The 127,762-nt window shown below is 42.4% G+C and overlaps 2 protein-coding genes across 2 annotated transcripts; one reads left to right on the forward strand and one right to left on the reverse strand.

The window, feature by feature from the left end:
• Positions 1 to 1,111: 1,111 nt before the first annotated feature.
• Positions 1,112 to 68,744, forward strand: LOC121289533 (alpha-centractin). Its single transcript, XM_041209030.1, has 11 exons — positions 1,112 to 1,233; positions 23,214 to 23,278; positions 33,748 to 33,823; positions 36,862 to 36,987; positions 42,822 to 42,946; positions 44,781 to 44,997; positions 46,484 to 46,576; positions 49,409 to 49,583; positions 62,337 to 62,398; positions 63,700 to 63,740; positions 66,881 to 68,744. The coding sequence occupies exons 1-11, from the start codon at positions 1,123 to 1,125 to the stop codon at positions 66,981 to 66,983; spliced, it is 1,194 nt and encodes a 397-aa protein (XP_041064964.1). The 5' UTR covers positions 1,112 to 1,122; the 3' UTR covers positions 66,984 to 68,744.
• A 3,668-nt stretch (positions 68,745 to 72,412) lies between these two features.
• Positions 72,413 to 116,752, reverse strand: mfsd13a (major facilitator superfamily domain containing 13A). The gene is made up of 9 exons (XM_041210228.1): positions 116,601 to 116,752; positions 97,873 to 98,150; positions 92,622 to 92,701; positions 89,312 to 89,761; positions 85,632 to 85,743; positions 83,331 to 83,427; positions 82,539 to 82,710; positions 76,555 to 76,748; positions 72,413 to 75,598 (listed from the first exon to the last, which is right to left on the reverse strand). The coding sequence occupies exons 2-9, from the start codon at positions 98,032 to 98,034 to the stop codon at positions 75,345 to 75,347; spliced, it is 1,521 nt and encodes a 506-aa protein (XP_041066162.1). The 5' UTR covers positions 98,035 to 98,150; positions 116,601 to 116,752; the 3' UTR covers positions 72,413 to 75,344.
• Positions 116,753 to 127,762: the final 11,010 nt, after the last annotated feature.

Here is a 127,762-nt window from a genome sequence, read left to right on the forward strand (position 1 = left end):
GAGCTATAAATAGAACGTAGTTACTGATAAATCTAGGAGGCGAATCAGGAGAAATTTCTCACTACCACAGGAATTGGTTCAGGAAAATAGCTTAGATGCATCCAAGAAGAAATTAGATGGGTTCTTGAAAGAAAAGGGAATACAAAAAATAAGTTTAAAGGCAGATATTCTGTAGATGAAAGAGGAGGTAGCTCAAGTGGAGAATAAGCACTAGTTCAGACTAATTAGGCCAAATGGCCCGTCTGTGTGATGTATACACCAGTGCAGTACTAATGGGGCACTGCACTGTTGAAGGTGCTGACTTTCGGAACAGATGTTAAACAGGTATCTAGATCTTGGTGTGCTGTGGACAATTTCAAAATTTGCTGACGACACAAAACTTGGAAGGCTAAGAAGAGATTTGATAGAAGTGTTCAAACTCATGAAGGGATCTGGACAAAATAGATAGGGAGAAACTGTTCCTGCTCATAAACAGATTGAGAACTAGAGGGCACAGTTTTGAAATGTTTTGCAAAAGGAACAAATACAAAGTGAAAAAAAACTTTTTCAGTTTAAAACAGTTAGGGTTTGGAATGTACGACCCGGAAGTGTGGTGCTGGCAGGTTCAACTGAGGCATTCAAGATGGCACTGGCTGATTATTTAAATAGAAACAATGTGCAGGGTTATAGGGAAAAGTCAGGAGATTGGTACTAAGTTAAAATGCTCACATAGCTGGTGCAGACACGATGGGCCGAATGGCCTTTCTACACGGTAACAATTCTGTGATTCAGAGGCCTTGTCTGCCTCTCAGCTGGGCTCAAAAGTCCCCATGGCGCTAATTTCAAAGAACGGGGAAGTCCTGGCCAATACTTAGCCAGGATCATTCAAGATCATAAAAATATTATCTGGCCATTATCACACTGCTGTTTCTGAGAGCTTGCTGCACGCAATTCGGCTGCCACGTTTCCTACATTGCAGCAACTTCAAAAAGCACCTCCAATGGTCGTGAAAAGCGCTATATAAATGCAAGCCTGACATTTTTAAAACGTATATTCCACGTAAACCACATTCCACTCAATGCAACAAAAAAAGGGAGGCTCCCTCAAAGTTGCCTGCGACAGGCAGGGGGTGCTGATGATGTAATGGTCCAGGGTGGCGCATGCGCGGTTGCCGGCAGCGTTGGGCAAGGTTGCCGAGAGTCTGGGATGGAGTCGTACGATGTGATCGCCAACCAGCCGGTGGTTATCGACAACGTGAGTAACCGGCCGGCTCTTCACTCTTTGTTATAACCGCTTTACATGGGGCGGGGGTGTTAAAAAAAAAAATCAAGTGCGGCGTGAGAGACATTTATTCAGTCAGGGGATAAAATAACGCTTCGAATTGCCGGTCGCTGCCATGGCAGCAGCCGCGCCCCAACTGCCATTCATTGAAGGGAATTAAAACCCGCCGTTTAAAATCGCGCGCCCGCTCCCCGTTTGAGACCAGCGGCTTTCGCGGAATATTAACTTTGCACCGATGGCTGGCCCGGTTCACCGCGCCTCCCTGAAACGGACTTGCCACCGCCACCGCCGCCACCACCACCACCACCTCCCTGTCCGCTTGCGGGAGGGAAGAATGGAAGCCTGAGGCCTACTGCCCTGGCCTGGCTTTATATTGCTGAGCGGCTCGCCGTCCCCGCCCCCCTCCCTTCCGGGCCGGCGTTGATTGGCTGAATGTCGGCAGTGACGTCACCGCTCCCGGCCTGATTGGCCCAGGCTGCTGTCATTCACGGCGCGAGAGGATTGCTTCCGGTTTGACCGACTGCTTGGAAGCTCGTCAGAATGGGAGGATGATCAGTAAAAACAAGATTCACTCAAAATGCTCCTTTTGACATTGAAGCACAGAAGATCTTGTAGAGAAAGAAGAATTTTGCGTAGCGTCTGTCACGACCATAGGACGCCCCTGACCGCATTACAGCCAATATAGTACTTTTTGAAGCTCAGTCCCTGTTGTAGGAAATGTGACAGCAAATTGAGGCGCAGCAAGCTCCCACAAACAGCAGTGTGTTAATGACCATGGCAATGATAGCATAGTGGTATCTACTGAAGTGGTATTTACTGAACTAGTAACCAGAGGATAAAAAGAACAGAAAATGCTGGAAAAACTCAGCAGGTCTGGCAGAGGATTCAAAATATTAACTCTGTTTCACTCTCCACAGATGCTGCCAGACCTGCTGAGTTTTTCCAGCGTTTTCTGTTTTTATTTCAGATTTCCAGTATCCACAGTATTTTGCTTTTATTTTAGTAATCCAGAGGCCCAGGCGAATAGGGAGATGTGTTTAAATCCAAAGGTGGTTGCTTTGGAATTTAAATTCAATTAATTAATAAATCTGGAATAATAAGCATGTCTCAGTAATGATGAGCATGACTGGTTTGTTGTAAAAACCAATCTGGTTCAATAATGTCCTGCAGGAAGGAAATTGGCCATCCTTACGTGGTCTTGGGGCTCATATGTGACTCCAGATCCACAGCAAATTGGATGACTCTTAACTGCCCTCTGATGGCTTACTAAGCTACTCAGTTGTATCAAACAGCTACAGAAAAGTCAAATAGCAGACAGGCCACTCAGCCACCAAAGGGAAGCAACAGCCTAATGTAGCCATACTCACTGAATCATACCTTACAACCAATGTCACTGACTTCTCCATCACCATCTGACAGGACTGACCCACCAGCGGTATAGTGGTCTACAGTCTGAAGGGATTAGAATACTTTGACTAAATCTCATGAGGTATTATAGTATGAGGTCAAACCGGAACAAGGAACCCTTCTGTTGGTTACCACCTACTGCCCCCTTCCTCAGCAAATGAACGTGTTCACCATTTTCTTCTCCGCCGATGCTGCCAGACCTGCTGAGTTTTTCCAGGTAATTCTGTTTTTGTTTTGGATTTCCAGCATCCGCAGTTTTTTGTTTTTAATAACCATGAACACCACTTGGAAGAATGTGCTCTCCATAAGGGACTTCAATGTCTATCAATGAATGGCTCGGTAGCTCCATTACTGACTGAGATGGCCATGTCCTGAAGGACATAGCTGCCAGACTGAGCCAGCAGCAAGTGGTGAGAGAACCAACAAGAGAAAAAAGCCTACTTGACCTTGTCCTCACTAGGCTACATGCTGTAGATGCATCTGTCCCTGACAGTATTGTGACCACTGCACAGTCCCTGTAGAGACTTCACATTGAGGAAACGCTCCATCATGTTATGTGACACTACTAAAATGCTAAATGGGATGGATTCAGAACAGATCCAGCAGCTCGAAACTGGGCATCCATCATCCAATGTGGCATCCATCACCCAATGCTGCATCCATTGGTAGCAACAAAATTGTATTCAACCAGAACCCATAACCTCATGGCCCAGCATGTCCTCACTCTACTATTACCATCAAGCCAGGGGACCAACTCTGGTTCAGTGAGGAATGTAGCACAGCATACCAGGAGCAGATGGTAATGTCATTGAATGTCAAGCAAAGGTGCTTAGACTCTGTCTGTTTGGAGATGATCATTGCCTGGCCTTTGTGTGAGGTGAATATTAATTGCCCTTTATCAACCAAGCCTTATTCTCAAAATGTTCATATACTAAAAATGAATTTTAGGTTTTTTTAATCAAATTGAGACTGTCAGCTGTATCAATATTTGTGAGCATCTTGCAGTCCTGCTGTATGTTGGTGGAAAATGCATTTAGCAGCAGTGGGGTTTTTATTTAGTTTCACAGTAACTTTGTGGATTCTCAGTATGAAATTGACAGTTTGTTTTAATATTTGAGGTTGTTTTCTGCTGTGTACTCGCAATCAGTAGGAATTTATTTGATATTGACCAAATCCTTCAGATGGGACCATTACAAACTGCAGAGGGAACAGATTTTCATGCTATGAAGGCAAAACAAAAATTTGTGAAAATCACTGTACTACTTAGTTTCTTTTGAGTGTTGTTATGATGCTGGCAGAGACCTATAACTTTTAATTCCAGTGCCTGAGAAGATCACAAAACAAGATTTCAAGTTTAAGATTTTTACTGTAACAAACAAACTAAAAACAACATTGACAAGCTACTATTTAGCAGACAACTTGTATTTTAAATTAGAGATAGGCTCCCCCATGTGACTTTTAACATGACCGACAATCCCACACCAGGCTTATACTTTACTATCCTTTAAGTGGGCACTGTATTCTCCCAGAACCAATCAAAAGCTATTCTCTGCTCCCGATGGCCTGCTTCTTTTTGCCCTTCCCAGCCAGGTAACTTCTTATCGCAGGACAGACTTTCACAGTGAGGGTTACCCTGTTACTTCTCTCTAGACAAATGTTCCAGCCTCGTTTAAATCCTCATGAATCGGTCTCTTCAATCTGAGCATGAGTTCCCACCAACCTTCAGCGTGGTGAATAATAGAATCAGCATTTTCTCAGATTCAGGTGCAGGACTGGCTGCCCCTATCTCTTTGCTCTCCCTTTCCTTCAGATTTTTGCACACTGACTTGTTTCTGTCAGATTCAAGGGTATCTTAGATAACCCTGAAAGCTGATATTACAGTTACTTACTATGGACTGTTACCTCTCAAAGCTTATCTCCATAGTAGTGTGAATCATATGGGCCTTGTATCCAGGTAGAAATGCTAATTAGTTATTCTCTAGACCCCCAACTCCATTCTATCATGGAATTAAATATATGGTTTAAAGTATAGCCATTTATAAAACCTGACATTCTTAATATAACCTTGCAAGACCTGAAGACTAACAGTCTACCCACAGCTAGCGCAGATGTTTTTTGCCATTGTCTAGAGATGTGAACATACTCCACATTCTCCCCAGTGAAATAACCTGGTTCCCCCACCCCTTTAACCTTTAACAACCAAGCCATCAAGCTTGTTATCAGGCAGGATTCAGAGCAGGGCACTTGATCCCCTTCATTCCTCTATTTCACCTTAAATTAAAGAGACAGTCCTGAACATAGCAGCCTTATAAACTTGGTATTTGTACCAACGTAGACATAAGAAAGATGAGCACGAGTAAGTCAACCAGTCCCTTGAGCCTTCTCTGCCATTCAGTAAGATCATGACTGGCCTTCGACTTCAACTCCATTTCCCACCCAACCCCCATATCTCTAGATACCACAAGAATTCAAAAATCTATCAATCTCAGCCTTGAATATACGTAACGACTGAGCATCCAAAGCTTTCCAACGTGGAGAATTCTAAAGATTCACAATCCTTTCAGTAAAGGAATTTCTCTTCATCTCAGTCCTAAATGGCCCCTGACCTCTTACCCTGAAATTATGCCCCCTAGTTCTGGACACTTCAGCAAGGGAAATAGCCTCTCAGCATCTACCCTGTCAAGCCCTGTCAGAATCTTGTTTTAATGAGAGCACCTCTCATTCTTATAAATTATACAGGTTATGAAGAAAGATTATAAATACAGGAGAAGAAATTTGTGTGGCAGTGCTAGGCATACTGTGTTGATTCCTCAGGAGCAGGTATGCTGTGGGCTGCTACCCTCATGGCTCATGCAATGTTTTGCAATTATATCAATGAAGAATGCTGTGGGTAAGAGCAAGCAGGACTGCCTGTCTCTGGGCAATAAGTCTGTGTAGTGACACTAGCTATATAAATGAATTTCTCCCCTTAGCATGAGAGTAGATGGCTTGTGCGTCAACACAAGCTCAAGGGAATGAATGACCTTCTGCGCTAAGATGTCACTATTCTGTTTCCCTCATCTGTTTCATTTTTTTTTAAAGTCTGTACAACGTGTTCCAATTCATATAGATCATATAGTAAACTAAGATCGAGCCTGCAGTTCAGCTAGAACTACTAAGTCACTATGAAATCGATTATGTCTGTATTTGTACCACCCTTAGGGAACAGGGTTAGGTTGTAGTTTGGGAGGGGCATACCGTACCAAATTTGCACCCCACCTACAGTAAATTGCTGACTTTGCTCATATATAAAGAATGTTGTTTTGTTTGAGCTAATTGGTTTTTGAAATTGCATAATATACTTTAATTAGTAGCAGAATCATAAAACAGCACTTCTACTGCTGGTAATAGAAACATAGATGGAACAGTTCATTGAAATAATGCCTTGTTTTGTTACCCAGAAATATCATCATTAATACTCCCAGGTTAGGTTTAGCACTGCCCCAACAATGTAGTTTACCCTAAATTTCAGAAGACCATGTATGCACCAGCATCAGCTTTCCCCCCCCCCCCCCATCTTCTTGCATCTTTAGTTTCTCTGAATGGGATTGATCATTTATGGTCAGCTAAGTGCTGTAGGTGCCAACCTGCTAAGAACTGGAGTGAGGCTGAAATACATTTGCAAAGAATTCTTATGGTCTGTGAGCTGACCAACAGTCACCCAGTACTTTCTCTAAATTCATTGACACTAGATAATGAAAACATAACTAGAGATAGTCCCAGGGTTTATTATTTCTTTCACAAAATTATGAAGATTCACAAAAATCCTTGTTGCCGCCTCTACCAAAAAATGTTAAGATCAAAGCAATCATATAGAAAATTGGAAACAAAAACCGAATTACCTGGAAAAACTCAGCAGGTCTGGCAGCATCGGCGGAGAAGAAAAGAGTTGACGTTTCGAGTCCTCATGACCCTTCGACAGAACTCGAGTTCGAGTCCAAGAAAGAGTTGAAATATAAGCTGGTTTAAGGTGTGTGTGTGGGGGGCGGAGAGATAGGCTATCTCTCCGCCCTCCACACACACACCTTAAACCAGCTTATATTTCAACTCTTTCTTGGACTCGAACTCGAGTTCTGTCGAAGGGTCATGAGGACTCGAAACGTCAACTCTTTTCTTCTCCGCGATGCTGCCAGACCTGCTGAGTTTTTCCAGGTAATTCTGTTTTTGTTTTGGATTTCCAGCATCCGCAGTTTGTTTTGTTTTCATATAGAAAATTGGAATGTGCATGATGACAAGGCTCTGTTTGATGGTGGAGTTCAAGTGTCATCCTCAAGTTGTCTCAAACACACCAAATGAATTTGTTTTGAAGTGGAGTCACCAGTATTATGTATTAAAATGTAGCAGCCAATTTGTGATCAGCAAAGCCTCACAAACAGCAAATGAGGTGATTTTGTTTTTGATGATTGTAGATGGAGAATTGCTGGCTAACACCAGCGGATCACCTTGTTCCTCTTTGAGCAGTAATATGGAAACTTATATGTACATCTTAATAGTAGAAAGGGCCTCAGTTTAATGTCTCACCCAAGAGACAATACCTCCAATTATGCTGTACTGTGCTGAAGTGCAGCCTTAGATTATATGCTTAAATTCTGGAGTGAGTGGACAGATGGGATCACTTCAACCCATGATCTTCTGACTCGCACCAAAGCTGCCAATCTTGGCTTGGTGGCAGTATTCTTACTTCTGAGTCAGAAGGTTGTGGTTTCAAGCTCCACATCAGGACCTAAACACATAATCCAGGATGACAATTCACTGCAGTACTGAGGGAGTGCTGCAGTACAGGAGATGCTGTCTCTCAGAGGGACCTAGGCCCATCGGCCTTCTTAGGTGGATGAAAAGAATCCCATTGTACTATTTGAAGAACAAGGAAGTTTTCTGTGTCTTGGCCAACATTTATCTCACAACCAGCATCATTAAAACAGATTATCTGGTCATTACGCTCATTAGTCTCATGGTATTTACATGGTTTGACTGGTACGTTTCCCTACAGTACAATAGTGACTACACTTCAAAGCTACTTTATTGGTTGTGAACCGGCATCATGAAAAGTGCTACTTAAACCTCTTCCTTCTGCAGGGCTGCATTCAATGAGTAAATATACAGCCTGCTGTGATATTGAACCGCTCTTAGGAAAATACCAATTTTGATCCCTAGGTGTTGATCCTTAGGTCCTGTTGGAGGTGGATGGCATGGAAACTCGCTGCTCCAGCTGGTCTGCTCATTGGCCTGCATGTAAGTTTGCTGACTCCATGCCACCCCCAGGCCATTTTCCTGGAGGCAGGATGGGAAGGCGCTGGACTACCTACCTGCAAGTAATTGGTGTCCAATTGAGGGCTCTGCAAGGCCTATTAAGGCCTATTGTCTGAGGCTGACTGGGATTTTCCAGGTAGCCTTCATGCCACCTGAGGTGTTGGGGATAGGCTGGCTGCCTGGAGGTCTCCCTCTGGCAGACCAGGGTGGGGAGCTAACACTCTAGGCAGGCTTTGTGGCCCTCCCTGCCTGCCTGGCTTCAGTTGCAGCTGCAGACTGCTCTGTGGAGGGGTTTCCTTCACAATAGTGGCCCGCTGTTAACTATTTTTTATTTAAAAGTTAAAAAGTTGGAGAGAGGGCGCCTCCATCTTGAAGCACCACCTCTTGAAGCTCTACCTCTCTGACCTGAAAAGGCCACCTGCTGCTTTTTCAGTGCTGCGGGACCCCAAATGGTCTCCAACTTTGAGAGCCCTCCCTTTGTCCTTAATTGGACAGCAAGCTCATCCTCTGGTCACCAGTTGGCTAATTTGGGGTAAACCACTGCTGGGGTGCTGGTGGTGTAGTGGTAAAGTCACTGGATTAGTAATCTAGAGGCCCAGGCTGATGCTCTGGGGGATACAGGTTCAAATCCCTAAATTCTATTTAAAAAATCTGGAATTAAAAAACTAGTCTCAGCGAAGGTGACTATGAATTTGTTGCCGTGGTATACAGTCAGGAGGAAGTTGCCCTAGGAGTCCTCAACATTGACTCCGGACCCCATGACGTCCCATAGCATCAGGTCAAACATGGGCAAGGTAACCTCCTGCTGATTACCATGTACCCCCCTCCCTCAGCTCACAAATCAGTGCTCTTCCATGTTGAACACCAGTTGGAGGAAGCACTGAAGGTGGCAAGGGCATAGAATGTGCTCTGGGTGGGGTGCATCAATGTCCATCACCAAGAGCAGCTTGGTAGCACCACTACTGACCGAACTGGCTGAGACCTAAAGGACGTAGCTGCTAGACTGGGTTTGCAGAAGGTGGTGAGGGAACCAACAAGAGGGAAAAACATACTTGACCTCATCCTCACCAACTTGCCTGCTGCAGATGCATCTATCCGTGAGATTATCAGTAGGAGTGACCACCGCACAGTCGTTGTGGAGACAAAGTCCCACCTTCATGTTGAGGATACCCTCCATTGTGTTGAGTGGCACTACCACTGTGCTAAATGGGATAGATTTCGAACAGATCTAGCAACTCAAGACTGGGCATCCATGAGGCACTGTAGTCCATCAGCAGCTGCAGAATTGTACTCAAACACATTCTGTAACCTCATGGCCTGGCATATCCCCCACTTTACCATAACCATCAAGCCAGGGAATCAACCCTGGTTCAATGAAGAGTGCAGAAGGGCATGCCAGGAGCAGCACCAGGCATACCTGAACAAAATGAGGTGTCAACCTGGTGAAGCTATAACACAGGACTACTTGCATGCCAAACAGCATGAACAGCAAGTGATAGGCAGAGCTAAGCAATCCCACAACCAACGGATCAGATCTAAGCTCTGCAGTCCTGCCACACCCAGTCATGAATGGCAGTGGACAATTGAACAACTCACTGGAGGAGGAGGCTCCACAAATATCTGCATCCTCAATGATGGAGGAGCTCAGCATATCAGTGCAAAAGATAAGGCTGAAGCATTTGCTACAATCTTCCGCCAGAAGTGCCAAGTGGATGATCCATCTCGACCTCCTTTGGAGGTCCCAGTATCACAGATGGCAGTCTTCAGCCAATTCGATTCGCTCCACGTGATATCAAGAAACGGCTGAAGGCACTGGATACTGCAAACGCTATGGGCCCGACAATATTCCGGCAATAGTACTGAAGACTTGTGCTCCAGAACTTGCCGCACCCCTAGCCAAGCTGTTCCAGTACAGCTACAACACTGGCATCTACCTGGCTATGTGGAAAATTGCCCAGATATGCCCTGTACAAACAAAGCAGGACAAATCTAACCGGCTAATTACTGCCCCATCAGTCTACTCTCCATTATCAGTAAACTAATGGAAGGGGTTATCAACAGTGCTACCAAACGACACTTGCTTAGCAATAACTTGCTCACTGATGCCCAGTTGGGTTTCATCATTTCCACTGAGCTCCTTACCTCATTGCGGCCTTTGTTGAAACATGGACAAACGAGTTGAACTCCTGAGGTGAGGTGAGGTGAGTGTGACTGCCCTTGACATCAAGGAGGCATTTGACCATGTGTGGCATCAAGGAGCCCTAGCAAAACTGGAGTCAATGGGAATCGGGGGAAAACTCTCTGCTAGTTGGAGTCATACACAGCACAAAGGAAGATGGTTGTGGTTGTTGGAGGTCAGTTATCTCAGCTCCAGGACATCACTGCAGGAGTTCCTCAGCATAGTGTCCTCAGTCCAACCATCTTCAGCTGCTTCATCAATGACCTTCCTTCCATCATATGGTCAGAAGTGGGGATGTTCACTGATGATTGCACAATGTTCAGCACCATTCGCAACTCTTCAGATACTGAAGCAGTCCATGTCCAAATGCGGCAAGACCTGGACAATATCCAGGCTTGGGCTGACAAGTGGGAAGGATCATTCGCGCCACAAATGTCATCTGCAACAAGAGAGAATCAAATCATCGCCCCTTGATGTTCAATGGCATTACCATCACTGAATCCCACACTATCAACAACCTGGGAGTTACTATTGACCATAAACTGAACTGGACTAGCTATATAAATACTGAGGCTACAAGATCAAGTCAAAGGCTAGGAATTGTGCAATGAGTAACTCACCTCCTGAAGGACAAAGGCAGCAGATGGGTGGGAATACCACCACCTGGAAGTTCCCCTCTGAACCACTCACCATCCTGACTTGGAAATATATCACCATTCCTTCACTGTTGCTGGGTCAAAATCCTGGAACTCCCTTCCTAACAGTACTGTGGGTGTACCTATTCCACATGGACTGCAGTGGTTCAAGAAGGCAGCTCACCACCACCTTCTCAAGGGCAACTAGGGACGGGCTATAAATGCTGGCCCAGCCAATGAAGCCCATATCCCTTGAATGAATAAAAAAAAACTAATGTCCTTTAGGGAAGGAAATTTGTCTGACCTACATGTGACTCCAGATCCACGGCAATGTAGTTGACTTTTAAATGCCCTCTGAAATGCCCTAGTAAGCCACTCAAACCGCTGCAAAATCTAAAAGGAACGAAACTGGACCATTAGGCATTGACCCAAACACCAGAAATGACAACGCAAATCCAACCCTGTCAACCCTGAAAGTCCTCCTTACTAACATCTAGGGGATGGTGCCAAAATTGAGAGTTGTCCCACAGACTATTCAAGCAACAGCCTGACTCTTGTCTGTAAGGTATGATTCTGTGAGTATGACTATGTCCCAGACATCACCATCATCATCCCTGAATACATCTTGTCCCACCGGCAGGACATATCCACCAGAAATGACGGCACAGTGGTATACAGTTGGAAAAGATTTGCCCTCAGAGTTGACTTCAGACCTCATGAAGTCTCATGGCATCAGATCAAACATAGGAAAGGAAAGCTCCAGCTGGACACCACTTACCCCCCCCCCCCCACCCTCCTCATAGTTGAACACCAGCCGGAAGAAGTATTGAAGGTATCAAAGGCACTGGATGTACTCCGGGTGGTGGACTTCAATGTCCATCAACAAAAGTGGCTTGGTAGCACCACCACTACTTATTGAGCTGGCTGAGTCTTGAAAGACATAGCTGCTAGGCTGGGTCTGCAGCATGTGATGAAGGAACCAACAAGGGTGAAAAACCTACTTGACCTTGTCCTCACCAATCTACCTGTCACACATGCATCTGTTCATGATGGTATTGGTAGGAGTGACCATTGAACAGCCCTTGTGGAGACCAAGTCCTGCCTTCACATTGAGGATACCCTCCATCATGTGATGTGGCTCTACCACCGTGCTAAATGGGATAGATTTTGAACAGGTCTAGTAACTCAAGACTGGGTATCCATGAGGTGCTGTGGATCATCAACAGCAGCAGAATTGTATACAATCATAATCTGTAACTCCATGGCCAGGCATATTCCCCCCCCCCCCGTACCATTACCATCAAGCTAGGGGATCAGCCCTGGTTCAAAGAAGTGTGCAGGAGGGCATGCCAGGAGCAGCACCAGGCATACTAAAAATGAGGTGTCAACCTGGAGAAGCTACGACACAGGACTACTTGCATACCAAAATGTGGAAGCAGCAAGTGATAGACTGAGCCAAGTGATCCCGCAACCAACGGATCACATTTGAGCTCTGCAGTCCTGCCCCAGTCGTGAATTGGGGTGGACAGTTAAACAACTAACAGGAGGAGGAGGCTCCACAAATAACGCCATCCTCAATGATGGGGGAGGCTAGCACTTCAGTTCAAAAGACAAGGCTGAAGTAGTTGCACTATTTTCAGTCGAAAATACCGGGTGAATGATCTATCTCTCCCTCCTCCTGAGGTGCCTAACATCACAGATGCCAGTTTTCAGCCAATTTGATTCAATCCATGTGATATACAAGAAATGGCTGAAAGCATTGGATACTGCAAAGGCTATGGGCCCTGACAGCAATCTGGCAATATTTCTGAAGACTTGTGCTCCAGAACTAGCCGAACCCCTAGCCGCATTGTTCCAGTACTGCTATAACACTGGCACCTACCCGGCAATGTTGAAAATTACCCAGGTGTGTCCTGTCCATAAAAAGCAGGACAAATCCAACCTGGCCAATTGCTGCCCCATCAGTTTATTCTTGATCATCAGTAAAGTGATGGAAGGTGTCGTTGACAGTGCTATAAAGCAGCACTTGCTCAGCAATAACCTACACACTGATGCTCAGTTTGGATTCCACCTGTGCCACTCAGCCTCTGACCTCATTACAGCCTTGATCTAAACAAAAGAGCGGAGCTCGATAGGTGAGGTGAGAGTGACTACCCTTGACATTTAGGCCACATTTGACCAAATGTGGCATCAAGAAGCCTTAGCAAAACTGAAGCCAATGGGAATCAGGGGGAAAACTCTCTCTACTGGTTGGAGTCATACCTAGCACAAAGGAAGATGGTTGTGGTTGTTGGAGGTCAATCATCTCAGTTCCAGGATACCGTTGCAAGAGTTCCTCAGGATAGTGTCCTCGGCCCAACCATCTTTAGCTGCTTAATCAATGAACTTCCCTCCATCATAAGGTCAGAAGTGGGGATGTTCACTGATGATTGCACAATGTTCAGTACCATTTGCAACTCCTCAGATACTGAAACAGTCTGTTTCCATATGCAACAAGACCTGGACAGTATTCAGGCCAGGGCTGATAAGTGGCAAGTAACATTTGTGGAACACAAGTGCCAGGCACTGACTATCTCCAGCAAGAGAGAATCTAACAATCTCCCCATGACATTCAATGGCATTACGCTGAATCCCCCACCATCAACATCCTGGTGGTTACCATTGACCTGAATCTGAACTGGACCAGCCATATAAATACTGTGGCAACAAGAGCAGGTTAGAGGCTGGGAATTCTGTGGAGATTAACACACCTCCTGACTCCCAAAGGCTTGTTCTGCATCTACAAAGTGCAAGGATTGTGATGGAATACATCCCACTTGCCTGGATGAGTGTAGTTCCAACAACACTCAAGAAGCTTGACACAAAGCAGTCCACTTGAGTGGCACCCCATCCACTACCTTAACCATTCGCTCCCTCCTCCAACACCGATAAACAGTACACACTGCTGCCAAGATGCACTATAGCAATTCACCAAGCCTTTTTTGATAGAATCTTCCAATGTCTTCTACCAACAAGGACAAGGGCAGCAGAGTGACAGCAGAGTAAATTCCCCACCAAGCTGCACTTCATCCTGACTTGAAACACTGTTGCTGGGTCAAAATCCTGGATCTCCCTTCCTAACAGCACTGTGAGTATATCTACATGGACTGCAGCGGTTCAAGAAGACGGTTCACCACCTCAAGGGCAATTGGGGATGGGCAACAAATGCTGGCCCAGCCAGCGAAGCCCACATCCTGCGAATGAATGGAAAAAAAAGGTGACCGTTTCTTTCACGGCATATGTTTCTGATTCCCATTTGATCCTGCTGTTAGAGTCTTGAAGTCTGTGGGGAAAATCCTGTCCTAGTTGGTGCTGCATTTTCTGATCGGCGCCAGAGAGCAGTCGAGGTGTGAAATTGGCCATAACACACTAGTGCTGGGAGGGAAAACTGTTATTGCCCTTTATGATTGTTATCTGCTGATGCAATCAGCATTGTGTAAAGACAAAGATAAAAACAAAAAAACTGCGGATGCTGGAAATCCAAAACAAAAACAAAAACAGAATTACCTAGAAAAACTCAGCAGGTCTGGCAGCATCGGCGGAGAAGAAAAGAGTTGACGTTCCGAGTCCTCATGACCCTTCGACAGAACTTGAGTTCGAGTCCAAGAAAGAGTTGAAATATAAGCTGGTTTAAGGTGTGTGTGTGTGGGGGGCGGAGAGATAGAGAGAGAGAGAGAGGTGGGGGTGTGGTGTGGTTGTAGGGACAAACAAGCAGTGATAGAAGCAGATCATCAAAAGATGTCAACAACAATAGTACAAAAGAACACATAGGTGTTAAAGTTAAAGTTGGTGATATTATCTAAACGAATGTGCTAATTAAGAATGGATGGTAGGGCACTCAAGGTATATCTCTAGTGGGAGTGTTTTTTAAAAAAATAATGGAAATAGGTGGGAAAAGGAAAATCTTTAAAGTTTATTGGAAAAAAAAAGGAAGGGGGAAACAGAAAGGGGGTGGGGATGGGGGAGGGAGCTCACGACCTAAAGTTGTTGAACTCAATATTCAGTCCGGAAGGCTGTAAAGTGCCTAGTCGGAAGATGAGGTGTTGTTCCTCCAGTTTGCGTTGGGCTTCACTGGAACAATGCAGCAAGCCAAGGACAGACATGTGGGCAAGAGAGCAGGGTGGAGTGTTAAAATGGCAAGCGACAGGGAGGTTTGGGTCATTCTTGCGGACAGACCGCAGGTGTTCCGCAAAGCGGTCGCCCAGTTTACGTTTGGTCTCTCCAGTGTAGAGGAGACCACATTGGGAGCAACGAACGCAGTAGACTAAGTTGGGGGAAATGCAAGTGAAATGCTGCTTCACTTGAAAGGAGTGTTTGGGTCCTTGAACAGTGAGGAGAGAGGAAGTGAAGGGGCAGGTGTTGCATCTTTTGCATGGGCATGGGGTGGTGCCATAGGAGGGGGTTGAGGAGTATCCTTTTCCCACCTATTTCCATTATTTTTAAAAAAAAAAACACCCCCACTAGAGCTATACCTTGAGTGCCCTACCATCCATTCTTAATTAGCACATTCGTTTAGATAATATCACCAACTTTAACTTTAACACCTATGTGTTCTTTTGTACTATTGTTGTTGACATCTTTTGATGATCTGCTTCTATCACTGCTTGTTTGTCCCTACAACCACACCCCCCCCTCCACCTCTCTCTCTCTCTCTCCGCCCCCCACACACACACCTTAAACCAGCTTATATTTCAACTCTTTCTTGGACTCAAACTCAAGTTCTGTCGAAGGGTCATGAGGACTTGAAACGTCAACTCTTTTCTTCTCCGCCGATGCTGCCAGAGCTGCTGAGTTTTTCCAGGTAATTCTGTTTTTGTTTTGGATTTCCAGCATCCGCAGTTTTTTGTTTATATCAGCTTGGCTCTGATGTCCTTACTATCAAATAACATCCCAGCACTCCCTGAGACGGCTTGCTGTGAACAATGGCTGTTTGATTAAAGTAGGTGAGGCCCATGGCATGTGTGGGATATCATGAATCAGCACCTTCAAGAGAGGAAAAGGAGGAGAAAGCTGGGGCAAGAAATAAGTGAGAGATTAAAGCCACAGGACTGAAATCCCAAAATGAGAACACAGCTTTAAAATCATTCCTATGTGTTCGTTGTTTTTAAATTAATATTGTCTGTTTTGTTGGGCTAATTTTATTCTGCCCTCTCATTTCTTACTCCTTGTTGCAGTGGTCGACATTGACCAAGATTTTACTGGTCAGCTGAATACAAAGAAATGTTTAAAATAAAATTTTATGTTGAGACTCTTATGGTGTGGCTGTCAATTTTCTTCTTCCTTATCTATGTCTATTTGTCACATCCTAACAGCAATAGTATCCTCCCCAATTTTATTTTTTTCCCCAATGATTTCCAAAAAAATTCCCAATTACATGCCATAAAATTAATTCTGTAAGGTACAATTGCCATCAAGTGCCCACTCAGGCTCGGATTCACAAAACATTAATCATGTTTAAATATTGGCTTTGAAATTACATTGCCATGAAATTAAATCTTTGATTTTGTATCTTCAGGCATGGAGTACAAAATAAGGAGTCAACATTGAAATAGTACAGGACCTTAGTTTGGTTGTGTGTGGAATATAGAACCAATGGAAAAGGCGCAACATAGGCTCAGTACAGGTGGAATCTCACTGCCTTTGTTTATAAATGTTGGCTGGGATCATTTCCATACCCCGACTCCGGTGGTTTACGAGGTCCTTCCACCTACACGATCTACTAAGGTGGCCAATTAACAGGCTGCCTCCAGGAGCCCCAGCCAATGGGAACGTCAGAGGCTATGTGTGGCTGCCAGCACTGGGAGAGGTGGCCACTGCCGCTGTAGATGGGGTACCGGGAGCGCACTTCAAGGTGGAGGTGTTCTCTGAAGAGTTTTAAATGCTTAAAAATAAGCTGTGACCACAGTTGCTAGGCCATCAGTGTGGAAAGGGGAGCTCCCTGGCACCCACAGCTCTGAGTTGGGGAGGATTTAAAGGAAACATCCTTGGTCCCCCTGGGCTGCTGCCAGGAAGCCACCTCCAGGCACCTGCTGGGCTTCAGCTTCAGTGGGGTGGGAACCATCCACACACGGGAAGATCCCCAGGAAATTTTGAAATGTACATGTCAGGTCATCTACTCGCACGTTCCCACCTCTGAGTGCTCTTGTTAGAGGCAGGGTGAGACTGGCCCAGCAATGGTGAGTAGCTAATTATCAATAATTAAGTGCCCACTTAGCAAATTGGTGATGTTCTCACCCTCTCGCCTCCAAAGCTGCCTCCCTATGGCTGAAAGGATTCCGTTCTAGGATGTTAACAAGGGTTAAAACAAAATACTGCGGATGCTGGAAATCTGAAACAAAAGCAAAAATTGCTGGAAAAACTTAGCAGATCTGACAGCATCTGTGGACATTTAACATTTCGATTCCGTATGACTCTTCTTCAGAACTAAAGAGAAGTAAAAATGTGGTGAAATATATACTGTTTAAGGGGGGTGGGACAAGTGAAGCTGGATAGAAGGCCAGCGATAGGTGGAGGCAAAAGAGAGATTGTAAAAGATATCATAAACAAAAGGCCGAAGGGGTGTTGATGGTAGTGATACTGGCTAAAGGAGGTGCTAATGGTGACATTAAGATTAGAAAGCAGAATGAGCAAGTGTCAGAGGCCCTAGGGGGGTGGGGGGAGGGGACGGTGTGGGAAAAAAGATCGAAATAGGCTAAAAGGTGGGGCTAAAACAATAAATGGAAATAAATTTTAAAAAGTAATAATAATAGAAATAGGTGGGGGAATATATATATAAAAATGTAAAAGATAAATATTTGAAAAAAGGGGATCAAAAAGGGGTGAGGATGGAGGAGAGAGATCATGATCTGAAGTTGTTGAATTCAATGTTAAATCCTGAAGGTTGCATAGTGCCTAATTGGAAGATGAGGTGCTGCTCCTCCAGTTTGTGTTGAGCTTCACTGGAACACTGCAGCTGGCCAAGGATGAACATGTGAGCATGAGAGCAGGGTGGTGTGTTGAAATGACAAGTGATAGGAAGGTCTGGGTCATGCTTGCATCTCCAATGTAGAGACCACATTGGGAGCAGCGAATGCAGTAGACCAAATTGAGGGAAGTGCAAGTGTTATTTATGAGAAGAGACTTGAAAGGTTTTGACTTCTTCACTGTGGTGAAAAGGATGAGAAATGATTCAATACAAATTTTCAAGGTCTTACTTAGAATTAGAGTTACAGAGAATTTACAACAAAAACTGTCTTGTTACATATTTGGCCCGATATAATATTCCTTTTTATATTTTTGATGTGTTATGATAAAGGAAATAGTGATTGATTGTTTCCGTAAATTGGCTAGATTGGAATGATAGAATCCAAATTCAAAATAATCATAAAAGTGGAGATTCTTTAAACAAGAATTTTATGCTCCACATGATTGTTAACAGAGAGTGCACAAATTCTCTTAAAAAGGAATTAGATACTGTAGTTGCTTCAAAAAGAGGAACTGCAAGCTACAGAGAATGAGAAGGCAAGTGGGATTAGATTGGGTAGTTCATTGGGAAATAATTACAGGCACATATTTGATAGGTTAAAAGCCCTTCATTATATGCTGTACTATTCTAAGATTCTATAATTAGTCAATGAATAATCAGTAGTTTATATGAAATGTATTTGCTCTTGCAATGGGTTAATACCTTCTTTAAAAATAGAGAAATTTCACAAGCCTGTGTTAACTGAAGATGTGTTAATATTTGCACTGTGTTGAAATTAAAGCCATTGTGAATTTTTAAATGAATCACTTACATGCTCCTGGGAATGAAAGGGCACAGAGATCGTATGCACAAATCTACACCTCCATTTATTGCATGCTAATGTATAGACATTGGGGCTTGTGGTTGGATTTAATTTAAGGAATCCATCGCTTCCCCAGTCCATTGCATTGCATTTCATTACCCCATTCCTGTATCTAAATTTATTTTTATTTATTTTTTTGTTTTGTAATGCAACCTGTCACCCCGTTACTCACCCCACCCTATACTTCAGCTTAAGCCTTGGTACTGGTCGCCATTCAGATCTCCAACCCCACACTCTGACTCCCTCCTCAACCTGTGAACATTGTGATGGGACATTTGTATATATAATTCGTATGTAAAATTATTAGTGATCCATGTATATTTTTAATGCTTACCCTGCCAGAAAAAGTCTTAAGGTACCTGTATTGTGAAAATATTGTGCTATACAGATAGCTTCTTTGTATAGCTCTGATGAGAGCTTACTTTCTATGAAGAAAAATTGCCATTAGAGGTTCAGTTGCAGAGAGATTAGTGTGTTATTACAAGGTTTATTCAACAGATTGGTACCATTGCACCATAGGAAAAGTCATGTGTAGGCCAAGAGACTTCATCCTGTAAAATTGCTTTCACAAAAGCTCCACCAGTATTTTACCCTAATGTTATATTTAACTCAAGATACTCTTAACCCTAATTTGAAAGAAAAAATATTATTGTACTGTTGGATGTATTTCACAGTTTAAATGGACATGCTGTAAACATTTTACACTCATGCATTACTGAAATTCTAATGGAAAAAGTTGGTTAGTGCCGCTGCGTGAGAACTTCATGCTTGATTGAAATCTTAGTGAAAACACTACTGATGCAGGGCAGAAAACACCCTTTGTTCTAAAGCAGTGGTTCTCAAACTTTTGTCCACAGATCACTCAGGTGGAACAAAAGATCCCATGGACCACCTACTGCTCCTACCCCACCCGCTTTGCTTGACACTGCAAAAACTTATCAGAATTAATAGAAAATGATGGAAACTATAAATATTTAGCTTTTTTGCCACTAAATGAAATAAATTTATAAATATTTTTAAATTAAAGATCATAATTATTAAATCATGCCAGAAACAAAAAGTATATACTTTCATATTCTAAACATTAATACTATATGAGAACACTTTTATTTGAAACATTCTAAAGTGTTACAGAATCAACATCATAGCCTTCTGAGAAACTAACACATCTTAGATCCATATTTATCAAACAAAACCAACAGTAACACAAATCTCGCTTAAAAAAAACATCATTGTTGTTGCTTGCACTTATGACGACTCATGCCGCACACACAGAAGCGGTCTGGTTCTGTGATACTGCGCAAGTGGTGGGGATGAGGCTTTTCTGACCTATTCTCTTGTACGGCCTCAGCTGTGGTGTTCCTTGTCAGTGACATGAATTTTGGACCAGCCTGTGGGCTACGTGGAGGACCCTTGTGGATCACACTTTTGAGGATGTCAACATCATGAACTTTCTAATAGAAGTCTCCATTCTTTTTTTGCTAATTAATGTTTAAATAAAAGTAATTAGAATTATGGTGACTCCTTTGTGTTCCATTTGTACTGGTAAATGTTAGAACATGCATTATTCTTATCCCCCACACAGGAGCACAAAAAGAATCCCACAGTGGTTAACTCCTGCTCTCTGCCACAGTATCTAGGGAACTGGCAGTTCTTTGCAATGAGTCAGACTGTACAGGATTTGTTCAGCTGGCTGGCCTAAACCTGGAGTCTTATTAGCAGATCATCACCTTCTGCTTCTTTTGAGTAATACATCTCAGGAGAATCCAAACAATCAAGGGAAGAAGTAACCAACGAATACTGGTTTTGAATCATTTCAAAATGAAAGGCAAAAAAACACATTAATGTTGCTATCTGGTGAGATGTAGTGATAAAACCATCCAATTGAGCAAAGTACAAATGATATTTACTATTTGAAACATGGGGCAGAATTTTGCCCTAGGTTGGTGGGCGGGCAGCCAAACTCTGCTGCCGAAGTGGGCCCCGCTGCCATTTTAAGTGGGCGGGCCAATAAAGCCTGCTCAGCGCGCCACCCGACGGGAAGTGCTATGCACTTCCTGTGCTGGGGGGAGGGATTCCCCAACTGTCAGACTGCGCGTGAAAGAGCACACATCTCCCTGAGACTAAATGCTGTCTCAGGGGGAGCGCTGACAGTTTGAAAAACTTGAACTATAGAACAATAAAAAAAATTAACATGTCCCCATGTTACACTGTCACACGAGATGGGACATGTTAATAAATATGAGTGAAACTTTATTATCCTTTTTAAAAACTGAGATGAAACCTCATCCCGCCAGTGAATGAGGTTTCATGTATTATCAGAAGCCCACTGGGGCTCCTGGCCTGCCCGCCAGCCTTAAGGTTGGATGGGCGGGGCCTTTAATTACCGTAATTATCCTGTCAATGGCCTCAATTGGCCATTGACAGTTCAGTGGGCGGACAGATGATTTCGCTGTCGCCCGCCTTCCTGAATATTTAAATGGGGCGGGATGATGTCGGGGGTTCCTCCCAATGTCACCTCACATCATTTTCCCGTCGGCGAGCGGGCCCCAAATCGCCAACAGGAAAATTCAGGCCCATGGTATCTGAATCCCCAAATTGTATTTTAGCTTTGAATTTCCCTATGCTTGACTAAGAACAGTGTGCTAGCACCTATTATGAGAAATTTCATATATGAACTGTGCTGGAATTTTCTATCTTTTTATCAATTCGTACATGATATACCCAAATGCTTGGCATATCTCTGTCCAGTTTGGGATTTATTTTGGCGTAATTTTCACAGTGATTAGGATGTGGAATTCTGTGCTCCAAATGATGAGAATTGAAGAGAATTTTAAAAGAATACTGCACAATCCATATTCAGTATCTCAATTTAAGGATCTGATTAGCTCAGTTCAACATTTGAGAAACATATCTTTTTTGAAGAGTACTTTACAATAGAAAACATCCTACATCAGTTAGTGTCAGTCATTTAAAAAGAAAACAGCAATCAAACTACTTTCTAAGTCTAAAAACTGCTGTCATTTGGCTAGTGTACCAACATGATTTAGGAAGCATTGTACTAAAGCCATTGCATTTTAATGTTATGAGATCCACTGTTTGGAGTTGAATTTGCTCTGTAGGTTTAGTTATTTTTAGTGCACTGGTTAACACATTTGTGTCAAATCCTTTTTTGCATTATTTTAGTGCAGTTGTTAACCTGTGCTAATCAATGTGCTTAAAAAAAGCACAGAAAAGAAATTAAACTATACAATTTGCTACTCTCATCAAATTAAATCATCACTACCACCACTGCCAGCAATGGATCCATAACCATTGGTACTTCCCAACAATGTTATACAACCCAAAATGTTCTCTGCATGTGGTTTATTATGGAATCTTATTGAGTCATTGACTTGCTGTTACAACCCCCACAGTTTATCTTTTCCTGTAATTTGGGCAAAGGAATATAATGCCTTTTCATTAACACTACATGTGACTTCAGGAAAAGCAGCAGTGTTGTGACTAATATTGGGTGAGTGAGATTTTCATACTATGCCCACTTGAATTGTGGTAAAACACCCAGCAGTACAGCTGTAGATTGAGATATTTTAAACTTGAGCTGTGTTTCTAAGGAGCTTTTTATGCGACATGATACCAGCTTTGTCAACGATGGGAGCATTTTGAGGTGCTGCATTAAGAGTATCATACAAGTAGTGCAAATTAGAACATGTAAGTGATTTGGTTAAATGTGATTTTTGCTATACAGTATTAGTCTAAATAAATTAAATATCTCCAGTGATAATACTGTATCCTAAATGCATCAGAATACAGGGTAGCATATTATTAATGCAATTTTGGCAGCAACTTTCAAACTTACAACCTCTACCACCTAGAAGGACAATGGCAGTAACTACATGGGAACACCACCACCTCCAATTTCCATTCCAAGTCACACACCATCACATCTTGGGGATATATTGACACTCCTTCATTGTCACTGTCCTAACAGCACTGTGGAAACAGCTTCACCACATGAACTGTAGTGGTTCAAGAAGGTGGCTCACCACTGAACCATTCAAAGACAATGAGTGCTCGCTTTGCTAGCGACACCCACATCTCATGAATTAATAAATTAAGAAACAATTCTGATTAAATTGCAAGTGGCAGATTGGAAAATCCCCTAGTTTTAGTGTTTGAGAGAAAATAATTGATATTGTGTTAGAGCACAGTGTTTCAAACCGAGATCTGTAAGAGAACCAGATCATCGGAATCCAGTCTGGTTGTGGACTGGCAAACCATGTGCCCAGTGTCTGGAGAATTCTGTATGTTATATTGTTCTGTATTTGCTAAATCACTTGCATATTATTTATTAAGCAGCAACAGAAATAAAATAAATCTGCAGTGGTGACACATTTTCCATTGAGAGACTGACACTCTTGTTTAGAGGCTAGAATAGTCACTGGGTTCTTGTCAATAATTGCAGGAGGCCCCTGAGGACATACTGGTAATTACAAGGGCCTCCCACACTGAAAATTTGCAAACCAAAGTGTGAAGTCTAGATGTTCATATTCATGCATGTTTACACTTTTGTTCTAGGGCTCCGGTGTTGTCAAAGCTGGTTTTGCAGGTGATCAGATTCCAAAGTACTGCTTCCCTAATTAGTAAGTACTTTTCCATTACAAAATATATATATTTTAAAAGTATTTGCACTGGAATCGTGTGACTCACACGTATGAACATTGTAGAATATATAGGGGCAAGTGCTAGTTCTTCACTAGTCACATTTTTCAGATGTCAACCACCATTTCTAATGCCAAACTTGGGAAATCCATAAAAACAAAAAACTGTGGATGCTGGAAATCCAAAACAAAAACAAAAATAAAAGTACCTGGAAAAACTCAGCAGATCTGACAGCATCTGCGGAGAGGAACACAGTTAACGTTTCGAGTCTGTATGACTCTTAATAGAACTGTGCCTCTGTTGAAGAGTCATACGGACTCGAAATGTTAACTGTGTTCCTCTCCGCAGATGCTGTCAGATCTGCTGAGTTTTTCCAGGTACTTTTATTTTTGTTTTTGTTTGGGAAATCCATATCCTGATTCTTAAACAGCCCAATGTTAAGCTTTACAACATTTTGTAGCAATAGCATAGTTACAATATCATATGCCATATGAACTGTAGTTAAAAGTTATCTTACAAACTTTGATTTTACATTGCATGTGTGGGAAATGTTGGTGTTAAAATGTAATTTGTTTTTGCTGTTGATTTTGTGGGAAAGTATTACAACAACTGAAGTTCCTGTTAATAAAGATACTCAGCTCAAAACTCCTACTGAGACTTAGTTGGCTAAAATACCAGCCAAAATTAGTGTCCGTGGACCAAAATAGGAAAAGATTGTTATTATTCCCTCCCTGCTAATTGGCCACTAAACCCTTCTGAAACATGGGCCTGAATGCTTGTAAGTCGGAGAGCCTGTCCATTGTTTTGAAAATGGCGGCAAAGACCTGAATCTGGAAGACCTGCCTCTGAACACAGTACCTGCCATTTTCGCTGAGGTGGGGAAATAGAGGTGGGTTCAAAGTTACATATCTGTGGTTCACGGAGGCAACTGCACGTTAAGTGCAGCTGTTCAAGATGATCTGATTCTCGCTAGTGGGATGTCCAAAACACAATTTATGCACTTTAAACCTGGTAGGAGAAGGTCTAAAGCTGCCGAAGTTCTTTGGAGAGATAAGATACCCTTTTGGATATGGTCCCTGGGAGGTTGGGTGCCCTTTGGAATTGTTAAAATTAGACATGAATGTGTGTAAAAAGTGAATAAACTCATTGGGACTGTCAAGTGAGCTCAAGGGAGCTGTCAAAGTATTTAAAACTCTTGTCCTGTAGATATTTGAAAAAAAAAACTATCTGCAGTGTTTTTAAAAAACAGTGCCTGCTATTTCACTCTGTTGACAAAACCCTGAGGGTTATCATTACAGAATTAGTGCTGCTGATTGATTTCACAACCTTTCATTATCACCATGGGGTGCCTGTAAGTTCGCAGTTTTACAGTTCCAAATGGTTATAAACTCTTTGAAATGGGACTGATTTCCAGTGCTTGTTTTTATAAGGGATTAAAGGAAGTTAAATGTACTGAATGGGGTTTTATCCTTTTTTTTTGAAATAGTGAATTCATCAATAGGCACTTAAGAACTATTTAGTCTCAGCATAGCCCTGAGGTCTGCCCAGAGTGGGTGAACTGGGTGAATTGGTATAGTAGGTATAATGGCAAAGGGTAGTGGTGGGGGCATGAGTTGGCACTAAGTTGGCCCATGGACTTTAAAGGTACATGGGGCTGGGTAGAGGGGCATAGATTGCTATGAAGGGTATGAGGAGCCATGGGGGTGGGTATAGGTTGGCATGGGAAGTATTAGGTGTCATGGTGGGGGAGGTGAGGGTATGAGGTGGCAGGGTTGGAATTGATGGGACACGGGGAGTGTATTGGGGTGTGAGGGAGGGAGGGCTGTTTTTTTTTGCTTTATTTTTTTCTCATTGCACTGGCACTTCTTCAAAGCACTGAGGCAGGCCTTCCACCCAGCCTGCCTCCGCACTGGCAGCCTTTGGACTTCCCAGGTTGTCCACCGCAACTCCCATAAAACCTGGCCCACCAGAACAAAACCCCGAAGTTCCGGGGCATTTTTTCCTGACTCTGCAAAGCCAACGTGGGGGTGAAATTCAGATCATGTTAGGTGAGACCAGGGTCAGCATTGACTGTGCTGTCTCCCATTGTCATATGGCTTAGCGACTCTTACTGTTCTGGCTGACATCTGAGGAATAGCCACTTGGACGGGACATCGTAGAGTCAGGTAATCTCAGTTATTGTAAAATCCAGTTTATTGGATACAGGGGTATTAAAATAGTAGCAATTATTTTGATGTATGCTGAGCCATCAAAACCACTAAGGGGTTGAAATTACTCGTGATGTTGCAAACAAATATATTAATAATTTCTGTAGTACCCGCAGATTTACACACGAGAAGTCAGCCCATTTCAATAAGATCTGTAAAGAAATGATGGGTGAGTCTCTGACCAGAAGTCTCCCTCCCCGCCCAACCCGCACCCCATGGTGTTTCCAAAATATGAGCTCAGTTTTTCTGGTTTAAAAAAATGTTCCCAACAATTAATATAATTACCCATTAGAATCATAAGTTTTTAACTTGTATTTTGAAGACATTTTAGTATTCATGTTAGTGTTGCAGATAGAAATAAAATATGATTGTGTTTTATTCAGGTCTCTTGTCAGCTGTCCCTACCATATGGCATTTAATGCCTCATTACACAGTATCTGACAATTATACAATAAATTATTTTATATTTACTTTGAGAATTCAGTTTGGGCAGATTTCTCATTCGAGGCTATCCTGGCATGGAAAGGATGTGGGGCACGCCATATGTTATATTGGACTGTAAAGTGCCTGTTTTTGGTCTGGAAAATGAATTGCTCTAAAATCCACTGTCTGGATCAGCGTCATTTTTTTCCTGGTGGCTGTATATAAATGACCATACTTCTAAAACTCTGTTTGAAAACTTGCCACAGTAAGTTTTAAACTGTAGCCTCAAAATATGTTGTCTATTTTGAATTAATAGATTCAGACAGAGGAGGGATTTGGACCCTCCAAAGGATAAGAAGTTCCTCAGTTGGGAATTTGGATGCCAGAAATTTGACATTAATAGAACAGGAGCCTCTGCGCTGCTGTTTATGTCACAGATGTGTAACTGAAATACCATCAATAATATGTTGATATTTAACTTACGCTGTATTACTCATTAACAGCAACAATGAATTTCTACATTGTAAGCGTCTATGAAGCTCTAGGTGGGGAATTTATTAAGTTTTTTTTATAGTCCACCATGCATAGCAGCATCTATGAATTCCCCAAACACATCCTTCCTTCTAAAGCAGGGAGGAACTGTGTGCTGTCTTATAGGCTTTAGGAGATACAAAAAGTGAAAGCTCTCCTCAGCAGCTTGTCCGCGCTGATAATGCAGCAGCGGAATGCTATCCAATTAGTCCCTTTCCCCATGGCCTTGCAAACATTTCCTCTCCAAGTATTCATCCAGTTCCTTTTTAGAAATTACTATTAAATCTGCTTTCATGCACATGCATTCCAGTGTGCAACATCTTGCTGCAGGAACATATTTCTCTTCATCTTAACTTCTGATTCTTTTGTCAGTTACTTTAAATCTGTGTCATCTTGGGAATTATGTTCATGGCATGGCAAAGAATGCAACCCAACACATAGTGGACTGTTGGCAAAATAGTTATATCATGAATGACTGAAAAGAGTGGGGCTTTTATCTCTAGAAAGAAGGCTGAGGAGTAATCGAATGGAGGTGTTTAAAATTATGAAATGGTTGATAGGATAAATGTAAAGAGGACGTTTCCACTTATGGGGAGACCAAAACTAGGGATCATAAATAGAAGATGGTCGCTAATCAATTGAAATTCAGGAGAAACATCTTTACGCAGAAGATGGTTGAAACGTGGAACTCGGTATTGCAAGGAGTAGTTGAAATGAATAACATAGATGCATTTAATGGGTTAGCTAGATAAATGCATGAAGGAGAAAGGAATAGAAGTGTATGTTCATTGGATAAAGTGCAGTAAGGTAGTTGAGGCTTATGTGGAACATAAACACTGGAATGAATCAGATGGGCTGAATGGCCTGTTTTGTGCTGTAAATTCTATATATTTCAATTTTAATGTTATAAGATGTAAGCTTAAAAGTAAACATTTTTATGAAACTAATTGTGGAATCATATCCCTTCTAATTGGGATTTATAAAGATGAGCATCATATGTACAGAGTTCATACTTTAAACTGACTGAAAGGCCCAGTACCTGATAGAAGTTACTAGCTTAGTGTGAGAAATTGATTTTTTTTATAGTTTTGGGAAATATTGTGTTAATCTGTGAAAAAGCTGTGTGTGTGTGAGATTTAATTAAGCTGGGCTCACCACCACCTTCTCAAGGGCAACTAGGGATGGGCAATAAATCCTGGACTAGCCACTGAAGCCCACATCCCGTGAATGAATTTAGAAAAAGATTAATAGGAGCAGGTTGTCTGGGGGTTTGAAACATGAAAAGGAGAGGTGTTAGGTTTGAGGTACAAGTAAACAGTTTGGATCTAACATTTACGTTTTTAAATAAGTTGAGAGTTTGTTTGAATATCAAAGGGGAGTCAGAGGTAACAAGAAACATGTTTGCATCTTTCAGGAGTGTCATAGAACAGCGAACATTATATTTTATTGATAAAAACAAAAAAACTGCGGATGCTGGAAATTCAAAACAAAAACAGAATTACCTGGAAAAACTCAGCAGGTCTGGCAGCATCGGCGGAGAAGAAAATAGTTGACGTTTCGAGTCCTCATGACCCTTCGATAGAACTTGAGTTCGAGTCCAAGAAGGAGTTCAAATATAAGCTGGTTTACGGTGTGTGTGTGTGTGTGTGTGTGTGTGTGTGTGTGTGGGGGGGTGGGGGGGGGGGGGCGGAGAGAGAGAGAGAAAAGTGAAGGGGGTTGGTGTGGTCGTCTGGCTGAACTTGTTCTCACACTGAACAATTTCTCTTTCAACTCCTTTCACTTCCTCCAAATAAAAGGTGTGGTTATGGGTACCCGCATGGGCCCCAGCTATGCCTGTCTCTTTATGGGGTATGTGGAACATTCCTTGTTGCAGTCCTACTCCGGCCCCCTTCCACAACTCTTTCTCCGGTACATCGATGATTACTTCGGTGCCGCTTCATGCTCTTGTCGGGACTTGGAAAAATGTATTAATTTTGCTTCCAATCTCCACCCCTCCATCATTTTCAAGTGGTCCATCTCTGACACTTCCCTTCCCTTCCTTGACCTCTCTGTCTCAATCTCTGGTGATAGACTGTCCACCAATATCCATTTCAAAACCCACCGACTCTCACAGCTACCTCGACTACAGCTCCTCACACCCCGCTTCCTGTAAGGACTCCATCCCATTCTCTCAGTTCCTTCGCCTCCGTCGCATCTGTTCCGATGATGCTACCTTCAAAAACAGTTCCTCTGACATGTCCTCCTTCTTCCTTAACCGAGGTTTTCCACCCACGGTCGTTGACAGGGCCCTCAACCGTGTCCGGCCCATCTCCTGCGCATCCGCCCTCACGCCTTCTCCTCCCTCCCAGAAACATGATAGGGTCCCCCTTGTCCTCACTTATCACCCCACCAGCCTCCGCATTCAAAGAATCATCCTCCGCCATTTCCGCCAACTCCAGCATGATACCACCACCAAACACATCTTCCCTTCACCCCCCCTATCGGCATTCCGTAGGGATCACTCCCTCCGGGACACCCTGGTCCACTCCTCCATCACCCCCTACTCCTCAACCCCCTCCTATGGCACCACCCCATGCCCACGCAAAAGATGCAACACCTGCCCCTTCACTTCCTCTCTCCTCATCGTCCAAGGGCTCAAATACTCCTTTCAAGTGAAGCAGCATTTCACTTGCATTTCCCCCAACTTAGTCTACTGCATTCGTTGCTCCCAATGTGGTCTCCTCTACACTGGAGAGACCAAACGTAAACTGGGCGACCGCTTTGCAGAACACCTGCGGTCTGTCCGCAAGAATGACCCAAACCTCCCTGTCGCTTGCCATTTTAACACTCCACCCTGCTCTCTTGCCCACATGTCTGTCCTTGGCTTGCTGCATTGTTCCAGTGAAGCCCAACGCAAACTGGAGGAACAACACCTCATCTTCCGACTAGGCACTTTACAGCCTTCCGGACTGAATATTGAGTTCAACAACTTTAGGTCGTGAGCTCCCTCCCCCATCCCCACCCCCTTTCTGTTTCCCCCTTCCTTTTTTCCCAATAAATTCTATAGATTTTTCTTTTCCCACCTATTTCCATTATTTTTAAATATTTTAAAATCTTTTATGCTCTCCCCACCCCCACTAGAGCTATACCTTGAGTGCCCTACCATCCATTCTTAATTAGCACATTCGTTTAGATAATATCACCAACTTTAACACCTATGTGTTCTATTGTTGTTGACATATTTTGATGATCTGCTTCTATCACTGCTTATTTGTCCCTACAACCACACCCCCCCCCACTTCTCTCTCTCTCTCTCTCCGCCCCCCACACACCTTAAACCAGCTTATATTTCAACTCTTTCTTGAACTCGAACTCAAGTTCTGTCGAAGGGTCATGAGGACTCGAAACGTCAACTCTTTTCTTCTCCGCCGATGCTGCCAGACCTGCTGAGGTTTTCCAGGTAATTCTGTTTTTGTGTTATATTTTATTGACCTGAAAGCAAAGACAAGATGGAAACATAAAAGATCTTATATTTGAAAGGATTTTAGTTTCAAAGAGGTGTAAAAACAATGGAACCTAAGATGAAAGGGAAAAAAGGATATTTTAGAGTTACTGTGGAGAGCATAGGTTAGCTGTAGCTCTTGAGTTGTGGCTTTGGGCTGGGAGAAGATGCAGGTTTGAATCAGCCATCAGGTCGAGCCAGAAATGTCTTGGGCTGCAACGAGCAGTTTTATTCTGAAGGTTGGATTCCACAGCATGCTGGGTGAGAGTTGAGAGGTCATGTGGTATGTCTCTATGAAAGCTACAGCAGTTTGCCTTGGGTAATATTACTAGATTTTTTTATAGTCAAACATCTATAAGGGAGTGTTGCCTGGAAGGTGTTTACTTGTGTGTCTGACTAAGTGGAGAACCTTTTTGGGGGAATGTTCTGTAAGACTAAGTTTAGCTGTGTGTCTGTAATCTTGTGTGCTTAAGTTTTCTTTTACACTTGTTAAAAAAACTTTTACTTTTAATTTTTAAAATCCGAAAAGGGTTACTGGACTTCTTACTCCTGAGATCAGTACATCCCCTCCTCATTTTCAGAATACAAAAAAAAGGGCATGGCTCATAAGCCAAGTTAATTTGTGCAGCAATTAACATCAGCTGAGGTCATAACACTAGCAATAAGAGAGATCAAAAGCACAATGCGGAATTCCAGCCCATTCCCCTATGCTCTTACATATTTACTGAAGATAATTTGGGAAGGGAAAAGGCTGCCCCTAGGAAGAATTTAATACAGTAAGCACTGACAGGACATCAGAATATATTCACTAGTTCACCAACTAGTAATAATCCCATTCTCGCCAGTATGAAACAAAATCTACTGTTCTTGGTGAAGCAGATATTTTACATCAACCATTTGGGGTTAAAAGTCAGCTATTTGCAAATTATTTCCTCCTTGAAAAATAATTTTATTAAAGACCGTCTGTCCACAGGAACAGGCAATGTACCTCCATCAGCAATAACTGTTAGCTTTTGCTTTGCTCTAGTTCTCCAGTGGAGAATTAGAGACACGTTTAAATGACAGCTCTCCCTCTGACTGCAGTCCCTGCTCCTACAGCTGGTGAGAATCTTGGTGGGTGGAAGCAGTGTAATTTTGATCTTGTTAAATGAGAGTCATGGATTTTCAAAAATAGCTTTTGAGTGGAATTAGACTTACATGGAGATATATATGATATTTCAAGTTAAATGTACTTTGTTTGATTTATAAGAGCTGACAGAGCTGATGTGAATTGTGTAATGACTTGAGACCATCAGTTTCCACATGTAGGCTGATGACACCTAGCTTTACCTCACCACTGCTTCTCTTAAAAAAAAAATGATTTGGATGAGGGAACCAAATGTAATATTTTGAAGTTTGCTGATGATACGAAAGTTGGTGGGAATATGAGCAATGAGAATGGTGTTAAGAGGCTTCAAGATGATTTAGATAGATTGAATGAGTGGGCAAATACATGCAAATGCAGTATAATGTGGCTAAGTGTGAAGTTATCCACTTTGGTAGGAAAAACAGAGTGGCAGAGGACTATTTAAATAGTGATAGATTGGGAAATGATGTACAAAGGGACCTAGATGTCCTTGTACACCAATCACTGAAAGCAAGCACACAGGTGCAGCAAGCAGTTAAGAAGGCAAATGGTATGTTAGCTTTCATTGTGAGAGGACTTGAGTACATGAGCAAGGATGTCTTACTGAAGCTGTACAGATGAGACCACACCTGGAGTATTGTGCAGTTTTGATCTCCTTACCTAAGAAAGGATATACTTGCCATAGAGTGAGTGCAGCAAAGGTTCACCAGATTGATTCCTGGGATGACAGGATTGTCGTATGAGGAGAGGTTAGGCTGACCAGGCCTTTATTCACTGGAGTTTAGAAGAATGAGAGGAGATCTCATTGAAACATATAAAATTCTGACAGGGATGGACAGATGGATGCAGGGATGATATTTCCCCTGGCTGGGGTATCTAGAACAAGGGGGTCACAATCTCAGAATACGCAGTGTGCCATTTAGGACCAAGATGAGAAACTTCTTCACTCAGAGGTGGTGAACCTGTGGAATTCTCTACCACAGAGGGCTGTGGAGGCCAAGTCACTGAATATATTTAATAAGGAAATAGATTTCTGGACTGTAAGGGCATCAAGTGGTATGAAGAGAGTGCAGGAGTATAGCGTTGAGGATCAGCCATGATCATATTGAATGGCGGAGCAGGCTCGAAGGGCCGAATGACCTACTCCTATTTTCAATGTTTCTAGACCCTTCCACTGTCCCTAAATTGTCGGACTGGCTGTGTGACATTTACTACTGGATAAGCAAAAATTTCCTCTATTTAAATATTGGGAAAACTGAAGCCTTTGTCTTTGTCCCCCTGCCTCAAAGCTGTTCCCTTGCAACTGATTCCATCCCTCTCCCTGGCAACTGTCTGAGACTAAACCAGATTGTTTGCAACCTCAATATCATTTTTGACTCTTGAGATGAGCTTTCAGCCACATAACTGGGCCATCACTAAGACCATCTATTTCCACCTCTGTAACGTTGCCCTGCCTCAGCTCTTCTGTTGCTGAAACCCTCATCCATGCCTGTGTTGCCTCCAGACTTGACTATTCTAACGCACTCATGGTCAGCCCTCCGTAAACTTGAAATCATCAAAAATTCTGATGCCAGTGCCATAATTGCACTCCTCTAATTGGGGAGGTGATGGCATAGTGGTATTGTCACTGGACTAGTATTCCAGGGTTCCAGGGTCCCAGATATTCTGGGGACCTGGGTTCAAATCCCACCAAGGCAGATGGTGAAATTTGAATCAAATTTAAGAAGTCTGATGATGACCATAAAACCATTGTTGATTGTCATAAAAAGCCCATCTGGTTCACTAATCTTTTTAGGGAAGGGAATCTGCTGTCCTTACCTGGTCTGGCCTATATGTGACTCCAGTCCCACAGCAATGTGGTTGACTCTTAAATGCGCTCCGAACGAGGGCAGTTAGGGATGGGCAATAAATGCTGGCCTAGCCAGCGATGCCCACATCCCATGAATTAATAGAAACTACTTGTACTAAATCCCATTCACTTATCATCCCTGTGCTTGCTGACCCTAACCGTACAACACTTATTTTTTATATTCTCTCATGGGATGTGAACATCGGCAGCTAGGCCAACATTTAATGCCCATCCCTAATTGCCCTTGAGAAGGTGGTGGTGAGCTGCCTTCTTGAACCGCCGCAGTCCATGTAGTGTAGGTACACCCACAGTGTGGTTAGGGCTGAGAGGTGAGTGAACTACATCTTGATTTTAAAATTCTCATCTCTGTTTTCAAATCCCCCTGTAGCCTTACCCCCACCCTACCTCTGTAATCTCCCCACAGCCCTACAGCTTTCTGAGATATTTGCACGCTTCTAATTCTGGCCGGCTGACTAACCTCAATTTTAACTGCTCCACCATTGATGGCTGTGCCTTCAACTGCCCAGACACCAAGTTCTGGAATTTCCTCCCTAAACCTCTCTGCCTCTCTACCTCGTTTTCCTCCTTCAAGACGTCCTTACCTTTTTGAGCAAGCTTTAAATCATCTGCCCTAATATTTTCTTATGTGGCTTGGTGACATTTTGTTTTCTAATGCCTTTGTGAAGCACTTTGGGAAATTGATTAGGTTAAAGGTACTTTATAAATACAAGATGTTGTTATTGTGATGCTCTGTTTTATGTATTACTCTAACACTAAGAATGTAAAGATGAAAACTCTTTTCAGTCCATGTGACTCCTAAATATTTCTTTCAGTGTGGGAAGGCCCAAGCATGTACGCGTTATGGCTGGCGCCCTGGAGGGCGATATTTTCATCGGACCAAAAGCTGAGGTAATTTTCTGTTTAATTGGTTTTGAAAATGTAACGTCGACTAAAATTTCAGGTGAATGCACTGCTTTCTGAGGTGCTCAGTGTCTGTGTCAAGGAATGCTCTTACTATCCAGCATCAGCATCAAACATTCCCAAGTCAAGTTCATTAGAACAAAGGGTATGATGGGGGGGTGATTGGATGAACGGTTTTTAAAAGTATGAAGGGTCAGGCAGCAGTGGCTACAGCAACAGCATTTGCATTGGTTTTGATCTTGCAGAATTCCATAGATTTTAGAATGGTCCCTGAGGATAGGAAGGTAACAAACATAACCCTGCTACTCAAGAAAGGAGGGAGAGGGAAAACAGGCAAATACGGGCCTGTTAGCCTGATATTAGTAGTAGGGAAAATGCTAGGATACATTACTAGAGATGCGGTAATAGGGCACTTAGAGCATCATAATATGATTGGGCAGAAAAAACACAGATTTTTGAAAGGAAAATCGTGTTTGACAAATTTGTTTTTCAAGGTAGTAACTAGCAGTTTGGATAAGGATGTAGTGTGTTGGATTTTCAAAAAGCGTTTGATAAGGTATCACACAAGAGATTATTACACAAAATTAGTTCTCATGGGACTGGAGGTAATAGCATAGATTGAGGATTTGATTAAAAAGCAAAAAAACCAGAAGTAAACAGGTCATTTTTGGGTTATTACAGGTTGTAACTAGTGGGGCACTGCAAGGATCAGTGCATGGGTCTCAGCTATTTACAATCTATATCAATGATTTAGGTGAAGAGACTGAGGGCAGGATTTTGAGTTCAGCATGGGGGCTTGGTTGGCGGGCCTGGGAGTGACTGGGAAACGGGTCACCACCCATGATCAGCCCCTGACTGCGATTTCACACTGGCTGGTCAAATAATAGCCAGCCAGCGTGAAGTGCGCGCTGATATGGTCAGCGTTGCCTGGCTTGGGGGCGGGAAGAGGGCCAGCGCTGAAGTCGGTGAGGGCATGGGGGAGCGCTCACAGAAAGCTCCCTGAAGGCAGAGAGCTGCCTCAGGGCGCTGAAGACTTCAAAAGTATCAAATAAAGATTTTTAAATCAGGAAAAAAATGTCCACGCAACACAAGGAGTCACCTGAGTGTAGACATTATAAAAATTCTGTACATAGATTGTTTTTCTTTTTATTTAATAATGGAAACCTCCATCCTGCCCTTGGATGAGGTTTCCTGAAAAATGCAAAGGCCACCTCCCAATTTGCCTGCCCACCAACCATAATGTTGGATGGGCAGCAAAAAATCCCAGTTAATTGCGCTGTTAATGGGTTTAATAGCCCTCTTAATTGTAGCTGGGCATGCTGCCGACTCTCATGTGCTCCCGCCGACCGAAATATCGCGCAAGTGACATTGAGACGCTCACCCAATGTCATCATATGCTGTTTCATGCTTGAGCGTGTTGGGCATGCACCTGTACGCCGAGTGAAAAATCCTGCCCTGAGTGTAGTGCATCTGAGACGATACAAATCGAGGTAGGAAAGTAAGCTTGCGGAGAAAGATGGGTTAAGTCAGTGGAAGATAGAATATAATGTGGAGATATATAAAGTTATCTACTTTAGTAGAGAAAAATGGAAAGCAGATTTTTTTAAAAGTGGCATTAGACTGGGAAATGTTGGTATTCAGAGGGATTAGGGTGTCTTTCTAAACAAATCACAGAAGGTTAACATGCATGTATATTAATCAATTAGGAAAGCAAATGGTTTGTTAGCCTTTATTAAAAAGGCACTGTTGTTATGGAAACAGAGTGGGCCATGTAGGATTAGGATTACTACTCATGTGGAGGTTCACAGAATCACGGAATGATTACAGCATAGAAGGAGGCCATTCGGCGTGAGATGTTTGCGCTGGCTCTCTGAAGATGCAATTCACCAAATGTCATTCCCAGCCTTCTCCCAGTAGCCCTGCACATTCTAAATATCAACATGAATGAGTTAGGCCAAATGATCTGTTTCTGTAATACTATATAAGTAAAACATAGCTTGAATATAAATTGGTGCTCCCCCTATGTAATACTGGGCCTAAAGTTCACACCAGTGTTATTTGATGCTAGTATAAGCATGAGTGAATTGCTTACAGAATAAAGGTAGGTATGGGGAATTCAAAGGATACAGGGCTGGAAGGAAAGTCAGTTCAGACCAACCATTTTTTTAAGAAGGCCATCCCATAGCAATAACAGCTCCTGGTGGCCTAAACATGCTGGGGATCAGTCTTCTTCCCCTCAGTGGAAGGGAAATCCTGCCCTCGAGAGCTGCTGGCCAGAACTCAGTAGTTGGGACTGCACAGAGGTCCCTGGAGATCAAAGATGGACTCCGGACCCAGGTAAGCTCTGGGCCTTTAGGATGGGAAGGGATTGGATACCTTAGGGAGAAGGGTGCAAGGTGGGTGTTGGGGTGGGTTTTGGAGGCCAGGTGAGGAGGCACAAAGCGAGGGCTAACATCTTGGGGAGAGTGGGGATGGGGGTGCCCCCAATGTGCACAGGGCACTCCCTGAATGATGTGCCCCACTTCCTCCCTGCCTTTTCACCAAAGTTGTTTTAAAACAAAAACAACCTTCTCAATCTCGCCTACTTGCCGCAGCCCAGTGTATTATGGCAATGGAGGTGGTTTGAGAGCCTTAACTGGGCAATAATTGACTATCTGAGGCCCCCAATAAGCCTAAGGGCAGGTAGGCTAATGGCATCTCTTCCTGTTATGGGGACTGGGTCAGGGAAGTGTGGGAAGGCAGTGGGCTAGCCACCTGACTTGTTTTATGTGCCCTGCCCCCTGTCAAAACATGTCCATCTCTCTGTGGGGGGGTGGGGGGGGGGGAAGCAAAGCTGAGGAATCTTATTGAAATAGCTAGCGTTGGACCCAAAAAAGCAATTCGGGAAGGTGGCAAACTAGAACCACAGCAGGGGATATCTGCGTAATTACTACATTTTTCTCTTACCTCACTATTTTGAATTTCGTTCATAGAGAATCTGAATGATATTTTGCTATCATAAGTCACAATGTGTTTTGATCAATTAGGAACACAGGGGCCTGTTAACAATCAGGTATCCAATGGAACACGGAATTGTAAAAGACTGGAATGATATGGAACGGATCTGGCAGTACGTGTATTCCAAAGACCAACTCCAGACTTTCTCTGAAGAGGTGAGGTGGATCTTTTCAGTATAAAACCTTTTGACTCTTACGATGACTATATTATTACCATAGTTACTTATATATATTTAATAAAAACAATCAAAAGTGTTGTTTTAGTGGTACTTTCACATTATACAGGTAGTGAACATTGCTAGGAAATACACATGATTTTCTTTTTTTACCTGTGGGGCAGCATTTTCCTGTTGGGGAGCAGGGAGTGGGGTCTGCTCACTGACGCATAAAATGACGCGCGGTGACATTGGGCATGCCCCCGACGTCAACGCGCGTCATTTAGATTGTCAGTTTGGCGAGCACGCAGCCGAGTTCGCTGTGCACCCGCCAAACTGTCAAAGGCCTATTAAGGCCTGTTAAAAATTAATTAAAGCAATTAAATGAGCTGCCCGTCCAATCTTAAGGTTGGCGGGCAGGCCAAGAGCCCAGGCGGGATGAAGTTTCATGAAGTGTTTAAAAAAAAACAGTAAAATCTTTTCCAAAATTTCATTAACATGTCACAGAATCACACAGAATCACAGAATCACACAGTGCAGAAGAGGCCCTACAGCCCATTGAGTCTGTACCGACACGTGAGAAACACCTGACCTATCTACCTAATCCCATTTACCAGCACTTGTCCCATAGCCTTGAATATTATGACATACCAAGTGCTCACCCAGATACTTTTTAAAGGATGTGAGGCAACCCGCCTCCACCACCCTCCCAGGCAGCGCATTCCAGACCGTCGCCACCCTCCGGGTAAAAAAGTTTTTCCTCACATTCCCCCTAAACCTCCTGCCCCTCACCTTGAACTTATGTCCCCTCATGACTGACCCTTCAACTAAGGGGAACAGCTGCTCCCTATCCACCCTGTCCATGCCCCTCATAATCTTGTACATCTCGATCAGATCACTCCTCAGTCTTCTCTGCTCCAACGAAAACAACCCAAGTCTATCCAACCTCTCTTCATAACTTAAATGTTTCATCCCAGGCAACATCCTGATGAATCTCCTCTGCACCCCTTCCAATGCAATCACATCCTTCCTATAATGTGGCGACCAGAACTGCACACAGTACTCCAGCTGTCTCACCAAGGTTCTATACAACTCCAACATGACCTCCCTCTTTTAATCCATGACTTGATTGATAAAGGCAAGTGTCCCATATGCCTTTTTCACCACCCCACTAACATGTCCCTCCGCCTTCAGAGATCTATGGACGCACACACCAAGGTCCCTTTGTTCCTCAGAACTTCCTAATGTCATGCCGTTCATTGAATACTTCCTTGTCAAATTACTCCTTCCAAAGTGTATCACCTCACACTTTTCAGGGTTAAATTCCATCCGCCACTTATCTGCCCATTTGACCATCCCGTCTACATCTTCCTGTACCCCAAGATACTCAACCTCACTGTTAACCACCTGGCCAATCTTTGTGTCATTTGCAAACTTACTAATCCTACCCCCCACATAGTCATCTATGTCGTTTATATAAATGACGAATAATAGGGGACCCAGCACAGATCCCTGTGATACGCCACTGAACACAGGCTTCCAGTCACTAAAGCAGCCTTCTGTCATCACCTTCTGTCTCCTACAACTAAGCCAATTTTGAATCCACCTTCAAATTACCCTGTATCCTATGTGTATTTGCCTTCTTTATAGGCCTCCCATGTGAGACCATGTCAAAGGCTTTGCTGAAATCCATATAAACTACATCAACTGCACTACCCTCATCTACACACCTGGTCACCTCCTCAAAACATTCAATCAAATTTGTTAGATTTGACCTCCCTCTGACAAAGCCATTTTGACTATCCCTGATCAAACCTTGCCTCTCCAAGTAGAGATAGATTCTCTCCTTCAGAATTTTCTCCAGTATTCTCTCCTTCAGAATTTTCTCCAGTAGTTTCCCTACCACTGACGTGAGACTCACTGGCCTGTAGTTCCCTGGCTTCTCTCTACAACCCTTCTTAAACAGCGGAACCACATTAGCTGTTCTCCAGTTCTCTGGCACCTACCCTGTGGCCAGAGAGGAATTAAAAATTAAAAATTTGGGTCAGAGCACACTGTCACATGAGGGTACGTGTTTCAAAAGTTTAAAAATCCTTTGCTTAAAAGTTTAACACTGAAATAAATCTCCCTGAAGCATGTGTATTATGCGAAAGAGCACAGGGAATACCCCCTCGCCCGCACAGGGAGCACACAGCGCTTCCGGGCGAATGTCAGGATGGGCGGGCCTTAATTAGCCCGCCTACGTAAAATGGCAGCGTGGACTTGATTGGGGTGCTGATCAGGTTCGTGCTCATCCCTGCACAAGCCCCTCCCCCGCCCCTGACAGGGGGAAGTTTCTGGCCTTGAGGTCTTAACTTTCAGCATCTCTAATGCAGTTTATTCTAAAAAGATAAGGCTACTTTTTTTTTTGTTTTTTGTTCCCAAAGCTTAGTGCATAAATATAAATATTTGATTCTTTCTCAAGTAATCTTTTGTAGTTATAAGAATGGCACAACAAAATATTTCTTGCCTCTTTCTCTGCAAATGCAAATCTTTGACCTATCACTCAGTGGTGTAGCTGCATTATCATTACCTATTTTAAGTCATTTTTTTAAACAATGCAGCTGGAGATTTCTCACCAAATGCAGACAGTTGTTATTTCTCAGTAAGAATAACCAAAATGAAACTTATTGTAGATTGCAAAATTAAGGTGAGTCCTTCTACATTCCTAAAAGATTTTTTATATACAAAAATAAGGGGAAGGATTTTTCCCTCATTGGGTGGGCTCTGTGGTGGGGGCGGTTGGGAAGCTGACCGCTGCCCGTGATCGGGGCAGGACCGCGATTTCACGCTGGCAGGCCAATTAAGGCATTAAAGGCGTGGCAGCGCTGCCTGCGGGTGGTTTGGGGGGGTGTGGGGGTGGGCAAGAGTGCAAATTTGGGACTACGTGCTCGAAAATCTCACTTTCACAGAGCTGCCTCAGGGAGATGAGGAGTTTTGCACATTAAAAAATAAAGATTTTTAAAATGTTATAAAACACGTTCCCCCCATGTGACTATGTCACATGAGCAGGGACATGTTCAAATTTTTATTTTATTTTTATTGGCTGTTGGACACCTCATCCCACTCGTGCATGAGGTTTCCTAAAAAGTGCAAAGACTGCTTGGCCTTTTCACTTGCCCACCAACCGTAAGGTTGGACGGGCAGCGAAAAGTTTCTTTCAATTATAACTTAATAGACCTTTTTAATTGTTGGTGGGCACGCTGCCAACTCCCACGCGTGTGTGCGCGATGGCATCGGGACGCTTACCCAACGTCATTACGTGTCATTTTACGCTCGGTCACGTCTGGTGCGCCCCTGCCTGATTGAGTGTTATATGCTGGCCAAGGAGAAATTAGATTATAATGGATTACAGTATGTCCCTATTCTTTACTGAATACAGTCACTTTGTTTTTTTATCCTTGGTCTCTTGGTTGAACAGGAAGGCAATCTTCTTCCAAGGATTCATTAATGTTACTATGAAAAGGCTGGTAGTTAACGTGCTTTTTATTTTTCATTAAACCAAATTTTCCTTTTATAAACTGTTAGTGTATAACATGTCCTTTGGCTGGCCCCTTGTCAAGAGCTGCAGGGTGGTTAATCGACGTACATTTGGTTATTTATTAAAACTAGATTTTGAGTCATGCCATTGTATATTTCCAGAGATTTATTTTGTGTGCAAAATTATTGCAACTAGAATCTCTCTTAGGCAGTGCATTACAAATCTTGATTACAGACTGTGTAAAATGTTTTCCTTATGTCACCATTGGTTTTTTTTGCCATTCACCTTAAATCAGTGTCTCCAGGTTCTTGACCCTTCTACCAAAGGGAACAGTTTCTCCCTGTCTACCTTGTCCAGACTCTTCATGATTTTGTACAGCTCTATCAAATCTCCTCTCAACCTTCTAAAATCTAAAGAGAACAGCCCCAGTTTCTCCAATCTATCCACATAACTGAACTCCCTCACCCCTGGAACCTTTCTCGTATATCTTTTCTGCATCTTCTCTAATGCCTTCAGATACTCCTTAAAGTATGGGACACAGAATTGGACGTGACACTTAAGTTGAGGTTAAACCAGTGTAACAAACATATGAACAAGGAGCAGGAATAAGCCATTTGGCCCCTCAAGCCTGCTCTGCCATTTAATAAGATCATGGCTGATAGTAACCTCAGACCTGTCTACCCCCGATACCTTATCCCCCCTTGCTTACCAAGCATCTATCCACCTCTGCCTTAAAAATATTCAAAGACTCTGCTTCCGCTGCCTTTTCAGGAAGAGTTGCAAAGACTCGCAACCCTTTGACAGAAATCTTTTTTGCCTCATTTCCATTTTAAATAGGAGCTCCTTATTTTTAGACAGTGACCCCTAGTTCTAGATTCTCCCATAAAAGAATCTTCTCCCACGTTCGACGTGTCAAGACACCTCAGGATCGTATATGTTTCAATCAAATCGCCTCTTACTCTTCTAAACTCCAGCGGATACAAGCCTAGCCTGTCCAACCTCTCCTCATAAGACAGCCCACCCATTCCAGGTACTAGTTTGCTAAACCTTCCCTGAACTGCTTTGAACGCATTTATATCCTTCCTTAAATAAAGTGACCAATGCTGTGCACAGTATTCCAGACGTGGTCTCACTAGCTCTCTTATTATAAAAATTCAGCATCACTTCCTTGCTTTTCTCTGTGCCTCTTTGTAGAAAGTGCAGAATCCCGTATATCTTATTCGTCACTTTTTCAACCTGCCCCGTCATCTCCACTGATTTCTGTACATATATCCGCAGGTACCTCTGCTACTCCATCCCTTTTAGACTTGCATTCTTTATTTTGTATTGCCTCTCCTCATTCTTCTTACCAAAATGTATCACTTCACATTTCTCTGCATTAAATTTCATCTGCCACCTGTCTGCCCATTCCACCAGCTTTTCTATGTCCTCGTGAAGTCACTCATTATCCTCCTCTCAGTTCACGATACTTTCATGTTGTGTGACATCTACAAATTTTGAAATTGTGCCCTGCACACCCAAGTCTAGATCATTAGTATAGTGTATATTAGTATATCAAGAAAATCATGGTCCTAGCCCACTGTATACTTTTCTCCAGTTCAAAAAAACTTTCACCTATAAATAGTGTTCATTTTTCTGTTTGTCATTGGAGGCTACCACAGCAGCTGGAGCTCAGAGAAAGAATGTTTAGAAATGCTGCAATTAGACTGTTCACAGTAATAAAAGCTGCTTCAATTTTGATTTGGAGCACTGGTTTCATAAGACATTCAGCATGTTGGAAGACGAATGTTAATTAATCTTTTCTTTTTTTAATAATTGGCTAAAACGGAATGTTATTTCAGTAGTGGTAATCATTCAGTGTTTTGTTAAACCTACGCCGAAGTATCCATTGTTCATAACCAGTGAATTAGATACTCCTACCCGCAATGTGATTTTCTGCTTGGCAGTAATCAGCCATACTTCCTGTTCAGTCACAGCACCGTAGTTTTCTTTTGTAATTGTTCGATGCCTTAAAGAGCTGCATGGTCAGCCATAGTTTCTCTTGCCCTATGAACTACGACACATGAACTTTATTTTGCCAGCAAGATTATGGTTAGTCATTTGTTGGGTGGGATATTTTCCAATTAAGTAAATTGCCTTTAGAAAGAAAATTGGATTACAGGAGCTTTGTTAAAAATTAATGCAACTTTTTAAATCGAATCATTGAACAACGTTGTTTTGGTAATTTGAGTCATACTACATTTATACAGCATGTGAGAAGCTACTTTGGTAATTGAAAAGACAATGATATATATTTTCTGTTGTCTCTTTCCCAGCATCCTGTACTCCTCACAGAGGCTCCCTTGAATCCAAGGAAAAACCGTGAACGTGCTGCTGAGGTTTTCTTCGAGACGTTCAATGTCCCTGCTTTGTTCATCTCAATGCAGGCAGTACTTAGTCTGTTAGTATTTCATATTCAGAAATGCACGAATCATTGAAATATAACTTTTTGAGCTCTTTCTTCAAGCTAAAGGATCTTTTCTTTTCTTTTCGCTTCCCATTACTTTAGTCTTTTTCAATAAGATACGAGTGACTAAGCAGTGACTAAAATGTTACTCTGCTTTCTCGTAGACAACAAGCAAACTTTAATTTATTTGAGAGGGAGGGAACCCCATACTCACTAAGAATAATTAGTGTTTAGTTTGGTTCTGTTGGCAGTTGCAACCAGGGATTCCCCAAGTCTCTAGGAGGCATCCTGAACACATTAACAGAGACATCTAATCTGATTTGGATCACATAGATTTTATTTCTCTCCAGATTTTTATTCTCTCATTCTTGCCAATTTTCCCCTTTACTTCTGAAGGCATTGGCTCACGGTGTACTGTTCTGTGAATACAGGTCACCCACAGGTAGTGGCTCAGATGTTATTTATGTGAGTCTTGACAATAAATTTTGGCAGGCCTTTTGATTGCAGATAGTGTCACAGCCAAGTGCTATTCCAGAAGAGGTTGCTGGATTATGTTCAGAGGTGGGGATGCCGGCAGGTTTAATAATTTCTCTCCTCTTCCAACCAATGATATCATCCTTTTTGCAACTTCAACTGAGATCCTGTGACTCAACACAGGCTGGAAATTGGGCCTGGGCCCTTCCTGGTTTGTATACTCCAGTTCTTTTCTTGACATAACCACATTGCATATTTTTTAAAGTTTAGAACCTGTTTGAGCTTGCAATTAAGTTTTAAATTTGATTGATTTTAAGAAATATACATTTTCAGATTACCCTTCAAATGGAGCAAGGAGTAATTTGTGTTGCTCAGATGATTGTTCGTCAAGCTCAACTAATTTTGTGTATTAAGGTGGTGCAGCCTTTCCCAGGTACCTGGTGTTACAGAAAACTAAAATACTACCTTACGCGCATAGTTTCTTCCACAACAAAGTCATGACAAGGTAGGGGCAGAGGAAGAAGGTTTTTCAGCCCAATTTATCTCATCCTTCCAAGATGCCAGATTGCATCAACCTGTTCGAGCTTTTAGAGAGAGTTGGGACCTCAGGGGTTGACATAACTTCCATTCTGCACTGGATTGTCAACTAGATTATATGTTGAAATCCTCTTAAGACTTGAAGCTGCAATTTTTCTTGCGCAAGCAAGAGTGCTCCCTACTGAACCAAGCTGCTATTCTCTAGCACTGGGCCTTTCGCTCTTCATTTGGTCAGAAAAATGCTACCAAGAGAACACAGGATTTCCCATTAGGTAAATATCAGTTCAGAAATCATGTCAGATTTAAGGTTTTGAACAAAAGAGGCAGGGGGATGTGGATAAAACTTTCTTACCACAGTGAATGGCTATGACCTGGAACTCACTGCCTGTGAGATTGGTGAAAGTGAAGACTATCTATCATTTCAAAAGGAGATTGGATGGACGCTAGAGGGAAATAAACTTCCAGGGATATGAGGATTAAGCAAGGTAGTGGGACTGACTGGATTGTTTTACAGAGAGCCAGTATGGGCATGATGGGCCAAATGGCCTCCTTCTATGCTGCAATGACTATGAAATGACATCCTGTGTTCCCAGCTGTCTCTAAGCGGTAACCCAAGAGGGGGATAGGTAGAGAGGTGCTCTTACTGCTCAGATTATGTTTAATGAAGGACCTGAAAAATGGAGAAATTTTAATAAAAGTTTGTGAGAGCAAATGTATTTCATCTGCTTATTTGAGCTGCAGAATGTCTTTTGATTATTCAAATATTAACACACTTGGTTTGCTTTCCAATGGCTTTCTTTTCTCTGCTTTTCTGAAGGTATGCCACAGGTAGAACTACAGGCGTGGTATTAGATTCAGGCGATGGAGTCACACATGCAGTTCCTATCTATGAAGGGTTTGCAATGCCACATTCCATCATGAGGATTGACATTGCAGGACGTGATGTATCTCGCTATTTACGTCTGTTCCTTAGAAAGGAAGGATATGATTTTCATACATCATCAGAATTTGAGATTGTGAAAACAATCAAGGAGGTAGAATTTTATATTTTTATTGTACGTAAGTTGATATAGTGTTACTGCTAATTTGTTTAAAGTGGAGGGAATATGTTGCCATTTTGTAATGTAAAAAAAAAGTATGTCTTCCATTTACCTTAATCATGACAAAGATTATCTTCATTTATTAAAATTAAGAATGTAGTTTTTTGCACACCATGTAGGAAATAATAACAAATGATGGCTGGGATTTTCTCGCAAGGTGGTAACTCCCAATGTTGGTGCCATATGCAGGTCGCATAGACAGACAGTGGGACCACAGCAGCAATCTTCCCAGAGTTGACCTTTTAATTGTCCATCACTCAACCCACCGTCCAATTAAGGACAGTGGGCTGGCTCTTCCACACAGCCTGGCTGCTCTGTAGCTTCAGCAGCAGGGAAATCTGGCCGCTGCTGAGGTTGCAAGGAGAATGAGAGAGCACCTCTATTTTGAGGCACCCTTGGGAGAGATTTTTTTTCTCTGCCAGGGCCAGCAGTCATACCCCAGTCATCGGAGATGTAAACCCTTCACCAGCAGCGTTGGTGCTACCGGGGTCTCCATCTTTGGGTCATGGAGCCTCTGACTTCAGTGGGACTCGCCTGGGAAGCCGCAGAGAGCCCATCTTACAGATGGGCAATCTGGGGGCTGATACATCGCTGGCCATATGCCAGCAGCCTCTTAAAATAACCCATTGGATGTTTCTTAATTACTTAAGTTAGCTGCCCTCCAACCCGTTGGCAGTCACTACATTTTCAGTCCTGCCACTGGTTAAATAGCCCTGTAGCAGGACTGCATCAGGAACCGTCCTGTCGTGGCTTCTTGTCATTTTACCCACTCCTTCCCTGCCTTCTAGTCCGTCACCCAGTGGGGCCGGTAGAATTCTGCCCTATGACTTTGACCTCAGGTGGTATGGTAGCATAATGGTTAGTTACTGGACTAGTAATCCAGAAGCCTGAACTAATGATCTGGAGACATGAGTTCAAATTCTACCATGCCCGCTGTGGAATATAAACTCAGTTAATTAAATAAAGCTGGAATGGAAAGCTGATTGGTGCTGAGCATAAATCTACTGGATAGTGGTAAATACCTAACTGGTTCACTGATGTCCTTATCTGGTCTAGCCTATATGTGACTCCAGACCCACAGCAATGTAGTTGTTTATTAACAGCCCTCTGAAATGGCCTAACAAGCCCCTCAGTTGTATAGCGATGGGCAATAAATACTTCCCTTAATTAAATTTAAAAAAAGGTGAATATTTGGTTAAAAGTAGTGTGACATTGCCAATCCAGAAAGGTCAGCCTAATGGCCTCATAGTTTTACTATTTGGTTTTCTTTAAGGAGAGTCCTGAATTCAATTATCATGTTAAAGAATGTCTCACTGTAATTGTCCTCTTTGAGAACCTAAAGTTTAAAATTATTTTAATTTTTAATGTTCATTCTGCCTTTCTGGGAAATAACCTGGCAATTTGTCTTTGTGTTCCACAGCGTGCCTGTTATCTGTCAATAAATCCACAAAAAGACGAAACTCTGGAGACTGAGAAAGCCCAGTACATCCTGCCTGATGGAAGCACAATTGAAGTAAGGCACCAACCTCAATTCATGCATGGTCGCTAATGCAGCTTGCTCAAGTTAAATCATAACAGATGGACAAGGGCAGCACAGGTTCAAGTTGGCAAAAGGCAGATTCATGGATTTCCTGTTAGGATAATGGAGGCAGAAACCCTTGAATAATTTAAGAACAGTTGGAAGCAATGATGGGGGACTTTTTTTTTGGCTAGATGAGCTAGGATGAGGTGAGTGGCCTTCCTCATCCATATATGATCTTGTGACCATCAGGCATTCTTTATTAAGTGATTTTTTTTTCCTTGGCCCTTTGGAAGTGGAAGAATTTAGTAACATAATACTGTTTGTAATCATGGCAACACCACAGAAAATGTTGATTGTTTCCTCCCTTCCTCTACCCACTGTGCCAAAGAAGAAACAGATTTGTGTTAGGATATAAGAACATTAGAAATTTGAGGAGTAGGTCATACATCTGTGTAGCCTGCTCTGCAATTCTGTAAGATCATGGCTGATCTTTGAAGTCAACTCCACTTTACCACTTGATCTCCTTAACACTCAAACTTATCTATTATGTGAAGGCATCCAGGCCTCAGACAGTGCAGAGGAGCAATGAACCAATCCCTAGTTTCAAAGGGAAAAAACAATGAAGAATGATTTGATAAGCTGGGGAAAAAGTTGGAAAAAAGACAACTCCTAGGGAAACTTATAGAGGTGCGTTGAGAAAGTGAATTTGGAGCAATAATTCTGGATACATCGAGCCAGCAAAACAAGCAGGCATATGTTCAAGGTTGTTAAAGGCAGATTTAAGACTGAGGTCAGAAATGATTTCTTTACACAGCTTGATTAACATATAAATTGAGTTTCCAGAAAATATAGTTAAAACTGGGAAACTGGATTCATTTACTGGCAATCTTATGTGCAGGTAACAAAAGTAGCATCCTGAGTAAGAAGACCAGCCCTCAAAAGTCATAAACTTGATTTAAAAAAAATTGATATAAACAAATTACCTAATAATGAATCCAAAAAGCACTCAGTCATTCTCTATTTTAGATGAGTGGATCCTCTAATAGGTCTTTTTTCTCTTTATTCCCAAGGTAATTTTGAATGCTCAGTATGATTGACAACTGATTGTCCTTTCTCATCACTAAATCAGTTATTTTTACACATATATACATACATACAAACATAACTGTTGGAGCATTAGACTTCATACTCTTTCAGGTCATTGCACACAGCATATCGTGGAACCTTGAAAACATGGGGAGTCGGTGGCATAGTGGTATTATCACTGGACTAGTAATCCAGAGACCCAGGGTAATGCTTTGGGGACTGAGGTTTGAACCCATTAAAAAAAAAATCTGGAATTAAAAGTCTGGCTGCAAAACCATTGCCGATTGTCATAAAAACCCATCTGGTTTGCTAACGTCCTTTAGGGAAAAACTGTCCCCCTATTGAGGGGGGAAGTGCGGGCGTGGGGGGAAGTGCGGGCGTGCCGCCGATTGATGCCCCCAATTGAGGCCCGCAGCCATTTTACGTGGGTGGGCCAATTAAGGCCTGCCCAACGTGACGTCCGCCAGGAAGCGCGATGCGCTCCCTGTGCGGGGGGCTGGGGGGAGGGGACACATACACACACACTCCCTAAGCCGAAAGTGCGCTCTTTTGCGTATATGCGTGAAAGTGTGCATGGATCTCCCTCAGGCTAAGTGCTGCCGAATCGGCTCTGAATTTAAAATTGTTATACAAATGATGGAAAAATTTCCCTGACATGTCCCCTCATGTGACACGTGATTAGGGACATGTCCATAACTTTCACTGAAACCTTTATTAAAAATTTAAATACCCTCACGAAACCTCATCCCGCCCGTGGATGAGGTTTCATGCTTTTTCTGAAGCCCGCCAGGGCTCCTGGTTGGATGGGCGGGTCCATTAATGATGTTAATTCGTTTCTCAATGGCCTCAATAGATCGTTGAGAGGTAGGCGGGTGCGCAGCTGACTCGGCTGCACCCTCCCACCAACCTGAAAATGGAAATGACGCGGGATGATGTCAGGAGTTCCACCTGACATCATCCTGCGTCATTTTATGCGTCGGCGAGTGGGCCCTGCCCCCCCCCCCCCATCCCCCTTGCTCACTGACTGGAAGATCCTGCCCTTAGGGAAGGAAATCTGCCATCCTTACTTGGTCTGGCCTACATGTGACTCCAGATCCCCAGCAACGTGGTCCCCCCCCCCGCCCCCCCTTCAGGGAACAAGCAATTAGGGATGGGCTATAAATGCTGGGCAATAAGCCAGTGATGCCCACATCGCATGAATGAATTTAAAAAAATGCAGTGTCCAAGCTTTTTATCTTCCTTGGCTCCATAGATGAATGCAGGCCAAATATGAAGTTTAAATCCATGTTCCCATTATGTTACAACTATACTCAAACTGCTGATGCTGATCTGAGGGTTCTGATTTAGGATTTATCAATCATAGAAGCAACAGTCCATTCCAAACTCCCAGATCCATTAAATTCAAAATTAGACACGCAGACGATTAAGGGATATAAGTGCAACAAAACTGAGTTGTGTAGTGCCTGTGGCCAGATTACCAGGGCATGATGGCCATAGTTTGCATGTCCCTGCTTTAACACTTGCCAGATGCGAACAACGAATGTGTTTCTACCAACACAATCAGTTTCTGAGTGCAATCATGTTTCAAATATGTTAACTAGTGACATAAATAACAGCATTCTGGCCAGATTGAATGTCTAAAGAAATGCTTGATCTGGCTTCATGAGTATTCCTTTCCTGATTGGTGTCCTGTGAAAGCCAAGAACATTTACAGCTGTATTTCTTTGCTCTTTGCAGATTGGTCCTGCACGGTTCCGTGCACCAGAGCTGCTCTTTCGACCTGATCTGATTGGTGAAGAGTGCGAAGGAATCCATGAAGTCTTAGTCTTTGCAATCCAGAAATCTGACATGGATCTGAGGCGAACGCTTTTCTCTAACATTGTGCTGTCGGGAGGATCAACTTTATTCAAAGGTATCAGTTTAATGTATCAACTGAACCATTTGGGACTTGCAAACTAAGATTGGCCCTGTCATACCTGTATAATTGTACAAGGTAATCTATATTGATTACCCAACCCCCTCCCGTTAAAATGCTGCTGCCTCTCACCATCATTTGCAGGCTTCATGTTCTGTGTTCAACAACATTTTTTTCAGAAAGCACAATGCTTTCTATTCAGTATAAAAGTGGTAGCACAGTGTTGTAGCACTAGGGCATTGCAGCAATCACCTAACATCGGAAACAAATCCACTTTCTCTTCACCAAGTTCTTGATCTCAGTCATGTGACTGTGTGGAAGTGCTGAACAGGGACCAGGTTATTTTCTACAGGAAGACAAAGCCTCTACCCAGGGTGCAGTTAAATACTTAGTACCTAGTTAGCACTGCATAAATAGAAGGCTTATAGAAGCTGTTAATGAGGATCTACTATTTAATTGCTTTATTTAAAAAAAATCCTAGGCTGTCCATAAGTCTGAGATAAGTCCCAGTTAACAAACAACAGTTCATAACACAGTGATATGGTTGGTTGCTACTCATCGCCCTCAGAAGACTTGCTTCATTGTGTTCGAGCCTCCACTTATGACTCAGTTGGGTGTGGTATGTTGGTGGAGTTGGGATTTATTGCTGTTTCCCCTTCCCTTGCTCTGAGGATTACTTTTAGGAGGCAGGCTACCTCAGCAGCCTGCCTGAAAGTGCACAAACATACATAAAGTCAGGGGCGCACGATGTGACAAATCACAACCAGAGAATTTCATGGTACACTTCATAGTACCCGGATGTTGGGAGGTGGCCAGTCTTAAAAAACAAGTGACCCTCAGGTGTGACAGCTATATTCAGAGCTCCCTATATTTCGTAATTGATCCCTTTTAGTTCCATCAATGTGTTCATCCTTGTCCCAGTAGTACTGCATAAAGCCAGGGCACTTGGAAAACTACAGTGCTGGTGGGAACCCTCACTGTCATACTGCCCACTGATAAAGTCACAATACCTGCTAGAAATAAAGATAAAGACGAAGACTGGTTTCTTCCAACAGAGTTTACTTTTGGTCCATGAAACTCTACAGAGCACTTGTCGAGCTGTTTTCTCTTTTATACATTCAAATTGGTACTTAGCTAGTTAACTGATAATTACCAATTGAACTCCTTGTGAGTTAATTGTTTCCTTCCTTAACACCCATTGTCCTCTATGTTAATTGGGAGCAAGCAGAGTTCTACAATTGCAGTTAAATATATATACAAGAGATCTCGCTGCTCAGTGACTGCAGATGATAGTTATAATTATGATAACAACTGACCATCTCTTCGTGCCATTTTTATCAGTTGAAATGTAAATGTGTTAGACAGCCTGAATGTTTTTTAAGCTTACATTTTAAAAGGTCTCCTCAGTACAGTCTGTTAGCTGCAGGTGCATGGCCACTGATTTTCAGCTGTTCTCACTATTGGTGGCAGATCATATCTACAACGTTTGGCATTGACGTGGTGAAAAGTTCACACTGCATTGATCCAAACATGCAATATCTGTTATGACACAGCGGATGGTAAATGCTGAGCTGTTCAAATCCCAGAAGGAAACTTGAAACAACTATCACAACTAATTTTCAATTTGTTTGTTTCGAGATGCGGGCTTTGAATTCAGTAATAAGACCACCGAGTCTTAATGGGTTTTTATAAAATTAAATTAAACATTTATTAATAAGAGAAACAATTGTAAATACGTGCATAGATCTACAAATTACTACTATGGTCATTTCTAAAGCCCCTAATCAATCTAACTCCCAGTTGCACTTTTTTGTTAAGGCAACAGTAAGACACACAGATTTTAAAGGACCAGGCAAAGTAAATGATAACAAAAACAGAATTACCTGGAAAAACTCAGTAAACAATACCCTGAACATAAAGATAAAAACAAAAAACTGCGGATGCTGGAAATCCAAAACAAAAACAGAATTACCTGGAAAAACTCAGCAGGTCTGGCAGCATCGGCGGAGAAGAAAAGAGTTGACGTTTTGAGTCCTCATGACCCTTCAACAGAACTTGGTGAATCCAAGGGGAGGGGTGAAATATAAGCTGGTTTAAGGTAGGGGGGGCGGGGTTTGCGTGGGGGGAGAGAAGTGGAGGGGGTGGTGTGATTGTAGGGACAAGCAAGCAGTGATAGGAGCTGATAATCAAAAGATGTCACAGACAAAAGAACACAGAGGTGTTGAAGTTGGTGATATTATCTAAATGAATGTGCTAATTAAGAATGGATGGTAGGGCACTCAAGGTATAGCTGTAGTGGTGGTGGGGTGGCATAAAAGATTTAAAAATAATGGAAATAGGTGGGAAAAGAAAAATCTATATAAATTATTGGAAAAAACAAAAGGAAGGGGGGATGGAGGAGGGAGCTCAAGATCTAAAGTTGTTGAATTCAATATTCAGTCCGGAAGGCTGTAAAGTCCCTAGTCGGAAGATGAGGTGCTGTTCCTCCAGTTTGCGTTGGGCTTCACTGGAACAATGCAGCAAGCCAAGGACAGACATGTGGGCAAGAGAGCAGGGTGGAGTGTTAAAATGGCAAGCGACAGGGAGGTTTGGGTCATTCTTGCGGACAGACCGCAGGTGTTCTGCAAAGCGGTCACCCAGTTTACGTTTGGTCTCTCCAATGTAGAGGAGACCACATTGGGAGCAACGAATGCAGTAGACTAAGTTGGGGGAAATGCAAGTGAAATGCTGCTCACTTGAAAGGAGTGTTTGGGCCCTTGGACGGTGAGGAGAGAGGAAGTGAAGGGGCAGATGTTACATCTTTTGCGTGGGCATGGGGAGGTGCCATAGCTGGTTAGCACCCCACCAGCCTCCGCATTCAAAGGATCATCCTCTGCCATTTCCACCAACTCCAGCATGATGCCACCACCAAACACATCTTCCCTTCACCCCCCCTATCGGCATTCCGTAGGGATCGTTCCCTCCAGGACACCCTGGTCCACTCCTCCATCACCCCCTACTCCTCAACCCCCACCTATGGCACCTCCCCATGCCCACGCAAAAGATGTAAAACCTGCCCCTTTACTTCCTCTCTCCTCACCGTCCAAGGGCCTAAACATTCCTTTCAAGTGAAGCAGCATTTCACTTGCATTTCCCCCAACTTAGTCTACTGCATTCGTTGCTCCCAATGTGGTCTCCTCTACATTGGAGAGACCAAACGTAAACTGGGCGACCGCTTTGCAGAAGACCTGCGGTCTGTCCGCAAGAATGACCCAAACCTCCCTGTTGCTTGCCATTTTAACACTCCACCCTGCTCTCTTGCCCACATGTCTGTCCTTGACTTGCTGCATTGTTCCAGTGAAGCCCAACGCAAACTGGAGGAACAACACCTCATCTTCCGACTAGGCACTTTACAGCCTTCCAGACTGAATATTGAATTCAACAACTTTAGGTCGTGAACTCCCTCCTCCAACCCCATCCCCTTTGTTTCTTCCCCCTTCCTTTTGTTTTCTTCCAATAATTTATATAGATTTTTCTTTACCCACCTATTTCCATTATTTTTAAATATTTTTAAATCTTTTATGCTCCTCCCACCCCCACTAGAGCTATACCTTGAGTGCCCTACCATCCATTCTTAATTAGCACATTCGTTTAGATAATATCACCAACTTTTAACACCTGTGTTCTTTTGTTCTGTTGTTTGTGACATCTTTTGATGATCTGCTTCTATCACTGCTTGTTTGTCCCTACAACCACACCAACCCCCTCCACTTCTCTCTCTCTCTGTCTCTTTCTCTCTCTTCACCACCCCCCCCCCCCAAACCCCCACCCCCCACCACACACCTTAAACCAGCTTATATTTCAAAACAAAAACAGAATTACCTGGAAAAACTCAGCAGGTCTGGCAGCATCGGCAGAGAAGAAAAGAGTTGACGTTTCGAGTCCTCATGACCCTTCGACAGAACTTGAGTTCGAGTCCAAGAAAGAGTTGAAATATAAGCTGGTTTAAGGTGTGTGCGTAGGGGGCAGAGAGATAGATAGAGAGAGAGAGAGAGGTGGGGGGGTGTGGTTGTAGGGACAAACAAGCAGTGATAGAAGCAGATCATCAAAAGATGTCAACGACAATAGTACAATAGAACACATAGGTGTTAAAGTTGTGTGATATTATCTAAACGAATGTGCTAATTAAGAATGGATGGTAGGGCACTCAAGGTATAGCTCTAGTGGGGGGTTTTTTTTAATAATGGAAATAGGTGGGAAAAGGAAAATCTTTATAATTTATTGGAAAAAAAAAGGAAGGGGGAAACAGAAAGGGGGTGGGGATGGGGGAGGGAGCTCACGACCTAAAGTTGTTGAATTCAATATTCAGTCCGGAAGGCTGTAAAGTCCCTAGTCGGAAAATGAGGTGTTGTTCCTCCAGTTTGCGTTGGGCTTCACTGGAACAATGCAGCAAGCCAAGGACAGACATGTGGGCAAGAGAGCAGGGTGGAGTGTTAAAATGGCAAGCGACAGGGAGGTTTGGGTCATTCTTGCGGACAGACCGCAGGTGTTCTGCAAAGCGGTCGCCCAGTTTACGTTTGGTCTCTCCAATGTAGAGGAGACCACATTGGGAGCAATGAATGCAGTAGACTAAGTTGGGGGAAATGCAAGTGAAATGCTGCTTCACTTGAAAGGAGTGTTTGGGTCCTTGGACGGTGAGGAGAGAGGAAGTGAAGGGGCAGGTGTTGCATCTTTTGCGTGGGCATGGGGTGGTGCCATAGAAGGGGGTTGAGGAGTATGGGGTGATGGAGGAGTGGACCAGGGTGTCCCGGAGGGAGCTATCCCTACGGAATGCCAATAAGGGGGGTGAAGGGAAGATGTGTTTGGTGGTGGCATCATGCTGGAGTTGGCGGAAATGGCGGAGGATGATCCTTTGAATGCGGAGGCTGGTGGGGTGATAAGTGAGGACAAGGGGGACCCTATCATGTTTCTGGGAGGGAGGAGAAGGCGTGAGGGCGGATGCGCGGGAGATGGGCCGGACACGGTTGAGGGCCCTGTCAACGACCGTGGGTGGAAAACCTCGGTTAAGGAAGAAGGAGGACATGTCAGAGGAACTGTTTTTGAATGTAGCATCATCGGAACAGATGCGACTGAGGCGAAGGAACTGAGAGAATGGGATGGAGTCCTTACAGGAAGCGGGGTGTGAGGAGCTGTAGTCGAGATAGCTGTGGGAGTCGGTGGGTTTGTAATGGATATTGGTGGACAGTCTATCACCAGAGATTGAGACAGAGAGTTCAAGGAAGGGAAGGGAAGTGTCAGAGATGGACCACGTGAAAATGATGGAGGGGTGGAGATTGGAAGCAAAATTAATACATTTTTCCAAGTCCCGACGAGAGCATGAAGCGGCACCGAAGTAATCATCGATGTACCGGAGGAAGAGTTGTGGAAGGGGGCCGGAGTAGGACTGCAACAAGGAATGTTCCACATACCCCATAAAGAGACAGGCATAGCTGGGGCCCATGCGGGTACCCATAGCCACACCTTTTATTTGGAGGAAGTGAGAGGAGTTGAAGGAGAAATTGTTCAGCGTGAGAACAAGTTCAGCCAGACGGAGGAGAGTAGTGGTGGATGGGGATTGTTCGGGCCTCTGTTCGAGGAAGAAGCTAAGGGCCCTCAGACCATCCTGGTGGGGGATGGAGGTGTAGAGGGATTGGATGTCCATGGTGAAGAGGAAGCGGTTGGGGCCAGAGAACTGGAAATTGTTGATGTGACGTAAGGTGTCAGAGGAATCACGGATGTCGGTGGGAAGGGACTGGACAAGGGGAGAGAGAAGGGAGTCAAGATAACGAGAAATGAGTTCTGTGGGGCAGGAGCAAGCTGAGACGATCGGTCTACCGGGGCAGTTCTGTTTGTGGATTTTGGGTAGGAGATAGATGCGGGCCGTCCGAGGTTGGGCGACTATCAGGTTGGAAGCTGTGGGAGGGAGATCCCCAGAGGAGATGAGGTCAGTGACAGTCCTGGAAACAATGGCTTGATGTTCAGTAGTGGGGTCATGGTCCAGGGAGAGGTAGGAGGAAGTGTCTGCGAGTTGACACTCAGCCTCCGCGAGGTAGAGGTCAGTGCGCCAGACAACAACAGCACCACCCTTGTCAGCGGGTTTGATGACAATGTCAGGGTTGGACCTGAGAGAATGGAGTGCAGTAAGTTCAGAGAGAGACAGGTTAGAATGGGTGAGAGGAGCAGAGAAATTGAGACGACTAATGTCGCGCCGACAGTTCTCAATGAAAAGATCGAGATTCTTGGACTCGAACTCAAGTTCTGTCGAAGGGTCATGAGGACTCGAAACGTCAACTCTTTTCTTCTCCGCCGATGCTGCCAGACCTGCTGAGTGTTTCTAGGAAATTCTGTTTTGAGTCAGATTCAAAATGAGTTCTCTTAACCTCAGTCCCTGGAGGCAGCAGTTTGGTACATACAGGCTTTTCACACTTGTTGGATCTTAAAAACTGCCTTCCGTTACACACAGCCATCTCCCCTTTATACATATTTTCCCCTTTGAATGCAAATTCTTATTGTTTCGCTATTTCTTTGAACTTTTACTTCTGTAATAATAAAAATCCATCAAAGTACCAATTTTACCAGTAATCTTTGGGAAGAATAAACATACTGTTTCTTAACTTCTTGCTAGGTGTAACATTTCACTCCCTCTTTTGAATTCAAGCTACAATATAGTTTGTTTTTAAAATGCAAATGTTCCCTTTACACTTCACATTCTAAAACTTCCCCATGTTTACCTAATTAACATTTCAAACCTAATTTCTCCTCTTATGTCAAAGCACCCAGACTAGATGCTTCTAATCCAATTAAGTGTCTCTCTCACACAGACACACACCTCACCCTCACCCCTACTGTTAATCTATTTTACAATAAATTCCAACAAAATTATGGAAATTATTATATCTTCCTGACATATAACAGGGACATTCATCATAATGGGAATCTGAATTAGACAACTTAATATAGACCTCTAAATCCTGCTGACAGTGGTAAAGGAAGAAAACTCATTGCATTTGTCTGATATTTTAACATCCATGTTAATCAACTTATTTTACCTTTGCTAATCTAGCGAATAAACAAATATCAGACAAGTGCTTTAAGCTAAAACAAAAACAGGATTACCTGGAAAAACTCAGCAGGTCTGGCAGCATCGGCGGAGAAGAAAAGATTTGACGTTTCGAGTCCTCATGACTCTTCAAAGGGTGCTTTAAGCTGTTTGTTCTTTTCTATATTCAAGTTGGGAGTCAAACAATGTCTAAAATATTCTAGAAAAAAATTGTCATTGGCAAAATAAATTTAAATTCAATTCAAAGTGAATATGATAAGGACATTTTTTTTTGGAAAAGTCAGAATTGTGAAAATGAACTGCAGTGAAGGATCATATGGTAAAGGTGGAATTGACTTATATTACCCAGACAGATGGCAGGTTCAATTCCTGTCAATGCTGAACTAGCTGATCTCTGCCAGAGCTGTAAGAGTTTCTATGATTGATATCAGTGTGTTTGCAAAGTGATGGGGAAAATATCCTCTGATTTCTGCTGAAAATATGCCATTTGTAAATGTTTTTGAGATTTGCATTGAGATGGACCCACGATCCATCTTGCTTGCTGTCATTGTCTAGGCTGACATATGAAGAAAGACATCTTGGTAGAGAGGACAAGGAGCCGGATGAAGTACTGGTTCCCCCAACCCACCTTTCTCCCCACCCCATAAGAAATGGCAGTTCACTTTTTTTAAATGTCTTTTGTTGTAATTCAGCTATCGTTCATGCTTCAAAATCCACCTGTCATTTTATTCTCTCATTCTTTTATTGGTGTGGCTTTTGTGGTCAGATGTAAATGAATGGCGCTAAGCATTCGTTACATTTACACTTGCCCACAGACTTTTTTGTAGGCTTTTGCAGTGGAAGTTGCGATTATTAGAGAGCTAAAATAGCACAACACCTGCAAGAGGGGATCTGGGACCAGGTGAATAGGGCTAGCAACAGCAGATTGAAAAATTCTTACTGAGCCACACAGTGCAAACCAAGAATGTAAGTTAAATTCAATGTCAAATCATATACAGAAAATAAAATAGAGAGAGATGTAGGAGAAAGAAGTGAGAAAAGAAATTTAACTTGTTAGAATTTCCGACAATAGTTAAAATTTGAAGGAATGAGACTCCCCACTAGCAGTAATTAAGACTGTTTAAAAATTCACTTACACTTGAATGGGCAAGCCCTAACTTTTCCTGGCTTATTTAGTGAGTGAGTAGCACAAGTTCACATCCTTCCATTTATTTCAAAGCCAAGTATCTCTTCAAGATACCACTGCAGTGCAGCTTCTGGAGAAGCAGGGGAATTCATACATCAATTTCTTGAGCTCCACATTTAACCGCATGTAAGTGGACACTGGAAGTTAATAACAGTGAGGGCTAACAGCATCATTGTTATTTCCACCACAGTGTTCCATCTATTATGCTGCACCTACTTGTGAGTATGTGTAAATACCTTTTATCAAGACCAATTAGCAAGAAAGCAAATGTACACCTAAATAGAAGGAAAATGCTACTGTAAGCAGCTCAACTTCTATTCATCTATTTCCATACCATGGTAGAAAGATGTTTGAAAACTTACAAAGATCTTCAAAAATTCAGAAAAAATGACTCCCTGATGTGACATAAAATGAAATAGTAAATGATCTTGAACTGTCTCTTACTTAATGACACATTGTACTTCCACCTTTGGGACCTGGTTTGGGATCCATCCAAGTCTAGTGGGCTACTTCTGCTTACTTCATGATTCAAAGTATAATGGTTCTGGGCAAACACAGCCCAATTCCCAGTGAACATAATTCCACATATCCACAACTCAGTCCAAAGCAAGTCTAAATGAGCAAACTTCCATTCAGTTGGCTGCAAGAATGGCTGGTATAAGATGTAGAAATATCACAGTGATATAATAAGCAATGTTTTTCTGTTGGGTGGTTTAAGAGATCCGGGGAGAAATTTCCTTTGGTTACTACGTGATAGCAACATTGAAAATCTTTCAGCTATGTTTATAGTCTTTGCTATTTCTAGTTTATTCTTACAAACATTCTAAAGCATTGTCCAGATAGTGACCATAGGAAGTCTCCCCCCATTATTAGGAGAGAAGGATTGTTAACTGTGCATTTGGTTATGGTGTACACAATAGGAGACTTTACCTGATCTTGAAGTCTTCCACTCCCCAGTGCTGACGTCTTTTTACTTTAATAATCAGAAAAAATTGCTGTATCATTCTCTTAATTTATACACTTTGATCTTCCCCAATAGTCTTTTGTGTGGTCCCTTATCAAAGGCTTTCTGAAAATCCTCAGCTGCCCATAACTCTGGGAAAAGTCCATCGAAAGTATTTCTCCCGTCTAACAAAAGAAAAGTCAGGGTATAAAAGGGTACATTAGTCGGCCCATTGAAGCCCATCCCTCTAGTATCCTGGTTCTCCAATTATATCTTGCAGTTTCACTGTTTTTGCCTCTACAATCCTGCCTAGCAGATTGTTCCAAATATTTATTAGAGTTTGAGTAAAAAGGTTCTTCCTAGCATTTGTATTCTCACCAGTGTAAGTTGAGGTGAGGTTCTCTTCAATCTCAGTTTTGGGCATTTCCCATAACTTTTTTTTTCTAAGTTCTGGCCCTGTCCCATACCGAAGACGTTTAATTAAAGGCACTATACAAGTGCAGGTTATTAATGATTACGTCGCTTGACCTATTTGCTGTATTATTTATATTGTGGGCTTACCCTATCCATTATACCACCTAATATTTTATATATCTTGGTGACATCTTCCTTTTAGCACTTTGTCTAGATTGTAGAGTTGAAGTTTCTCTAGACTTTCCTCGTAGCTCATTTCTCTTTTAAAATGCTCTGTTGTAGTTAAATGTTGCTTTAGTATAATACTTTTTAAAATTAAGTAAGGAAGAGGAAGTAGCAATTATTCAGCATAATCCCCCACCACCTCTCTTTGCAGATTTTATTATCGCATTTTATTACCTAACTGTAGGGATTTGTTCTGCTATTAATTACACCCAGGAGAACTATGGCGGACGGCTGGTGCATTTTGGCTGCTGTATCAATTGACTCAATAATTTTATATCTTGGCCCTATTCGGATTAAATTAACCTTATTTCTGATGTCTTTAGCGAAACCATGCAAATAAAAAATTGCACTATGATCACGATGAAAAGGTTTTGATAGTTATAGGAAATAAGCAAACCAGATAGAACATGAAAGGAAAAAAATAGAAGAATGTGAGCTGTATTCCAGAGTTGAAAATCTACCACTTATGGGCTTCAATTGTTGGAAACAGTATATGTTTAGAAGTCCGAGGTAACTCTAAAAGGAATGGACAGGGAAGAAAAAAGTTAATCAGTTGGTCCATTAAAGTTAATGGACAGAAAATCCTGCTGGGGCCTACTGACCTCTTGGCCCTTCTCCTCTCCTCCCTCCCTTCCTGAGTTTCTAAGAGTCCCTCCCGGCTAAAAATTAATAAAATCTGTCCAGCCATTTGAAGGGAAGGCAGTGTTTATTTTCTACAGAGAGGTGGAAGGGGGAAACAGAGAACAATGTGGGAAAGGAAAACGTTCTATTTAGATTGTCAATGCTTCCAACAGGAATGCGAAACATGAGTAAACCTTCATAGGGACGCTGCATCTCGGAGAGTAGTAGGAATGCTTATTCTGAGTAGCTTTTTCAAAGCAGTACTGAGCCTTTTAGACCATTGCAGAGACAGCACTTTTTATTTCTTGCAATTATTCCTCTCTTTTCAGCACATAGATAAAGATCAACTGACTTTGATGCATTCAGTAACGTAGCAGACAAAAGAAAATGCTGTAAGAGCAGACTGTGCCACTTAAATCAGACAAATGTGGCTCTGTTGCATAAATCCTTCTCTTCCATTAAAATTGTTGTGATATCTCATTCCTTCCACTGTGTGCCACTAGAACCTTTATGTGAATTAATGCAGCTATTTAGTTTGTGCTATAACAGGGGTTTTACAACACCATGTTACTGAGAAGCAGTGCTTCCACAGCAGTGCATTGCCCCCTAGTGCATCCAACAACATATTGAGAGTTAAAAGAAAGGAATGTCAATTTTTCTGTAAGATTGTTTCTCTTAAAGGCTTGATATCTTCTTCAAACCTGCCAACATGATGGAGCATCAGAAGGCTGAATATTATCCCCCTGCATTCATCACGTTTAGTGCAAAAGCGATTACATTTGTTTAGTTTCCTTGATGTGTCAGGGAAACTCAGCAGCAAATACAACTCATTTTATCATGCTCAAGGAAATTGAGTTCTCGATCTGTTTTTAATTTTTCTCAGATAGCCCAGGCACATTGTGAAAGTACAGTACTGTACATTAAGTAGTTCTGAAGCAATCATCTGCCATAATGGAAAAGACCCCTACCCACAGGTTATTAATAAAAACTGGTGAATAATTAAAGTTCCGCTGGAACAAGCAACATATTGAGCAACTGTCCAGGGGCAGCAGAGGAGCTCTCTTTATATTATGTTCTTTTCAATTTTTCTTTGATGTTTTAATCTTAAATTGACAAGATTTGAAAAGATGTAAGGAGAGCCATATGTAAAAATCTTTTCCAATTTCCAGCCAATACGTATACTCCTCTTACATTCTTGTTTAAGGTCCTGATGAACAGAACTGGTGTTTATTGTAACCTGTGTTAGGTATACCTCAGTGGGTAGCACTCTTGACTCTGAATCAGAAGGTTTTGGGTTCAAGCTCCACTCCAGAGACATGAGCGCATAATCCAGGCTGACACTCCAGTGCCGTATTGAGGGAGTGCAGCACTGTTGGAGGTGCCATCCTTCAGAAGCAATGTTAAACCAAGGCCACATCTGCTTTCTCAGGTGGTTGCAAAAGATCCCATGGCACTATTTTGAAGAAGAGCAGGCGAGTTCTCCCTGATGTCCCAGCCAACGTTTATCTCTCATCCAACATTAATAAAACTGATTATCTGGTTATTATCCTGATGCTGGGTGTGGGAGCTTACTGTGTGCAAAATTAACTGTCAGGCTTCCTACATTACAGTAATGACTTCACTTCAAAATGTACTTAATTGGCTGTAAAGTGCTTTTGAACATTCTGAGGTTGTGAAAGGTGTTATATAAATGTAAGTTCTTTCCTATCAATAGCAGTTGAAACTAATAACTACTACCTAACCAACAAATAGCTTCCCATAGATAATCAGGATTTGGGCAGGACATAGATAGCAGTACTGATCTTATGATCTTGTGGAACATGTAGCACAGTCTGAACTAATGCTTTTGGATCATTAGCACCTGTATTAAAACACACACTAATCTGTACCAGCACAAATGAAACAACTCCATCTCAATTGTTTAAAAATCAAAGCTAAGGTTTGGTGACACATTTTCGATAATGGGCAGGTTTCTTGTTGCAACAAATTGGTGCAGTGACCATTTTATTTTTTTAGATGTTTGGATCTCTTCCACCTGTTTAGTAGATTATGGATGGATTCAAGACTCAAGCTGAGATCTGAAACAGGTCTGGATCTAAATGAATTTCACCGTCTGCAATGTTTAATTTCCAAAACACATGTTGAATTTGGCACAGTCACCATGCAAATCCAACATCTGTTTGGAAAATCTACTGAGGACTGATGCACGTGATTTGGTGCTTTAGTTTTCCCCTGCCTTCATTGTCAACTGCTTTTAATTTGCTGTGTTTTTCCTAACCACAGGATTTGGTGATAGACTGCTGAGTGAAGTAAAGAAATTGGCACCAAAAGATATAAAAATAAAGGTATTGTTATGTGTTCCAACACCCGTATGTTAGTATCAACCTTCTGGTTCACTACACACTTCGAGTAAGCATAAGCCAGTTGATGGAGTATACAGAACAGACTTCATTGATGTCTGGTTTGAGTAAGTGGCCTATCTAGAACAAGAGAGTAGCTTCCCATTTCTCTATCTTTCCAGCCCTCTGAAGATCTGTTGAAAACCATGCTCCTCATTTCATATTTTTCTTACATCATATTTTGCATACACCAAAGGTACATTTCATAGAAAAGATTTAATTCTTTGAACAGTCGGCTCATGGAAACGGCTATAGTTGTTTACTCCAAGCTATTCCTTCAAACAAGATTCCTGATGCAACTGTTCTTTGAAGAATAGGGTTTATTAACCATTATCTTTCCATATAATAGTTAATGGATTCCTTCACCTAAATTTATTACCCTAGCTACTAAAGTTATTCCTTAATGACTCACATATGATGTGATTATGGTTACTTATTTTCTTTAACAAGCATTTCTCCTATACAACACTCCAGCACTAAAAGCAGAAATACTTTACCTGCCTTGACACTTCAAAGCCACCCTGTTCATATTGAAGAGCCCTTTGCTCCCAGGATAAGTTTGATTATTAACCTTTAACTCCTCAAGATGTCCCACATACAGCTCTCCAGAATGTCCAACAATCATACACACACATATACTTCCACATCTGTACATTCTCATGTCTTTTTTAAAATCTTCCTGAACTTGGGAAGATGATTAGGTAATACAGCTCCTCAAACTTGTCCCACCGTTCAATTGGATCTTGGCTAATCTGTATAATTTTTTTTAACTGCCAAGGTGGAACTTGACCTTGCATTCTCTAGTTTATTAATCTAGTAAAATAAACACTACACTACAATATACCCTATTCATATAGAAACTCATGCTTAGGGACTCGACCACACACCCACGTGTGCTCATTTTAGACTCACTAGAAAGATAGAACAGTCCCAGTTGTATCCATCAACAAATTAGAAGCGTAGTTATCTTTTAAATGAAGGTTTTAAATATTTAATTTCTGGGGTAATGTAAAATGTAATGCATATAGGACTCTAGAATCATAAGTTCCCTATACTATATCAAAGCTTGTATTTTAGAATAGTTTCCAGAAAATTATTAAAAACAAAAATGTTCAAGGGCCTCTAAAAGACTTGTTGCAGCTTGATGCTTAAATTACTTTTTCTGAAAGGTTAGACCTTGTGGATAAAATGTAAACGTTTGATGTAGAATGTAATATTTTATTATTTGTGTATCTGTTTCATTATAGATCTCTGCTCCTCAAGAGAGGCTATACTCCACATGGATAGGGTAAGTGTTCATTTGTGATCTTAACATACAGTATCTATGCTTTAAGAGGTGACATAGCAAAATGCAGCGATAAGGAAAGATTGGATAGGTTAGGGTTGTTGTCCTTAGAACAGAAGAGGCTGAGGGGTGACTTAATTGAGTGTGCAAGATTATGAGGGGCCTAGATAGAATAGACAGTAAAACCTGTTTTCCCCTAGCGAAGAGGCCAATTATCAGGGGGCACAGATTTAAGGTGATTGGTAGAAGGATCAGAGGGGACCTAAGGAAAAACCTCTTTACCCAGAGGGTGGTGGATGCCTGGAATTTACTGCCTGGTTTGGTGGTGGAGGGGAGAAACCCACAACTCATTTAAAAGGTACCTGGATCTGCACCTGAAGTGCTGTAACTTGCAAGGCTACAGACCAGATGCTGGAAGGTGGGTTTAGAAAGGACAGCTAGTTTTTTTTATTTTTCGGCCGGCATAGACACAATGGGTTGAATGGCCCCTTTCTGTGCTGCAACTTTCCTCTGGCTCTAAAATACAGTTTGGTCATGTCCCTGGTGAGGACAGTTTTCTTTGGCAAAGTAGGGTTAACTGTTAGTAGGGGTTTCACTGTAGTGCCTTCTGAAAATAAAGGCTGCTAGTTCCATCCTTTTATAACATTATGGTACTTATTGTGATTGGTACAGTTGTTGGCTAATTTATTGGAGAGAAGTCTGCAGATTTTTCAACCCATTTTTTTCCTTCATACTAGCCTTAGTCTCCAAACATGTCTTCGAGCTGTGGTTGGTTTACTACACATCACACAAACCTATAAATAACCTATAGTATAATGCACCTTGTCATCTAGTACTGTATAATGCCATTTTGATAAAATCAGCCGGATGTTTGGTTGCAATGGAAACACTGCTTTGGTTCTGCTTTGAGGAGGCGTTGTGTATAATTTTAACCCAAAACAGATGGGTTTGGATCAGGTTGGATACAAAAATGTTAGAAATCTCAACCCCACTTCCAATTTTAACAGAGGCAGAACAGGAAACCTGCAACCAGCCCACTCCCAGGGGTTAGGAAGTCATTTTAAGTTTTTATAATGAGGACACACACCTCAAATATAATCCTCATTTTAAAATTTACTCTGGCCAACTGGGTTTCCAGGACATTAGGGAAACCTCGCAGCTGAAGGAAGGTGAAGACTGCAGAATCCGGTAGGCAAGTGTTTTTTTTCATGTGCCTTTCCACTTGCCTGCTGGAACTAGTTTATCTGTTTCCTCATCACCCCCATGATCTCCACTCCAAAAACAAATGATGTTTCCAATCTCCCTGCCTTCCCCAACAGCCACCCGGTCCTTCTGTGCCTTTGGTGCCCAGAGGGCTGTGGATGCTTAGTCCTTGAATTTATATGTCTCCTTTGACATTGCTCATGGGTACTATATGGGATAGTCTAGGCAGAGGGATGTCTAGACGGAAGGAAAAGTGTAAAAGAGTTTGGGATCGGGTCTGGCATAGAGGCTGAATAGGCTGGGCCATAGTCACTGAGCCCAGAGGCAAGAGGAGCTGTTAGTTGGGCAGAGCTAAAAAGCTGAGCGGGTTGGAACCTGACCGCACAGAGAAAACATTTTTTAAGGCAAGAACGCTCAGTATAACAACAACATGAATTTATGTACCACTTTTAATGTAATAAAACACTCCAATGTGTTGGCATTTGTGTCACAAAACAAAATTTGACACTGAGCCACATGGAGATATTAGGACAGGTGAGCAGAAGCTTAGTCATAGATATATGTTTTAGGAAGCATCTTAAAGGAGGATGGATGGGTGGAGAGGTTGAAGGAGGGAATGCAAGAGCTTAGGGCCTAGGCAGCTGAAGGCATGTCCGCTAGCGGTAGAGAGGTTAAAATGAGACGTGCGAAAGACCAGAAATGGAGAAGCGGGGAGACTTCTGAGGGTTGTAGCACTGCAGGTGGTTACCGGAATGAAAGGATTTTAAAACAAGGATGAGAATTTTAAAATCTAGGTGTTGCTGGAACAGAAGCCAACATAGGTCAGCAAGCACGGGGGTGATGAATGAACAGGATTTGGTGCAAGTTGGGATACGGGTAGCAGAATTTTGGATGACATCACGTTTATGGAGGGTGGAAGATGGGAGGCCAGTAAGGAGAACATTGGAATAGTTATGTCTAGGGGTAACAAAGACATGGCTGAGGCTGTCATCAGAAGGTGAACTAAGGTAGAACGAAGATGGGTGATGTTATGGAAGTGGAAGCTCACCTCGGGGTCAAATGGAACTCCAAGATCAAAACAGCTGGGTTTGGCCTCAGACAATTGCCAGGGAGAAGGATGGAGTCTGTGGTTAGGGAACGGAGTTTATAACAGGGACTGGAGATGAGGATTAAGTCTTCCTAATGTTAATTGAAAGAAATTTCTTCTTATCCAGCACAGGATGTTATACAAATAGCGAGATGGTGGAATGATCAAGAAAGCTGATGGTGAGGTAGAGCATTGGTATACATGTGGAATCTGACATTGTGTTTTCAGATGATGTCACTGAGGAGGAGCATGTAGATGTGAAATAGGAGGGGGCCAAGAATAGATCCTTGGGAGACATTAGATGTAATGGTACAGGAGTGGGAAGAGAAACCATTACAGATAATTGTCTGACTACAACTGGATAGTAAAGAATGGATCCAGGGGAGTGCAGTTCCACCCAGCTGAACGATAGTGGAGAGGCATTGGAGGAAGATAGTGTGGTTAAACATGTCAAAGGCTGCAGACAGAACAAGAAGCAGGATAGTTTATCGTTGTCACATCATGTGACTGATAAATGCCATTTCAGTGCTGTGGTAGGGACAGAAACCTGATTGGAGGGATTCAAACATGGAGTTGCAGGCACAATGGGCATGGATTTGAGAAGTGACAGCACACCCAGACTTTGGAGAAGGGGATAGTAGTTTGCAAGGCAGAGGGTACAAGAATGGGTTTTGTGAGGAAAGGACTGATGACTTTGGTAGAGACACAAGCACTAGATTTTGTGCAGCAAAGAATTGCTGCACTATGTTTTTGAAAATATAAAGTAAGTATGTTATTTTAAAGGGTGAATTAGTAAGTAGGGAAGTATACTTTTGTTGTCTTATGTTCTTTGAATATCCGATTATTTTTACAGAGGTTCTATTCTGGCATCACTTGACACATTTAAGAAAATGTGGGTATCCAAGAAAGAGTATGAGGAAGATGGAGCCAGAGCAATCCACAGGAAGACATTCTAAAGCACTTGTCAGAGTTGATCCATACACAAACTCACTCTGATGTAAACCTTGCTTGTCTGGGTATGGTGTATGCCTGTGAAAAGGTGAATGTGTGTGTAATATGAGAGCACAGAGGAGATACAAAGACTGGTTTTGGGACACGTGATCAAAAATAAGAGGTTTTGGTCATTTTTACTGTTTCTCCAACCCCACCCCCCCATCCCTCTACTCTCCCCTCCAATTGTGTTGTCATTCTTTGTTAACATATTTGATGTAGGAGTCCAGCTACATACACTAAAATATGCCAAGTGTGTTTGGCTACATCCACTCTCTGTAATTTCTTTGAACTTTTGATCATAAGCCAGAGTTAGCAGTGAGAGGAAATGAAAGCTCCTGAGGTAATTGAGTGGATGTTAAAAGTGCGGTATGAATGGTAATTTTTAACAGGCTTTTGTTTCTATTGCTTTTGAGACTGGTAAGGAATTTGTAACCTATTGTGTGTAGACAATTTGCACGTCCTGATGTTCCTGAATTTTTTTAAGAAATATATCAGCAGAGCTCTGTATGAATATATATATCCCAGTGCTTTTGGTCCATGTCTAGTAACACTAACATATACTGGCTTGTGTGCCCACTAGATGAGGTACTACTTACCCCTGCAGGCTGCAAGCATTTTGTGATATTTAGTCAGGTGCTAATGGAAATAACGAACCAACAGGAAAACCATTAGGAAAAAAAAAGACTTGTGGTAAAGTTGTGCGGCATGTAAAATAATTTTAAGTTATTTTTCTTTATTCTTCTATCTAAATGTTTTAAGCTAAGCCTCTACAAACAGGTCAGAAACCTCAGCTTAAACATTGGTTGCCGCATGCAAGAAATGTAATGTATTTTAAAAAAAAAGTCAGTAATAATAGGCAAAAAGTAAATGCAAGGTGGTTTAAAGCCAAACACAAACAGGTATCATTCAATTCAATTCATTCAGATTGCCACCCCTGGTTATATCGTGCACAGCTCTGGTTTGCTAACTCTTGGTCCTAGGAAAGGAATGCAAATGGTGGTTCGGGTTGCAGTTGTTTTAAATATTTATTTCCCAACCATTGGCACTGCAGGGGTGGGGTGGTGGGTGATGGGTTTGGGGTGGGGGGAGAAAAAAAAGGATATTGTAATTCGAGTTGATTAGAATCAGGAACAAAATTCAAACCTATGGCGGAGACCCTTCCTCTTAATAACACTCTCATAATGTCTAGCATGAGAGAAACAAAAAAGTGTTTATTTTAAAATGAAAATCTGGTGTTAAGCCTTAGAACTGTTTGTAGTGTCACTTGTATCACTACAGTTGAGCAGTAATACATGATGTTATAAGTGCCAGTCATTTTTTTAAACAAGTACAGCTGTTAATGTCAACTGTAATGAAGGGAACTGCTGTCATACCACTGAACATGTTCTGCTCAGAGTAAATATGACAACACGGTAGAACAGGCTGTTTTTATTGTTTAGAGTTCATTTGAATGGTAGACTAAATTGTTTAAAAATTCTTACCTTAGCACATATATGTCTTGGCAAGTCACCAAAATTGACTAAGAACACCACTGGCATTAGCTTGTCATGGCTGCTGTAGATCTAGGTCTCCTGTATGATGGTGAAGAGTTTGAATAGGTCCATTCTGACTGTAGCTTTTATTACGTTATCATCCAATGTTTTACCATGCAAAAGTATTGCGAACTGTGCTGCCAGGTGATGCCACTGTACTTGAAAACCTTTAAATAAAGCTATTCAAAAGCACCTGTGATTTCTTCTGTTATTGTTACATGGAGCTCAAGTATCCCAAGCATTAAAGAGTAGGCTGAAAGATACATTTTCACACAGTTATTAAGATTTGGGATAAAAACAAAAAAACTGCGGATGCTAGAAATCCAAAACAAAAACAGAATTACCTGGAAAAACTCAGCAGGTCTGGCACCATCGGTGGAGAAGAAAAGAGTTGACGTTTCGAGTCCTCATGACCCTTCGACTGAACTTCGGTCGAAGGGTCATGAGGACTCGAAACGTCAATTCTTTTCTTCTCCGCCGATGCTGCCAGACCTGCTGAGTTTTTCCAGGTAATTCTGTTTTTATTAAGATTTGGGATTATTTTACCATAAGTGGTTATTGCATTAGAGCTGATCAGAACATTTGAAAAATAATGAACAAACTTGCATTGATATAGCAGCTTTCATATCCTGAGAACGTCCCAAAACACCACCACAACCAAGAAATTTTGAAGCTTAATTCATTGTTACACAAGCAAACAAGGTAATCAATTTGAGCGCAGGAAGATTCCACATCAGAAAATAAGATAAAATACCAGCTATTCTGTTTTTAGTGCATCTAGAAACTGATGATAGATTAAATTTGCACCACAATGTACATCAAACTTAATTTTTTTTTCAAATCTCCAAGTTTGATTGGATTGAACATATTCCTTCCTCCAAGTTTGAATCTAGTCCACTGATGCCATGAAAACTTCTGCTTCCCCTTCGTGAACTGGCTTGGAGGGGAACTTATAGGTGTTGGTGTTCCCATGCATCTACTGCCCTTGTCTGTCTAGGTGGCAGAGGTTGCAGGTTTGGAAGGCACTGGCAAAGAGCCTTGGTGAGTTGTTGCAGCGCATCTTGTAAATGGTACACACTGCTGCCACAATGCATTGGTAGTGGAGAGAGTGAATGTTTCAGGTGATGGATAGGTGCCAATTAAGGGGCTGCTTTGTCCTGGATGGTGATGAGCTTCAAGTATGGTTGGAGCTGCACTCATCCAGCCAAGTGGAGAGTATTCCATCACACTCCTGACTTGTGCCTTGTAGATGGAGGACAGGCTTTGGGGAGTCAAGAGGTGAGTTAGTCGCTGCAGAATTCCCAGTCTCCGATGCGCTCTTGTAGCCACTATATGGCTAGTCCAGTTCAGTTTCTAGTCAGTGGTAACCTCCAGGATGTTGTTAGTGGGGGATTCAGTGATGGTAATGACATTGAATGTCATGGGGAGATGGCTGGATTCTCTTTGAGAAGGTCATTGTCTGGCATGATGGTTACTTGCCACAGATCAGCCCAAGGCTGAATTGCCCAGGTCTTGCTGCATATGGGTACAGACTGTATATGAAAATATAATCGAACTTCCAATTCATCGTGATTAATACTTTGGTTGCGTTGTTTACCTCACTTTTACTGTGGTTCAATTTTTAACAATAACTTCCCTTGCGCATATCATCTGCTGATTAGCTCACCAACTTTCCAGGGTGTTACGCAATATTCTGTTATCAGGCCGAGTTTGATATCAGCTTTTACAGGAACGAAATGAAGAGGTAGCAACTCAAAACAGTTCATTACATTATTCGGTTAGGTAGATCAGGAACCCCTCAGGCTCAGTCCCCGGTCTCTGCTGAGTTCACTCTTGGCCAAACAGGGAGGCATTGAGTTCCATACTTCAAGCTGGGGAGGAAGGGACAGCAGGGAGAGTTTGTCTTGGTTGTTGGCACTGTTGCCTCCAAACCGTAATATTGTGGGCTCAAGTCTCACCTCAGGACTTAAACATTTAATCTAAGCAGATATTTCAATGGCAATGGAAGGAATGTTACAGTTGAAAAGACTATGGATAGCTTAGATGAGACATTAAACTTGGAGTATGGTGTTCAATTCTGGGCACCACACTTTAACCAAAGATATCAAAGACTTGGAAAGGGTGGAAAGAAGATTTACTAGAATGGTACCAGGATTGAGGAGCTTGGACAAGTGGGAAGACTAGAGAAAGTGGGTTTTGTTCTCAGAGCGGGAAAGGTAGGTGGAGATTTAACATGATATTGATCAGAGTAAACAAGGAGAAATGCCTCCTACTGATAGGAAGATCAGTAACCAGGGGACACAGATTTAACATACTTGGCAAAAGAACCAGAGGGGAGAAGAAGAAAATGTTTTTATTCAGCAAGTTATGATAATCATGAGTGCGCTGTCTGAAAGGGCGGTGAAAGATTAAACAGCAACTTTTCAAAAGGAATTGGATACAACTTTTATTAGGAAAAATATATGCAGCGTGATGGGGGAAAAGGGCCAGCCAAATGGCCTCTTAAATTGTATAACCAATGCTCTCTGTCCCTTTGGATGAAGTTAAAGATAAGGGCAGAATTTTACAGCCCTGTCACGTGGGGGGTGGAGCCATAAAATGCAGTGAATTCGAAAGTCCATTGACTTTGGCAGGACAGGAAGATCTGCCGGCAGGAGGGGGCCTTAAAATTTCAACCTTTATTATTTGAAGAATTGGAAGTTGTCCCAATGCCACTAAAAGGGGGCTAAATCACATCATTGCTATACTTGTGACCTTGATGTGCACACTGACTGCAGCATTCATTAACCCAACAGTGATTGCTCTTCAATACTTGTAAACCATTTTAGGATTTCCTGAGAAATAAATGCAAATTGTCTCTTTGTCCTGATTTCTAGCCTGTGTAGACCCTGGAAAGTACACGTGTGTCTGGGGATACCAGGCAAGGCTGGCTCAGATGAGATAGTCAAATAGGCTGCTGTGAATTTGTGAAAAGGTTGACCCGTGGGCAGGTTAAAGTAGATATGTCAGTGCATGGAAATCATTGTCAGAGAAGGTGGGTGGGGTGGGGGAAATAGATGTTGAAAAGTAACTTCACAATTAATTTTATTAGATGCAATTTTCAAGGCACACCAAAAGTTAAAATCGGAGCTATCTTCAATTAGGGAGCAGAGAACAAGTTTAATTTGCAGACTTGCTCTCAATACTGCCATCAAACATTATGTAATAATGAACAGAACAGAAACAGCATAAGATCAGATTCAGCCAGTGAGAAGCTGCAGCAGAATCTCATTCAAATTCCTAACTTAGCTAATTCAACCCACTTAAAGCAACGGACGGAGATCCCACCATAAGCATCACCTTTCTCCTTCAGATGCTAATTATTTTTTTTTTTTAAATGTCAGCCATGGCTTGATCGTACACTTGCCTCTGAATCACAGGGTCCTGGGTTCAAGTCCAACTCCAGGTCTTAAGCACAAAACTCAAAGCTGATATTTCAGTGCAGTACTGAGGGAGTGCTGAACTCTTGGAGGAATCATTGTTTGGATGAGAGGTTAAACAGAGTTGCAGACCGCCTCCTTAGGTGGATGTAAAACATCCAAGACACTGTTTTGAAGTAGAGCTGAGGAGTTATCCTTAGTGACCTGGCCAATATTTATAAAACAACATCCGAAAAACAGATTGTCTAGTCTTTTATCACTATTATTTGTGGGAGTTTGCTGTGCACAATTGGCTGCCACGTCTCCTACATTTACAACAGTGACTAGTACTTCATTGTGTGTAAAGCACTTTGAGATGTCTGGTGAAAGGTGTTATATAAATGCAAGACTTGCTTTTTAAAAACAGGTTAAACCTGACAAATACCAAGCAAACTTAAAACGTTTTAGAACAAACAATACTTTATTTTGTTGCTTGATGATTAATATTTCAAAAGGTCTTTAAAATACTGTAAGGAATATTTAATATATAATGAAAAATTCTGGCTTGCTACAACTTAAAAGCAATGACTCACTTCACAAAAGTCGTCATCTCATTTCATTCCCGAAGACTGAAACAATATTCCAGGAATACAAGGTGACAGCGATATATTTGATTTCTTTTTCACAATCCAACAATGGTTGAAGGAGCAAAACCTTCCAGCCAGTGTACACAGCAATGTTCCTGCTGCGATCCAATCTAATGTCCTTTAGGTGACGCAAATCTGCTGTCTTTACCTGGCCTGGCATACATGTAACTCCAGATCAATAGCAATGTGGTTGACTAATTACAGCCCTCTGAAATGGCCTAGCAAGCCACACTGTTCAAGGGCAATTTGGGATGGGCAACAAATGCTGGGCCTGCCAGCAATGGCCACATCCCATGAAAGAATGAAGAAAAAAAAATCTGCATGAAAGTTTTTCTGATCAGGAAGAAATTGGAGACTCCTCTTACCCTACAAATTAGCGAGAAGCAGGACACTACAGTTGTTATGAACGTGACACTCCTTCCCTCCAGAATCAGGTTGGGCACCAATTCTTAATTAACGGGACAACTTTAGCGTCCAACTAGGCGCCGAGACTAGGGTCTGTCACATAAAAGCAGACTTGAATGAAACTCAGCAGCGATCGCCCATGTCCTCCAGCAGCTTGCTGTAAAGTAGTAAGTGCTAGAAGATACTGGCCACCTGTCAGCCCCTGTACTGGAGAATAGATATGAACTTGGAGAGCGGTTGGTAAGAAAACGCAAAAACACAATTATTGTCAGAAATCATTAGACATCAGCTAGATTTCAAAGTTACACTGATATTTAACAGTTTGGCAGTGGATGCAATGAGAGAGGATCACTGCTTGGGAATTTCATTCTTGATATATATATAGTGCAAATGGAAAAGCACTATTACCAAAGTCTGATATGTTTACGTAGTTACAAAAGAGATGGAATTCAACTCTTTGAAGAACTGTTAAAATGAGTTATATTATGAACATACAAAGTGACAGACAGGAGAAGACCAGCTGGCCTGTCAAGCCTGTCCCCCATTCATGAAGGCTGGAGCATTAAAACTTGGTACTTTGTCTGCTCTGGCTCCCTGCCTCCAGCAATACAATATCATGGGAGAGGCAAAAGAGAGAAACGCCCAGAGCTAACAAGGGGAAAAAAATTCTGGAAAATAAATAGATCCAAGAATGCATACAAGTATTAATTTAAAAATAATTTATGCAAATCTTTCCAAATATCAATGGCATCTCTGGTGATTTTATTTACTGTGCTACTACTGATTGTAATTAGGTATTCAAAGCTATACTAGAGAAATTAAACATATGATTTTAAGCACAATTTACAATAAAAGCTGGATGACTGAAGCTGGTTTACGATCCACAAGTTTTATGTGCAATATCTTATCCACAATTTATCACACTCAACAAACCAGAACATCTCCAGTACCGAGTTCCGTATAAAATAAACCATAAATGACTTACTTTGAGTTTCAGTTTGCAAGTTAATATTAAACACTTATGTTTCCAGATGATCTGTAACCCATTTATAAATTAACATGCTCAAGTATGATGCCTATAAATCTCCCTCCGCTTTCACCAAGAGCCACCTCTACACAAGGTGGAAGCTGCCAATTTTTGCAGGCATAAAACTGGGAAAAGCAGAACTTCTTGGTCTACAGTCGATACATGCAATCAATGTTCACAGTTAAGGATGAAGAAATTATTGGCACATTTTTGGCAATTGGCCAGTGATGCTGACTACACAAGAGATCTCTTTCATTACCAGGGCCTGCTCCATTGTGCTGCTATATACAAACTTTGCCAGAGTCATCAAGGCAGGTCCAATTTGGTCTCACTTCCACTGCCTTTATTTTTGCTCGAATTAATTTTATTTACGCAGCTGAGTTTTGTTAATGTGTTGGAATGGAAAATTTCCTATAATGGATACCAAGTATCAGCATTAAACACTCAATCCCAGGTTAGATACAGCATGGTCAGATTCAAGATAAAGCCCCCTTTTCTCTGTCCGAACAGTTGCCTCAGCTACCAACTTTGGAGGGGGTGATCTTCCTGTACTATTGTGGCATCTTACACTAGCCATCTGTAGCGTCAATGAGACTTCCAGTTTAATGCCAAATTGAGAGAAATTTGATGCTTGAGGCTTAAGCCCACTTAGAAATTGGAGCAAGACTGCAAAAACTCATTTCACATCCAGTCAGCTGGACGGCTTTGATTTGGGTGGAATTTGAACATAGGTCTGATTGAAAGGCCAATATCAAACCCACTCAGTCAGTTCTTCCTCCTGCCATTGTGTACACGACTGCAGTATGTGATGTTACAGAAAGTTACTCAGCATTGGGGTACAAAAATCAACATGACAGCATCAATCCAAATTAAAAAATACATTTGCAAATAGTTGGCTCCAAGAATGATGGATTGACAGTGGAATTACATTCTGCCATATTTTATAACATGATGAGGGATAACAGACTCTGTAAATCTTAAGACCTTGTGCACTCTTAACCTATCAAAAAGTTCTTGAAGAGTATCCTAGACTTCAAAGTATGATTTGTGGTCCCCTCCAGTAAACATTAAAAGTCAAGTAAAAAAATTGATCAGGCACAAGGGTCTTATTAACCATTAATCTTAAAACACTTGGACTTTGCTACATCAATGAGGTCTCCAAAATTCATACTCAAACCAATTAAAAACAAATACTGGTCCAGTGAAGATGGAGGCTTCCATATCCTGAGCTGAAGTGACGATCATTAAAAAAAGTTATGTTTTATCTACTAGACATGGCAGACCTTGTTGGCTCCTGTACATTCAGGATGGTGACCTAAACAGCTTTAATGTCCTGTAGGCTCTCCTGATGTGTGTTCTGCCTCAATGATTTTATCGTCTGGAGTCTTTTACCATGGAGGCTGAACTGAGACCAGGCTAGCAGCTGCAGCACAGCACATGTGATGGGGATGAAGACCAACAGATAGAAGCAACCTTGGCGTACTGCCATCATCCAAGTCATGTTTGGCTCCACCACTGGCTTTGTGCTCACAATATCACGTAGAGCATCGTGCTGAAATATGTCATACCCTGAAAAACAAAATTAGAGATCATCAAGAAAACCAAAATCAAATTTTAAAGATGTGATACAAGGGCAGGTGTAGAATAGGCAGTCAATCTGATCCAGTCAGTTTCACCGCTAAGCTCTCCAACCAGCGTTTGAGGGATATGCGTTTGTCCAAAAAATCAGGGAAAACAGCCTGCTCGTCGATTAGTGCAATGAGATCCTTAATGTCCACGAAAGAGCAAGTTGGGCCTCAGCTCAGCATCTCATCCGAAGGACAGTGTCCAACAATGCAGCACTCCCTCAGAACTGCACTAAGTTTCAGCCTAGACCATACGTTCCAGTCTCTGGAGTGGGACCTGATTCCTCAATCATTTGACTGAGTTGAGAGTGTTACCACTGAGCCAAAGCTGATACTGTTAATTTCTGAACTAAGTAACTGTATTCTTGGTGGGAAGGGAAGCAGGGAAAGGGAAAGGTCAGTTTCTGGGCAGAACAGGCTGTCACATTTCTAAGATTTGTTTGTTTCATAATGGATTAAATTTTACATCTATGATGTACTGACAAAAAGAATCACAAACATGGGCAAGGTCAAAGCTAGGACCATATATACAGAGGGTAGTCACTCATAAACTCAAACAATTCAGAAGAAACTTTATTTTACCCAGGGAGTGGGTACCCAGTAGAATGTGGAATTCACTAACACACGAAACAGTTGGGTGAATAGCACAGATACATTTAAAGGGAAGCTAGATAAACACTCGAGGGAGAAAGGAATAGAAGGATATACTGAAGAAGTGAGAGCATGAACACTGACATGGACCAGTTGCACTGAATGGCTTATTTCTGTGGAGCACATTCTGTGCAAGGGGAATAGAGGAGCAGTTTTACTTTAACGGGAAATGGAGTAGTCAGAAACTACAACTACTACTAATAGTCCTCCAGAACAAATAATTGACTCAATAGCTGCGAAATCAGCTACCTGTATAAACATACAAAAGCCATGTCCCGATTAATGGAGCAAACGTCTGTCCAGGTTTGGTCACCAAAGCAACCATCCCAAATAGCAGTGCCGATGCTGCCTGCTTCCTCTTGTTCATCACAAAATCTTCATCTACAAGGTCTGAGATGACTAAGTTCAGGAGTTTGCAGGTCCCCTCTGTGAACACCCGGTTACTAGAGAATGACACACAAATAAACCCTGTGTTAGAGTAAGATGAACCGCAAAATAAGAAGTTAAATAACGGAGTGACTTTGTACTTGGAAAAAAGCAATGATATTTCTGTCTGGAGCCCAGGAAACCATAAAACTTGTAACCAGGTACAGAATAAAATAGGAATATTTCAATTGAACAGTCTTTAGCGACATATAATTTGATGCCAATTCACGGAAATCTGCTCTGAACTAGAACAAGGGCACAAAAAAATGAATAGAAGTGGATATCACATTGATCTTATGATAAGAAACTGATTGACAGTGAGCATTTTCCTTGTTGCAACCTCTTAAAAATGCAGGATTACGTTTTGGAAATGTTTCCACATGTATAAATGAATAAACTGCCTTGTATTTATATGGAGTCCTTCAGAACCTCTGGACATCCCAAATAGCTTCACAGCCAATAAAGTATCTTTTGAAGTACAGTTGCAGTTGTAATGTACTTCGAGCTGTCCTGAGGATCGAAAAGGCACTATATAAATTCCTGTTCGCTCATTGGGGACCACATGAAGGGGACAATCTAGATCAACCACTCAGCACTTATGGCTGAAGATGGTTGCACACGTTCCAGCCTTGTTTTTGTTGCAATCACTAAGCTCTGCCATCATTGAGGGTGAGAAGTTAATGGTGTCTCCTCCTCCAGTTAGTTGCTTAATTGTCCACCACCAATCATGGCTGGATATGGCAGGGTTGCAGAGCTTTGACCTGTTAAGTTGGTTACGGCTCAACTCTGTGTACTGCATGCTGCTTCTGTCGTTTGGCATGCAACCAGTCCTGTGTTGTAGTTTCACCATGCTGCCACCTAATTTTCAGGTAATCTAGTGATGTTGTGCTACTTGAGGAATGAAGAATATGCTGGAACGAGGTTACAGACTGTAGAGGTATACAGTGCATCTGCTGCTGATGACCCGTAGTGCCTCATGGATACCCAAGTTTTGAGCTGGGAGATTTATTCTTTTATCCATCACATTTAACGTGGTAATGCCCACAGGACAAAGGAGGATGCCCTTGTTGTGAAGTAGGGACTTGGGTCAGCACGAGAACTCTGTGACAGTCGTTCCTACCATTGCTTTCAATCAACCTGCAACAGGTTGGAGATAGTAAATCCAAGTTAGTTATTCCCTCGTGCTGGTTCTTTCACTACTTACTGTAAGCTCAGTCTAGCAGCTATGTCTTTCAACACTCAGCCAGCTCCACTGGTGGTGGCACTGTCACTTTTAGAGATGGACATTGAAGTGCTGAGTGGGGGAGGAGGAAAGAAAATCAGGGAGCATCTGAATTGATTTAAGGGTGTGGGACATGTTGGCATAAAGAAAGAAATTCAGAAATAAAGTAAATGACTGAAAGGCATGCAAAGGGTACAAATGGATCAATGTTTGAATTTATCTCTAACTGTTTACCAGTTAGCAATGAAATAAAGAATTAATAGAAATAGGCATTTTAATGAATTCCTGTCAATGCTACATATAGGGAGGGGAGGCGATGGTGTAGTAGTATTGTTGCTAGACTAATGATCCAGAGACCCAGGGTAATACTCTGGGGACCTGGGTCCAAATCCTGTCACGGCCGGCAGATGGTGGAATTTGAACTCAATAAAAATCTGGAATGAAAAGTCTAATGAAGACCATGAAACCATTGTCGATTGTTGTGAAACCCAATCTGGTTCCCGAATGCCCTTTAGGGAAGGAAATCTGTCATCCCTGGTCTGGCCAACACATTACTCCAGGCCGACAGCAATGTGGTTGACTCTTAAATGCCCTAACAAACCACTCAGTTGTAATAAACCGCTACAAAGTCACAAAAAAGGACCACCCGGCACCAGTGGAAACAAAAACAGCAATCTCAGCCCTGTCAACCCTGCAAAGTCTTCCTTTGGTGAGTGCCAAAATTGGGAGAGCTGTCTCACAGATGAGTCAAGTGACAGCCTGACATAGTCATCCTCTTAGAATCATACTTTACAGATAATGTCCCAGATACCACCATCACCATCCTTGGGTATGTCCTGTCCCACTGGCAGGACAGACCCAGCAGAGGTGGTGGGAGGGAGTTGCCCTGGGAGTCCTCAACATCGACTCCGGGCCCATTGAAGTCTCATGGCCTCAGGTCAAACATGAGCAAGGAAACCTCCTGCTGATTACCATGTACCGCCCTCCCTCAGCTGATGAATCAGTGCTCCTCCATGTTGAACACCACTTGGAGGAAGCACTACAGGTGGCAAGGGGATAGAATGTACTCTGGGTGGGAGAATTCACCAAGAATGGCTCGGCAGCACCACTACTGACCGAACTGGCCGAATCCTAAAGGACGTAGCTGTTGGACTGGGTCTGCGGCAGGTGGTGAGGGAACCAACAAAAGGGAAAAACATGACATCATCCTCGCCAGCCTAGCTGCCACAGATGCATCAGTCCATGACAGTATCGGTAGGAATGACCATTACACAGTTGTTGTGGAGACAAAGTTCTGCCTTCACATTGAGAATACCGTCCATTGTGTTGTGTGGCATTACCACTGTGCTAAATGGGATAGATTTTGAACAGATCTAGCAACTCAAGACTGGGCATCCATGAGGCACTGTGGGCCATCAGCAGCAGCAGAATTGTACTCGAACACAATCTGTAACCTCATGGCCATACACTCCAAAAGGACCAAGTGTTGACCAGAAATGCTTCCTAAATGCAAACCACAACATATTTTACAATATGGGAAGGAATGTATTTGCCATTTTTGTTTATATTCACGTTACTAAGAAAGGAACTTATTGTTGATTTAAAATACTTTTTATCCAATGGCCAACAGACTACAATTCAACAGTCACTCAAGATCAAAGCAGCTGTTTTTTTTTGATCCAGTCTCAATATATTATTTGATTGCAATAATTAGGCTTCTTTAACAGCTGCCGTGACAACCAAAATCAAGAGTTTGGTAATATCAAAGTAACATGGACTACACAACTAGAAACTCAGATTCCTATTAGTTTGTAGCAGCACCATTTCAGTCCATTATACTGAAATGTGGCTCATCATTTCAACACTGTAGCTGTGCAGTATATTTACTGGCACTGTGTTTTACCCATTTTACTTATTCAGCAAAACTGGAGTTTCAGTTCATCGACTTTCAGTAGAGTGTAGTGTCACCGAAACTACTTTTTAAAAATGGTAGGAGAAGATTGCAAAATGTGTATCAGATAAAAACAGCTAAAGGGTTTCAGTTCTTAGTGACTCAGCAGTTGTGTCTGACCTCCACACGAGGGGCACATCTGAGCAACACGGAATTACCAAATGTAAATCAATTATGCAAATCACTGCAACAAAAGCAAAAATAAAAATACCCGGAAAAACTCAGCAGGTCTGACAGCATCTGCGGAGAGGAATACAGTTAACGTTTCGAGTACATGTGGCTTTTTTGCAAATCACTGTTGCAGATAATTTAATGTCAGGTTTTATGTATGTAAACTTTTTACGAAGGGGGATTTGGAAGATGTTAATAATATAGAAATAACTACAGTACAGAAGAAATATTGAGTTTTTAAAAAAATTATTCTTATGCATAGGGAAGTCATGCAATTAAAAGTAAGATGATGTTATTTGGTCAAGTGAAGCCTAAATGGCTTGATCAAGATGTCTGCAGGTATAGTAACCGCAAGATATATTTTAGTAAATATAATGAAAAACAGTGCTGAAAAATAATTTTGGTAGGTATAAGATTCAGTTGAAATTGATGATCATAAAAAGCAATGGAAAGGAGGGCTGAGGACAGATGTGGTAGTGATGATAAAGGTCTTTTTCAGCTATGTTAGCGGTCAGATCCAAGGACCACATTCGACAGATTCGAGGACAGGTGAGGGTGGAGAACTGAGGTAATAAATATGACACTTTGCCTCCCTGTCACTACTGAAGAGGACATGAAGTTTCCAATGGTGACAGAGGTGCTACTCAAATTAATTCCTTGGAAGTAGATGTGGAAGTAGTCCTGGTGAGCATCAGGTAGATTGTGCTGCTGGAGCCAATGGCATTCACCCTAGAATGCTTAAAGGAATGCATACAATAAAACAGAGGGAGTGGTATGGTCAGATGCCAAAAGTATTCATTTTCCATAGGGAGCCACTGATTGCTGGAAGATTGCTAACATGTGCAGTAAATATAGATTCACCACATTATTCCAAAAAAAAAGTTGCACAAATTCTTAGCAGTTGAAAACCATCAGTTATGAAGATAGGCAGTCTTCTGAAGTTTTATCAATTGCATTCAGGGGCCAGAGTAAAATCTTTTGAAGCTTTTCCTTGAATTGGCCCGAGGATTTTTTTTTTCTCATCCCAGGAGATTATGTGACAAGAGATGAATGTGCTGACATATTTGCAAATTACCTTCTCTGAATGGACTTTTCCTGCCCATTTTTGTATATTCAAACATGCCTGGTAAAGATTTGGAAGAAAATTTGATGCATTCGAAGTGCCACAGACAGCATTGTAGAGGGACACCTCTGATTTAAGGATCTAATGCAATTTAAAGATGAAAGAATCTGCACACTGAATTCATAATGGCTGCACATCAGAAGTTAAATGGGCAGATGGGACAACCATTCTGTAACCAGCAATATTTAACAAATAAACGAATGACAATTTTAAGGCAATTGGCAAAAGAAGCAATGGCAACCTGGGGGAAAAAACATTTTCATGCAGTTAGTGGTCGGGAGCTGGAATGCACTACCCGAGAGTGTGGTGGAGGCAGATTTAATTGGAGCATTCAAGAGGGAACTGGATTATTATCCGAGAAGGAAGAATGTATGGGGCTACAGGGAAAAGGCAGGGAAGTGGCTCCTTCAGAGAGCTGGCACAGACACAACAGAATGAAGGAGGCCATTCAACCTGTGATTATAATGCACTTTACATACAATGAAGTACTGTGACTGATAGAAGCAAAAGTAGCAGCCATTTTGTAAGATCCGACAAACAGCAATGAGATGAATGGTCATTTAATTTTTTTGGTGGTGTTAGATAGAGGAGGAATGATGGCCAGAACACTGGGAGAACTCCCCACTTTTCTTTGAAAATTGCCATGCGTATGGTAATATCCCACCTGAAACACAACTAAACAGCCCCAATGAAACTTTTGATTACCATTACAGCAACACCTCTGATGATGAGCATATAATCTGTGCTCCAAGCCCCAATTTAGTACAACCCAAGATGACAAATACCCGCTGGATGGCATTTCATAGTGTTATATACCGATTATATAGGATTTAAAATAAGCAGGAGTCAGTACTTTGGGTTAAAATGACAATATCTTCTCACCTCTAATGTAACTTTAAACAATACAAGAGGGGATTTTGTTACAGAATACAAAAAGTCTCAATCGGGTGAACTGCAGATGAAATGTTGCAGCCTTTAGTTACACAGCTGAATAAATTAACCTTAATATCATTGACACAAGTTGTGCAGCAAGCTCCCGAGTGCTGAAATCTGAATTCTTGCTTTTTGGACACTCTTGAGGGCCAGCATCCCTGCGCCTGAATGGGGCTTCCTGAGGACAATGAAGGGGAAGAGATGACTAGAATCAAGTGACTGACATTCCCAATTTCCTTTTCTTCCGCTTTTCAACAATACAATTAAAGAACGTTGCTTAAAATTTGATGCTGTTGCTTTTCATTGGTAGCTAGAGCAACAATCTGTAATGGTTATTGCACATGAGTGAACAAGCTCACCAAATGGCTTCCAACTTTGCAAGTTCTATGGAGGAACTGCTGCAATACCTGGCTATGAAGAAACAAAGTAGGTAGATTTGATCTGGTCCCGCCAGCAACATGATTAAGCTCAGAGCCAGTTTTAAGAAGAACAACCATCGGATAACCATGTACACTCCAAATCTGTGGCACAGTGACAGGAAGTAGAGGTTGTTTAAATGTGGAGCAATGTACGATGCACCTAAAAAAAAAGGATAAAATGCTTCAATTTTACTTCTGTTTTATTCCATCCTTGGAGCATTCCTCCAAGTTTTCTCCTCCAGCCAGGAAGAAAATTAAAATGGAGCCAGCCTTGCTAGAAATTACTGTACCACCTCAACCCTGTTAGCTACTTCAATAATCACCGACTCCACTGCTCTCCCTAGCCACTGTCCGAAGCTGAAGCAGAGTGTTTCCAATCTTGATATCTTATTTGACATGGAGATAAGCTTCCGATTCCATATCCACACCATCACCAAGACTGCCTACTAACACTGGCAAACTTCGTCCTTGCCTCAGTTCATTTGCTGCTGAAACCCTCATCCATGCCTTTGCTCCCTCTAGACTTGACTATTCCAATACTTTCATATTTCGCAATAAAGTTATCTTTGTTATCTTTACTGTCCTACTTCAGCAAATCACATGCAAACAATTCATTTGAAGAACCCAGTACTAGATTAAAAAATAAACTCTCCCATGGCAAATTCTAAGTCTTATCTGAATTCATCTCTTCATCAGATTTGCAATTACTTGGGAGGAGAGAGAGAAGAAAATCAGATAGTAATTGATAAGATCAACAATGATCATAGACATAGTGCTTACCTAGGAGAAAGGAACCCGTGGAGAGTGAAATCCTATCCGAAAGGAGATGTTCCATAAACAGTGGGAAGAAATTACTGTTGAAGTGGCAGTGAAAAACCTTTTTTTAAAAAAAAGTTGGCGTTTAACCATGTGTTAAGACAGCTCATTGCAGAGAAAATGCATTACTTCACTAAAGCCCCATTCAACCAAATTTCAGCCATTTTTATATTTTTCTGACTGAAACACTACTGTGATGATGATTCTGTTTAAGATACTTTATCGCTTCCACTTAGTTCTCCCTGTCCCTCTGCTATTAGCAATTCCACCATTGTGGAACAGCACACAGATCCTCCAACATGCCATATATGTTGAATTATTTTCTACCTTGTATTTTACTCAGGCCTTCCATTATGCTTTAATTTTTTTTCCACTCCTGTTAGAACATCTCAAAAACTGTGCGTTGTAACCCTGATCTATCATTTGATCTATCAGAGCAAATTGAACTATCACAAAAGAGCCATTTCCCAAACAACCAACTGCAAAGAAATAAACTAATTCCTTATATTTAAAAGCAAAATATTGCTGATGCTGGAAATCTGAAATAAAAACAAAAATTGATGGAAATATTCAGCAGGTCAGGCAACATCTCTGGAGAGAAAAACAGTTGTTTCAAGTCAATGACTGTTCATCAGTTCTCTCCACAGCTGCTGCCAGACCTGCTGAGTATTTCCAACATATTCTCTGCTTTTAATATCCTGGACTATTTAGAGTCAACGTTGTTATTTTCCCTCCAAAGAGGCTCATTGCCTTCCCTTTCTTAATTCCAAGTATTCTTCTATCTTGCCTCAGAGTATTGGAAAAATTATCAGCCAGTCCTTCTCAATTCACGTTACCCAAGAGTGCATTCTCCCAGTGGAATCTCCAAGAGCAGGGAGAAATGAGTGTAGCTTGCCAGTCTCGGGGATTGCCTTTTTTTTTAATCCCCTTGAAAATTAAGGATTGCTACAGAACTGAATTCCCCACACTTCATATCACAAGTTAAGTGTAAGCAGCAAGCAGTCTCAGGTCAGGTATTGTGAATGGAGTAAAACTATGAAAATGAAATTCATCAGTTGTAAACCGAAACATGCATTTTCTTTCACTACATCTAGACAATGCTAATTTCTCAAACAAAAACAGAATTACCTGGAAAAACGAAGCAGGTCTGGCAGCATCGGCGGAGAAGAAAAGAGTTGACGTTTCGAGTCCTCATGACCCTTCAGCAGAACCTGTTCTGCTGAAGGGTCATGAGGACTCGAAACGTCAACTCTTTTCTTCTCCGCCGATGCTGCCAGACCTGCTTCGTTTTTCCAGGTAATTCTGTTTTTGTTTTGGATTTCCAGCATCCGCAGTTTTTTTGTTTTTAATGCTAATTTCTCATTGATCAGATATATGCAAGTTGATTGGCATGTTATGATGTTCTACAATACAGAAATTTTCAAAAAAGTCACCTCAGGCTGAAATTTCTTCTCTCCCCAATTATTAGTGTTACTTGGTAATTCAGTGGAATATCTGCCAACAGATGATCAAGTCTAAGATATCAAGAGATTTCCTGGTGTTCAGCAATACAATTACAAGATGTCCACCTCTCTAACTTCAATTCCATCTGTTGCTGAAATTCTCATTCATGGCCAGTTACCTCCGTACTCAATTATTCCAAAACTTTCCTGGCTAGCCTCCCAGTTCATCTGGACTCTGCAGCACGTATCTGATCCCACGCCATATCCCACTCATCCATCATCCTCTACTTGCTGATCTACATTGGCCCACAGCCTCGCCAATGTCTTAAATGTAAAATTTTCATCTTCCCATCCTTGGTCCTCTCTATAGCTAGAACAACCTCCAGGCCTCCTCTGTACGTTAACTCTGTTCTTTTGTGCATCAATACCTCTCCTTTCCCCACTATTGATAGCTGTTCATCAGTGGTCTAGGCTCCACAGCCTGGAGTTCCTGCTGGAAACCTCTGTTCCCCTCCACAATTCTCTCTTTAAACCTACCTTTTCCAAAATGTTTGGTCACTCTTCCTAATACTTTTGTCTTGACATGCACTTTTGTGCTATTGCACTTTTGTGAAGCACCTGGAATGTTTTATACTATGTTAAAGATGCTATATTAACATAAGTTCTTGCGCAACACTGGAAGTATCATTCTGCAATCCATGCATGTTTAGACATCACTAGCTGACTTTCTCTTCCAAACCTTATATTAGGAAGCATTGGAAATATTAAGGATCAAGCTGAAATTTTAAAGGAATTCTATGGGAAAAAGTTGAGTCATACACACCTGCACCAGGTTCATGGACACAAACCAAGCAAAGTTCCGATGTCTGGAGAGTTGTTTCAGGTACTCTGCCAGCGTCACTTCCTGAGCAAGAGGGGTTTGATTAATGTACAACCTGTGCAGAATCCAGAACAAAGGAGTGCATTAAAAGAGTCACTTCAGTGGTTCTTTTGAAGCCAGTACAGATTCTGAATATCCAAAACTCTTGATTTCTTTATCCTCCCATTTCCATTACAAGTCAGAAACTTTGAAGTCTGTAAGAATTTTAAACTTTTTTTAAATTGAGGAATTACATTTTTAAACTGGAATTCGCTGTCTGGTTTGGTGGTGGAGTCAGAAACCCCCAACTCATTTTAAAGGTACCTGGGTCTGCACCTGAAGTGCTGTGACCTGCAAGGCTCTGGTGCTAGAAGGCGGGATTAGAACGGGTGGCTAGCTTTTTATCTTCTCTTTTCGGCCGGCGCGGACATAATATGCTGAATGGCCTCTTTCTGTGCGTAACTTTTCCATGGTTCTATGAGGGAGAGGGCTAGTTGAGAGGGACATTGCAGTTTTTCACCATGATTATTGTACTTTAATAAAAAACCCATTTCATTAGTTCCATGTTTCAACCTTTATCATGTTTTACACAAACATTGATGAAAAGAATGGACCAAGGTTGGGGGGGTGGGGGGGGGAAGAGAGTGGCAACAGGAAGGGATAGGAACAGAAGCCATTGCTGGAGCTGCTGTGGTTTTGATCAAAAATATATGACTATTACCTAGCAAGGGCAGTCTCACCAAGCTGGACATTAGAGGATAGGTATAAAAACAAAAAAACTGCGGATGCTGGAAATCCAAAACAAAAACAGAATTACCTGGAAAAACTCAGCGGGTCTGGCAGCATCGGCGGAGAAGAAAAGAGTTGACGTTTCGAGTCCTCATGACCCTTCGACAGAACTTGAGTTCGAGTCCAAGAAAGAGTTGAAATATAAGCTGGTTTAAGGTGTGTGTGTTTGGGGGGGGGGGGGGCGGCGGAGAGAGAGAGAGAGAGAGAGAGAGAGAGAGAGAAGTGGAGGGGGTTGGTGTGGTTGTAGGGACAAACAAGCAGTGATAGAAGCAGATCATCAAAAGATGTCACCAACAATATTGGAGAGACCAAACGTAAACTGGGCGACCGCTTTGCAGAACACCTGCGGTCTGTCCGCAAGAATGACCCAAACCTCCCTGTCGCTTGCCATTTTAACACTCCACCCTGCTCTCTTGCCCACACGTCTGTCCTTGGCTTGCTGCATTGTTCCAGTGAAGCCCAACGCAAGCTGGAGAAACAACACCTCATCTTCCGACTAGGCACTTTACAGCCTTCTGGACTGAATATTGAATTCAACAACTTTAGGTCTTGAGCTCCCTCCCCCATCCCCACCCCCTTTCTGCTTCCCCCTTCCTTTTGTTTTTTTCCAATAAATTATATAGATTTTTTTCCCACCTATTTCCATTATTTTTAAATATTTTAAAATCTTTTATGCTCTCCCCACCCCCACTAGAGCTATACCTTGAGTGCCCTACCATCCATTCTTAATTAGCACATTCGTTTAGATAATATCACCAACTTTAACACCTATGTGTTCTTTTGTTCTATTGTTGGTGACATCTTTTGATGATCTGCTTCTATCACTATTGTTTGTCCCTACAACCACACCAACCCCCTCCACTTCTCTCTCTCTCTCTCCGCCCCCCCCACACACCTTAAACCAGCTTATATTTCAACTCTTTCTTGGACTCGAACTCAAGTTCTGTCGAAGGGTCATGAGGACTTGAAACGTCAACTCTTTTCTTCTCCGCCGATGCTGCCAGACCTGCTGAGTTTTTCCAGGTAATTCTGTTTTTGTATTAGAGGATAGGTGTTGGAGAACAGTGCAGTTGAACCATCAAAAGATGCAGAGAGTTCACGAAAACACCTAGTGCACTATGCGTCACAGTCACTGAGGATCGCATTTGTGAATTTTACCAAGGTCATTTCATTACTGTGGCAGGAGTGTTAACAGAGATTCAAGCAGAGAGTTGCAGGGGAAGGGCACAGATTTGGGGAATGTGTTCAAGGACAGGATAAGATGTCAATCTGAATGGTTATAGTCACTTGTTGAGAAGGAGGAGCCAGCCTCATGAAAGTTGTCATTTTAATTTTTCGAGAGAGCCATTACAAGAAATTTAAAATAAACAAGTTAGAAAACATAAGATTTCAAAGGTCCAGGTACAGGGAATCTTGCACTAATGGTACAAGGGTAAGATATGTCAGAATTAGTGTGTCGTAAATGAACTGTGCAACCTGCACAAGTATTATCCACATGAGCTAATCCCCGATACATTGGTGGCTGTCCCTTCCATTCAGGAATATAACAATTACAAAATTTCCCATCATGATACATTAGTAGTTCTCAGTTAAATTCCCCAGTTGGTGTGGTGAGAGTCGAACCTATCCTTCTGGATCACTAGTCCAAACTTCTGGATTACTAGTTCTGGAACATATGCTACCATACCTCCAGCACATTTGGCGAGTACTGGGGTTTAGCAAAGTAATTGGTGGGGATACGAATCTCTCAGAAAGAGATTTCTAGTGTAGGCTTACTAATCATTAGATTTAAAATATCAGAAGTTCATATAACATTGAGGTGGCGGCTTTTAACGTCTGGAATCTTAACTGAATTAAATCAAACACAAGATATCAATGGTTATAGAATCACGGAAGAAGGCAATTCAGCTCATGGTGCCGGCATCATATGACAAGTAGTTATCCAGCCTTATCCCACTTTCCAGCTCTTGGTCAGTAGCCCTGTAGGTTACAGAACTTCAGTGGATATCAAAGTACTTGTTAAATTATGAGGGTTTCTGCCTCTACGTTCATAATCTATGGACATGCACTCTAAGGTCCCTTCCTCCCCACTACACATTCAGATTTGTGTATTCCCGTGTCTTGCTAGCCTTCCCCAATTGGATTATGAGCGGCAAAGAAAGTCCATATGCACACACATACCACTAGAAAGGGCAAACCAGATGTTTCCCCCACTTCTAAGATGAGTGCCTAAGGTGAGGCAAACTGAGAACACCACCCCATCATACAAGTTTACCCACTTAAACTCATTTATAATCACACTTCTAGTGAATATTATTTTCCATATATAATTGGGAAAACGCCTGAATTAAATACAAATCACTTCCATTTACAGAAAAGTTCTATTAAGAGCTTAAATAAATTTTGCTTACACTCAAAATATTTTACAGACGTGGAGCAGGCAATTTGAAAGCAAAATTAACCAATATTTTACACACATTTTCATAATTGGGGAAAAGAGCTCTTAGCTGCCCACTGGGAGTTTTTTTAAAGTACCACCTGACATTATTACACAAGTGAGCTCAATAACTTATAGTACTCACGCTTCAAAGTAGGTGGAATACAAATGTACAGCCTTATGCAGTTGTGCAGTGAATTAAAATAAGAATATGGTGACAAAGGGAGAAAAGGAACTTGGCATTGAAAACCATTCCAGGCAAAGTACACAACATTCAGCAATATGAAGCATCAAATGATTGAACTTGAGAGGTGTGTGTGTGCGGTGTGATGTGACATGTGCGGCGTGATGTGACATGTGCGGCATGTGCATGTGTTGGAGAAGAGGGAAGAAGTGAGAAAAATAAGAAAATACTTACTCCTCTAGCATGGAGACCTCCTCATATCTAACTTTGACCTCCAACTGAAATCGTTGTCTGAGAATCCAGGTGCATATACTAAAACCTAGAGTCGAAAAGGCAGCCAACGCGACGCAGAAGAGTCTAAATGAGAGAAAGTTTTCCTTGTTCCAGACTGCATAGGACATGAACACAGACAAGGAGCCAAGTGCGCTAAAAAGGGAGCAGTAAAAATTCAGCCTAGTCCTGTCCTTTTCCGATACTGCCAGGTCTGCCAATAAAGCATTATGATTAAGGTCCACCAAAGTGAGGAATCCATCATAGAGACAAAGGCAGATGAGAAATTGTACTCCTGGACGGGCCCAAACCACCCAGAAAGAGAGGAATGACAAAGCAAAAAGAGGACCATTTCGCATTAATGCCTTCAATCGCTTCAACACTACTTCTGGAGTGGAGATTGCAGCACCTGACCTGTAAGAAAGCATTTAAGTACATTAAATAGATGCACATGCTGAGCAAAACTATACAGCCATATTAATAACACTAGTCGGCCTCCTATGCCGTTACTCAATGCCCAACAATTAAAAATAACAAGGAGGTCTCTGCAGGGGTGCTGCAAACTGTGCTGGACTGGGATCCAGGGTTCGTACACTCTTCCAATGTTTGACAGGCCCAGTCCTTCAACATGGTTACAATTTCAAGTAGAACTTGAAATGTTTAAAATGTTGAATTACTTTAAAGTGGCATAGAAATATAAACACAGCTTTGTGTTTAGCATAAAATACAAGTCCTTAATTTGATTGGCCCTTGTTAACCATGTGGTTAACAAGGCCAAAGCATGTTGCAACCTGGAACTCTCAGTGGCACTGAAACAGATACAAAAACCAAGAGACAGACACACACACAGACAGATAGAGAGAAATTATGCAATTATTTTAGCATAGTGGACAATTTTACTCTCTGGAGAATTTAAGCTACTTACATTAAAAAAGGTTTCCAGAATTAATGATCAAATCTATTAATTAAAATTATAAAACTTTCAGCGATACATTTTCAGCTTGGGTTATAAGCAGATGAAAACCTGTTAAAAAACTACATTCTCAAAACCACTTTAGTACACTTTTACTCCTCAACTAGAAACATTCAAAAAAATAAGCATATGATTAATTCAGTTAATTCTTGTTCTGTCTACACATTGGGGAATCACAAACATGACTGTGAACATTGGTGTTTGTCCCTGTATCACTGTGGGACTGGGCTACTTTTGTCTTCATCTGCTCCACTCCCTTTTTAGATAGCACCAGGTCACTAACTATTCTCTGGTTGAGAAAGCAGGGGTGCTGATATTAGCCAGAATTCTGCTAATTTCGCGCTTGGTAACCATGTAGCCTCAGATTTCCTGTTTTATGTAGTAAAGCCTGACTTTTCTAAAACCTGTATGTTTGGCAAGACCAGACAGGGCAGGGCATGTGCAAATGGAGAAATCACATGCAAAGCTGTATGCCTTTCACTCTGTGGCATAGTGGACATGAGTACAAACACTTGGTTTTAATTACATTTGGTAGCTTGCCAGAAGGGGAAAAAAGTGCAATATCAGCATTCTGTCAAAGTCAAGTGAAACCCCTTCAGAAAACTCCAAAGCACCATCACTTCACAAGCAGCAAGGAACATGGAAAGGGTTCCAGCTGCTGCTGTTTTTCTTGCCCTTATTCATTTTTCACTGGGCTTCCTAATCTGTTTTGGTCTCGATTTCTTTCCTGTACCTTGCATTTTTCTAGGCTTGTGTGCAATGTTAAAAAATTTATTATTTCACAGGATGTGGGCATCGCTGGTTAGGCCAGCATTTATTGCCCATCCCTAACTGCCCTTCAGAAGGTGGTGGTGGGTCTCTTTCTTGAACCTCTGCAGTCCATGTGGTGTAAGCACACCCATGGTGCTGTTAGGAAGGGATTTCCAAGATTTTGACCCAGCGACAGTGAAGGGACAGTGATATACTTCCAAGTCAGGATGGTGAGAGACTTGTAGGAGAACTTGGAAGGTAGTGGTGATCCTATGTATCCGCTGCCCTTGTCCTTCTAGGAGATAAAGGTCGCGGTTTTAGAAGGTGCTGTCGAAGGAGCTTTGGTGAGTTGCTGCAGTGCATCTTGTAGATGGTACACACTGTCACCACTGTGCGAGGGCGATTGAGCGAGTGGATGTTTAAGGCGTAAACCAGCTGAGTGATCTTGCAAAGGCTGAAAATTCGATAACAATTTAAACAAAAACTACAACTAACTAGTTATGCCCAAGGGAACCCGCAATGCTGTGCTGCTACTGCAGACCAATCAACATTGGGAAGTAAATTATGAATAAAGCAGGATAATAGTGTGCGCAAAATGCACTTAACTATTAATGGTAATAAAACTTTAAGAAAGGCACTTAGGCTGGAAGGACAGGGCCAAAACAGCTCAGCAATAAAAGGAAAAAAAGCAAAGTGACCATTGGAAAGTACAAAAAGCAGCTTTTTGAATTTGGACACATTGCTGAATTGACTGCCTGTGCTTAAGTAAACAAAAGATTGAAGCTCATGACACTTATTATAATGATAAATATGCTCTTGGCATGCATGAAGGCACAAGCAAAAACACAAGTAGAAAGTAAACTCCACTTTCGAGTTTGCTTTCACATGAATAACTTTCATTGATTTTACTTAAAGGAGCAGCTGGTGTTACTTCTTTCAAGGCTACCAGATGATTAACAGTGGGTAGCCATTGCTACAATAGAAGTTGAAGAGTCATACGGACTCGAAACGTTAAATGTGTTCCTCTCTGCAGATGCTGTCAGACCTGCTGAGTTTTTCCAGGTATTTTTATTTTTGTTTTGGATTTCCAGCATCTGCAGTTTTTTGCTTTTATCTTAGTGTTTAATTGACTGCCACTTCTCTTCAAGGAATGCCTACCTTGAAGAAGTATTGCTCTTCTCTCCGACAGGATTTCCACCTCTCTCTCTTTTGCCTTGTTCAACTCTACTTGTCCCACCCCCCCTTAAACCAGCTTATATTTCACCTCTTTTCTATTTTTCCTTAGTTCTGTTGAAGAGTCATACGGACTCGAAACGTTAACTGTATTCCTCTCCACAGATGCTGTCAGACCTGCTGAGTTTTTTCCAGGTATTTATATTTTTGTTTTTGTTTTGCCACAATAGAAGTAACAGGTTCCACAAAGCAACATTTCCTCATTAGGCAGCACTGTGAAAAACAAGCTCGGCCCTTTTGTTGAGATTTTGCAGTGGTGAATCCAATATAAAAGTATACATAGTTTCTCCTTTAAACAGAATGGCCATTATTACTCACTGCTGTGTGCTCAGAAACGAGCGATCGCTAAGCCATCCAAATAGTGGATCATTAAGACTGTTCCATAGGAGAAAAATAGTCTGAAAGAAAAGAAAATGCTAATTAAAATGGAAGAAAATGAAACAGCAGCAACAACTAGATAGTGAAGGGGGCCAGCTAAATAATAAAACTCATTAGATTGGAACCTGAGAGAATCCTGACGAGTGATCTACAAAATACTCTCGATGTTGACTGGTTTATGCAAACAGTTAAAACATTACTGTCATAAATTGTCATGGTCAAGTTATCCACAATGTTTTATTTCATTCTTTTGACAACATCCATGATATATGAAATTAATGATTTCTCCTGGACACACAAAACAAGGAGGAATGCATCACAGATGAGCTTCTGGTATACATCAATAACCTTTGCTGGTACAGAACTTGAATATTGCTGAAAAGAGTCATGTTACCAAAGCTTTTAATCTTGCGCTCCTCAGGGTAAATGCAAGAATGCCAAATTTCAAATGATCAAAGCAATTTATACTACAGGAGACAAGGGTATGGATTGATTGGCAAGTCAACTCTGATTGGCTGAGGCGTTGTCATGATATGTGACATTTTTGCATTTGACCTAATGAGTGCAAGACAAAAAGCTTCGGCAACATGTCTTTTCTTTCCCAGCAATATATATCAATGCCTTATACTTGGGTATTAGAGCCACAACTTCTCTGAAAATGTAGTAAACAATGAGGATTGTAGAAGATTTCATGAGGACCTGGAGAGACTGGTGAAATGGGCAGACACATGTCAGATGAAATTTAACACATTAAGTGTGAAGTGATTCATTCTGGTAGCAAGAACAAGCAGAGGCTTTGGGAGTCAGACGAGTCATCTGCCATAAAATACCCAGCCTCTGACCTGTTCTTGTAGCCACAGTATTTATGTGCTTAGTCCAGCTAAGGTTGTGGTCAATGGTGCCCCCACCCCCCAAAGAATGCTGATGGTAGAAGAATTAAGCAATGGTGATGTCAAGGGGAGATGGTTAGACTTCTTGTCAGAGATGGTGATTACATAATATTTGCTTATAGAATAAAAATCTGCACAATATTTTAGCAAGTACATTGAATGCCTATTTCACATATGTAATATTAGAAAATATAGTCTTCATTAATCAAATCCAATACTGATGTAGCTTTGCGCAAACTTAAGCTGTGCTCCCATAAATAATTACTAAGTTCAGGAATGGTTAAAGTTAAGAAATAGGTTTCCCTTCTTCATTAGTGCAAGAAAGAAGAAAAAAAATGTCGACTTTCCAAATCATTATACAATTAAACATTTTCTGTGATCACCTTTCAGAATCACTCGACCTTTGACATCCCTGGCCACCAGTGTTTGTTACAGATTGTTGTGAGATTCTATAGCTAATTGGGTTAAATCTCTATCCAATTCTCCTTCCTCAAGGAGAATCATTTGGCCTTTGCTCAGTATGTACATGACACAGGGCACAAGGAAACAAGAGACAGGAACAGGAAGAGACCATACAGTCCGTTGAGCCTGCTCCAGTACTGGGCTGATCTTCAGATTCATCCCCATTTCCTTTCCCACCCACTCCCCATATCCTCCCTAAGGCACCAAAAATCTGTCTATCCCAGCCTTAAATGTATTCAATGATAGAGCATGCAAAACCCTCTGGGCTAGAGAATTCCAAAGATTCACAACCCTGAGTGGAGAAATTTCTCCTCAAGTCAATCCTAAATGATCAACCCCTTATCCGGAGATTGGGCCCTTGTTCTAGATTCCCCAACCAGCCAAAACAACCTCTCAGTATCCACCCTGTCAAGCTCCTTCAGAATCTTGTATGTTTCCAATGAGATCACCTCTCAGTCTTCTAAACTCCAGAGAATATAGGCCCAATTTTCTCAGCCTTTCATCATACGACAACCTTCTCATCCAGGGGCCTATCTAATGAACCTCTGGTGTATTGCTTCCAAAGCAAGGATATCTTTCCTTAAATATGGAGACTAAAACTGCACTCGGTACTCCAGGTGTGGTCTCACCAAAGGCCAGTACAATTATAACAAGTCTTTATACAATCAGAAGCCAGAACCTCATGGCTGCAAGTGTGCCTGGCCAGTGACAGCAGTGTGCTGCAAATAAAGGGCACATGGATTTAGGGGACAATTCTCACTCAACATCTGCAAGAATGTGTAACTTAATCCAGTCAGTGTCAGGCAGGCTATAGAGCTCAGACAAAGCCCAATGCCAACTCCATCGATTTTAGAGGGCAGATACACTAATACTTACTTTGTTAGGCTGTATTTGTTAGTTATTTCAGCATCAGCAAAACTGAGAAATGTGGCAACAATGTTGAATTCAAACTGACACCTTCCATCAGGATTTTTTTTTAAACAAAGTTATTTAAAAACAAGAAAAATCTAGTTGAGTACTGTATTGAAAGCTCTGCCTGTTTTTCCTAGAAGTAACCAACAGTTTCACAAAGTCACACCTTCAATTTCTTCATTTACAAAATCCTTAAGGATTGTCACACTCCCCATCTACAGTGAAATCCATTTCAACCAGATTAGTGTGCATACCAACCACCCCTGAGGTTGGTTAGCACAAGACACCTCTAGGTTGCAAGCATATGCTTTGTAGTTGCTCCAGGACACTCCCAATGATCGACAACAGTGGAGCAGTCAGCGTGAAGACTCAATGCCAAAGGTCTCAATGCCAGCAATATAATTTAATATCCTTTAGACAAACCTAAATTAAAATTATTTTCTGCTATGGAAAGGGCAGAACTTGAGAACGAAACTGACTTGCCCTGGACTTTCAGTTCCCTTCAAATAAAACTGCATCTTAAATATAATAAATCCACAACATAGTCAATGCAATATTTTAATAGAAATAGTTACTTTTTTCTAATGGAGAAAATAGAACTGGTTTACTTGTCAGTGAGGATTGGTTGTGTGAGGCAGTCTGTCTGTGGTGCTTCAAAACATTACTTCCAAAAGGTTGCCAGGGAAGGCCACAATATCAGTCAGCAAGGTTAAACAATATTCACAATAATAATAGGGATTAGAAAACAAAACATTTGGCCCAAAGTGGCTTTCCAGCTCATTTTCTGACACAGCTGTTCTTCTTAGGCATCTTGTCTAAGCTTCAGAAGGGAGAAACTGAACAATTACTCTTGCTCAGAAATAAATAAAATTATTTAATAGAATCTCAAATGTTCTCTACTATTGGGGCAAGAATAAATCCCTCCAATCCCCAAAACATTTCAGGAGCTGCATTATTAAAATACCCAAAGTGCTTAACAAATAAATGGTTATGATATGTTCCTGACCTACCTTTATCCCTCGTAGAAAATTGAAACGTTTACAAAATTTTTTCCTGCATTTCTTGAGATTACACAAATTAGCTAAAAAGCAGGGTCACAGTCAGCTTGCTGAAAGTGTGGAAATAGTTAATGTGCAAACTATTCTCATGTCTCCTGTAACTATGTTCTAAGTAAGTGGTGTGAAGAGATCAATGTAGGCAAGTAGTCAGAGATGCTAAGATTCACAACAGTGATTGTACTCCTTGTTCTGTACAGCCAGATCTTTAATGGTCATGGTTCAAAAGACCCACTTTTTAACAAGATTGTGCTGAGATACACAGGTCCAATTGCATGCAGAGCAATGGAACATATCAAATAAAGAATGCATGCACTTTTAAACATTTTAACAAAGATACAAAGAATGATCAATTTGTACTCACTCTAACAAATACACCATAAATATTGGGCAGAAATATGATTTATATTGGCTACATTAGAGTTGACCAGAAAATATGCGATCAAGTATGATCAACTCTATTATTGCCCATTTAAAAATAACATTAAAAAGAGGCAAGATAGAAAGTCATCAAGCACCAAGAAATAGGGATAGCAGACTGATTGAAAGGCAAGTTACACAACCTCAATTCAAATAACCTATAGAAAATCAAACTCTTCTAGGGTTATAGATTCTACAGGTTTCTATAGGAATGGAGAAAAATAAACTTATTAACCCTTTCCTTTTCTGTAAGCAGTAATCAACCTGCAAACTATGTTACCATTGTACAGATTTGTGTAAATATTTCCCCAACATGTGTACAAGATATCTCGCTCAAGGCATGTACAAAGTCGCTGAGTCATCTTGCAAATTGTAGTAATCAGTAAACTAATAGACATAGAGACTGATTGGATGAATAAATATGTACTGTGAAAGTTCTCTAGCCTACAACTACCATCCTCCCCAGTATTATTTTAAACAAATCGGTGACAAGTTTATCTTTGTCACAGCATTTGTCACTCTTTTTTCCATTCTGCCTAGCCCATACACACTTAAGAAAAGCAAGAGGTTATAAAAATATTGCAAATATTTTTCCAAGGAGTACAATTACTCTTTACAAAACTGCCTTGAGTAAACCCCAACAGATGAATGATTAAACTTTGAAACTTGGATTTTATTTACATTATTTCCTAATCCTTTATACAAAAGAAAAATTAATCACTAGATTTTTTTTGGAAGTAACTGTTTTATCATACTATCCTTAATACTTGAACTAAGTGCTTTCCAGGATGACGCAGCTTACAGCATTACTGTACTTCAAATCCCATCCATTAAAGGGAACAAAGACAAAAATGTATCTGGTTTGTCACAGGCCGCTATAAATCATTTTAAAAATGGTCTGGACTACATTCATAATCTTTGTGTAATCTACAAAATTTCTCACTTTAAACAGATGCAAATGGATCTTTTGATTCTGAACAACAAATCTGAAAGCTCATCTCACTTTAAGCCACAATCTTATTTCATCAATGAGCTTGCCACATAATTAGAGATTGCAAGTATTTCTGAAACATGTTATTGATAATCAATGAAAACAAATTAAGGTTATATTATTGGAAGATTAGCTTGTGTTGCAAAGGTTAGTCTTGAATAAAAGATTTTATAGTAACAAAATAGTTAAAATTTTGTGGAATATTCAATTCCTCTGCTCTCAGATTTGAGCAATCAATAAACGACACCTTACACTTACCATTTCACTTGCTGCAATACACAAAACTTAATACTGTAACAAGTCAACTATGGCATTAAAAAAATTCTGTTAAACATCTTAAACCTACTGCCATAGAAGACTAACAACTGCAAGGATATATCTTGAGTGTTGATAGAAAAATATTATGGGTTTTCTGCAAAATAGAGCTTTAAAGAAAAAGTATATAAAAATACCTCACTCACCTCACCAATCCAGAAGGATACTTTATCGATTTTGTAAACAGATACAAATGTATCTACGTAATACAGGAGGAAGACATTATGTAGAATGGAGACAAACAGAGATAAGGAACCATACAGCACTGCTGTAGGTATGTCCTGGCAGCTCACTGGTCTGATTCCCATGACTTCAGCAGTCCATTGCACTGTAGCTCAAGTTTCATCACAGTCATTTCACTTCTGTCTTTGGCAGCGACGTTTCAAAATATGACAGCAGGCAAAAGCTGCCAATCCGAGGTAAGCTATGAACAGCAATCCAAAGATAGCAACATTAGTACATCCATCGGGATGAAAAAAAAACACAATTAGCTATCCGACAATATACTGCACAAAATCCAAGCTGTTACACTCCCCAATATCAATCACCAGTGCTCTTTCTCTCTATGGTGTCTCATTATACACAATACAGCACAGCTGTTTTCCCCACTTGCCAAATAACACAGAAGTACATATTGCACTTGGATAATAAAGACAGAATGGAAAGCTGTGGTTAGCATTTCACGCACAGTTTAGCAGATGGGTGTTGAGTTCTGATAAAGCTGATGTTGTTACTTCCATTTCTGTTACAAATCTACCACCACCGAATCATGCACATAGAAATTAATTTTCTGTTTAAACACTAAAGTTAAATGGTTATTCTAGCAGGTTTTTCTCCCCTACTTATCTTATTATGGCCCTGAATGCTTAAAGTTGCTTGTGCAGTGATGTAATGAAGCCCAAATGGTTGAAATTCAACAAGACTGAAGCAATAAAACTTTGTTTCCACTGTTGGGAAATCTTGCAAAAAGGCAGAGTGCTAAACACAAACCATTAAATAAAACACAGGTATAGCATATAAAATTACAAATGCTCTCATCAATTCAGCTCAGCTGCTGCTGAAACCCTCATTCATGCCTTTGTTACCTTTACACTTAACTATTCCAATGTACACCTGACTGGCTTTCCTTGTTCTCCATTCTGCAAAGTTGAGGTCATTCAAAACTATGCTGCCCACATCTTAACTTGCACCATCTCACTCATTAATTTCCCCCACGCTCAATGGCCTACATTGGCATCCAGTTAAGCAATGCTTTGATTTTAAAATTCTCAGTCTCATTTTCAAATCCAACCATGGCCTCACCCCTTCCTATCTGTGATCTCCTTCAGCCTTACAGCAGAGTTCTCTGCACTCCACCAAATCTGACCTCAAGCACTCCAGATTTGAAACACAGGTTTTAATGACGGTTGTGTCTTCAGCTGCCAAGACTCGAAACACTGGAATTTCCTCCCTAAATCTGTTTTACTGCATTTCTTTCTTCCCTTAAGACACTCCATAAAACCCATCTCACTGACCAACCTTTGGCTGTCTGTCCTAATATCTCCTAACATGGCTAGGTGTCAAAGTGATAGCGCTTGTAAAGTACCTTGGTGCGTTCTTTTACATTAGAGGTGCTATGTAAGCACAAGGTGTTGATCACAAATGATGAAAAATGTGCTAAATAATATGTTCAGTGCAAAAAAAAGTAAATTGTACAGTGACAAATACATTAAGGGAAAAATGCTGCTGCAGTTAGAATTGGATTGCATTACAATACGCCAGTCAAATCACAGGAACAATCCAACACAAACACTTCTGAAACAATATTATTTTACATTGCTAGTATGAGAAACTAAGAACAAAGACGAGACCCTTGATCTCAATACTCTGGTAAGCTGCTGAATTCAAAATCATTGATACCCAATGATACCAACCTAAATGTTTCAGAGATTGCCGCAGTGGATGAAGCAGAGGACATTTACTGACAAAGTACGCTAAAAGGCATGGCATTCCTCAGTGCCTTGCCTACAGCTAGGCTTACAGTAAGCGCACACAAGGACAGGTACATGTTTCACAACCCCACTCTGAAATGGGTGACATTAACAAACTGCTATCCTGTGTCAACATTTTGGAACTGATTTTTAAAAACATTTTATGAGCTTTTCCTGTCAACATCAGTGGAAATTTCAGGAAGTCTCTTCTACTTTCACAAGCACACAATCATGTATTTCAATTTTCTTATTTTGTAGCCTGAAGATATAGATCAATTTTTCAATCTATGTGTCCTTTACCTAGACACAAGCAGAACTGTCAAAGGGTGTAACGTATTCTGAATTTCCCCATCTATCTTCCAACTCAAGCAGGAAATATCCCAAAACAACATGCTTTTGTCTCACAACTTAATCGCACTGCCAAAGCTCTGTGCTCAGCACAACATATTCTGAGTATGTGATTACATGAAGAAATCTCAACAGAAAAGGCACATTTGTACTTGTACAATGCTGACATATGCATTTTGCTCTAACAGCCTAAACAAATTCTGAACAAGGACATTATTGTGGAAGACACAAAGTGTGGTACTATTTTAAGATGTTCAGATATTTGAATATCATTTGCATAAGGCAAACAACCAGCATAATAATTGGCACAATCTTCCAGAGAAGCAGTATTGTCTTTAACATCCCTCTCTTTTCAGAGAAAAAACAAAAATCTGGATCCTATTTAGGCTAATTAGCCCACTATCTGGATAAAAGTATGCATATTTTCACTAATAGTGATTTGATAATGTTCCAGTCAGGAAGATTACTTAGCTTGCATGTTTTATGCATTTTAAAAAAATTACGCATGATGTGGGCAATATGGTATTTATTGTCGATCCCTCCAAGTAATTAGGGATGAAGAACACGGTCTACCATACAGTGTAGGGCTAGAGTCACACGCAGGCCAGACTAGGAAAGAATTGTCAGTGATGCATTTAGATTTTAAGACAAATCCAGCAGCTTTCATGGGTTTGTTTGGTCTAGTGTATGTTTGTTTGTGTGTGTGTGTGTGTGTGTGTGTGTGTGTGTGTGTGTGTGTGTGTGTGTGTGTGTGTGTGTGTTGGGGGTGGGGGGGTGGGGTGGATTTGACTTCTTGATCTCTTGGTTGCTAGTCCAGGAATGTCACCATCCTACTCTAGTACCCCTGTGGCTTTCCTATAATTAATTGACACAGCTAGGAAAAAATATGATCACCAGTTGAATCCCAACATTGCAATGCATCAGAAAAAAGAAAAGTTGTTGAAAAAATTGTGAAAGTCAATAGACCTTTCTGCATTATTGACAGGTCCACTTTCCTCACAAGGCCTCACTGCACTGTGCAACTGAGAAGAGCATAATATTTCACATTTTCCTCTTATCCAATAAAGTCAAAATGTTAGGCTTGGGAAGGGCAAAGCAGAAAGTGGCCTCATCCAGTCATCCAGATATAGATGACGCAAGTAGGTTAGAGTCAGAATACAGTCTTTTCACCTCTGGGATCTGGGTTCAAATTCAGCCCAACCAGATGGAATGCAAGTCTCCTGTCTTCTAATTTGAAGATTACTTTGGGTTATCAGTTCCCAGTGGGTACCTGGCACTAGATGGCAATTTTGAAGAAACCACATGTAGGAAACAGAAAATGCTACACTGGGGGAAGTAGTTGATGATATCACCTTCTGGAGTTCAAGGGTAAAACATTATAGTTTAGGAAAAACAAACACAAAGTTGGCACCTAAGGCATGCTATATCAGGGGCAAATGAATGCCAAAAACATGAAAATGTTTAATTTCCCACAGCTGCTTTCTCCCTTGCGCTGGTGGGCACAGATAATACAAAAGTAAACCTTCCAGTGCACCCTCTCTCAATTTTCACCCAGTTCTGTGCTTATCTGATAACTTGACAACCTCATGTCCTGCTTCTGCATTCAGGGCATCATTAGAAACTAAGAGATCATTGGCAGAAATTAAGAAAAATTAGGAAAATACTGAAAACATCAGCATTTCCTTTCACAGTTGTTCTGGGAGGGAAAAAATAAGCTATTGCTGATATTCTGAAGAGGTTAGAACAAAACAAATAACAGCATTTCCCATATTATTGCTGGATAATTTTACTTTTAAACTGCTTTGCAGATATATTCTAATCAGTGCTGCTGAGAATTCTTACACTTCACTTCACAAAGTTGCTGTTTCCCATCTCGTTGTCATGTGCTAGGGCTGATACTGGAAGCACTGAAACAACATGTTTTTTTTTGGGTGGATTACTGGAGAAGATCATAAGCAGTGAAGAAGTCATCTGGCCATCCTCCAATACATCCACAGGGAGTTTTTACAACGTAATTCCTGAAGTACTGTATCCCACCGTAAGTAACTTCCTGGTAGAGTTTAAATGTTTGGTCATGCCTTTCTGCATTCATCCTTTAGTGGAGTGTTCAGATGCTAACAATGTCAGCCATGGCTCAGTTGGTAGCATTTTCACCTGAGTCAGAAGGTTGTGGGTTCAAGCCCCACTCCAGGACTTGAGCACAAAAATCCAAGCTAACACTCCCATGCAGTGTTGCTCTGTCAGAGATGCCATCTTTCAGATAAGATGTTAAACTAAGGTCTTGTCTATCCTTTGAGGGCACAAAAGATCCCATGACTCTACTATGAAGAAGGGCAAGGGAGCTCTTGCCTGTGTGCTGGCCAATATTTATCCCTCAATCAACACAGAAACAGATTAGTTGGTCATTATTACATTTCTGCTTGCGGGTGCTTGCTGTACGCAAATTGACTGCCGCATTTTCTACATTTTAATAGTGACAATGCTTCCAATTACTTCGTTGGCCCTGAAACACTTTAGAACAATTTTTTTTTTCATGAAAAGTGCTATATAAATGCAAGTCTTTCTTTCCAGGGCTACACAGTTGATCCTAGGACTTAAGGGAATGGTGTATGAGGAAAGGCTGATGACCCTGGGTCTTTTCTATCTTGAAAGGAAGGCACACAATCGAGAAGTGTTATTTAGGATTGGATCCAAACAAGATTCTGTGCACTGAGGAAGAAGCTGAAGTGCAAGGGACTTTGCAGATTAAGGCCAACAAAAGAAAATGGGTAATGCAGGAAGAACTTTTGTTTACTAAAAAACTGTGGCAAGTGTATGGACCAGCCTACTGGCATAAGTGGTAGAACAACAAGCCTTAATGGGTTTCAGGATGGAATGAGGTTGACCAACAAATGGTTCAGGGTTTGAGAGAGTCATCCAGAGTACAGTGTGCTGGACAGATCGATTGCCTGCCCCTGCCTGAAACTGTTACTATGTTAACACCTCAACATTCATCATGACAAAGTAACTGTAATTCCAAAAAATGCACCAAAATTAATAATTGAACATTGGAACGAACAGTCTGTACTGTCTGAATAAATATCTACACCAAATTATTACCTTAAAACAATAATCCAAGAAAACAGGAAAATAGCAAACTCCCTTGGTTTACATCAAAAATGATACATACTGTTTGGCAAGTTTATAAAATCAAAAGGGTCATCAGCCTTTCTTCATACACCATTCCCTTAAGTCCTGGGATCAAGCACAGATTGAAAATGTAGTTAAAGTATCCCAACAGAAATCTTTACTATTAGTTGAGTAAAATACATAAGTAAAATATTGCGATGATCCTGAGCAGCTCGGAGTGAAATGCAATACAAGATGATTCATATTTGATCCCTAATGCATGTTCAATTTGTCTACCTCAGCTGGGACAGTAGTGGTGCACATGATTGGGCTCAGTGATTTCAAGCTGGAGACTGGGAATATTATCTGGGACAGTGATGTACAAGAGGCAGCCAGCTGGTCAGTTGGGGTCCACCAGTTACTTTGAGCTGACCTACTAACCTTCTGCCATTTCTGTCTTTCCATGTGCACATCATAAACAGACTGCAGTAGCTATAGACAGCTCTTAAAAGTTCCCAGGCCCGATTTATGGAGTGGCCTTTCCTGATCCTCCACACTCAGGGGAGAATGGCTTGGGAGAAAAAGATGAGGAATAACTGGGGAGGGCGGGCATTGCTTCATATATGTGGAGGTCACTGTTTGCATGGGGGCCTTTTGATTGGGGAAGGTCCACCTTATGACTATGGAATTATGTTTTTCACTCACCAGTTTTGCCACATGCATCAATTCTCCAGCTCTGAAAAGTTGGACATTCATAGTCTCCTACTTCCACCCAATTACTCATCTGAATGGACACCAAGAGTCAATCATGAAAATTTCAGTATAGAGGCAGCCATTTGGCTCACTATTCATGGTGATGGCAGTTCTTTTACCCAAAGATAACAGCTCTGACCCTGTTTCCCAGTAGTTTTTAATGCCTTCCTTCTTTAAATGCTTAAATAATTCCCTCTTAAGTGTCATAACAGACTTGGACACTTGGCTTCAATACCAGTTAATGGTAAAGCATTCTCTGTTTTTGGTGCATCACTGCCTAAGGATATATAGGAAGAACAGCTGTTTGAACAAAAGGTAACATTGACATTCATATTAAACCATAAACCTCTTCTCAGGAGGAGGCAGAGAAAGTTGGTGGGAATAAATTAAACTTTGCAAGTGAAACCTTAAACAAAGTTAACAGAAGACGTCATGCAACAGATGAGACCCTGAGTTGCAATGCCCTCACATTCTCAACATCGAGACTGCTCTTTTTTTCAATATTTATTTTCCCATGCCTTGTGGTTTTTGCTGTACTATGTGCTGCTTCTTCATGCAAAGCAGGCAATCTGTTGCCTGGTCTATTTTTAACATGCACAACTTTAGCCTAGAGTGACTCTCCTGCCAGTTTCCTCCCCATGCTGAGAAAACACCCAGCAGTTGTCCTATGTTTCGACTGATGAAGTAAACCAAGTCTTTCCAACCACCATGTATTTTCATAATAGATGATCTCTGGGCACTTAAATTTTAACTTGCACTCAAAAGTAACCAATTTTATCAGGTCTAGATTAAGGGCTAACTCTTTCTGATATGTCTGGCAAGTCTATTTTTAAATCAACATGCTGTTCGATACAAATTTTCTGTCTCAGAATCTTGCATTCTTCCCTAAGGTTATACTTAATTTCTAACTGCGCTTAGACTAAACCATTAGTAATAGTCACAAATTGAATTAAACAAATCTATTTTACACCAATTCTACAGTGGTGGAATAAATCACCCTTCAAGTTCCTGTGTCTATAGCACACCGAAATGAGAATCTTAAAATATAGCCTCTGTTTCATTTATATGCATGCAATAAAACCTTGTAAGTGCTTACAACATATTAAAAATGCTCATTTGTGAAACAATATAATACTTCCCCTGCAGATAACATTCAAACATTTGAGTACTTTAAAGAATCCAAAACAGGAAACGCACAGTTGGTCAATCAGTAGTTATAGAAAGTGGGACAGAGGCAGACTCATGTTTCAGGTGTATTCCTTCATCAGAACCAGTTATACCGGGAATTGGTGAGTATTGCGTGCAGGTTTGGTCTCCCTACCTAAGAAAGGATATACTTGCCATAGAGGGAGTGCAGCGAAGGTTCACTGGGCTGATACCGAGAATGGCAGGATTAATGTATGAGGAGAGATTTGTTCGACTGGGCCTGTATTCACTAGAGTTTAGAAGAATGAGAGGGGATCTGATTGAAATGTATAAAATTCTAACAGGGCTAGACAGACTGGATGCAGGGAGGATTTTTCCCATGGTTGGGGAGTCTAGAACCAGGGGCCACAGTCTCAGGATATAGGGCAGACCATTTAAGACAGAGATGAGGAAAAATTTCTAAACTCAGAGGGTGGTCAACCTGTGGAATTCTCTACCACAGAAGCCTGTGGAGGCCGGGTCACTGAGTATATTCGAGAAAGAAACTGATAAATTTATGGATGTTAGGGGCATCAAGGAGTATGGAGAGAAAGAGGGAATATGGCGTTGAGATAGAGGATCAGCCATGATCATATTGAGCAGGCTCAAAGGACCAAATAGCCTACCCCGGTCCTAGTTTCTATGTAATAAAATGCCAGAAAAGTCATTCTGAATTTTACAATCAATGTATTGTAAATAAGAGAGAGGTAGCTCACTTGTAAACAACTTTCATTTTTTTGTATATCACTTAATTCTAGAAAAAAACGATCCAAGCACTGAGATGCAAATCAGATAAACTGACACTGGGTCAAAGGATATTAGGGAGGATTACCAAAGGTATGATTAAATGGTTTTAAGGAGGGTGGAGAGGGAGCAGGATTTAGGTAGAAAATCCCATGGGCTAGGGTGGGGTGGGTGGGAAGGTTTATCAGGCTGGAGAAGGAACAGAAATAGGGAAGGAAAAGGCCATGAGGGAGTTAAACATTAAGTTGAAAATTATAAGCATTGGGAGATAAAGAGCAAATGGTTGGTCAGCAGATGACAATAGTTGAGCATGACATTGTGTGGGATGCATATTCGCAGCCTCCCATCATCCATAAGGGGCAAGTAATCCAAAGCATGGGGGCTCAGATCCTATCCCATATTAAGTCTCGCTCCCATCAACCATTCTTGCTGATGTACATTAGCTTTCAGTCCCCCGGCATCTCCAAATTTAAAAGATTTGAACCACTCCATTACCTTGCCCCCTCTCTATCCCTGTGATCTCCTCATTCATTAACCCCTCATTCCACCCACTTCAAGGATCTGTTCCTTTGGTCTCTTGAGCATCCACATTCCTCTTCACCTCTATTCATTAGCCATGCCTTCAGCCACCTATGCCTCGTGCTCAGGAATTCCCTGTCTAAACTCCTCTCTACTTTCCTCTTCATCAGTCTTGGAGCTGGGCCAGATAGACTGCAATGAAAGATAGGCAGGAAAAACTGTAACTGAACAATAGGCTACCTTCAAAAAAGAATTGGTTCGGGCGGGCACAGTCAATGTATATTCCATTAAAAGGTAAAAGGTAGGGCAAACAAATCCAGAGCTTCCAAGATGAGAAAGGAGATAGAAATTAGGATAAAGAAGAAAAAAAGTGCACTTATGACAGGTGTCATGTAGAAAACACAATTGAGAACCAAGAGGAATACAGAAGGTTCAGAGGGGAGGTGAAAAAACAGAAGTGAAAAGGGATTATGAGAAAAGACTGGCAGCCAACATAAAGGGGAATCCCAAAGTCTTCTATAAGCATATAAATAGTAAGAGGGGGTAAAAGGAGTAGGGCCAATTAAGGATCCAAAAGGGAATTGACAAATGGACAAAAGGGCCATGGCGGAGGTATTAAATGAATACTTTGCATCTGTCTTTACCAAGGAGGTGTAAATGCTACCCAGACCATGGTGACAGATAAGGAAACTCTGTCACCAGCAGGTTTCAAAACTGATAAGGACAAAGCATTGAATAGGCTGTCGGTACTTAATGTTGACAAGGCACCGGGACCCAATGAGATGCATCCAATGATATTGAATGAAGTGAAAGCAGAAATTGCAGGGGCACTGGCCATAATTTTTCTGCCTTCCCTAGGCTCAAGGGTGGTGCCAGAGGACTGGAGAATTGCAATTGTTCAAAATAGGCTGTAAGGATAAGCCCAGCAAGTACAGGCCAGTCAGTTTAACTTCAGTAGTGGGCAAGGTTCTAGAAACAATTATTCGGGATAGAATTAGTCATCACATGGAAAAATATGGGTTGATAAGGAAGAGTCAGCACGGGTTTCTAAAGGGGAAATAGTGTTTAACTTACGTGGAGTTTTTTGAACAGGTAACAAAGAGGGTTGACGAGGGTAATGCTGTTGATGTGGTGTACATGGACTTTCAAACGGCATTTGATACCATGCCACACACCAGACTTGTTATTGCTCATGGAATGAAAGGGACAGTAGCAATGTGGATACAAAATTGGCTGATAAATAAGAAGCAGAGTGTGTTGGTCAGAGAGGTGATGCATTTTAGTAGGAAGAACATAGACAAACAATAAAAATAAGGGGCAAAATTTTGAAGGAGGTGCAGGAGTTAAAAGACCTGGGTGTGTATGTGCATGGATCATTGGAGGTGGCAGCACAGGTGGAGAGGGCACTTAATAAAGCATAAAGTATCCTGGGCTTTATAAATAGGGGCATAGAGCACAAGAGCAGGGAGGTTATGCTGAATTTATATAAGACACTTGTTAGACCTCAGCTGGAGTATTGTGTACAGTTCTGGGTGCCACACTATAAGAAGGATGTGAACACATTGGAGAGAGTGCTGAAGAGGTTTACAATAATGCTTCCACGGATGACAAACTTCAGCTATGAGACTAGATTGAAGAGGTTGGGACTGTTCTCCTTGGGGAGAAGTCTAAGAGGAAGTTGATAGAGGTGTTCAAAATCTTGAGGGGACTGACTAGAGTAAATGAGAAGAAGCTGTTCTCACTCGTAAAAGGATCAAGAATGAGAGGGCACAGATTTAAAGTGATTTGCAAAAGAGGCAAATGTGACAGGAGAAAAACCTTTTCACACAATGAGTGGTTTGGGTCTGGAATGCACTACCTGGAAGTGTGGTGGAGGCAAGTTCAATCGAGGCATTCAAGAAGGCATTGGATGATTATTTAAATAGAAACAATGTGCAGGGGTACAGGGAAAAAGGAGGGCATTGGCACTATGGCATAATGCTCATTTGGAGAGCTGATGCAGACATGATGGGCTGAATGGCCTCCTTCTGTGCAATTAAAATTCTGTGATTCTGTAAAACTCAAGTTACAGTCATTCTCTGAATAATGTATCTCCTCCTTTGGCTAAGTATTCACTTTTTGAATACTGTTCAGTGAAGCACTTTGGAATTTGTTACTACGTTGAAGGTACAATATAACGGCATTATTATTGTTGCAATGTTCTCTCAGCCATGTTGTGCTAGCCAATCTCAACAACAATAACATCACTGGGTCAAAAGCCTGGAACTCCCACCCAAACAGCACCATGCATCTACGCCATGCAGACTGCAATTAAACATGAAGTGTTTAAGAATGAGGCTCACCATTACCTTCTCAACGACAATGAGGGATGGGCAATAAATACTGGACTTGCCAGTGATGCTCACATTCCATGAACAAGTAAAAAAAACTTGTATCATTCAACACCATTAACACACACTACGGAACGAACTTCACAAAAGCAGTAGAAAGGGAAATCTGGTATCAAGTCACATATGGCTGGTCAAGTGATAGCTTTAAGGTCCACCATAAAAGAGGAGAGTTAGAGGTTCTGGAAGAGACTTCCAGAGTTGAAGGCCTGGAGAGCTGAAGGACAGCCACCACTGACGCAGCAATTAAAGTTGAGGAAGCACAAGAGGCCAGATTTAGATGAGCACAGAAGCCTCCTAAGGGAGTGGGACTGCTGGAGATTGCAATATAGAGAGGGGTGAAGCCATGGAGGGACTTGAACAGAGGGATACGAATTTCAAATTAGAGGTTTTGTTTGATCCTGGGCTATTGTAATGGCATCAAGCATAGGGTGAACTGGACTTGGTAAGAGTAGGGTCACAGGCAGAATTCTGGATGATCTCAAGTTTATGGAGGATAGAATGAGGCAGTCTGGGCAGGACTGCATTGGAACCCCAAGTCTAGGGGTAACAAAGGAATGGATGAGATCTGCTTCAGCAGCAGATAAGCTAAGGCAGGCCTAAATTACAGAGTTGGAAAGAGGTGGTCTTAGTGATGATGCAGATATGTGGTCAGAAACTCAACCTGGGATCGAGTATGACACCAAGATTGCAAACAGTCTGGGTGTTCAGCCTCAGACAGTTGCCAGGGAGAGGAGTGGAGTCAGTAGCTAGGGAATTGAGTAGCAGGATCAAAGACAATGACCATTCAATTAGAGAAAGTTACTGCTCACCCAGTACTGGATCAGCAGTGAAGGCAATACAGACATTTCAATTGGCCTTAGCACCCCTGAGTTAGAGATAGGAAACTCATTTATTACTAGTGACAGCTTTATACATTGTATACAAGTAACAATATAGATATAGGAAGTAATGGTGTATAAAGGCAGCATATTAGAAGGGCAATAGGAAATGCCACAATAATATGTAATATGGCTTTGATATTCTGCCACGTTGCTCAGTTATTGATCCAAAAAGAAGTGGAGCCAAATAACTCAGGTCCGGGAAATAGAATAAGGCAAGTCAGTCTACATGATGTGTGAATGCCAGATTAGGATTGGGTTTGAGTTTGGGTTTGCTGCACGCAATGATTAAACAACCGGCCCACATTAACAGCCAAAGCTAGTATATAAATAGTGGCCACTTAATAAAGGGACAGGATTAGTAAGTTTGTGGATGACACAAAGATTGGCCGGGCGGTTAACAGTGAGGTTGAGTGTCTTGGCCTATAGGAAGATATAGACGGGATGATCAAATGGGCAGATAAGTGGCAGACTGGATTTAACCCTGAAAAGTGAGGTGATACACTTTGGAAGGAGTAGTTTGACAAGGAAGTGTTCAATGAATGACATGACGCTAGGAAGTTCTGAGGAACAAAGGGACCTTGGCGTACGTGTCCATAGATCTCTGAAGGCGGAGGGACATGTTAGTGGGGTGGTGACAAAGGCATATGGGACACTTGCCTCTATCGTTTGAGGCACAGATTACAAAAGTAGGGAGATTATGTTGGAGTTGTATAGAACCTTGGTGAGGCCACAGCTGGAGTACTGTATGCAGTTCTGGTCGCCACATTATAGGAAGGATGTGATTGCATTGGAGGGGGTGCAGAGAAGATTCACCAGGATATAGCCTGGAATGAAACATTTAAGTTATGAAAAGAGGTTAGATAGACTTAGGTTGTTTTCGTTGGAGCAGAGAAGACCGAGGGACGACCTGATCGATGTGTACAAAATTATGAGGGGCATGGACAGGGTGGATAGGAAGCAGCTGTTCCCCTTAGTTGAAGGGTCAGTCATGAGGGGACATAAGTTCAAGGTGAGGGGCAGGAGGTTTGGTGGCGGGGGGGGAAGATGTGAGGAAAAAATTTTTTACTCAGAGGGTGGTGACGGTCTGAAATGTGCTACCTGGGAGGGTGGTGGAGGCAGGGTGCCCCACATCCTTTAAGAAGTACCTGGGTGAGCACTTGGCACGTCATAATATTCAAGGCTATGGGCCAAGTGCTGGTAAATGGAATTAGGTAGGTAGGTCAGGTGTTTCTTACGTGTCAGTGCAGATTCGATGGGCCGAAGGGCCTCTTCTGCAATGTGAGATTCTGTGATTCTGCGTGATTCTGAGTGCAATCAGCCACTATAAAACTATACCAGCATGCAGGTAATATATGCAGAATTGGACTTATTAGCCATCTCAGAACGCAGCAAACCAGAGTCATCCTCAACCCCAAGGGACTGCCTAGGTTAATAATAAAAGGAAGAATGAAAGACTGGGAGAAAACAGGTAGAAGAAAAAACAAGTTGCAGTTATATAGAGAACAAAACAAAGAAAAGCACAGGATCAGGCCCTTCGGCCCTCCAAGCCTACGCCGATCACATTGCCCATCAACTAAAACATTTTGCACTTCCGGGGTCCATATCCCTCTACTCCCATCCTATTCAGGTATTTGTCAAGCTGCCTCTTAAACACCACTATCATACCTGCTTCCACCACCTCCTCTGGCAGCGAATTCCAGACACTCACTACCCTCTGCGTAAAAAAAACTTGCCCCGCACATCTCCTCTATAGTTTTCTCTTCTCACCTTAAATCTATGTCTCCTAGTAATTGACTCTTCCATCCTGGAAAAAAGCTTCTGACTATCTACTCTGTCCATGCCACTCATAATTTTGTAAACTTCTATCAAGTCGCCCCTCCATCTCCGTCGCCCTAGTGAGAACAATAATTAGAGCTTTGCTCAACCTCAGGAAATTGGTTTGACAGCAATTAAGTGCTTTCGATATGTAGTCACTGTTGTAGTGTAGGAAACATAGCACGAAAATTATACACTGTCAGGTCCCACAACCAGTCATGAAATACTGACCAGATAATCTGTTTTAGTAAGGTATGCTGGGAGATAAACATTGGCCTGGACACCCAGGATAACCCCCCTGTTCTTCTTCTGAAATAGTGCCTGCCATAGGATGGTTTATGTCCATCAAAGAAGCCAGATGAAGGCTTAGCTAAATATCTTATCTGAGATGGCATCTTTCACAGTACAGCACTGCCTTGACACTGCACTGGTGTCAGCCTAGATGTATTCTAGTCTCCAGAGTGAGAATCAGAAATGAGTGCCACGACAGAGCTGAGGATGACACACAAATGAATCAATTGTATGGAATGATCTAGGCAGTTCTGACTTTCCCAACTGGTTATCCAAATGTGGGGGTGAGTGGGTAAGGAAATGAAAAAATAAAGTTACCCAAAACTTCACGACATTAACTAAAAAGGCCAGAAGGGAAGACCATGTGGCCCATTAAAGGTGCCTCGAGTACAAAGGAAGTATATTCACTCATCCTGAAGTATTTACCCCCACTTACTGCCAAGCCAATTACTCCCCACATTTAGAAGATATTTCCTAACACTGGATTTAAAATGTAATTTTTACTCATTTACCTCTGCCTCAGTCCACTTACTGTTGAAACTCTCCTCCAATCTCCCACTAACCCCAGACCAATCCATTCCAATGTTTTCCTGAGTGGCCTCATCTTACACTCTCCATAAAACTGAGCTCATCCAAAACTCTGCTGCCCATATTCTAACCCACACCAAGGCCTGCTCACTCCACTGACCTACACTGGCTCCTGGTCCACATATGCTTCGATTCTAAAATTTGCATTCTCGTGTTAAAATCCCTCCTTGGCCATGTTCTCTTCCAACCCTCAATCACTGCAACCTCAAGAGTTTTTGGCCCTACAAATGATGGCCATGCTTTCTGCCGCTTCGATCCTACTCACTGGAATTCACTCCCTAAACTTCTGTATCTCTCGACCTCTCTCATCCATAATTTGCATTATGACCTTCCTTACAATTTATGTAAGTTGGACCCTACTACATGGGAAAAAACAACCTTGGACAGATCCAAATTAAGAAATCACCGTCATCAAGCAATCTCAACACTTGAGAACAGACTCGGGTCCCTACAGGACAAGTGAGCAAGCTGCAAAGCCAGTACCGTCACCCACGCTCCAGTGACTTTATATTAAATATTTGCAATCGAATCTGCAAACCAAGATTTGGATCTTGATTTGCAGATAACATCACACATGAGACAACACCAACCTAGACAGTGAACACCTTATCCCCTTGCTGAATACTCATCCGAAGTGACAGGAGGATCCCTAATCACAAGCTACCCCTTTGTCCAAGCTTTTAGTCATTGCTTTTCATTGGCTCGGAGTAAATTTCAGTCTTGTTACACTTCTTTAAAGTACCATGAGGTATTTTCCTGTATTAAATATAACTGCAAGTTTTGACTAAATGATTAGGAACAGAACACAGCCCGCATTGTATTAGAAGAAAATAACAAACACCGTCTGAAATTATGAGACCCTGAAAAGTAACTCGAGTGATTAACTAACACTAACATACACCCTTTGACTTATGAAGTGCTATTTTGTACAAAAATCATAAAAATTACACAAGGATTCCATACCATTGTGTATTTTTAATTAATTGTTGGCAAAACAACTGCATCATTTGAGAAGTACTAATGGCGTCTCACACTCCCTTAAGTAACATTAGAGTTTTTCTCAATCTCAAGAGGATTATATCATAAATTTCGGGTCAATAATATAATTTAAAGGGTTCAGATGACAACCATACAACAGCTTACAGTTATATGAATTTAAACAACATCTCAACATTCTTTACAAACAGCAAGACACAGAGTAGGAGAAATATAAAGTTAAGGAGCAGAGTCTAAGAGGCTGTTAAAGGGAGGGAATGTGTGGTTGGAAAATGGGAAGGGCAATGGGCGGCGGTGGCAAAAGAGCGTGACAAAGCAGAGAGCAGAGCAACTGAGGGACAACAGGGAATTATCAGTGCTACATGAATTGACAGTTACTTCCTGCCACAGTCATGCAGGTTACAAGAGTACTTTGCAATCCACATTGGAATGTGTCATCCTATTTGTGATTTTTCCTTTAAGTGAACAATGTGAAAGAAATGTTATCGCTCATATAGGATCTAAACTAAAATGTTGTATAAACAATCTCACAGCAGCCACAGTAAAATTACAGTCTTACAATTGCGGCGAGGCACATATCATTTAGTGAATACAATAAACATAGAAATAATAGTTATCGGTTAAATACACAATTTTTAAACAACCGCGGCTAACTACAGGAATTGAGGAAAGACAAGGGGAAGTTTAAAAAAGCTATTCTTGCAAATATTCATCTCTACATAATCAATCATTCAGCCATAAAATTTTGCAAATACTTCTGTGCTGATCAAAACCTCAAATTTCCCTACCAGAAAGTATTTTTTTTAAAAAAATGGGCAAAAAAGACTGATCATCACCCCCATGATCCAGGTGTGGTAATGTAAGGAACTGACAGCAGACACACAGTAGCTCCCTGCTATTCCACATCCTGGCGAAAGGCCCCAGACCCTCACTGACCTGCTCCCCCTGCACCTGGGGAAGGGCCCCAGACACTCACTGACCGCCCCCTGGAGGGTTAAGGGCCCTGGACCCGCACTGACCTCCCCTGGGGGAAGAGCCCCGGACCCTCACTGACCTCCCCCTGAGGAAGGTCCCCGGACCCTCACTGACCTCCCCCTGAGGAAGGTCCCCGGACTCTCACTGACCTCCCTTGGGGGGTTAAGGGCCCTGGACCCGCACTGACCTCCCCTGAGGAAGGGCCCCGGACCCTCACTGACCTCCCCCTGAGGATGAGGCCCCGGACCCTCACTGACCTCCCCCTGGGGAAGGGGCCCAGGACCCTCACTGACTTCCCCCTGGGGAAGGGCCCAGGACCCTCACTGACCTCCTCCTGAGGATGGGGCCCCAGACCCTCACTGACCTCCCCCTGGGGAAGGGGCCCAGGACCCTCACTGACCTCCCCCTGGGGAAGGGGCCCAGGACCCTCACTGACCTCCCCCTGGGGAAGGGCCCAGGACCCTCACTGACCTCCTCCTGAGGATGGGGCCCCAGACCCTCACTGACCTCCCCCTGGGGAAGGGGCCCAGGACCCTCACTGACCTCCCCCTGGGGAAGGGGCCCAGGACCCTCACTGACCTCCCCCTGGGGAAGGGGCCCAGGACCCTCACTGACCTCCCCCTGGGGAAGGGCCCAGGACCCTCACTGACCTCCTCCTGAGGATGGGGCCCCGGACCCTCACTGACCTCCCCCTGGGGGGAGGCCCAGGACCCTCACTGACCTCCCCCTGGGGAAGGGGCCCAGGACCCTCACTGACCCTCTGAGGGGGGAGGGGGGGGGGCGGACCCTCACTGACCCCCTGAGGCGGGGGCCGGACCCTCACTGACCCTGAAGGGGGGGGGGGGGGGGGGGGGGGGGGGGACCCTCACTGACCTCCCCCTGGGGAAGGGGCCCAGGACCCTCACTGACCTCCCCCTGGGGAAGGGCCCAGGACCCTCACTGACCTCCCCCTGGGGAAGGGGCCCAGGACCCTCACTGACCTCCCCCTGGGGAAGGGCCCAGGACCCTCACTGACCTCCCCCTGGGGAAGGGGCCCAGGACCCTCACTGACCTCCCCCTGGGGAAGGGCCCAGGACCCTCACTGACCTCCCCCTGGGGAAGGGCCCAGGACCCTCACTGACCTCCCCCTGGGGGGAGGCCCCAGACCCTCACTGACCTCCCCCTGAGGAAGGGCCCAGGACCCTCACTGACCTCCCCCTGGGGGGAGGCCCCAGACCCTCACTGACCTCCCCCTGAGGAAGGGCCCAGGACCCTCACTGACCTCCCCCTGGGGGGAGGCCCCAGACCCTCACTGACCTCCCCCTGAGGAAGGGGCCCAGGACCCTCACTGACCTCCCCCTGGGGAAGGGGCCCAGGACCCTCACTGACCTCCCCCTGGGGAAGGGGCCCAGGACCCTCACTGACCTCCCCCTGGGGAAGGGCCCAGGACCCTCACTGACCTCCCCCTGGGGAAGGGCCCAGGACCCTCACTGACCTCCCCCTGGGGAAGGGCCCCGGACCCTCACTGACCTCCCCCTGGGGAAGGGGCCCAGGACCCTCACTGACCTCCCCCTGGGGAAGGGCCCAGGACCCTCACTGACCTCCCCCTGGGGAAGGGACCCAGGACCCTCACTGACCTCCCCCTGGGGAAGGGGCCCAGGACCCTCACTGACCTCCCCCTGGGGAAGGGGCCCAGGACCCTCACTGACCTCCCCCTGGGGAAGGGGCCCAGGACCCTCACTGACCTCCCCCTGGGGAAGGGCCCAGGACCCTCACTGACCTCCCCCTGGGGAAGGGGCCCAGGACCCTCACTGACCTCCCCCTGGGGAAGGGCCCAGGACCCTCACTGACCTCCCCCTGGGGAAGGGGCCCAGGACCCTCACTGACCTCCCCCTGGGGAAGGGCCCAGGACCCTCACTGACCTCCCCCTGGGGAAGGGCCCAGGACCCTCACTGACCTCCCCCTGGGGAAGGGGCCCAGGACCCTCACTGACCTCCCCCTGGGGAAGGGGCCCAGGACCCTCACTGACCTCCCCCTGGGGGGAGGCCCCAGACCCTCACTGACCTCCCCCTGGGGAAGGGCCCAGGACCCTCACTGACCTCCCCCTGGGGAAGGGGCCCAGGACCCTCACTGACCTCCCCCTGGGGAAGGGCCCAGGACCCTCACTGACCTCCCCCTGGGGAAGGGCCCAGGACCCTCACTGACCTCCCCCTGGGGAAGGGGCCCAGGACCCTCACTGACCCCCTGAGGCGGGGGCCGGACCCTCACTGACCCTCCCGCCTCTGACCGGTTTAAATCCCTGACCGAGGGAAGCGGGTCCCATCATCCTGACCGTTATTCCGCCTGGTGCTCCGTGAAACAGCCACAGCCGGAGAAAAGTCTCCCTCTCCCGGTCCACATCGCCCGGCTCCTTCCCTCTCGAACTCCAGCCGATGATGCGGAGGGTATCTCCCCCGCCGGCCTCTCATCTTCCCCGCTCTCAGCGCTCAGCTTTCGCCCCGCCTCCCGCCTGCGTCCATTGGTCCCTCCTGACCCCGCCCGCGGAGAGCGCCGTGGCCCATTGGCTGACATCCCTGTCACTCAAGGCGGTTGGCAGTCGCCCCCCTCCGGGTCGTGGGCGGCCGTCGCGCATGCGCGCCGGTGGGGCGGGTGCCAGAGTACGCATGCGCGCCGGCACTTTGATTGACACTTGGTGCAGACGTGGCGATTGGGGTCTCAGGAGATGGAATTGGGAACTGCAGAAATTACGGAAACCAGGCTTTAAGGAGCAGAATGGGAGAATAAAACAGGAGTGGGCCGGGAATATAACTTTTGCTTTAAAAGTTCTCAAAAGAAGGGGAAAAAAACGGTTATGTTTTATTTCTATTTGTACAGTAGTCACTGCTGTAATGTAGCAAAATGCAATTTAAAGTGACTATTTTGCTGATGCTTGCGTACCTTATCCAAAAATCTGAATGCACCACATTAAGTAATAGCGTCATGAAAAAGACTCAGTGGTACAATGTTGGTGAAGAGTGTGGGAAATGTGTACAAACATTGTCCTTATATTAATAAACTCCCCATTGTGGAACTGAGCCTCACAGACTAAGAGTTGTGATGCCTCCTTGTAGACTCACACATCGAGAACAGCCATTTAGATGAGGTACCAGAGAAGGCCACTGACAACTGCACGTTAGGGTTGCAAACCATCCAGGGTTTGCCCTGGAGTCTCAAGGAATCAAAGATTAATCTCCTATACGCTGCTGCGTGCAACACTCGAGAAGAAAAGAAAAAGGCACGTTAGAAAATAAAGTTTTCTGTCATTTCCTTTGAATGCTTTTGTTCACTAGTTCGAAAAAAAATGGAGATTGAGAAAAAGGCTGTTTGAGTGAGTGGGCTGGTTGGAGGAAGTCATGCAACGAAATTTACAAGAATACGTCCAGCCGGAGTTGGCAACCCTATGTATAACTGCTGCAGTATGAGTTAGTGGCTTTAGAACAGGAAGGGAATACATACAGGAGAAACTGAATTTAGAACAGTTAAAACAAACTGAGAGCTTTGAGATAAAAAAGAATGCTGTCGTTATTGTGTTGCTGACCAGTGAGATCTGGGAATTCATTCGTGTTTAAGTCCACCAAAATGGAGCAATGAGACAACCCAAGTTAGTCCCCTCCATTACACAGCAGAATTTAAGTGATACATAACAGATAAGACATACAGGGATTTCTAGGGCACAGTCCGACTCACTGAGATGTAGTTCCTCTGGTTTCATGCAGGTCAATGGGCAGCAAGTCTCCACCACTGGCTGGTCCTGGTCTTTTTCACTCTATCCAGGTGGTGTGCTGCTCTTAAATGTACTTCACCAAGTCTTCTTTAACCCTCAGTAGCATTGGCTATATTGCTGGACTAGTAATGCCGAGGCCCAGACCAATCATCTGGTGACGTGAACTCAAATCCTACCAGAACAGCTGGAGAATTTATAGAATCATAGGAATTTAACTACTTGAATTCAATTAACTGAATTCAATTCAAGTAACATTCGCGCCACACAAGTGCCAGGCAATGACCATCTCCAACAAGACAGAGTCCAACCATCGCCCCTTGACATTTAAGGGCATTACCGTAACTGAATCCCCCACTATCAACATCCTGAGGGTTACCATTAACCAGAAACTAAACTGGATTAGCCATATAAATACTGTGGCTACAAGAGCAGGTCAGGGGCAAGAAATTCTGCGGTGAGGAACTCGTCTCCTGACTCCCCAAAGCCCGTCCACTATCTACAAGGCTCAAGTCAGTAGTGTGATGGAATATTCTCCACCTGCCTGGGTGAGTTCAGCTCCAACAACACTCAAGACACCATCCAAGATAAAGCAACCCATTTGATTGGCACCCCATCCACAAACATTCTCTCCCTCCACCACCTACGCAGTGTCTGTACCATCTACAGTATGCACTGCAGGAACTCACCAAGGATCCTTTGACAGTCTTCCAAACTCATGACCACTACCAGCTAGAGGGACAAGGGCAGCAGACACATGGGAACACCACCGCCTGGACTGCAGTGGTTCAAGAAGGCAGCTCACCACCACCCTCTCAAGGGCAATTGGGGATGGGCAATAAATGCTGGCCTAGCTAGCAATGCCCACATCCCATGAATGAATTAAAAAATGTCAATTAATTGAATAAACCTGGAATAAAAAATTAATAGCAGTGATACCGACATGGGTAAAAACCAATCTGGTTAACTCATGCCCTTTAGGGAAGGAAATCTGCCATCCCCTACCTAGTCTGGCCTATTGTGAAACAAAAACAAAAATTGCTGGAAAAACTCAGCAGCTCTGACAGCATCTGTGGAGAGAAAGACAGAGTTAGCGTTTCGAGTCCGTATGACTCTTCTTCAGAACCTATTGTGACTCCAGAGACGGCAATGTGGTTGACTATTAACTTCCCAATGAAATTGCTTAGCGAGTTGTATTCAAAAAGGTGGCTGATCACCACCTTCTCAAGGGCGGTTAGGAGGAGTGAGGCCATGCCCTTTTGGGAACTGGGCTGACTGATTCTTTGTCCCCTTCACTGTCAGGTCAGGCTGCTGGTGATATGGTTCAGAGGGATCAGGGCATGCGCTAGAAACTGGAAGGAATATGTGGAAGCAACGCTCCCTCTCCGTTGCGGGTAAGAACCTGGTCATCAGGTGTGAGGCACTCTTGGTGTTGCTGTACCTGGTGCAGGTCTGGCCCATTCCTCACTTGTGGCGATCACCCGAGCCATCTTCCACTTTATCTGGAGGTCAAAAATGGACCTTGTTTGCAGGGACACCATATACAAACCTCTAGATAAAGGGGGGAAAAACATACCCAACATTGCCCTCATCCTGTTGGCCATCTTTATGTGTGGCTGCATCAAGCTATGCATAGACATACACAAACACCAAGTGTTATTACGTGCTGAGGTTCTACCTGTCCCCGGTGTTGCGAAGGATGGGTCTGGCCACGCTGCCGCGGAATGCTCCACCTATCGGAACCTGTCCCTCGTGGGAAAATTCATGCTGAGAAACACCTTTCACCACAGGTCTATCGGGCAAGGGTCTGCACATAACGCCCTAGAAGCCCTGTGGGAAAAGGAGATGGTGGATCCTGTTGGGTGGTTCCCTGAGCAGACTGTCAGTCATTTAGCAGAATGCCTCATGGATAGAACTTTCAAACAAGCACCAAGATGTAGCTTGGCTGGTGGTGAGAAAGGCTCTCCCCATCAGATCTTTCCTACATGCCTGGAGTCTCAACACCCCCCATGCCCCCACCTCCACTGTTCTCCCCCGACCATCACACGTAGCCCTCCAGTTGGCTGTGATGGGGGAAGAGACCATTGTCCACCTCCTTGTGGAATGTGCCTTTGCAAAGAAGGTCTGGAGAGAGACGCAGTGGTTTTTTTCGTGGTTCATCCCGAGCAGCTCCCTGACACAGGGAACTGTGCTCTACGGGCTGTTCCCAGGGACACACACCGAGACAAACATCAACTGCAGCTGGAGGATCATCAACTCACTGAAAGACGCTCTTTGGTCTGCCCGAAACTTGTTGGTCTTCCAGCGCAAAGAGTTGTCCCTGACCGAGTGTTGCAGACTGGCACATTCCAAGGTCCAGGACTCCGTGCTGAGGGACGCACTAAAGCTTGGGGCAGCCACCACAGAGACGCAATGGGGAAAGGTCATTGTCTCAGGCCTTTCAGCCATAGTGCACCAAGGAGCTGGGAATTGTACAGAACCCCTCGGGCTGTATGACTCACATTGAATGTATACAGTAAATGTTACATGTACTGCAACTATATTTAAGCACCTCAAAGTGCAACATGATCTATACAGATAATTTGAATATCATTGCACTTTCTGTAATGACCATTTTGAATGTTTTGTAATATTCTTCTAAATATTTTATGAATCAAGTATATTTTGCAAAAAAAAAATTAGGGATGGAAATAAATGTGGTCCTTGCCAGCAGTGTCCACATCTCATGGATTAATTACTTGGGTCTTCTAATGAATGGCCATTTTCAGAATTGTTCTTCTGGCAATGACATGGAGATAACCTAATATATCCCTGATATGTCACACAAAAACAGGAATAAACAGTCACTTGGTGGTACGTAACTTGAATTTTGCTGAAAAGAAAAATATGTTGTCTTGCACTGATCAGGACAAATGCAGGGGTGCTAAATTTCAAAACATCAAAACAATTTACACCACAGGAATAAAGGGTGCTGATTGTTTGGCAAGTTGACTCTGATTGGCTGAGGTGTTGCCATGGGACTTAATTCTCCCCACTACTTTATAACTTTTCTCTAATTATTCAACAATACTTTGAATGATGTTTTCCTAATTGAATGCTGAATTTTATTACAACATTATTTGGCAGAGTCTGTTTCCATCTGACAACAATAAAACTGACAACACTGCCCCCAAGTGGACATGGGAAACAAATGTCATAAATATACACTGTTAATATAATTGACTTCTTAAGAGTGTTATACTGTACATACTTTTCCTTTATGATAAAAATTATATTATAAATCCAATTTAAAAGTTGTGTGTTCATGTATTTCCACATATTTTTTCCTTAAATATTCTCTTGCCTTTTTAAAAAATTTTCCTCCACAATACCCAAAAAAGAAACCGTGTGGAACTTCACCTTCCAGGCTCTGGCCTAAGGAAGTTCTACAGTTTTATCTACTCTCTGGATAATCCTCCTTCTTACACCTCATACCGCCTCTAACATAGTAAAATGTCCCAAGGCACTTCACAGGAGCGTAAATATCAGACAAAAAATTGGCAGCCAGCCTGAGAATGAGACATTTGGACAGGAAAGAGATATGTTTGAAGGAGAGTCTTCGGAGGAGAGAGAACTGGAGAAGCAGAGAGGTTTAGGGAGGGAATTATAGAACTTATGGCCAAAGGGATGGATGGAACTCCTCATGGGAGAGAATTTCCCTGCTCGCTATACATAGTTACCTTGTAAATGTGTTTGCAAAGATTTCCTCTGACACATGTAGCAAACAACAAACTCATTTACAATATTAACAGCAATGACAACCAAAGCAATTCTTCCGACTGCTTGAGATATTACGGCTGCAGGTACAAACATCTGGAAAGTGACAGTGAGGAAAAGACCTACTAATCCATCCAGCCCGTCCCATATAACTGCAATGTCTTGCGAGTCACAATATAATATACACCCCCACCCCCCCCGCCCGACTTGGAAGATATGCAGGCCCACAATTGCACTGGGTTTTTTCAGTACAACTTGCACAGAATTGGCATAACCAGCGCAAGGCATTGCAGAGCTATGCAGAATCAAACTCAGATTGCGTTCAGTGCAAGTAAAATTTCCATGATCTTTTGCGCCGGTTTGAAAAGGCTTGTGCTAGAAGCCGAGCCTGGCTGCAAAGCTGACCATGCCTCCCCAAGTTGAATTAATCACCATCGGGTGTTTCTGCTAATTATGCTCGTTTTCAGGCCTTTCAGGAAGCTCTAAAAAATTAAGTTGGCTCTTTTGAGTGCAAGGACACTGGTAAGGCTGTGTTTGCCGCCAACGTCGTGCCTGTGCAGTTGTGTGCTGACGACAGGCCCAGGACAGACAGCTGCCGTCTTTACAGGGGGGCTATGTACAGCAGGGCACATGCAAGGTCGTCATGGCAGCAGGAGGAGAGAGGATGTTGTGAATTTCCAGTTCTGTCGAAGGATCATGAGGACTCGAAACGTCAACTCTTTCCTTCTCCGCCGATGCTGCCAGACCTGCTGAGTTTTTCCCAGGTAATTCTGTTTTTATTGTGAATTTCTATCCTGGCCTGACAGTGATGGATTTTGGAAATTCCTTTTACAAGGAGTGAGAAGGGAAGGATTTGCAGACAGGGGAGTAAAATCTTTTCCCAGTGGGATATTTTACTGCAGTCACGTTGGTCAGTCACATTGGGCTATCCCAGCAATGTAAGTGGATTGTAAGCTATTGTGAGAGTTAGGCTTTATCCACTTACATTACTGGGATAGTGAGACAGAGTTTAGAAACACTCACCAACTTGACTGCAGTAAAATATCCCATAAGGAAATGATTTTAGTTTCTGCGAATCCTTCCCTGTCCCTTCTGCCACTCTGAGTTCCAGGCTGCTGGCTCCAGCAGTGACATCATTGGATTTCAGCACATGCGCAGACCAGTGCACATGTGCAGATGGGTACTGGTGGCCATCTTCAGCAGCCATATTGAGTTGGCAGGAGACACAGTGCACTAATAAGTACATTTTAAAAGATTTTGAATGACATTTTTGTTTGAATTTCCTGTGAAACTGGCTATTACACCCTAATGTAATTAGATAACAGTTTCGTATATTCTTAAAAGTCATTTTTTAATCACTTAAAACCAGTGGATTGATTGACACTGCGATTAAAATGTTTAATTCTTTTGTGATAAACTCATTTTCAGCTGTATTAATCAAACTTTACCAAGTTACCACTTATAAATATTTGTTCTTATTCATTCATGGGATGTGGGCATTGCTGGCTAGGCCCGAATTTATTGCCCATCCCTAATTGCCCTTGAGAAGGTGGTGGTGGTGGTGAGCTGCCTTCTTGAACCGCTGCAGTCCATGTGATGTAGGTACACCCACAGTGCTGTTAGGAAGGAAGTTCCAGGATTTTAACCCAGCGACAGTGAAGCAACGGCAATATATTTCCAAGTCAGGATGATAAGTAGCTTGGAGGGGAACTTGCAGGTGGCGGTGTTCCCATGTGTCCACTGCCCTTGTCTTTCTAGATGGTAGTGATCGTGGGTTTGGAAGGTGCTGTCTAAGGAGCCTTGATGAATTCCTGTACTACCACTGTGCATCAGTGGTGGAGGGTCTGAATGCTTGTGGATGGGGTGCCAATCAATATGTCAAGAATATATTTTAAAGCAATTTTTAAAAATGTTTCAAAACATTGCCTGATAGTCCTGGATCATGGTAGATTTTGCATTTGGTGACATAAATAGATAGGAAAGTAAATTGTCAAGAGGAGATAAAGAGTCTACAAATGGATTTAGATAGGTTGAGTGAGTGGGCAAAAATTTGGCAGATGGAGTGTAATGTGGGAAAATGTGAAACTGTTCAAGTTTAGAACAGAAAAGCAGCATATTATTTAAATGAAGAGAGACTGGAGAACTCTACAGCACAGAGGGATCTGGATATCCTGGTACATGAATCACAAAAAATTAGCCTGCAGGTACAGCAAGTGATTGGGAAGGCAAATGGAATGTTGGCATTGTTAGGAGGGGAATGGAATATAAAAGTAGTGAAGTGTTGCTACAGCTGTTCATGACCTTAGTGAGATAAAAACAGAAAATGCTGGAACTCAGCAGGTCTGGCAGCATCTGTGGAGAGAGAAACAGAGTTAACATTTCAAGTCCCTATGACTCTCCTTCAGACTCTTTTTGGCCTTAGTGAGACTGCATCTGGAGTACTGTGAATAGTTTAGGACTCTTTATTAAAGAAAGGATATAATTGCACTCTAAGAGCTAGAAATATGAAAACAGATAGTAAGAGTTTCTACAGATATTTTTATAAGAAGAGTTAACAGAGTAAGCGAGTGTTGGTTCGATTGAAAGTGAGCCATTAATAATGGAAAATAAGGACATGGTAGATGAATTGAACAAGTACTTTGTATCGGTCTTCACCATAGAGGATACAACTAACATCGCAGAAATAGCTGTAAATCAGGAATTGGAAGGGAGGGAGGAACTCAGGAAAATTACAATCGCCAGGGAAGTGGTACTTAGCAAATTGTTGGGTCCTGATGGATTTCATCCTAGGGTCTTAAAAGAAGCAGCTAGTGAGATAGTTGGTGCATTGGTTTTAATTTTCCAAAATTGTCTAGATTCGGGAAGGTTCCATTAGATCGCAAAATAACTCCCTTATTCAAAAAGGGGGGGAGACAGAAATCAGGAAATTACAGGCCAGTTAGCTTAACATCTTTCATAGGGAAAATGTTAGAAGCTATTATTAAAGATGTTATGGCAGGGCACTTAGAAAAATTCAAGGCAATCAGGCAGATTCTACATGGATATGTGAAAGGGAAATCATCTTTAACCAATTTATTGATTCTTTGAAGGAGTCACATGTGCTGTGGATAAAGAGGAGCCAGTGGTTGTACTGTATTTAGGTTTTCAGAAGACATTTGATAAGGTGCCACATCAAAGGTTATTGTAGAAAATAAAGGAGGGGTAACATATTGGCATGGATAGAAGATTGGCTATCTAACAGGAACAGAGAGTAGGCATGAGTAGGTCTTTTCTGGTTGGCAGGATATGATGAGTGGTGTACCACAGGGGTCAGTGCTGGGGCCTCAACATTTTACAATTTATATAAATGATTTGGATGAAGGGACCAAAGCTGTAGTTGTTAAATTTGCTGATGACACAAAGATAGGTAGGGAAGTAAGTTATAAAGAGGACATAGGGGGCTACAAAGGGACACAGATATGTTAAATGAGTGGGGAAAGATCTGACAAATGGGAAATTGTCCATTTTGGGAGGATGAGTAAAAAAGAAGCATATTATCTAAATGGTGAGAGATTGCAGAGCTGTGAGATTCAGAGGGATTTGAGTGTCCTAGAGCATGTATCACAACAGGCTACTACGTAAGTACAGCAGGTAATTAGGAAAGCTAATAGAATGTTATTGTTTATTGTGAGGGGAATTGAATATAGAAGTAGGGAGGTTATGCTTCAGTTGTATAGGACACTGGTGGGACCACATCTGTAGTACTGTGTACAGTATTGGTCTCCTTATTTAAGGAAGTATGTAAGTGGTTTACTGGACCAACACCAAGAATGGGCAGGTTGTCTATGAGGAAAGGATTTACAGGCTAGGCTTCTATCCACTAGAGTTTAGAAGAGTAAGAGGCGACTTGATTGGAACCTTTAAATCCTGAGGCGTCTTGACAGGATGGATGTGGAAAGGATGTTTCCTCTTGTGGGAGAATCTAGAACTAGGGGTCAGTTTAACAGTAAGGGGTTGCCCATTTAAGACAGAGATGAGGAGAATTTTTTTCTCTCAGAGAATAGTAAGTCTTTGCAACTCCCTTCCTCAAAAGGCAGTGGAAGCAGAGTCTTTGAATATGTTTAAGGCAGGGATTGATAGATTCTAGATAAACAAGGGGGTGAAAGGTTAATGGGGTAGATGGGAGGTTACAGTTAAACCAGCCACGATGTTACTCAATGGCGGAGCAGGCTCGAGGGGCCGAGTGGCCTAGTCCTGCTCCTAGTTTGTATGTTTGTACATATGTTCGTATGAAGGTCTGGAATGCACTGCCCGGGAATTTAGTGGAGGCAGTTCAATTGAGGCATTCAAAAGGGAATTAGGCTGTCATCTGAAAAGGAAGAATGTGCAATGTTATGGGAATAAAGCAGGGGAATGGCAGTAGGCGACTTGCTCACTCAGAGATGATGGGCTGAATGGCCTTCTTCTGCACTGTAACAATTCCGTGATTCTGTCATCCTGAGAGGACTTGACAGGGTGGATGCTGTGAGGATGTCTTCCCTTGTGGGGGAGTCTAGAACTAGGGAATGTAATTTAAAAATTAGGGGGTCTCCCATTTAAAACTGAGATGAGGAGAATTTTTTTTTCTCTCAGAGGGTTGTTAGTCTGTGGAGTTCTCTTCCCCAAAGAGCAGTGAAGGCAGGGTCATTGACTATATTCGAAGCTGAGTTGGATAGATTTTTGATCGACAAGGGAGTCAAAGATTATGAGGGACAGACAGGAAAGCGGAGTTCAGGCCACGATCAGACCAGCCATGATCTTATCAAATGGCGGAGCAGGCTCAAGGGGCTGAATGGCCTACTCCTGCTGCCAATTCTTGTGTCCTTGTTCGTGTGATGTGCAAATGGGTTTGAGCAAAATTCAGGGTGAGGGAGGGAAATGATTTTCAAATCGGGCGTAATTTTGGGTGTGATTTATACTGAGCTCATCTAAAGCAGAAACACCCACCCTGTTATCTCTTACAAACCAAATAAAATCCAGGTCAATTAGGGAAGGAGGAAATCTTGAAAATTCCTCTCCGACCCCCTTAGATGATCGAAACTAGTCCCGAAGATCATTCTGACTAACAAGGACTCCCCTCCAGTCAAGCAGGCTTGAACCTTGAAATGTGGCTTTTGATCTTCCTTCATGTTTTTATGACCCATGCTTGTTCCCTGCAGTCCAGTGACTCCCTTCTCAGGTATTCCACATGTTCTGTTTATTGTGCATGGTAAAGAGGAACCTTAACAACGAATGAAAATAAAAATAATCAAATGGAGCAAAAATATTGAAGGGGAGAAATGAATGGCCATGGACAACTTTTAATTATGAGGCGTATTCGCTAGATACTTAGGGTTACGGTAGCATAGTGGTTATGTTATTGGATTAGTAACCTAGAAACCTGGACTAACGCTCTGGAGGCAGAAGTTCAGATCCCACCACGACAACTGGGGAATTCAAATCAGTTAATTAATAAATCTGGATTAAAAAGTTAGTATCTGTAATGACGACCATGAAGCTACTGGATTGTCATAAAACATCCATTGGATTTTCTCATTTTCTTTAGAGAAAGAAATTTGCCATCCCTAACCACCCTGGCCTATGTATGACTTCAGAACCCCCCAGCAATGTGACCGATTCTTGGCTTCCCTTTGAAATAACCTAGCGAGCCACTTAGTTCAGAGATGGGCAACGCTGGCAATCTCCACATCCCTTGAATGAATTAAAAAAGAAAACATACATTTATATAACAATATATTTTACATTTGTATAGTCGCTGTAGTGTTCCAATATCTAAAAGGGATGGAGATGAGTGACTGGCTTGATCCAAGGCTCTCCTGCCCATAATCATTGCTTTAATGGATCATTTTCCACTTGGTTGTTAACCACCATTCCTCACAAACTATTAATGAGGCTTAATGAAACTTGTATCTCTGAAGAAGGCCAAGTTGTCCATGGGCAAAAAGGAAACTGAAGAAAGA

This window comes from Carcharodon carcharias, chromosome 17 (assembly GCF_017639515.1).
Source record: "Carcharodon carcharias isolate sCarCar2 chromosome 17, sCarCar2.pri, whole genome shotgun sequence".
NCBI lineage: Eukaryota > Metazoa > Chordata > Chondrichthyes > Lamniformes > Lamnidae > Carcharodon > Carcharodon carcharias.

Coding starts and splice junctions, on each gene's coding strand:
- LOC121289533 (XM_041209030.1), top strand. CDS start 1,123: ATGGTCCAGGGTGGCGCATGCGCGGTTGCCGGCAGCGTTGGGCAAGGT. Junction 49,584..62,336: donor AGGATCAACTTTATTCAAAG/GTATCAGTTTAA, acceptor TCCTAACCACAG/GATTTGGTGATAGACTGCTG. Junction 62,399..63,699: donor CAAAAGATATAAAAATAAAG/GTATTGTTATGT, acceptor GTTTCATTATAG/ATCTCTGCTCCTCAAGAGAG.
- mfsd13a (XM_041210228.1), bottom strand. CDS start 98,034: ATGGGAATCAGACCAGTGAGCTGCCAGGACATACCTACAGCAGTGCTG. Junction 92,702..97,872: donor TATCCTTCTGGATTGGTGAG/GTGAGTGAGGTA, acceptor CTTTTCTTTCAG/ACTATTTTTCTCCTATGGAA. Junction 89,762..92,621: donor TCGTTTCTGAGCACACAGCA/GTGAGTAATAAT, acceptor GCTTTCTTACAG/GTCAGGTGCTGCAATCTCCA.